At 43.3% G+C, this 144,179-nt stretch overlaps 1 protein-coding gene across 1 annotated transcript; it reads left to right on the top strand.

Annotated features, from left to right (window-relative positions):
* Positions 1-39,593: 39,593 nt before the first annotated feature.
* Positions 39,594-112,399, top strand: WARS2 (tryptophanyl tRNA synthetase 2, mitochondrial). Its single transcript, XM_030204014.1, has 6 exons — positions 39,594-39,942; positions 73,039-73,293; positions 96,128-96,208; positions 98,231-98,316; positions 103,557-103,675; positions 110,997-112,399. The coding sequence occupies exons 1-6, from the start codon at positions 39,832-39,834 to the stop codon at positions 111,443-111,445; spliced, it is 1,101 nt and encodes a 366-aa protein (XP_030059874.1). The 5' UTR covers positions 39,594-39,831; the 3' UTR covers positions 111,446-112,399.
* Positions 112,400-144,179: the final 31,780 nt, after the last annotated feature.

Consider the following 144,179-nt stretch of genomic DNA (forward strand, 5'->3'; position numbering starts at 1 on the left):
GTTTTGTTGGTCACGCTACTTACTCCCTGTTTTTTTTACCATGTCTTGATTGTAGCGGATCCTGTTTCTCCACTTCATTGATTGATTTTTACTAGGATTCAAACAAAGCAATATGGTGTAAAGAAACAATTTGGGAGAGGGAATGAGTGAGGTTTCAATAAAGGCCATAGTGGACCAGGTGCATTTAAATAGACAAACTAGAACGATTGCAAATTATCACTGTCAACTGCTGAGCAACTTGTTAATAGGAATAAAAAGTATTGTTTGAAGTGTCTGTATGGAAATGCTAGAAGCCTAAAAAAATAAGATGGGAGAGTTAGAATATATTGCACTAAATGAAAAGATAGATATAATAGGCATCTCTGAGACCTGGTGGAAGGAAGATAATCAATGGAACACTGTAATTATATTGCAGCAAAAGGGTGGATCAAGTTGGTGGAGGGGTAGTGTTATATGCCAAAGAGAGCCTTGAATCAAAAGTTCTGCAAGACACAAAATATACCTTAGAATTCCTATGGATAGAAATTCCATGTATAAAGGGGGAAAGGATAGTGATAAGGGTGTACTACCGTCTACCTAGCCAGGATGAACAGATAGATGCAGAAATGTTATCAGAAATTAGGAAGGCTAAGAAACTAGGTAACACAATGAGTGGTTTTAATTACTCTTCCAACCAGAACTATCACGATTAGGCATAATTAAACTAATAATGCCAAAGCCATAATGAACACTTTATAACTCTTCTTCTCTAGGATTCTCCTAATGTGTTGGTAACACATGAACCTCTTTGATAATAACATCACTTTGTATTTCTTTCATCACCAGAGGCGACTAACGCCTCACGGTACTATATAAGCCACATTGAGCCTGCAAATAGGTGGGGAAATGTGGGGTACAAATGTAACAAATAAATAAATAATAATTCTACTATCAACAGAAATAGTTTATTCATTATTATTATTACTATTTTCAGCGCTTGATATACCGCAAGCGATCCCTAAGGTGACTATGAGGTTTACAATTTCTATTACAGGTACTTTGCACTGTCCTTAATGGGCTCACAATTTAAGTTATATATTCTATAATTCCCAGGTGACTGTATTCCGTCCCCTCTATCTTCACTTTAGGAGATGCATTAATAATATGTCAATAAATAATAACCTTAAAGTCCCAGGATCTGACTCAACAGAATACATGATCCTTAAAAGGGACATCAACCATACCATTCATTTACTCTTGACAAAAAATATTACTTTAGTATCTTCAAAAATAAACTAAAAAAAAACCCCAAAACAAAAGCATATTCAGATGGAGAAAAAAAGACAACGATTAAAAAAACTCCACTTAATCCAAAACCATAGTGGAGAAAAAAACGTGTTAAAAAAAAAAACTCCATCACAACAAATCACAAAATGTACCTTTTACCAAATGGTGGTAAAAGGTGGACCACTGGTATCACATTCACACCTTTTGCTACTTTTGCCTCCTTTATTGCTTCCTTTTTCGCCACGATTGAACTTATCGTGGATGGTGACTTCCCGTACATGCGGGTGATTTCAGCAATCTTAATGCCACTCTCGTATTTTTCAATGATTTACTTCTTCAACTCAATCGTGTTCCTGTCCTTCTTCTTTGAAGGACTGCTGCCTATAGAAACTTTTTTGGGTCCCATGATGAGAGCAGGGACTTTTATACAGGCACTCAACCAGCTGTAATAGTAGTGTGGCAAAACGACGAAAATTTGGTCAAAAACCAGCAGGGACTTTTATACAGGCACTCAACCAGCTGTAATAGTAGTGTGGCAAAACGACGAAAATTTGGTCAAAAACCAGCAGCAGTGTGATCCCACAACTGGAAACAACGTCCCAGAAGAACGCCCCAGAAGAATGACACGTGAGAACGCAAGATTAGCTGCGTGGGCACGCCGATAAAATCCAAGGTGATCGACGAAAACTGAGTTGAAAATTTCGTGAAAGAAATCGACGATAACCGAAACCGACGACATCCGAAGTCAACGAAAACCGAGGTTTCACTGTAAATAAAATATACCCTACTTCAATAGCCCTCAGGCTTGCAGGTGGCTTATATATTTATGTACAGTAGATATTTTTCTGTTTCTGGAGGGCTCATAATTACAAAATAAAAGAGTTAAAGTAGGATTTGAACCCAGGTCCCTTGGTTTACAGTCCACTGCATTAACTAGTAGACTGCTCCTCAGAACTGCTTCTTGCTTTCCTAAGCAAGCCCATAATACCTGAAGCTGTTATACAACCTGGTATCCCCTTTCAGTTTCAATTTCAGGGGAACGGGAGGAGGACAACAATCACTGGGGGATTAAAACGGTGTCATGCCTTAATCCCTCCAGTGGTCAGATGCTCAATCAGAGCACCTTTTTGTACCCTAGACATCACTGAAACAGGCCTAACTGAGGATGTCGTTCTTTTTAGAATTGGATGTTTCTTCTGGTTTGGTAATCACTGTTGGGCATCCTGATTTTCGGCCCTCCTTAATCCCACCATAAACACGCCCACAGCATGCCCCCTTGCTATTTGGACATACTGCAGTGTTGAACATCTGTTTTCTGCCTTTGCAAAATGGGGATTTGGACGTTTCAAGCACATACACATCCATTTGGGCATTTTGAGACTTCCATATGCATTGAAAATAAGTACCACACCATAGTGCAGCCACACCTTGAATATTGCGCAATTCTGGTCACTGCGTCTCAAAAAAGATATAGTGGAATTAGAAAAGGTACAGATAAGGGCTAAATGTATGCATGTGGAAGTGAAATATTTTAGCCACTGGGGGAGGTGGGGAGTCATTTTTAGCCACCCGATTTACACATGTAAAATGCTTTTTACCCATGTAAATCGCTTTGAAAATTGTTCTCTTGCAGTCTAAGATTCAGGTAAGCAAGTGCAACTTTTTCTCCTGTTAAAACATTACTGTCTGATGATTTTCATTCATGCATAACTTTCCTTCTCCCCTGCAGCTTGCAAATGTCAATTTACTGTACTTGGGGCACACTGAGTTCTACAAAACTCCAGATTACATAGTAGCGATAGTAACATAGTAGATAATGGAAGAGAAAGACCTATATGGTCCATCCAGTCTGCCCAACAAGATAAACTCATATGTGCTACTTTATATGTATACCTGACCTTGATTTGTATCTGCCACTTTCAGGGCACAGACCATAGAAGTCTGCCCAGCACTAGCCCCGCCTCCCAATCACTGTCCCTGCCTCCCAAGCACCGGTGCTGCCACCCAATCTCTGCTAAGCTTCTGAGGATCCATTCCTTCTGAACAGGATTCCTTTATGTTTATCCCATGCATTTTTGAATTCAGTTACCGTTTTCATCTCCACCACCTCCCGCGGGAGGGCATTCCAAGTATCCACCACTCTCTCTGTGAAAAAATACTTCCTGACATTTTTCTTGAGTCTGCCCCCCTTCAACCTTATTTCATGTCCTCTAGTTCTACCACCTTCCCGTCTCCGGAAAAGGTTTGTTTGCGGATTAATACCTTTCAAATATTTGAACGTCTATATCATATTACCCCTGTTTCTCCCTTCCGCAGGGTATACATGTTCAGGTCAGCAAGACTCTCCTCATACGTCTTGTAACGCAAATCCCATACCACTTTTGTAGCTTTTCTTTGCATTGCTTCAATTCTTTTAGTTTTAAACAATTTTATTGATGACCTATCACAGACAATACAATATTTATACGCTATGTTCAAGATACATCAGGAAACAAATGAACAACTTGTAATCACAACATAGAGGTAGCCATCACTTTTCTCTTTAGCTTCCTCCCTCTCTACTCCCAGCTATTTCTCTTTTATCCATACCTCTATATCCCTCCCCGCAACCCCCCTTCTGCCCTTCCTTACCCCTCTAATATTCCTCCCCCCTGTAACCTCCCTCCCCCCTTTGTCCACCCCCCTTCCAGGCAGCTACATATCTCCAATCGCCCAGGGAAATTGACCTATTCACTATCTAAAACCTGTAGCTAATTTCGCTGGGTCCAAGCTCAGTCGATTAAGGATGGAACTTCGGGCCCTAGGGGCTAAAGCATTGATATATGATTCCCATATTAAGTAGAATTTACGCTGTGTTTTGGGTTTATAATATGAATCTCGCAGCTCCATTAGTAGCAACGCATGCCACCTGTTGCGCCATTGCCAAAACGATGGTGCCTCTAAATGTATCCAGTTAACTAAAATGCATTTTTTTCCCACGAGACATGCTTTAAAGATTAGCAGGTTATGACTAACGGTACCTTTCCCCTTCAGTAAATCGACCCCCAAAAGGGCCGTTTCCGGTGTCAATGTCACCCTCCGCCCCAGGATTTCACCTAAGAACTTCGCTATTTGTTCCCACATCCTTAGCAAGATACGGCCTCCAAAACTGAACACAATACTCCAAGTGGGGCCTCACCAATGACATGTTTATTGTCATCATAAGCAAAAATAAAGGCATATAGCACAGCACTGAAATCCACAAATAACAAAGGAAGCTCTGGTGCAATGTAAAAAACAACTTGAATATAACCCTCTCCACTTCACTGACCACTCAAAAACTCCCCAAACCCACCCCCCAACTGTCTTTACATCCCCCTCCCCGATCCTCTCCTAATAGAGAGAATGCAAAACAATATAGACTTCACAAGTTTGCAGTTTATTACTCTTCCTGTTGCGTGTTCTCCTATTTCTCTGGTGGTATGGTGTGAATGCCTATCTTTCCTGTCATTATTGGAGTTCCTTTGTTTTCTAATATAAACTGTAGATTGTACACCACTCTGCTCTGCCTTGGCAGCTAGAGCGGTCTAGCATATTTTAATAAACTATAAACTATTGTTTTCAATAGCATTTACTACTGTTTTGGATAAACCAATATGGTGGCAAGCTCCGCCCACTGGCTTCATCCAAGATAATGGGCCAGACAGCGTCGCACCGTCTCCTGTCATTAAACCTCCTTGTGCCCACTAGCCCCACCTGCAAAGAAAAGCTGGCAGAGAAGGCAGAAATAGATTAGAACCTCTGCTCTGCTCTGCTCACTGACTCCTGCTGGTGGAAGGGATCAGGTGGGGGAGGAGACTGAGATTTTGAAGAAAGTTATTATGCCAGTAGGAGACCATAAGAGGCAGTAATGTGAATATGCCAGGGAATGGGATTGAGGCTAATGTTCTGGTGGTCAAACATTTGTGGAGGTTTTAAAAGTATTTATATTACAATGGGAGGAGGACAATGAACTTGTTTGTCTAGGGCTGAACAAAAGGTTAATCCTGCCTTAAGTCATGCTACTGAAATGACAGTCCTTGAGCTCCTGCCAGAATTGTGGTATCATGCAATTTGGCCACTAGGTGTCATTACTGCTTGATGACTATCCTGCTTATAATCGAACGAGAAAAACGTCCAAGTTCCGACCTAAATCGGGAGATGGACGTTTATCTCACAAAAACGAATAACGCGGTATAATCGAAAGCCGAACTTGGATGTTTTCAACTGCACTCCATCGCGGAAGCATACAAAGTTGACGGGGGCGTGTCGGTGGCGTGGTGAAGGCGGGACTGGGGCATGGTTATCACCCGAACAGAGATGGGCGCCTTTCGCCAATAATGGAAAAAAAGTATGCGTTTGTAGCTAGAATTTAGGGCACTTTTCCTGGACCCTATTTTTTCACGAATAAGGCCCCAAAAAGTGCCCTAAATGACCAGATTACCCCCAGAGGGAATCGGGGATGACCTCCCCTGACTCCCCCAGTGGTCACTAACCCCCTCCCACCACAAAAAAATTATGTTTCACAACTTTTTATTTTCACCCTCAAATGTCATACCCACCTCCCTGGCAGCAGTATGCAGGTCCCTGGAGCAGTTGTTAGGGGGTGCAGTGGACTTCAGGCAGGTGGACCCAGGCCCATCCCCCCCTACCTGTTACAATTGTGCTGCTTAATGCTTAGTCGTCCAACCCCCCCCAAACCCACTGTACCCACATGTAGGTGCCCCCCTTCACCCCTTAGGGCTATAGTAATGGTGTAGACTTGTGGGCAGTGGGTTTTGAGGGGGATTTGGGGGGCTCAACACACAAGGGAAGGGTGCTATGCACCTGGGAGCTCTTTTACCTTTTTTTCTGTTTTTGTAAAAGTGCCCCCTAGGGTGCCCGGTTGGTGTCCTGGCATGTGAGGGGGACCAGTGCACTACGAATCCTGGCCCCTCCCACGAACAAATGCCTTGGATTTATTCGTTTTTGAGCTGGGCGCTTTCATTTTCCATTATCGCTGAAAAACAAAAACGCCCAGCTCACAAATTGTCGAATAAAATATGGACGTCTATTTTTTGCGAAAATACGGTTCGGTCCACCCTTTCACGGACCCGTTCTCGGAGATAAACGCCCATGGAGATAGACATTTTCGTTCGATTATGCCCCTCCACGACTACTGCCAAAGGCTGTGAACATTGTTTCAGCATTACCCTGATTCCAGCTGGCCTGGTAAATGGGAGGCCTGCCCAGTGAATTGAAACCAGTAGAAATGAACAACACTGGCTGGTTCCATTGATCCCTCATTTTGGGGCATGAACATTGTGACTATTCGATGGCCCTGGTCCACTTGCATGCTAGAAAACATAATTCAATTCAATTCAAGTGAGGTCTTCTATACTGCTAATAACCCCTAAATAGAGTTCAGTATGGTTTACATGGATTACACGAGGATTACATGGTTTAGGTAGAGATAAGACTGAAGACTGAAACAACAACTGATGCTAGCATCACCATTCCAAAAGACAATTAGAAATCAGATTTTCAGCTCTCTATTCCCCGCTCTTGGAGTCAAAATATGGAACTCTATACCTATTCCCATCAGAACAGAAAACAGCTACCTCAATTTCATGAAGAGGATAAAAACCTTTAACCTCTTCCTGAAACTGAGGTAGCTGTTTTCTTCCCTTTGTCTTCCCAAACACTGCTTCATAACAATCCATCTTGACTTCTACCTCCTAGTATCATCCATTATCCTTTCCTGAATGTTTTTAGTCTCATGCATCAATGCAATGGTTTTAATGGTCTCTAATGTTTCTCATACCTCACACTAACACTATTTGTTTTTGTCTCACATAGAATGTAAACTGCATTGATCCCTGGAAAGGGGATATTAGCAGTATGCAAAAATGGATTTGAATTGAATAACAATGGAAAGAAATTCAAGCCAGGCTAAAAGGAGAGTTAAATGGCTGAGTTAGGGAATAGGTGAGTTTTTAGTTGCATTTGTATCCCACATTTTCCCACCTATTTGCAGGCTCAATGTGGCTTACATAGTACCGTAAAGGCGTTCGCCAATTCTGGTATAAACAGTTACACAGTGATGTTATGGTAGAATAAGGTTCATGTGGAACAAACATATTATGGAATCGTATAGAGGAAAAGTTAAGTTATATCCATTACGTTCTTTGGTTTCGTAGTGTTGCAGGGTTCAGGTATTTTAGGGTCGGTAGGGTATGCCTTTTTGAACAAGTAGGTTTTTAGTGATTTCCGGACGTTTAGGTGGTTATAGGTTGTTTTCACGGCTTTTGGTAGTGCGTTCTATAGTTGTGTGCTTATGTAGGAAAAGCTTTCTTTGTCCTAATTCCGATGGGTAGAGAGTTCCCAAGGAAGGTTCCGAGTACAGGGAAGAGGTAACTGTAAGCATGAATTGTCATTTCTGATAATCATATGAATCAAAGGTGCTGTTGCTAAACTTTCCCTATAAGCTTTGAAAACAGAAGCTGTCCCACACCCAAACATATGTAAGGGTGATAGAAAGGGTAGGATGGTTGCAGGTCAGCAGGCCTCAGACGTTTCTATTTTTTAAAGGAATCATGCATTTTAAATTTGACTGGTATTTATTGACTCAAAACTACCCTGGTGAAAGACAGACAGGGGTTCCTGTTACAGTGACTTAATTCCCTTCATTCTCTCACCCCCAAGGCTTTAACACCTCTGACACTTCTTTCATCAACCACATCAAAACACCCCTGCGCCAAGATCCCAGGCTGGGTGGGAGGCAGAGAGGGAGGGGACTGTAGGAAGGACAGTCAATGTTTCCCTGGTGTTTTGTTCTTCACTTTGATTGTACAAAATGCTGCCTGTTAAAAGCATATCTGTTCATTCCCCCACATAAAAATATAAAAAGGACTGATTTTTCTCAAATCAATGTCTCAGCAAACAATTCCAAATAATAAACCAAAAACTTATCCTCCAAATCACCTGTCAATCCAGACCAGAACCACAGTATGGGCTCTTTTTACTAAACTAGCTAAAAAGGGATTACTGCAGGACTCGCTGAGGTGTCCCATGGTAAAAGCCCAATTTTTCTCTGAGGGGGCATGACAGCACGAATCAGCACTGCCAAAATACCATGCGCTGATTAGTGCGTGAGAACTTACTGCCTACAAAATAGGTGGAAAGCGCTCACCTGCTAATTTTTGATAATGGCCATGCGCTAATGCCAACATTAGCGCATGACCATTTTCCAGCTGTGTCAGAAATGACCTTACTGCGCAGGAATTTCTACCACAGCTTCTGAAATGACCTCTATATGTTTCTGGTCACTGTGGAAAAACAGTACCCCAATTTACATACAGTTTTCTTCCATTCTGTCCCAGGCTGGGATAAAGTTCTTCTGAAAGAGAAATGCTTGGTCCTGTAATCACTAGACAGAATTTTTGTGTGCTGTGATATACTGTAGTTTACTGAACCAGTGAGATGATCAAATCCATTTAAGTTTCTTTCTTAGATATTGTACTCTGTTTTTTTCTTTTAGTCAACCCATGTCTACTGGTAAAAATACGATCCACCTGAAAGATGGTCTAAGGAAGGGCTACCATATTTACAAAACTGGAATCCATCAATGCTAAAAGAATCTGACATCTAATACTCTTTTTATCTTATCCCTTCCAGTACGATATTAATATTTCTTAATAAGCCTACACTACTGTCTCATTTTCCATTTGAGTTCTTCTATAATCCTAGAAACTTTTCTGCCATCACAATGCCAAGAGGCTCTGCATTTGAATTTTCCTTATTTTCTGACCCGAAAAAGATATTGCCTCAAAAGCCAGTCAAAAACTGAAATTAAATTAGTCCAATAAAAAAGATATCATTTTAATCTAATTTTCTTTTGTTATAATTTTTATTTATTACCTTTAAACGTAGACTAACATTTCTATTACACCAATTTATCCAAGATGTTTCCTTTCTAAGGGGCCCTTTCACTAAGATGTGGTAAAAAGTGGCCTTAGAATGTGCTTATATGGGTCATTCCCGCACATAAGGCTATTAAAATGGATGATTTTCCTATTTCCAGCATTAATGGTAATGTGCTAATCAGTTAGTGTATAGCAATGTAGCTGCGCTAACCGATTAACACAGAACACGCCTACTCTCCACCCCTGACCTGCCCCCAGCACTACAAAATAAAACCAATTTTTTTAGCATGTGATTTGCACGCACACATGGAAAAATTACCACAGGACGACATTTACATCTGTGGTAAGCACGGGTTAGTACTTGCCACAGCCTAGTAAAAGGGCCTTTAGGTGTACTTCTTTGCATTTGTCCTGGTTGTATATAACATGACATTTGTATCTGACCAGTTCTTCCAAACATCCAGATCATTTTTAATGCTAATCCTGTCCTTCAAAGTGCTTATAGCTCCTTCCAACCTGGAATTATTCATGACTTTTATATAGTTTCTCATTGTTTTGTCAGCTAAATCATTAATTAAATGTCTGACTAGTGGGAACAACTCAGTAGCTCTGGTTGTATCACTGTGGCACAGAAGACTCATGGTTGAGTTGGTGATCTACTGGGATCAGCTGGGAGTGGGGGGCACTAGTGCAATGCCCCTTCCCAGTCAAAGGAGATGAAGCATAGTCTTGTATGAGAATTCCTTTCATCCCTTTTAATGAATGAGAAATTCTGTATGTCACCTGATGATGCTGTCTGATCTGATAAGGGAGATGAGGACAGTTCATAAAGCAGGAAAATGGGGACACAATTACATGTCTAATAGCATCAAACACAAAACAGCAAATGTTATATGTTAGGGTGTGATAAAAGGTTTTGTAAAATGTGAGGGTTGTAATCTCTATTAGGAAAGGTAGCACCGGCTCTTTAAAAGTGATTATTTTGTACGGGAAACTTCAAACGGTACTTATAAATATGGGGGTTGATATTCAGCCGGTAGCATAAAGTGTTTTTCTGACCACCGCCAACATATTCCCAGATATTCAATACCAGGCCCTGTCTGGGCTTTCACTGAATATCTGGATTTGCAGACCCGGTTAATATATAGTCAATAAGTCCAATGTTCAACATTTAGGAGCCCTGCACTGGCCATTTTTGCAGCACGCCAGGGCCCCTTTTACTGCAGCAGGTAAAAAGGCCGAAAAAAGAAATGGCTGTGCAGTAAGTTTGTAGTTGCTGTGCAGCCATTTGGTGGGGGGGGGGGGGAGCACTTACCGCCACCCACTGAGGTGGCGGTAAGCTTCCCATGCCAACATGGCAGTAAACGGGCAGCACATGACACTGTCCGATTACCACCAGGTAACTCCCTGCAAAAATATTTTTTAAAATATTTCCACTGGTTAGCTTGTGGAATCAAGATGGCGACGTGAGCGGAAGTCGGGTCCGACAGCTCCTGAAGCTCTCACAGATGCCTTGGCGAGGGAACATTTTCTCTGACCTAGTGATGGGGAAGGAAAGATAGCGGTTCCTACCTCTGTGGCTCCGCAGTCAACTTCCACCATACGCCAGACGACTTTGGACAGTTTTGGGGTCAGGGTCCCTGGAGAACGGATACCCACCTCGATTGACTCGGTCCCTCTGAGGACCGACTGCAGCATTGAGGGAGTAACGCTTAGCCCTCCCGCCAACACTGTGCCTCCGCGACCCGGAAGTGATTTGTTACTCGTGGGGTCACAGCGTCTGGAACCCATGGAATCTCCTGGTCCTTCAGCGTTTGTTGAAGGAGGACCCACGAGTACATCTACCCCGGGCAAAGGAACAACGATGCAGGACTCTCCTCGAGGATCTGCTTCAAATGCCCTGGAGATCAGGACCGTGAGTGCAGGAGCTTTAGAAAGACCCGCAGTGGTTACTATGAATGTGTTATGGGACGCTATCCAGGGAGTGAACAATACTCTACTTTTGCTGAATACTTCGTTTAAAAATGAAATAATTGATATAAAGAAATCCAATCAGTTAATGTCTGAACAAATTCAAGAGCAGAATGTTAAGTTTCAAAAAACTGAAGGACAAATTGAGAAATTATAAAATCTTACAGAGGCTTTAATCAAAGAACGGGAAATCCAGGATAGAAAATTGGAATACCTTGAGAATAATGGACTAAGGAATAACTTGAGATTTTTAAATTTCCCAAAGTCTCCTTTAATAAATGCGCTGGACATGCTAAAAAAATATTTCAAGGATGTATTGGGGATTCCAGAGGAGGCATACCCTCTTATAACGAGAACCCAATATATTACAGGGATATCTTCATTACCTAAAGATAATTCTCAAGCAGCTTCTTCTACTGAATTGAACTTGACAGAGTTCTTGGAATCTTCTCTCGAATTTATTTCCAAACGAACCACGTTGTTGGTAACATTCGCACTTGAGCTGGACCATAATAATTTCTTACGGTCATATTTCAGGCATATAAATGACTTATTCATGGGACATAAAATACAAGTTTTCCCTGATTTGGCGCGAGCCACTCAAAGGAAAAGAAAAGAATTTTTGATGTACAAACCTAGGGTCTTAAAGTTAGGTGGTACCTTTATTTTGAAATTTCCTTGCAGGTGTTGTATTACCATGAATTGGTAAACTACCTTTTCTTTAATCCTAAGAAATTATTAGATTTCATTGAAGCAGAGGAGAAGAATGTTCCGTCTCTGGAGCAGAACCCGTAATTATGGTAATGCTGTTAAAATTGGCTGTGGATGCTCGTATCTCCCGTCCGCTCTTTATTATTATAAATTAATGTTTTTCCTATGTTAGAATTTCTTGGCTCTTGATTCACAATGTTGTGGACAAATGTACAAAATAAATTTTGTGTTAAAATTCTGGGTAATGAATTACCTTATAGCAATTATTTCTGAAATTCCGTCACATTTATGTTTTATGGATATAAATGTAAAATTTAATAAATAAAGAATTAAAATATTTCCATTACCACCAGAAATGGCACACTACTACTACTACTACTTATCATTTCTATACACTGGGGGTGGAACTATCGCCAGCACCCATGCTGGGCTGGCAGTAGTTTCGGGTTGGCACATGACAACCCTTTAGTAAAAGGGCTCAACTGGCTATGGGTTACCATATAAAAGTAGGACTGCGGTTCCATTTATGTGGTTAACCTGGCTGGTTAAGTGCTGAATATCGGCACTTAGTTGGCCAAGTGCAAACTCCGCCCCTGGAATGCTCAAAAAGTAGCCGGTTTGCAGTTAGGCGTTAACTGATTATTTTCAGTGCCACTGAAAATTAACATTTAGCCCCAAACAGGCAATTTAACTGGCGTTGAATATCGACCCCTTGGAAAAAAAACATTAAAAAATTTTTAGCATTACCAGGTATGATAAAGAGGGTTTACTCCATCTAGCTTTTCTATTTTTCAGAATGTGACAAAAATATTCAAAGTGTCAAAATTGCTTCCATGGAAGACAATGGAGATTGTGTCAATATGGCCACATTCTTGCCTGTACTTACATCAACCTCATGCAGGAGTAAATACACTGGAGGTGGTACAGAAGTAACTAACTAGTCACACCCACCCACCTGGATTCTATATAATGCGCTTAGATTTAGGCACCGAAATCGGCGCGGATTCTATAACATCACAAGTAACTTAATTGGCTTAACAAGCTAATGAGCGATGATAACTACTACTACTACTACTTAACACTTCTAAAGCACTAGTAGGGTTAGGCAGCGCTGTACAGTTTAACAAAGAAGGACAGTCCCTGCTCAAAGGAGCTTACAATCCAATGGACAAAATGTGCGGTCAATCAAAACAAGCTAATGAGCGATGATAACAGCACTTCACAAGCAATAATGAGCACTAATTGGCACTGATTAGAATTTAGAACCACAACTTGCTAAGCATATCCTGTAATGATGTGCGCTGAACTTCTAATGCACGGAGGCAAAAAGGGGTGTGGATATGGGCTGGGAAATGGGTGTTTCATGGGCGTTCCAATATTTAGGTGCCTATTTATAGAATATAACCCAGTGCGCCTAAAGCTATGCGCTGAGATTTACACCAGGTTTTCGTTGGCGTAAATGGATGCGCACAGATATCAATGCTAAAATATCAACTAAGCATATTCTATATTCGGCGCCTAAATCTAGGTGCCGATTATAGAATATGCTTAGTTGGCAGTGATTTCAGCGCTGATTTTTTAGGCGCCATATATAGAGTCTCCTCCACAGAGACTAACACTGGCTGCACATATCATAGCAGGACCTGCCTTATCTGCTCCTCCTCTAGCTGAGCTCATTTTCCCACACCTTTTCTAACTTCATATGCAGTTTTTCTAATTTAGTCCCCTTATATCTATCTAACTCCAGTTACTCTATCTTACCTGTCTATATGTTCCATCTCCACCTATACCCTATTCTGTCAATTAAGATGTTTTCAAGTATATTGTGTTGACATTGTAAGTTGCACACTATGCTGTAATACAGGCCTTCCCAAATCTGTCCTGGGGACTCCACAGCCAGTAAGGTTTTCAGGATATTTATGATGAATTTACATGAGATGAATTTGCATACACTGAGTGCCCAGTGTAAGCAAATTCACGTATATTCATTGTGGATATTCTGAAAACCTGACTGGCTATGGTGTCCCAAGACAGGTTTGGGAAGCCCTGCCGTAATCCCCCTAATTTAATAAAAGTCGACAAAAATTGTGCATGCAAATTTGGGCATTTGCCCAATTTAACCCTTAGTGCCCAATGTTCCTATAATAAGCCTTATGGGAATAAATTGATTTGTTCCTATATGGGAACATCAGGCACTAATGGGTTAATTGAATAACGAGCCAATCAGTGTCAATAATTGTTTTTTTAACAAGCAATTATTGGATTTAATTACATTTAATTGGAACTTACGTGTGTAAATTTTACTTCCGAGTAAAAAGAGGGGATGCAGAAATGGAAGGGTCATGGGTAGAACAGGGATGTTCCTAGCATTTACTTGCATACATTTGTGCTACATTTTAGTTGGTGCAAATAGCCACGCCTAAAGTTAGACGCGAGTCCCAGGCGTAAGCGCTAGTCTATAAACCGTGTCTAACTTTAAGCATAGCTTATATAATAGCACTTTTTTTGATGCCATCTATAGAATTCACCCCAATGTGTATTGTTATTCGAATCAATTTACTGCTGTAAATGTCTATTACCTATATTCAGCTGTACACCAACATGAGTGAACGTCTTCAAAAGGCGATAAATAAATCCTAATAAATAAATAAATGAATAGTGTATATGTATTTGGATGATTAAGTGTTTGGGGACATGTAAAGTGTGCCTCCAGTGGGTATCTTTATTCAGTACTTTTAAGACAATTTTCTCTTTTTGTTGACTAACTTATGAGTATTCTTTTCAACAGAACATGTGGAGGCCCATTTTCAACACACACAGACTTAAGAAGTTAGAGGTCCTTTTACTAATGCGGGCCAAAAATTGGCCTGCGCTAGTGTAAACACATGAATTGGATGCGCGCCAGGGGCGTATCTGCGTGGGGCCTCAGGGGCCTGGGCCCCCGCAGATTTCGCCCTGGACCCCCCTACCGCTGCCAACCCTCCCCCTCCGTTGCTCGCCTACCTTCGCTGGCGGGGGACCCCAACCCCCGCCAGCCGAGGTCCGCGTCCTCCTGCCGCTGCCGGCTGCCTTTGGTCCTTTAATTCTTCCATTGAAGCTGGCGCCGACGAAAGTTTCTTTTGAGTCTGACGTCGCTGCACGTTGTACGTGCAGGACGTCAGACTCAGAAATTGTTTCTGAGTCTGACGTCCTGCACGTACAACGTGCAGCGACGTCAGATTCAAAAGAAACTTTTTCGTCGGCGCCAGCTTCAATGGAAGAATGAAAGGACCAAAGGCAGCCGGCAGCGGCAGGAGGACGCGGACCTCGGCTGGCGGGGGTTGGGGTCCCCCGCCAGCGAAGGTAGGCGAGCAACGGAGGGGGAGGGTTAGCAATGGCAGCGGCTGGGGGGAGGGGGATCGGCAATGGCGGCGGCGGCGGGGGGGGGGGGCTATAATGTGCCCCCCCTCTCTGGCCCTGGCCCCCCCTACCGCCGCAGTTCAGATACGCCCCTGATGCGCGCAGGTCTATTTTTCAGCACACCAGCAAAAAAGGCCTCTTTTTTGGGCCAAAAATGGACATGCAGCAAAATGAAAATTGGCGCGCATCCATTTTGAGCCTGAAACCTTACTGCCACCCATTCACTTAGTGGTAAGGTCTCATGCTTTAACTGGGTGGTAACCGTCAGTGCACGTACAATGCCACTTACTGCTTCGCTATTGCCGCACGCTGGAAAATAAAATTTATTTTCCAGCAGGCGTAGTGGGCGTGCGTAAAAAATGAAATTACTGCTCAGGCCACGTGATAGCCGGGCGATAGTTCCGAATTGGCGTGTGTTGGGTGCGCGTAGGTGCCTACACGGCTTAGTAAAAGACCCCTTACATTGGTTACTATGTAACTTTAAATCTATGTGCGTTGAAAATGAGTATCTTAGTGCACTTTGCCCTCAGCGACTGGAAAACATTTGGGTAAATTGAGTCCTGGGTGTTAACAGTGCAAGATCTACTGAGTTACTATTATTTACCATATTGAAACAGAAAATGTGAAAGTCCTTCTCACCTACGTAATGAGCATAAGACCCTCATACGGAGATAGTTAAACAGAGTATTAGGAAGACTGCTCTTAAGAGGAAGAAAATGTGTCAATCACACTTTACCTCTGACAAAAGGAAATTCCATGAAACTGAGACTGGGGAACGAGAAGGTCTTTTCATGTGGGTGGTCAGGAAACTAGGGTCCAGTAATGCACAAAGAAAAAAAAGGGGGGAGGGGGGCAGAGAAAAAAATACAATATTGAATTCTAATCAAAATGCTGCAAGGCGTTCACACCAGGCCTTGAGAGAATATTAACAAGGTTATGTTTGAGGACCCTTTAGCCTCAGGAATTATTCGTGAATATGGAATTATATTTGTACAAACACAACCAGATGCAGACAGCCAAATGTCCTGCAGATGTGAAAAGAGCAGAGCGTGTATTTTGAAAGGACTGGGAGCTTGTTCATTTTAGGTCATTCTTCCACATGACTTGCTGTAATATGCCCTGGAAAGCAGGGATACCACGAGAGAATTTATTTAGATTCATTTTCCACAGGTGCACAAGTTTAATAAGAAATGCGCTGGCTGAAGGGGGTCACAATACTTTTTTTTTTTTTTTTTTGTAGACTGGCAGTCTCTGGGACCATGGACTCTTGTCAGTTTCACAGCCAAATTTATACTGAGTGAATTGAGGCCATAGTGAAAACACCCTAATTTATATTTCTCCATGCCTTTTGTGATTTTATATATCCCTCTCATATCTCTTTTCCAAGGCTGAACAATCCTAGTTCTTTTGAGTTTCTCCTGTCTGATCTCTGTCACCCTTCTCTGTACCCTTTCTAAGCATAGCTCGGGCTATTTTCAAACAGTCCAATTAATTTCACATTGCTCACTTTTCTGCAAGTAGATGTTTTCTGGGAAACAATGCACGTAGATTCAAATACCCAATCTACATGCTTTGTTTTCCAATCTACCCAAAGCACACCCCTAAGAATGCCTCTCCTCCATCTGGCTAATGCATTTGAAACAGCTCATTATTATGCAAAATGAATAACATAGCCTGCATTAAACTTTGCAAGCTGCATTATTCATGGAAAGCTAATAACACCTCCAGAAGTGTTGCTAGCTTTCTCCTGGAAGTAACTTAAATGTGTCCCTTTCCCTCAAACCATTCTAACGGTTTGCAGGAGCCCTCTTGCATTCCCCCATCCCCTGACCCCTTGTACACAATTGTGCCACCTCAGACTCCCTCACCTCCTGATCTATTTTAACATTGGGCAAACACCCACCCTCAATCCTTTCTTTTTTTCCCCTTTTTTTAAATAAATTGAACTTCCCCTTCCCCCCCCCCCACCCCCACCCCAGGAGGTGCAATCCCAAGCTGCTTTGGCCTCCGGCGGCTGCATTTTCAAATATAGGGGCCCTTTTACTAAGCCGTGGCAAAAAGTGGCCTGTGGCAGTGTGAGCACATCTTTTGGGCTCGCACCGGGCCAGTTTTTGCCATGTCCTAGAAAAAGGGCCTTTTTTTAAAGGGGCCAGAAAATAGACGTGCGGCAAAATAAAAACCAGCACGCATCCATTTTCAGTCTGAGACCTTACTGCCACCCACTGACTTAGTGGTAAGGTCTCACACGCTACCCAGGTGATAGGTGTGCCGAGTATATATAGTACCATTTACCGCTGGGTAAGTGCCATGTGGTAGAAAATTAAAACTATTTTCTACTGTGTGTTTTCGATGCGCACCAAATCCAGAATTACCACCCAGGGCACGCAGTAGCCAGGCGGTAATGCTGATTTGGCATACGCTGGACATGCGTAGGGCCTTACACACCTTTATAAAAGGGCCCCCTAGGTCTCAAATGGTCCTTAGCAGAAGTATTGTGGTACTACCACTAGGGGTCAGGCTGTCACATAAGGGGACATGGACTGCATCAATTGAATTTTAGGTGTGAGCATTTTTCTACAATATAGACAGAATGGCTTTAAATTTAGCACTGCTTGCCTGAGTAGCCTAGTGGTTAGTGCAGTGGACTTTGATCCTGGGGAACTGAGTTTGATTCCCACTGCAGCTCCTTGTGACTCTGGGCAAGTCATTTAACACTCTATTGCTCCTGGTACAAAATAAGTACCTGAATATATGTAAACCGCTTTGAACATAGTTGCTAAAAAACCTCAGAAAGGCGGTATATCAAGTCCCATTTCCCTTCCCTAAGTGGATGCAACCGATATATGTCTGAAAAGCAGCAATTTTAGAAAAGGAAAAGAAGGCTATTATTTCCCTTTTAAAACTGTCGCTTATATGTGAGCCCAGTGGTGGCATGCACAGTCTATATACGTGTCAGACTTGTGAGTTTTTCTACCAAGTTAAGCACTGCTGAGCCCGGTACTCGGACCAGGTTCTGCTTGGCGGCTGGACAATCCCGGGTTTCACCTGCGCTGACCGCCATTCCCCAGAGGTTGAGCCACTAGGTGCGGGCGGCCTACAGGACGTATGGGACGGAGCTGGAAGCGGGGTGATGAATGTATCGACCAGGCAGGCAGCAGGTTAAGAGAGTAATCCAGGTACAAGCGGCAGTCAGTAGGCAGGCAGGCAGAAGGGTAATCCAGGTATAGGCAAAGTTAGCAATGAGGGACCAGTAGATAAGAAGCAGACTACAGAGTTAGAAACACTTACCAAAGTAGAAGCCGAAGCATGGAGTCCAGGGAGAGCTCAGCTGATAAAGTGCTGGTGTCTGACATCAGCAGGGAGAAGGGGCACAGCCATAGGACAAGAGCAGGGGAAGGAGGAACCGGAAGACCAATAGGAGAGAAGCAAGGGAAGTCAAGCAGAGGAAGAGCAGACCCAGGTGGGTGGAAGCAAAGCAATCAAGGAGCCTGGAAGCCAGGCAGAGAGAGAGAGAGAGAGAGAGAGAGAGAGAGAGAGAGAGAGAGAGAGAGAGTGAGAGAGAGAGAGCAGAAATAGGTGCATGGAAGTAAAGCAATTAAGGAACCTGCAACCACCGCTCTCTGAACAAACCCAGAGAGGACTACACACACATGGCTCAGGCAGTGCAAGTCAAGTGTGTGTGTCAACGGGACCCCACGCTGCCCGAGGACGCCGCTTGCGTTGAGGTAGGGGACATGACAATACATACCTGCTCTGGAGCAGGTGTAAATACATACGTGCATGTCTGCTGGGTAACACATGTGTGCTTTTATATATGTATACACAAGCAAATTTTACATAAGTTGCTTTTTACATGTTAAACACCTCCTTGGGTGAATCTGTTCATAAAGGCGGTTAATAAATCCCAATAAATAAATAAATAAATAAACCCAGGTTTTGCATGTAGAAAAGTTTTCTAAAATTATCCTCCACATGGGAATCCTTTGTATGGTATACATCTATACCTCTTTCCAGATGTGTACACAAGCTGTTTCTAATAACACTTCTCAGTCAAAATGTTAAAAAACCAATCAGACTTAGACTTTGCAAAATATGAAAGAAAGAGACAGAGAGAAAGGGCAAAGAGCATGAAGGAAGAGAAAAGAATGACAAACCTTTACCAGCTCTGTTCTAACGACATTTCTTTCTGTAACATTCCTTTGCCATTACAGATTTCGACCAGATGAACACTAAATTGGACCATGGTGGGCATGTTATTAAAGTGAATACCACAGCAATTAACAGGCATTGACCACTAATTATTAAGTGTTGCCCTTTTCACCAGATGTGTGCTGAGGGATTCCTCCCAAATCACGCCTGCAAGGAATATATTTCAGGCTGCTCTGAAAATAATTAATTTAGTTCACCACCTCACTCCCCCTTTTCGGGAATCTCCTGGACTTGCTTTTTCAAATAACGGAGAAAAATAATTGATAACCCGCTGCTGAAAGGTAGAAATGCCCAGTCTTCTCTTTTCATTCTGTCAATTAATTATTTTATATTTCTGTTTGTTTTTCCTGTGTGACAGGGCTTATAAATTCATTGTTTGATATTATTAAGATGCTCCAGTCGCTGAACTGTAAGCTTAACAGAAAACCAAATTCTGTGCTATTTAAGCCCAGTGTAGCTGTATTATGCTTTCACTGAGCTGATGAAGCTAGGATAATTCTCGAAGGCTTGTCAAAGATACATTTTACATAGTAGTAGATGATGGCAGAAAAAGACCTGCATGGTCCATCCAGTCTGCCCAACAAGATAAACTCATATGTGTATACCTTACCTTGATTTGTACCTGCCTTTTTCAGGGCAGAGACCGTACAAGTCTGCCCAACAGTATTTCCCGCCTCCCAACCACCAGTCCCACCTCCCATCACCGGCTCTGGCACAGACCGTATAAGTCTGCCCTCCACTATCCTCGCCTCCCAACCACCAACCTCTCTTCCCCCACCTGCTCCGCCACCCAATTTTGGCTAAGCTTCTGAGGATCCATTCCTACTGCACAGGATTCCTTTATGCATATCCCACGCATGTTTGAATTCCGTTACCATTTTCATCTCCACCACCTCCCGCGGGAGGGCATTCCAAGCATCCACCACCCTCTCCGTGAAAAAATACTTCCTGACAATCTTTTTGAGTCTGCCCCCCTTCAATCTCATTTCATGTCCTCTCGTTCTACCGCCTTCCCATCTCCGGAAAAGATTTTTTTGTGGATTAATACCTTTCAAGTATTTGAACGTCTGTATCATATCACCCCTGTTCCTCCTTTCCTCCAGGGTATACATGTTCAGGTCAGCAAGTCTTTGCTCATACGTCTTGGAACGCAAATCCCATACCATTCTCGTAGCTTTTCTTTGCACCACTTCCATTTTTTTAACATCCTTCGCAAGGTACGGCCTCCAAAACTGAACACAATACTCCAGGTGGGGCCTCACCAACGACTTGTACAGGGGCATCAACACTTCCTTTCTTCTGCTGATCACACCTCTCTCTATACAGCCTAGCAACCTTCTCGCTACGGCCACCGCCTTGTCACACTGTTTCGTCGCCTTCAGATCCTCGGATACTATCACCCCAAGATCCCTCTCCCCCTCAGTACCTATCAGACTCTCACCACCTAACACATAAGTCTCTCGTGGGTTTCTACTCCCTAAATGCATCACTTTGCATTTCTTCGCATTGAATTTTAATTGCCAAACCTTAGACCATTCTTCTAGCTTCCTCAGATCCCTTTTCATGCTTTCCACTCCCTCCCGGGTGTCCACTCTGTTGCAAATCTTAGTATCATCTGCAAATAGGCAAACTTTACCTTCTAACCCTTCGGCAATGTCACTCACAAATATATTGAACAGAATCAGCCCCAGCACTGATCCCTGAGGCACTCCACTACTCACCTTTCTCTCTTCCGAGCGAACTTCATTTACCACCACCCTCTGTCGTCTGTCCGTCAACCAGTTCCTAATCCAGTTCACCACTTCGGGACCTATCTTCAGCCCATCTAGTTTATTTAAGAGCCTCCTGTGGGGAACCGTGTCAAAAGCTTTGCTAAAATCTAAGTAGATTACGTCTATAGCACGTCGATGATTCAATTCTCCAGTTACCCAATCAAAGAATTCAATGAGATTCGTTTGGCACGATTTCCCTCTGGTAAAACCATGTTGTCTCGGATCTTGCAACTTGTTGGCTTCTAGGAAATTCACTATCCTTTCCTTCATCATGGCTTCCATTACTTTTCCAATAACCGAAGTGAGGCTTACTGGCCTGTAGTTTCCAGCTTCTTCCCTATCACCACTTTTGTGAAGAGGTACCACCTCCGCCGTTCTCCAGTCCCTCGGAACCTCTCCCATCTCCAAGGATTTATTAAACAAATCTTTAAGAGGACCCACCAGAACCTCTCTGAGCTCCCTCAATATTCTGGGGTGGATCCCGTCCGGTCCCATGGCTTTGTCCACCTTTAGCTTTCCAAGTTGTTGATACACACTCTCTTCCGTGAACTGTGCTATATCCATTCCATTCTCAGGTGTACTTTTGCCAGTCCCTTGTGGTCCTTCTCCAGGATTTTCTTCAGTTAAAACAGAACAAAAGTATCTATTTAGCAAATTGGCTTTTTCTTCATCATTATCTACATAGCGATTCGCTGTATCTTTTAGTCTCACAACTTAACCCACGAGGGAGGGAGCGATGCTGGATCTGGTGCTCACAAATGGGGATAGTGTGTCAAATGTCCAAGTGGGTGCAAACCTGGGAAGCAGTGACCATCAAACGGTTTGGTTTGATATAACGGCTGAAGTGGAGGGCGGCCACTCTAAACTCAAAGTCCTGGATTTCAAGCGTGCTGACTTTAGTAAAATGGGGGAATACCTGAGGAAGGAGATGATGGGCTGGGAGGACGAACATGAAGTGGAAGGGCAGTGGTCCAGGCTGAAAGAAGTAATAAATAGGGCCACAAACCTTTATGTAAGGAGAGTAAATAAAAGCAAGAGAAAAAGGAAACCAATATGGTTCTCCAAGCAAGTGGCTGAGAAAATGAAGGCTAAAGAGTTAGCGTTCCAGAAATATAGAAAATCTCAAGAAGAGGAACACGGGGAGGAATACCGGATGAAACTGAAAGAAGCCAAGAGAGAGGTACGTCTGGCGAAGGCGCAAGCGGAAGAACAAATGGCTAGAAATGTAAGGAGGGGCGACAAAACTTTCTTCAGGTATATTAGTGAAAGAAGAATAACTAAAAAGGGAATTTTTATTGAACTAACTCAATGTATCACCTACAATGTGGTTATTGAGTTTTATTTCCACATGGAAAACCAAATAAGCCACCAGGGGAATGAACCAGACTTACAATGCAGAGTAAAGAACAAGAATCAGTACACCAAGTAAAATCACATAAGTAGGGTGGAGACATTGGTGATTGGTGGCTCAGCTGTTTGGGGACACTATAGTGGGTGGGGCTGGGGCAGGGCCAGAGTGGAGTCTGAGCTCATAATTGTCTAAGAACATATTTCAAAGAATAAAATTGGCAAGAAAAATTAGATAGTGCCAACTTCAGTAGATATATACGTAGTCCTTTTAGGCAATAAAATTACAGTGGATTGAAAGAATTGTTCGTAGATTATGCCTACACCTCCCTAGAGACCTGCAGCCAGTCTGCCTCTCTCTTTCGTCCCCTTTCCACACAGCCAGTCTAGCCTTCTCTCTTTCTCTCTTATCCTCCCCTCCCACAGCCAGTGTTTGTTTATTTTACTTTGCGGGTATTACATTTTTTATAAATATATTCAAACCATTTTACATGTTTTATTTCTGACCATTTTCTTTATGTATTAATAGAATATATGTGTTTTTGATTATTATGTTTGTTTATTCATAGACCCCTGATGCAGGCTTTTATGGCCAAAACACAATTCGTGTCGGGTCGTTTTATTGATTTCAGTAAAGACCTTGTTTGGGAAACATCATTTGTGAGAGGACTTCTTTTGGATCCACTGTTCGTATATTTGTCTTCCGTTTCTCCTGTGGAGAGATCACCTTCTGTAGGTGTTTGCAGTGTAGACAGCCAAGACTTTTGAATGACACAAAATCGCCATTGCCGAGATCCAATTTCCAGGCACCATAGCAATCTGGCGCTCACGATTTGTCAAGCCTTGACTTGAATGACCTAGGTATGTCTAATCTACTATAATAAAACGCAGCCTCAACGTTCTGAGGACACTGACGTCACTGAAGTCACTCACACACCGGTTCGTGGTTTCATGGTGGTGAAGCCACCACAACATCTTCATGCCCCGCCCTCGCGTCACACGTGATGACGTCGAGGGTGGAACACGAAAACAAATTTACGCACGGGGAGCAGTAGGGAAACACGCTCCGCGTGTTTCCCTACTCCTCCCCTTCCAACAAATCCCAGCCGCCGCTAACGTGCACATGAACCCCGCCCCTTTCGCCACATAGCCCCGCCCACGGTAGCACACGCTTAACCTCACCAACCTCCCTCCCTCCCTGTCACCTCCCCTCCCCTTACGCGTGTCTCCCTGGTGGTCTAGAGGTACCTGTTCTGTCGGCCCAGGAAAGAAAGAGCCCCCTCTTTCCTCCCGTAGCGGTGGCTTCCTTGCTGCATGGTGTGGGAGTTCGGCTCTCGGCGTTTCAAAATGGCCGCCGAGAGTTCAAGCTGCCTCGCGAGACTTCAACTCTCGGCGGCCATTTTGAAATGCCGAGAGCCGGACTCCCACACCATGCAGCAAGGAAGCCACCGCTACGGGAGGAAAGAGGGGGCTCTTTCTTTCCTGGGCCGACAGAACAGGTACCGGAAGGGGAGGGGAAGGGAGTCCCGTGCCCGCTAGCGCCCGTTTCATCGGCGCCAGAAACGGGCCATTTTTACTAGTGTTTCATATTATGAGCATACAAATCAACAGATCCATAGTTATTAGGAAAAGACATACAGTATAAGCATACTTTAATCAATAGTTGCTCTAGTAACGTCTGTCACTGATAATAATCACAGGGAATTAAGCAGTAAAACAACATAATAAACAGAACAGTATTTGCAGTATTCTGGAAATATCTGTTGTTTTATGTGTTAAACTAGGTGTATATATCTAACAACATAATAAACAGAAGAGTATTTGCAGTATTCTGTAAACATCTATTCATTGTTTTATGTATATATCTAGGTGTATATATCTAATACTTTTGTTGTGCATGGGGCAGGGATAGGGAAACTGTTGGACATGGGAGTAGAGAAGGGAAGTAAGACACTAGACTAGAGTGCAGAAATGCCAAGGATGACCCATACCAAAGTGAGACGTACTACCCTAATGAGTGAGACCGAAGGCCAATAAGTGAGGTTTTTCTTCAAGTGCACTTGGTGTATAAATTTAGCATTGTTGTGACGGGACTGAGGCCCTAGGAAGGACAAGTAATGCCTTCATGTACATCTAAAAATGGATTTCTGTCTCATGGGTGACATGTTACATATTTTAAACCCAATTATTTCAAGCACTTACCAACACTAATCCACATACACATCTATGGAAACAATTCAACTGTATTTAAAGACCCTCAAAAGGCAATTTGCCATATTTTAAACCTGATCACACACAAGTCTGCTATAAAGATAAGCACCTCAACACACATCAGATCCAGCAAAATTTTCTAAAGCCATGTCTGATGTTACAACAAACTAAAATTAAACTTTTGATGTCACTCCAATATGACCAACACACGTGGAGGGGCATTTTTGAAAGGTTGTCCAAGTATGAATTAGGGTGTCCTCGCGAAGTCGGCCAAAATGAGGCAGGTATAATCAAAAAATAGTATGGACGTCCTTAGACATTCCATTATCGCAGTGCAAAACGCCCAAATCAGGGTCTCCGAAAGTATAGTAAAAAGGACGCCCATCTTCCAGAACCGCGGAAGGACATTCCTAAAACATTCACTGTACTTGCCAATTTGTCATATCCATCGCCGGTTCTACGAGAAAGACGTCCATATTACTATACTTTGGACTTCTCTGATGTACCTGGTTGTTCCGCAAGTACAGTGCATGTAGTTGCGGACATCCAAGTACGGGAAATATAAGGAACATTCATAAGTGTAAAGTACAGTAACAAGGATGTGTTTCACGCAGAACTGCCGAAGGACATCCATCTTACTAGGCCCACCGGATGGCGGGCCTGTAAGAGGGACGTCCTTCAGCAGTTCTCCTGTGGAGAGATCACCTTCTGTAGGTGTTTGCAGTGTAGACAGCCAAGACTTTTGAATGACACAAAATCGCCATTGCCGAGATCCAATTTCCAGGCACCATAGCAATCTGGCGCTCACGATTTGTCAAGCCTTGACTTGAATGACCTAGGTATGTCTAATCTACTATAATAAAATGCAGCCTCAACGTTCTGAGGACACTGACGTCACTGAAGTCACTCACACACCGGTTCATGGTTTCATGGTGGTGAAGCCACCACAACATCTTCATGCCCCGCCCTCGCGTCACACGTGATGACGTCGAGGGTGGAACACGAAAACAAATTTACGCACGGGGAGCAGTAGGGAAACACGCGGAGTGTGAGAAACACGTCCTTGTTACTGTACTTTACACTTATAAATGTTCCTTATATTTCCCGTACCTGGATATCCGCAACTACATGCACTGTACTTGCGGAACATGCAGCTATAGGAAACATAAGGAACATACATATTTTATTGTGTATATATGAAGAGGTTCGCACACTTGATAATGATCTATATAAGGAAGGTTCCGCACATATGAACATGTACTCATCCAAATAAGGCCCCACACGCATGACGATGGTCCATGCACGTCATGGACGTCCATGTGCCAACCCATCATATATAGGGCAGGACGTCCATGTGCTGACTCGTCCATATATGGGATGGTTGTCCATATATGGAACTGTGCACGTAAGGACGTCCATCATGCATGGGCATTCATATAAGGCGATGCATGCTTTCCAACTGTTATTTCCTGACAAACATGTCTTTACGTAGAGAGCCCAATTTCAGCGACGCTGAAAGCTTGTATCTGGTGTACAATTGCCTCAAACACCGGCGGATTCTTTTTATGTACCACCACCACCTGCCCCCCAGGACTGTCTCCATCCAAGCCTGGTGTCAAATAAGGGACAGGTTGGAAAGGTGTTTGCTTCCCCCCCCCCCCCCCTTCCTAGGCCATCAGGTCCCCCTCCTGTAGCTACACATATAAGAGCTCCCTCAGCAATGTAAGCACTAACTGTAGTCTGTATTCAAGGGTAACCAGTAATATGTGCACATGCACATTCATTAATAGAATCTATGTACTAGAAAGGAAAAACATTCCCACATCCCAACAATACTGCTTATGATACCAGACTTGTTTACAAGCTGCGTTTAATCAAAGGTCTTTTTAAAGACCATTTTGCCTACAGACTACTACATCGTTGGTCATTACTCGCACAGATCAGCTGTTCTTTTAGGTGTCTAAGACTCCTGATGCAGGCCTGACGGCCAAAACACAACATTTGTGTCGAGTCTTTTTAACAAATAAAAAAGCATTTTCAAGATCATTGTCTCCAGGATTTGTTTTCCATGGTCAAACATCCCACTTTTACCTGCACTTTTGTTTTCCCGTGGGGCGTTCGAGTTCTCCGTTGCATTGCGGATTCTTCTGAAGGCAAGAAAGGCCATCCCCTGACTCCTGGCGTACAAACTGATATCTTGCAGAAGATTTGGCATTCAGAGGGACCTCGAGTCCCTCCAGCGGAGGTTCCGCAGAATAAAGCGGGAGAACCCTGACATGATCAGGGCAGTGAGATGGCGCCTCAGGGCTCGATGTAAGTATTGTAAACAGGGCACCTGTACTCATTTGTAAATGTATTTATTTAATAATGCTAATGTCCTGTACAATATCAGTTTCCATGTGGCTAATAGGCAACTAGTAAGTCATAACACCTCTGTCCCAGATCAAGGCCTGAGGTTGCAGCTACCCTCCCATGAGTGTGGCTGCAACTTCCAACTAACCTCCTCTAAGATGAATGAGATGACATGCCTCACTTCTGTATCCCCCTTTCTGGGGTGGATACTGTTTCAGGTTATTCCTGTCTGAGGTCCTACTCTTAGTGGATGTCATAGCATGATATTAAAGTCATGTAAAGAAATAGTGCTTCTCTCCCCCCCCCCCCCCCCCAAAAAAAAAAAACCCACAAAAATAAAACTGGTCATCCAACCAAAGTCACAACTCAAAATGCAAACATGCTGCTGAGGAATGAGTGTGCCCTGCCAACACATCCTGTGTATTCTGTGTCAGACCAGCTTCCAGGGTTTCCTGTCATGTCATCTCATGCTTCTCACACCCTGGGAGTATAGCCCAGGGCTCACCACTGACCACACCTTTCCCCATCCCCCACCTCAAGCCAGCCAGCTCCTGCACTATGCAAGCCATGTTGGATGTGCTGATCTCAAAGACAATCATTTTGCATACACAGGGCGGCAGCAGCAGGAGGAGGTGGGGAATGGGAGGTGGCGCCTGACCAATGGGCTGATATGCCTCCTCTGGAGGGGGAGGAGGAGGAGGAGCAGCACCCACTAGCCCCAGCAACACCACCAGCAGCCCAATGGACAACAGTACTGCAACTGGTTGCTGCAGTAAACCAGTTGCTGCTGGAGGTGGCAGCACTGCGGCGCTCTATAGAGCTGCATCAAGAATCGCACAGCCATCTTCTGATAGAACTGGTTAGAAGGGTCATGAAGGGAGAACACAGGCCACATTGAATTGTATATAGTTGTTTTTGTTAATATATAATACAATTTTACAGTTTTTTCCAACTACCAGGGTCTGTGTCTGTAATTTGTGCAATACATATGTGGTATTATCAAATACTGGGGTTGATGTGAGAGGAGGCAGCAATTTGGGTAGCATGAGAGGTCAACTGTGACAAAGAAACTTTGGTACATATGTGTCATAAGTGTGGCCATATAGAAGGCCACCTGTTTCTTCCAAACTGCATGGCTGTATGGTAAGGTGGGGGGAGGCTGAGTGGGCATTTCTGTTCCAGCCTCTCCCCCCTTACTATAGAGCCCCACAGCACAGAGTTGTGTAAATAATAGGTATGTTGTCTAGCACTAGTGATTAAACTTGCAGATAACCATAGGTAGCGCATAGACTATGTTTGCTCTCTGATCAGCAGACACCCTTCCCACAACCAAACCACATTGGTGAGGGCCAGGAAGGAGCTACAAACAGCTGGGTCATCTTTGTCACATTGAATGTATCAGCAATGGTATATAGTGCTGAGGGAAAACAACGGTAAAAGCATTAGATGGATGTTTACTTTATAACAATTGCAATATAATAATACATCAGGTACAGAAGGGCACAGGCTAGGGGAATTATATAGGCACCAGGCTGTAGCCACCTGCAGGTAATTTAGAAGAGGAACTATAACCAGAACCCCTCTCCCTAACCATGACTTAAGGGCTCAAGGCTGTTGTAGGTATGCACCTGTGGCCACCTTGAAAACAGTTTGCAGGATAGAATTTAGAAATGTTGTTGTTCAATAACTATGGAGGATTGCAGGACTATGTTGAATAATGTGGAAAAGACATTCGGTGCATATATGCTTCCCCCCTCCCCACCCCCAGCAACCTTGTGAATGGGTGGGCACTTCATAAAAGGGGACTGGGATTCACCACATAAAGAAGGATGGAACCTAGTGGGGAGACGCATGAGGTGCAAAGCGGGACAAAAACTACCAGCTGTGGATACCCGTGAACTTGGTGAAAATAGAGATAAGATTTGAATGCAGAGAACATAGAGAGAATGGGGAGCCCTTGATCATGAGGGATGCACACATCCATTCTCAGGGCCTCTTCCCCTCCCTCTCCCCCACCCTACAGGCAGCCACAACTGAGTGTGTCCAATAGAGAACAAGACATCTGTACAATGAATTGGGTAGAAACAATCATGGCTCTCAGAGTGCAGTGTATTACAGTCCACTGCTGTCTCTTGCAATCCTCTTGACCAGCTGTCCTGCAAGATGCAAGAAGTGTTTGTTTAGCACCTACATAGCAGAAAGGGAAGAGGTGGCTGAGAGGTATGAGCTTACCTTGAACTTGTGGTGCAAGAATCTGTTGGCTCCAAGGGACCAGAGCCTGCCTGCTTCAACAAAGGAGAGAGAGAATGGGGGGCAGTGAGGGAGCACATCACACACAGCAAGGAGCTCCTGGAGGGTAGAGAATGGAGAGTTGTGTGTGATGCCCAGGGGGAGATTCTAGATGTGTGTGCCCGATACCCAGGTTCCACCCATGACGCCTATATATTGCAGCACTCAGGAATCTGGTGGGCGGGGGGGGGGGGGGGGGGGGGGGGGGGAAATAGTGGGTTGTGGAGGGTTGCCCGGTAGAGGAGGTATAGTTTGGGCAGATCCATGCTGCACTTAACGAGGAGCCATCCATCAGTGATCTCCCCTCGCTCAAACCTACGGAAGATTCCTGAGTGCTGCAATATATAGGCGTTATGGGTGGAACCTGGGTATCGGGCACACACGTCTAGAATCTCTCCCTGGGCGTCACACACAACTTGCATATTGAGTGAGTGGAATGCTTTCCTGTTCCTATAAGTGGCCTCTTGTGCCCGCGGGGGGGGGGGGGTGTGTCTGTGTGCAGTCAATGGCACCTATGACAGAGGGGAAGCGAGCTACGGTGTAGAAGTCAGCCATGTTGTTCTGCAGGGCCTGGGGGTGAGGTGGGGGGGGGGAGGTGATGTACTCAGAGGTGTGGGTAAGGAAGACATCAAGGAACTGGGGGCCAGATGCACTGAACTTAACGAGCCATTAACGAGCAAGTAGTAAACCCTGGCATGCACTAAAGACTTCTCCGAGCCATTTTCCAACGACGGTAGCAGCTAATGAAAATGGAATGCAGATGAGCAAATTGTGTAGAAACCCTATTGTAATGAGATGCACTAACCTTTTCCGATTGCCTTAACGCTGGAAAATCTAATGAGAGGTCTGTACCTCTCATTGGGGCTGCGCGGGATTGAAAAACTGCTACAAAAGTGCATCTGGCAGAGGCTTATCTCCCGTTTGCTCTAGCAAACCTGAACTCTAAGGAGCATCGAGGGCTCAGAGAAGAGGGGGAGAGGATGAGTTACAGCTGCTAGGTGAGATTGATTTGTCTGCAGGGTGGGGGCAGACGCTCTGAGATGGCTTAAAAGCTATTCATTAATACATTGCAAACCCAATGCAAAACACACACGCTCGCGCATACAAAACGCGGATAAACAGTGAGGCAGTCCATTTTGGCCATCATTCCCCCCCCCCCCCCCCCCGCAATAATAAAAACGTCCTTTTTGGCCGTGCTTCACTCAGCTGAGAGACCTGGAAGTCTCTGAGCCAATCACAACGCCAAAATGGATGTTTTTTTTGGATGGGCATCCTCAACTGCACTGTCCTCTGGATCGAGCCGCATCGGAGGTGAGTGGCACAGCATCTTCGGGCGGCACAGGGAGGCGTATGTTTTTATTATTGCGGGGGGGGGGGGGGGATGATGGCCAAAATGAACATTTTTTTTGGGATGGGCATCCTCAACTGCACTGTCTTCTCCATTGAGCCGCATCGGAGGGGGTGAGCGGCGTCTTCGGGCGGCACAGGGAGGCGTATTTGGCATGTGCAGAGCAGCCAGCATAACGCTTGGCTGCTCTGCGCATGCTCGACCGGCCGATTGACCAAGTGTTTAATGATGAAATAGAGAATGCAAGTGAGTTACAACGAGCAGCTCATTTGCATTCCCTTTCCTTAATGCATGCCCGTTCCTTACCAATTCGCTAAGGGAATCGGTAAGTGAAGGGCTCTAACGATTGTTTAGTGCATCTGGGCCTGGGTGAGGCAGTTAGAAATGGAAGCCTGGGTAAGACCTGTGCTCACAGATAGATAGGACAGACTGGAAACTCCCAGTGGCCAGAAAAGATAGAGAAGCAGTGATCTTTAGGTGCACAGGGATGGGGTTGTTCCTATGGGTCCTGGGCTGCAGGAGGGGTTTGAGCTGGTCACAAAGGTGCTGAATGGCAGCCCTATCAAAGCGGTACCTAGTGAGACACTGCAGGTCAGTGAGGTCTAGGAAACTGCTACTGGGCTTGAAAACTCTGGGGTGTGAGTACCTCCGGCGGTGCCTCCCCTCTTCCTCCAACATGTAAGCCACCTGTGTATTTAGTGCCTCCATTTCCCCACACTACAGGTGCAATGCAGTGCCACCAGTGCTCACCTCTCCCTACCAACTTGGTGAAACACAGCAGCAACAAACAGAAGCTGACACTCACTCTCCCACCACCGACAAACAATGCGGTCACACACTGCAAGCACTCTCTGACCCAGTACAAACTCTCCTGCCACACCCTCTAGCTACTCACTCTCCAAGCAGTCTTCACAAACACGCTGCCGCAGGACAAAGAGACAAACAGAGACTACAAACAGGTAAGGGAATGAAATATGAACTTGGGAACAGTGAATGTAGAGGGATGGGGGAGGGGATGGGGGAGATAGAGGAAGGAGTAGTGGTGTCTGGGTTTGGGGGCTAGAAGGGGTAGGGAAAGCTGAAAAGGTAAAACACAAACGAGGCAGGTGAGGGTGAAAACATTCCGACTACAGCACACAGACAAAGGTAACAGGTACTCAACAAACTCTCAGCTTTCTCTCCCAACAACGCTCTCACCACTCTCCAACTGCACAAAATCGCTAATGGGTCTAAAGAAGACTTCCCCCTTACCCTGGTCGTCTTTATTTCAGGTCTAACTAAGGACGCCCATGTTCCGACCCATGCGAAACCATTTCGCTAGCCGTTATACGCTGGGGGCGCCCATCTCATAATGCCGCCCATAACACGCCCCTAACACACCCCCTGTGAGGATGACCATAGATGGGCGTCCTCGTACTGAGGACGCCCTTACGGCCCTGTTTCGATTATTGGATTTGGGCGACCTTCTTTCATGGGGACGCCCATGTGCCTTTTGTGTCGCTTTTTGGACGCCCTTTTCTATCGAAAATGAGCCTGAATGCCTTCACTGCAAAACACTATACACAAACTTGTGTACTTACTCCAGAGTTGATATCAAATCTGATTATATTATGATCACTGTTATCAAGTGGCCCAGCACCATTTCCTTCTGCACCAGATCATGCGCTCCACTAAGGACTAGGTCTAGAATTTTTCCTCCTCTTTTTGGCTCCTCTACCAGCTGTTCCATAAAGCAGTCCTTGATTTTGTCAAGGAATTTTACCTCCCTAGCATGCCCTGGTGTTACATTTACCCAGTCAATATCGGGGTAATTGAAATCACCAGTTATTACTATGTTCCCTAGTTTGTTAGCCTCCCTAATTTCTGGTAACATTTCTACATCTGTCTGTTCATCCTGGCCAGATGGAAAGTAGTACACTTCTATCATTATCCTTTTCCCCTCTACACATGGAATTTCAATCCATAGGGATTCCAAGATGTGTTTCATGTCCTACTGAAATTTTTATTCTGATTCAAGGCCCTATTTAACATACAATGCTACACTCCACCAATTCATCCACCCTATCACTACAATATAATTTGTACCCTGGCATGACAGTGTCCCACTGGTTATCCTCCTTCCACCAGGTCTCAGAGATGCCTATTATATCTAATTTATCACTTAGTGCAATATATTCTAACTCTCCCATCTTATTTCTTAGGCTTCTGGTGTTTGCATATAAACATTGCTCAGCAGTTGACAGTGATAATTTGCAATCTTGAAAATCTGTCTGCTTTTTATTAAAAGATACCTGAGGAGTTTTTTTTTTTACTAAAGTTTAGCTCGAGTTCCCCTCCGAAGGGACACCACCTTGTAAGTGGTGGAGGGGCTTCCGTGTTTCAATGACTCAGAGGGCTATGCTGTAGGGTTACCCATATCAGACAGGCCTCTGATGAGAAACCAGACAAAGAGTGTCCCAACCTGGAGGATCCAAGATGGCGTTGAGGGAGGACGTACGCTAGTTGAGTTCCCGTTTTACACCAGAATGCCTGAAGAAGAGGGTGCGCTCCCCAGAGAATAGGGAAGAGAAAAGGCAAAACCGTGGTGCTGTCCTCCTCGAACACAGCTGGGGTTCTCACCACTTCTCAGTCTATTTTGGAGAGATTCGGGGTCATAACGTCGGGGATATCGGTTCTTGCTTCGGGGAACAGCAAGGCTTTATTGCCGAATCTCAGTGGAGGGAGTGACTTTGAGTCCCCCTGTTGGCACGACCCCTCCAAGACCCAGAAATAGTAATGCTTCGCTATGGAGGTCAATAATGGAAACGCCCAAAGTGGATTAGGATTTTCATGTGACCCGAGGAGGTCCAGGCGCAGCATCGACTCTGGATAATAAACCAACTGGGGGATTGGAGAGTGAGCCCTTCCCCCCGAAGATATCTGGAGCGGTTTCTGTGGAGAAATTGGACTTGGTGAAGCCAATAATGTCATAAAGGACATACTATAGGAACTGCAGCAGAATGTGAATAACTCTCTTCTTCAGATGTTTAAAATTTTTCACTATGTGAGTTAAAGAATCTGTATTAATACTTATCTAACAAAGTGGAAGTCCAAGATATAAAAAGAGACTTTGATTACGGAAATGGCTTCTCTATGAAAATTAGATAATTTGGTAATGAAGAATAGTTATTTTCCTTGTAAAAATTGGAATTTCTGGAGAACCAATTAAGGGAAAATAACTTGAGAATGATAAATTTACCTATAATATCCTATATATCAGCTACTGAATTCTTGAAGAAATATTTCTCTGATACTTTGTTAATACCTTCTAATAGCCACCTTTTGGTGACTAAAATTATATTTCCTTTAAAATCTTCTTTCAGAGAAAAGAGATGTGTTTAACTGACATTTTGGAAAATTCAGAAGTTATAGATAGAGTTATATTATTAGTGACTTTCGTCTTTGATTAGATAGGAACAACGTTTTGAAATTGTATTTCCAATACATGGTTGATAGTTTTTTGGGTTCAAAGATGAATATATTTCCTGACACATCAAGGGAATCACAGACTGGGAGGTGTGAAGTCTTGGCTTTTTAGCCAGGAATCATTGCCCCAGGTGGGACCTTCCTAGCACGATTCCCTTGTAAGTGTTTTATTTTCCTTATTACTTATTTGTTTGAACCTAAGAAATTATAGAGTTTGTGGAAACAGATGAAGAACCCTCTGCAGCAACTTCCTTCAGTTACCACTGTACCGGCTGCAATAACCGATTAACCTTCCTCCCTCAGAAAATGTGAAGTGTAAGATTAACCATTTTGAGTTTTTCTTATTTTCTTTATGATTGTTTTCCTGATCTTGGATCTTCCAATTGTGGACAATTATGTAAATATATATTCTTGAGAGAAAATGTTTTCCTTTTTATATTAATTTCTGTATTTCCTTACATTTATGTGATAAATGTGAATGTAATTAAGTAAAATGATAATTAAAAAAAAAAAAAAAGTTTAGCTCGAGTTTTCTGCAGCAGGGCCCATAGGAATAAAATGGGCCCTGCTGCAGATAACTCGAGCTAAGCTTTAGTAAAAGACCCCCCTGGACTACTATGGTCTATTGCAACCTCACTACACCTTTCAAAGTGCTCTGCTCATTCAAATGGTGATGGAGGGGAGGAGTGACCCTGGATCTGGTGCTCACAAATGGGGAAAGTGTGTCTAATGTCACAGGAGGCACCTACCTGGGCAGTAGTGATTATCAAACAGTTTGGTTTGATATTAACAGCTAGAGCAGAGAGCAGCCACTCAAAACTCAAAGTCCTGGATATCAAACATGATGACTTTAAAAACATGAGGGCGTATCTTAAGGAAGAGCTGATGAGATGGGAAGATATAAGAGAAGTGCAAAGACAGTGGACCAGGCTGAAAGGAGCTATTAAAATGGTTACTGACCTTTTACGTAAAGAGAGTAAATAAAAGCAAAAAAAAAAAGGAAACTGATATGGTTCTTCAAACAAGTAGCTGAGAAAATAAAGGCAAAAGAGGTGGCATTCATGAAATACAGGAAGACTCAAAAAGAGGAACAGAGAAAAGAATACCGGAAGAAACTGAAAAATGCCAAGAGGGAGATATGTCTGTTGAAAGCAGAGTGGAAGAAAAGATGACTAGAAATATAAGGAAGGCATGCTATATATGGGTGCTAGGTCAATGTCTGGTGGTAAGATTTCAGACCCAAAATGGACGCGCGGCAATTTTGATTTTGCCACACGTCCATTTTTGGCAATTAAAAAAGGGCCTTTTTACAGGCGCACTAAAAAATGGATTGGCACGTGTCCAAAACCCGCGCCTACACTACCGCAAGCCATTTTTTAAATTTTTATTATTTATTGCATTTGTATCCCACATTTTCTCACCTATTTGCAGGCTCAATGTGGCTTACAGAGTTTTGTTATGGCATGTTCATTCCAGGATGTCAGATACACTTAGTATCTGTACACTTACAATTAGTAATGTGCAGAGATATAGTGAGGGAAAAGAGAAGGAAGGTGTTAAGCAGGATAGTGTAGAAGGTGGCCTCAAATAACTGGGTGGGTTGGTGAAGTAGTTTTGTAAAGTTATGGATTCTCTTTGTAGGCCTTGTTGAAGAGGTGTGTCTTCAGCGATTTGCGAAAGTTAGTTATTTCATCAATGGATTTCAGGGCTGTAGGTAATGCATTCCACAGCTGTGTGCTCATGTAGGTGGTGGCGTGTGTCAGCTTGTATTGTAGTCCTTTACAGCTTGGGAAGTGTAGATTGAGAAATTTGCGGGCTGATCTTATGGCATTTCTGGAAGGCAGGTCCACAAGGTAAGATTGGGGCGTCTGCGTGGATGATTTTGTGTACAATCGTGCAGATCTTGAACGCAATGCGTTCCTTGAGTGGGAGCCAATGCAGTTTCTCTTTTAGGGGTTTTGCACTTTCGTATTTAGTTTTACCAAATATGAGTCTGGCTGCGGTATTCTGGGCTGTTTAGAGTTTTTTGATAGTCTGTTCTTTGCAGCCAGCGTACAGTGCATTGCAGTAATCCAGATGACTTATTTCCATTGACTGTATCAAGGTCCGGAAGATGTATCTCGGGAAAAAAGGTTTAACTCTTTTGAGTTTCCACATGGAGTGGAACATCTTTTTTGTCGTATTCTTCACGTGTGCATCGAGTGTGAGGTTTCGATCGATGGTAACTCCAAGAATTTTCAGATTTTGCGAGACGGGATGAGAACAGTATGGTGTGGTTATGGTGGAGCAATTGTTTGTGTTGTGTTGAGAAGTGAGTACAAGGCATTGTGTTTTTTCTGCATTGAGTTTCAGCTGGAATGCATCCGCCCAGGTGTGCATGATTTGGAGACTTTGGTTGATCTCGTTTATGATTTCGTTTAGATCATGTTTGAACGGGATATAAATCGTAACATCGTCTGCGTATATGTAAGGGTTGAGGTTTAGATTGAAGAGAGTTGGTGAGAGGGGGGATCCCTGGGGAACTCCACATGCAGGTAACCATGGGGGTGATATGTCCACATTCGTTTTTACTTGGTAAGATCTTGTGGTCAGGAATCCTTTAAGCCATTTGAGAACTGTGCCTCCTACTTCGAAGTATTGTAGTATATGTAATAATATTTCATGATTAACCATGTCAAAGGCGCTGGACATGTCAAATTGTAGGAGGAGTATGTTGTTCCCAGTTGCAATTGCTTGTTTGCGCCTACACTACCGCAAGCCGTTTTTCAGTGCGCCTTTGTAAAAGGACTCCATAGTCACCTATGGAACTTTGTAAGTCTAAGTGTTTTGAAAATATGCCTCTCTGTATATAATCCAGGGTATGTCTAAATCTATATGTCAGGCATGCTATATATGGGTGCTTGTCTGAGTCAGCGGTGATTTGCACATCAGCATTCCACATTGCAGCAGAAAAAAAAAGAACCATTAAAACTGACTTGATTGGACAAAAAAAAAACCTCAGTGGAATATGAAGAGAGATTTACATTTATCCAATCAGAAGAACAAATCCCATGAGTACAAGCAAGAGGATCCAAGAAAAATGAGAAAGCTGATTTGCAATTCAGTCTGTTTATTATGATAGGCTTGAATCTGCATGTTTCATAGTAAAACAAATTTGCATGTGATCTTTTCAGGGCTAATAGAGCCCCCTCAACATTATCTGTGTGCAGTACAAATATAGCAAACCTTTCTACTTCTGGTGCCATCTATAGTTATCAGTCTGGTGGATCCCACTGAGTGAGAAAATACTTCTTAGCTATTTGGCTGTGAGCACTATAATTACACAGGTATGTCACCACTTTTAATAACTGAAGCACAGGATTTTTCTTCAAAAAGCTGTTTGCTTTTTAACCTACTACTCCAGTATGGTGGGAGTTAGTTGGCGTTGCATCACAACTTCTTTACACTACATACGTGTAGCAGTTTGCATACCTATTCATAGGAGCCAGCTCTGAGTCAAGTGGATGTTGAACAACTCCAGTAATGAGCAAACTCTCATCTGTGGCCAGGGAGGGGTAAATTTGTATTGTGTCAGCACCCTCAATCATTTTGAAATGTTGACACCTACTTGCAGGGCCGTGCCGATGCGGTAAGCGAGGTAAGCGTCGCAGGGGGGCGCCCACCTCTGGAGGGCGCTGCCGCGGTGCTTACCCTCGCCCCGCCGAGGACTTTAAATCTTTTGGCACCAGAGAGGGGGGTGCCGCCGCTCCCGCTGCTCTTCATCCTGGCACCCCCCCCCCCCTCCCACACCAGCCCTTTAAATTTATTTGCCGAGTGAGCGCAGCACCTCGTGTGGAAGTAAAAGAAGCGGATCCGATCATCTCATTGGGCCTTCCCTCACTGTCCCACCCTCCTCTGATGCAGCTTCCTATTTCCTCTAGGGCGGGACAGTGAAGGAAGGCCCAATGAGATGATCGGATCCGCTTCTTTTACTTCCACACGAGGTGCTGCGCTCGCTATCGCGTCGGCAATTTCTTTTTAAAGACGGGTGGCAGGGAGAAGACGAGGCAGGGTGAGGGTGGGGGACAGATGGGGTGACCGTGAAGGTGGGGGGGGACTCGGATAGCAGAAGGTACTGGGTGGGAGGCAGATGGGGTGAGGGTGGGGGGCACTTGGATAGCAGAAGGGACTGGGTGGGAGACAGATGGGGTGAGGGGGACTCGGATGGGCAGAAGGGACTGGGTGGGAGACAGATGGGAGAAGGGGCATGGAGCTGGAACTGGGGTCTGAAAAGTGAGCAGGAGGGAGAATGGAGTCATGCCTGGGGCAGGGGTGGATGGGAGAATCAATGGATCTGGAACTAGGGGCAGCCGCAGGTGGGAACTGGGAGCTGAAGAGAGGGGGGATAGATCCTGGATGGAATGGGGAGTGAGAGGGAGGGCAGACCCTGAATGGATGGGAGGGCAGGGCCCAGGGAGAGGACAAATTGCTGGAAGGGGAGGGGAGAGAGGATTGCTGGCTATGGATGGAGGAGGGAAGGGCCGAGAGGGACATGGGGGCCCAGGGAGAGGACAAATTGCTGGAAATGGAGGGGAGGGGAGAGAGGAGGATTGCTGGCTATGGATGGAGGAGGAAAGGGCAGAGAGGGACAAGAATGGGAGGGCAGTACCCAGGGAGAGAGGAGAAATTGCTGGAAATGGATATAGAGCAAGAAATGAAGAAGAAAGGAGAAAAGTAAAGAAATAAATGGAAAGGAAGCCCTGGAAACGGAGTTAAGAGGACAGATAGCAGCAGAATCAGATACTGGGCCAGCATGATCAGAAAAAGAAAGTCACCAGACAACAAAGGTAGACAAAAATAATTTTATTTTCATTTTAGTGTTTGGAATATGTCCACTTTGAGAATTTACATCTGCTATCTTATTTTGCAATGTATAGCAATTTGTTTCTAAGAATATTGCTGACAATTCCTTTCAGTGTGGCAAGTGATGAGCGATCATTTGCATGGGGGGGGGGGGGGGGCGCCAACTGATAGTCTGCAGGGGGGGCCACAGACCCTAGGCACGGCCCTGCCTACTTGCACAATGTCTGAAAGTACAAGCCCTATGCTACAAAATCGCTTACAACAAAATTAGAGGGCGCAGAGAGATTGCTCAATGCAGGAATAGCATAACTTACTTATCACGCTAATCTGTTTCTCCCAGAAAAGCCTGGTTTGTAAAATAATGGTAATAAATAGAAATAAAACAAGACAAAGATTATGTTTTTTTTTAATTGGACTAACTTAATACATGCTTTTGATGCGCTTCCGAATCCATTCTTCTTCGGATAAGTAAAAAAAATAATTGGAAATATAAGAAAACACCTACTAAGAGATTCCTTTGCATACGATCAAATAAGGCAAAATTGTTCCAGCCCTCAGGTTTCAGAAATGAAGACGCTGAACACGTCAGCATCAGCAATAGTTCACAAAAGGACCGGAGTAAGAACAGAAAAGACACCAGCAGCAATGCATTAGTCAAGCCAAACTCCTGCGCACTCCTCCTCCTCCTCCTCCGCCGCGAGTGACGTCATCTCGACTCGCTCCCCTCATGGTATCACGTGGTTCAAAGATGGCGCTGCACAGGGCTAGCGGTGTGGGCTGCCGGCTTGGGAAGTCCTATGTCCGGGTACTTTGTACCGGCTCGGTACAGCCCGTCAAGGTAAATTAACAGTCCGGGATCTCAGGTCGAGGCAGGATGGCATACTAGCAGCCCTGGTATTCTGGGATACGTAGTTTGGAATTCAATCACAGAAGTAGTGCCATGGGTTTGGTGTACATCTGTTCACACTGATTCCTGGTTGTTAGTGATAAATATTAGTAAAAGCTCCCCCCCCCCCCCCCCCCAAAAAAAAAAAAGTAAAAAAAAAAGGATAGTTTTTATTGTAACAAATACATTTTTAATACCTTTTGTAAGCTAAATCCCCATGGGTCAGGGCAACATAAACAACTGAGCTCTCAAAAGTTAAGTAAAAAATGTATAAAGTTAGACCAATAAGAAAGGTATTACCTTTTATTTATCGACCTTTACTTCTAGACATCTAAACTGGACTAGCATGGTAACTAAACTACATTATCCAGGCAATTTGGAAGCCTTCTGAGTCAGATTTCATATTAAAAGACTCACCATCCAGATTTCAAGGGGGTTTGCAGCTAGACAAATATATGTGCAGTGTGCTTTCTGGGCAGTTCTTATGGTGATCAATAAAATAATAGACCATGAAAGAAAACAAACAAAAAAAAAACTACATTTTTGTAGGATCAATACAGGATTTGAAAAAGGTGTGTGAACTAAGTAGTGTTGAGGATCCTACATGCTTATCTACTCAAAATGGTAGAGTACAAAAGAAGCTGGCAAGAACAGAAACCAGGATTCAATGGTTAATTTTCCTAGTGGAAAGAAGTAAATACTGAAGTGATAAGCTCAAATTTAGGTCTCTCTTAGCATGGGGGTCAACCTCAGAAAATCTAGGAGTATCCGCTTCTTCCTTGGGCCTTCTTGTATTGCAAATTCTCCTTGATTGTCTTTATGATTTTTTCAGTTTTTCTTCCTCGTTATTTTTCTCTTCCTTTTTCTCATTCTTTTGTCATTTCATTTTTCAGTGCTTTGCCCTATATTTTATTTACAACACTGTCAATATAGCTGGAATATTGTTTGCTTGATGTAATCATCACCAGCTTGTATGAAACAGTTCATACGTTTTGTGTCACAGATTGCCCTGATACCAGTCCAGCGCTATTCCTGTTTATCTTACTGTTTGCATATTTCCTCTGCAGTGACAATCAGAACTATCCTGAGGAAAGGTATCGGCATTAGCATTTTCCACTTCTAATTTCATTCCACACTGCTCGCTTTACAATTTCCACTATCCTTTCCATGACATCCTTTCTATGTCATGATACAAAAGTGCCACTGGACATCCAAGCCTTAAGCTGCCTTTGTAAGTGTGAGATTGCAGTACAAGAATTTCTGCTTGAATTGACTGGTTGCACCGGCACTGAAGAATGCAACCTGTTTTAAATTGTTGATGGTGTGACTTGATGTAGTTAAGCAACTGATCATGGAATATATGAACAGGATACTTTTTATATTTATCGCTCATCAGTGTAAACCTTTTGTCATGGTCCAAGCCAAGCCAACAGTATGCAGTGAAGATTATCGGTTGTTGATGTCTCCAGTGAGCACTCGGTATCTGAGCCTGTACCCCAAGAGTGAAATTCTCAGTAAAATCAAATTGTTAAGCTTTCACATGTTGTTTCTTGTGCCTGCATGAAAAAAGTCACTTTGCTGTCATTTGATGAATGTGTGTTCAAGAAAATGTGGCAGCTGCTTCTCAAGACATGATTCTTAATTTCCCCACCTTTTCTAGCTTTGCACAGTTCTCTCTACTCCCATTTTATATTCTTTCTGAGGCTCTTGCACCTCTGGCTATAGTTTCAGGAGCCATTAGCACACTTGTCACGGTCTGATGCACTGTTCCTGCTTCTGATCACAGACGCAATATTGAATGAAGTTACACGGAACGCAGCTGGAATCCCATTAATTTGTTTGCAAAGCTCAGATATTACCAGATTGATGTTTATCTTGTTAGTGATGTATGCACAGTGCTATTGGTGTGTCTTGCTTAAAGTTTATGAACTGCGGTCTTAGTGTGCCAGATCTAGCTGTAGGCTGACTTTCGGATAAGTGATCATGACATTTGCACAGTTCCACAAAAACATGTGTTCTTTTCTGTGAACTAACCGGTAAAGCTTGAGAGGCATATTACTGAGTGTGGTAGGGCTTATCTTGTCACAGCCATGGCCATACCCAGACACTGACTCACCTCTCTGGACCTCCAGCAGCATTTCTGGGAGGGGAAGTGTGAATGCGCGCTGCATCTGGGTCCTTTCTTGGTCCAGCGTCCTGTTTGTGGTTCCATGCCGGCTGGGGCCGACTCCCCTGGGCACACACATGCCAAAGAGTCTTTTTTTTTGTTGGATCAGCTGTAGGAGGACCAACAAGGGCACGCTGGAGATCGCATCCAGTTGGGAGTGTATTTTAGGAGGCTCCTGATGGTCTGCTAGACTTTGCAACAGGTCTACAGCAGGTGTGCCTTGCCTTGAGTGTCTCTCGTTCAAACCTTGCCTGGTTCCTGTCTGTGCCTTGCCTTGTCTCTGAGCTCCCAAGCCTTGCCTTGTCTCTGTGTATCGTGATTGTCTTAGTATTGAATTAGATCAACCAAATGTGATTTATACACAACTCCTCCACATATAATCAGAAATGTCTTACAATATCTGCTTGCTATACCACGATCGTGTTCTTTTTTTTCAGTACCTTGTTACCCAAGATCCTACTGTAACACTAATTGTCTAATTCTAACTTATTTCCACCATTCTTGTTGATTGTAAGCCACATTGAGCCTGCAAATAGGTGGGAAAATGTGGGATACAAATGCAATAAATAAATAAATAAGAATGAGAGGAAATGGATTTCTGTTTTTATTTCTGCAGTGTTGCAGAACATTCCAAGTTTGACTTCTTGGGGTTCCTAGTGGAATTTTTGACTTCATATTTCTATTTCTAATTTGTGATCCCTTGTTCTGTCTGAGGGTCTTTCTGTGTGTTTGCATGTGACCAAGGTGTGGCATTCTGTGTGCTTGTAGTTTCTGTATAGATCTGTAGAAGTTCCACTTGTTCTCTTTTACCAATAGGTGTATTGGTGTTATAGGGACCAATGTAATATTTATAGTGCTGTCTATTTATATGTAGGGTTCTTGCTATTTGAGTCATAGGATTTAGTGCTACTATTGTATGGCAGATTTGCCAAGAAAACCACAGAAGAACCAAACTCCACAGTGGAGGTAACAGAAAAAAACAAGAGTCTTTATTCCAAATCGTCAAATGACTTGACATGGCCCTGTTTCGCTATGGGGCCTGCATCAGGAGTCTACTATATACTCTCGCTTTCAGCAGGCATAAATGCAGGTGACTTAAGTTCTGCGTGGATTAGGCACTTAGGTGCTATTCTATAAAGTGTGGGTGCCCTAGAATATTTATTTATTTATGCATTCTTGTATCCCACTATTATCTAAAAACAAGTTTTGGTTTAAAATGGCTTACAATTTACCGCCGATTTTTCGGCATGACTTACTGAATCTATTCCATTCTTTAGCTAATTCTATAATCTTATATCCACATTCCATTTCCATGCTTAGCACACAAAATTGCATGCGTAGTTTATAGAATACTGGCAGATATGCACGTAACTTATTGCCAATTGGTACTTAATTGCTTATGTGCGTAACTACACTTAGTTGCTATTCTATAAACGTAGTGCTCAAAATCTATAGCGTATAACTGCAAGAGAGTGCATGTGAGAGTCGCATGGGCAGGTTGGGGTCATACCAAACATTTAAGTTCTTCAGTCATGTCAGTTACACATCAGTTGTGCCTATAAATGTTGGGACATAAATGCTTACATGCTAGTATTCTGTAAAGGCAATTAATGGTAATTATGTGCATAATTTTCGATATAGAATTTGCACTTAGCAAGCAGCATCCCAGTGCCTAACTTTAGCTGACCTGTACAAAATTTACCCCTATGTGTGTGCATTTTTTGCAGAAACAGAAAATTTTGTAATACTGTACCCCCCCCCCCCCCCCCCGGCTACTCTTTCATGTCCATTCCTTTTATCTTGCTGCACCATACGCCTGGAATAGACTTCCTGAGCTGGTATGTCAAGCTCCATCTCTGACCATCTTCAAATCTAAGCTAAAAGCCCACTTTTTTGATGCTGCTTTTAACTCCTAACCCTTGTTCACTTGTTCAGAACCCTTATTTTATCATCCTCACGTTAATGTTCCCTTATCTCTTGTTTGTCTGTCCTAATTAGATTGTAAGCTCTGTCGAGTAGGGACTGTCTCTTCATGTTCAAGTGTACAGCACTGTGTACGTCTAGTAGCGCTATAGAAATGATAAGTAGTAGTAGTAGTCATATCACCTATATGCCAAACGTTTCTGGGGAGAGTACTGGGCAGATTGGTGACCGGTCAACAGCTGTACTAACGTTTCAAAATTAGGATATTATAATGAGTTAAAGGCTATTGTGAAAAGTGTATATATTTTTTAAGTTTCACATTATTTGTTGGTTGAAGTCATTACTTAATCAAGAAAAATTTCAAGCAGTGATTATTAGTCTAGATTATTGTAATGCAGTCTATAAGAGGCTACCTGCTTCTGCATGGAGCACGTTTTAGGTAGTACAAAATGGAGAAGCCCAGTTATTAAGTGGGATTTGATAGGATAACCATATAACACCTACATTATATCATCACAAATGGCAAATTTAAATGTAAAATTCCAGGAAATAGCACTTAGCCATATGGGTCAGACCAATGGTCCATCCAGCCTAGTATCCTGCTTCCAGCAGTGGCCAATCCACATCCACAAGTACCTGGCAGAAACACAATTAGTAGCAGCATTCCATGATACCAATCCCAGGGCAAGCAGTGGCTTCCCCCATGTCCATCTCAATAACAGGCTATAGACATTTCCTCCAGGAACTTGTCCAAACCTTTTTTATACCCAAATACGCTAACCGCTGTTATCACATCCTCCGGCAACGAGTTCCAGAGCTTAACTATTCTTTGAGAGAAAAAATATTTCCTCCTATTTTAAAAGTATTTCCATGCAAATTCTTACTGTTCCTTTAATATATGGTTACTGTCTTGTTGAGGCTCACATTTCAGTTTTCTGTGGTGAGTTCTACTGTCTGAAAATCAAAGATCTATTTTAAGCTTGTTACAGGCTCTGGACCGGCAATGCGGACTCCACTTTACCCACATGTGAGAATAATAGGCCTGCTTGTTCTCAGAGAAAATAGCTTTTATAAAATTACTCCACATATTATATGCTGGGCCAGGAAGGTGCTCACGTACAGATGAAAATGTTTGTGGCTTCAATCGAACCATGATTTCTTCCGGTTTACCCATAGTATTTTCTGTGATAAAACTTTTCAACACATTTTTGTTAAATTCAGCCAAAATAATTATTAACAACTCAACTTCAGTATGCATGAAACTTTGAAGATTACAATTCAGTGACATCTATATGCAGCAACATATTTTACCTGATGATATTTTCAGTGTTATTCATGGGCTGCTGTGTCTTGTGAAAGGATTGCCATCTATTACAGCATTCGGTTGCAACAGATTCATATTTGTAGATATTGCAAACCATATGCCACCATTGGTTAAAATTAATTCTGCCTTCCCAATTAAGTAGGATCAACTGTAAGGCAGCTGAGAGTAACTTGTGTAGAAGTTTAGCATGATGTTTGAGTTTAGCATAGAGTTTGAGTTTACTCCAAGGCTTCCAAATTATGTTTGAAGGCGAGTTCTTGGACTTGCAGAACAGGGCATATTCTTGCCTACACTTTAATATCCATGGAGGTTGACGTATATAAACAGCACATAGGACAAGGTGCCCTTTCCAGAGAGCATGACCAGCAAGTCACTGTGATAGACTTGGCATCCTGGCATATTTGCAGGGTGTCTATACTGGTCTATGGCCAATAAAATACTAATGGCCCTGTTTACTAAGCCACACTAGAGGCACACTAGTGTTTTTAGCGTGCACTAAACGCTAGAGACACCATAGGAATATATGGGTGTCGCTAGCATTTAGCCCGTGCTAAAAATGCTAGCGCACCTTAGTAAACAGGGCCCATAGTTTGTGTAAGCAACGCTGACAAAGACATTTGAACAATGTTTTTCTAAAAATATAACCAAAGGTTGTTCTAGTGTATCCTGCAGTTTGTTTTCCCAAATCTTTTCAGTGCTCAAGCTGAGGTACTTTTCCAGTTTGATTCAAGACAACACAGAATAAGGGTGTCCTAACAAGTCAGCAGTATGTTGGTGCTATTTTCCAGCTCATTATAGTAACATAGTAGATGACGACAGAAAAAGACCTGCATGGTCCATCCAGTCTGCCCAGCAAGATAAATTCATATGTGCTACTTTTTGTGTATACCTGACCTTGATTTGTATCTGCCATTTTCAGGGCACAGACCGTAGAAGTCTGCCCAGCACTAGCCCCCCCCCCCCCCCCCCAACCACTAACCCCGCCTCCCAACCACCGGTGCTGCCACCCAATCTCTGCTAAGCTTCTGAGGATCCATTCCTTCTAAACAGGATTTCTTTATGTTTATCCCACACATGTTTGAATTTCGTTACCGTTTTCATCTCCACCATTCCAAGTATCCACCACTCTCTCCATGAAAAAATACTTCCTGACATTTTTCTTGAGCCTGCCCCCCTTCAATCTCATTTCATGTCCTCTAGTTCTACCGCCTTCCCATCTACAGAAAAGGTTCATATGCGGTTTAATACCTTTCAAATTTTGAACGTCTGTATCATATCACCCCTGTTTCTTCTTTCCTCCAGGGTATACATGTTCAGGTCAGCAAATCTCTCCTCATACATCTTGTAACGCAAATCCCATACCATTCTCGTAGCTTTTCTTTGCACCGCTTCAATTCTTTTTACATCCTTAGCAAGATACAGCCTCCAAAACTGAACAGTCCAGGTGGGTCCTCACCAACGACTTATACAGGGACATTAAAGCCTCTTTTCTTCTGCTGGCCACACCTCTCTCTATACAGCCTAGCAACCTTCTAGCTATGGCCACCGCCTTGTCACACTGTTTCACCCAGTCATAGAATTCAATGAGATTCGTTTGGCACGATTTACCTTTGGTAAAATCATGTTGTCTCAGATCTTGCAACTTATTGGCTTCCAGGAAATTCACTATCCTTTCCTTCAGCATCGCTTCCATTACTTTTCCAATAACTGAAGTGAGGCTTACTGGCCTGTAGTTTCCAGCTTCTTCCCTATCACCACTTTTGTGAAGAGGGACTACGTCCGCCGTTCTCAAGTCCCACGGAACCTCTCCCGTCTCCAAGGATTTATTAAACAAATCTTTAAGAGGACCCGCCAGAACCTCTCTGAGCCCCCTCAATATCCTGGGGTGGATCCCGTCCGGTCCCATGGCTTTGTCCACCTTTAGATTTTCAATTTGTTCATACACACTCCATTCTCATTCGTGCTTTTGCCAGTCAATCGCAGTCCTTCTCCAGGATTTTCTTCTCTGAAAACAGAACAAAAGTATCTATTTAGCAAGTTTGCTTTTTCTTCATCATTATCTACATAGCGGTTCGCAGCATCTTTCAGTCTCGAAATTCCCTTTTTAGTCTTCCTCATTTCACTAAAGTACCTGAAGAAATTTTTGTCACCCCTCTTTACATTTTTAGCCATTTGTTCTTCCACTTGCGCTTTCGCCAGACGTATCTCTCTCTTGGCTTCTTTCAGTTTCATCCGGTATTCCTCTCTGTGTTCCTCTTTTTCAGATTTTCTGTATTTCAGGAACGCCAACTCTTTAGCCTTTATTTTCTCAGCCACTTGCTTGGAGAACCATATCTGTTTCCTTTTTCTCTTGCTTTTATTTACTCTCCTTACATAAAGGTTTGTGGCCCTATTTATAGCTTCTTTCAGCCTGGACCACTGTCCTTCCACTTCTCGTTCGCCCTCCCAGCCCATCAGCTCCTTCCTCAGGTATTCCCCCATTTTACTAAAGTCAGCATGCTTGAAATCCAGGACTTTGAGTTTTGAGTGGCTGCCCTCCACTTCAGCTGTCATATCAAACCAAACTGTTTGATGGTCACTGCTGCCCAGGTGGGCACGCACTCGGACATTTGACACACTATCCCCATTTGTGAGCACCGATCCAGCGTCGACCTGGATACAATGTGTAAGCAGTAACCATTAGAAATAGCTACATGCAGGTAAATTGTATTTAGGGCCCTGTTAACTAAGGTATTTTCAGCGTGCTCTAATGCTAGATATACCCATATATTCCTACGGGTATCTCTAGCGTTAGCGCACATTAAAAATGACAGTGCGGCTTAGTAAACAGGGCCCCAAGCTTGTAATTCTTGGAAAGAAAGAAACATGTCATTGACCAATAGAGGTTCTGACATCCAAATGCCATGTCTTTGTCACAGTCACTAATTAAGGGGTATAGGGATATCATTAAGGCATGTTATTTTACTACTAACTCCTGTGTTAGCACAAATCTCATTTTATACAAAGAGACCTAGTTACTAGTAACTGAGGTTAACGCTAAAATGATATGTCATAGCCCATGTTGATAACTTCCCCCCCCCTAGCCGTGTAAGTTGACCTTGAAAAAGATTATTCTGCCATAGTGGGTTAATTTGGATTTGTAACCAAGGGCCCTGTTTACTAAGTAGCGTTATAGTTGCGTTAATATTTTTAATACGCGTTAACCATGTACGTGCCTACAATATCCCTATAGACGCCTATATGGTTAGCACGTGTGCTAAGTGTAGGCACGCTAAAAACACTACTACTACTACTATTTAACATTTCTAAAGCGCTACCAGGGTTGCGCAGCGCTGTACAATTAACAAAGAAGGACAGTCCCTGCTCAAAGGAGCTTACAATCTAAAGGACAAAAAGTGCAGTCAATCAAGATTGAGGCAGTCTAGATTTCCTGGATAGAGGCACAATGGTTAGGTGCCGAAAGCGACATTGAAGAGGTGGGCTTTGAGCAAGGATTTGAAGATGGGTAGGGAGGGTGCTTGGCGTATGGGCTCAGGGAGTTTATTCCAAGCATAGGGTGAGGCGAGGCAGAAAGGGCGGAGTCTGGAGTCGGCGGTGGTGGAGAAGGGTACTGAGAGGAGAGATTTGTCCTGTGAGCGGAGGTTACGGGTAGGAGCGTAAGGGGAGGTGAGGGTAGAGAGGTAGTGAGGGGCTGCAGATTGAGTGCATTTGTAGGTTAGTAGGAGAAGCTTGAACTGTATGCGGTACCTGATCTGAAGCCAGTGATGTGACTTGAAGAGAGGGGTGATATGAGCATACCGGTCTAGGCAGAAGATAAGACGCGCAGCAGAGTTCTGAACGGATTGAAGGGGGGATAGATGGTTAAGTGGGAGGCCAGTGAGGAGTAGGTTGCAGTAGTCAAGGCGAGAGGTAATGAGAGAGTGGATGAGAGTTTGGGTGGTGTGCTCAGAGAGGAAAGAGCGAATTTTGCTGATGTTATAGAGAAAGAAGCGACAGATCTTGGCACTAACGCACCTTAGTAAACAGGGACACAAGTGGTTTCCAATTTTCTCTAGGGCATTTGTTTTTAAATATGCTAGAAGGAGATGCCTTCTTTCCCTTTCAGCCTAGGTAACCTGTTAAAAAATATTTATTTGTTTATTCATAATTTGATATGCTGCTTTAAATGATGGACGGATCAAAGCGGTTTATGAGCGAAATAAAAAAGGCAAAGAAAATGAACTACAATATTCAGTAGGAAAGTAAAACATACATACAAGAACAGTGCATTGTTAAAATGGCATCCGATACAAAGTTGGCATTCATACATATTCCCCCCAGATACTGGAGCCCAAGAGAGCTGCCTCACTCACTGGAGTATGCCTGCTGGAACAACCATGCCTTCAAAAAAGTTTTAAATTTTTTTTAGATTGAATTCACTGTGTATAGACAGTGTCATGAAGTTCCACAAATGTGAGGCAAAAAAACAAAACAAAACACTGTGACGTGTAATCTCTGTTTGCACTAAGTGGGGCCCCAGTAGGACTATGCAGTGGTCATTAATGGAGCGCAGGACATGTGACGAATACGGAATGGTCAGCGAGGAAAGATACAAAGGTGCACCCTGACAGAAATTTTTGAAAGCCAAAAACAACCGAGGAGTGCCATTCAATTACTACTGATTTTGAAATTCTGCAGCTAGAGAGTGTGTTACCTAGCAAAATGTGATGAATTCGATAGAAAGGCCTTCAAAAATGCCTGAACAATAAAAGTAAAAGTAGGTATGGGCTTAGACTCACTCTCTGATCTCTCTAACCCTGGAATCCCCCATCTCTCAGGCACACCATACTTCGTACTTCTACCTACAGAGAGGCTGGACCAAGTTCCCAAGTGTGTACATGCATGCTGATGTTCATACCCTGGAAAATGTTCAAAAGGCAAAACTACAAATGTGTGTTTTTGAACATGACTGACAGAGTGACTGACACAGAGACATAGCAAATCATTTATAAAGAGATTTATTGATTTACTAAGATAATTTGTCTGTGTGTTCAAAGGCTCACTGTTAGGAATCCAATTCCTAACATGGATTAAGTGCAGTTCTGGCACTGCTGTGTTTGATCACTTCCTTTTCCCATCTGGATACGGTAGAAGAAAATCTATTTACACTGGACTGCTGGATGGATTCCAGAATATAATAATAAAAGCTTATGGGGCCATGAAAGGCTTTGAACAGTTGCAATCCTGGATTTAATCAGGAGCATTGATGACTTTTGGGCTGGAAGATCTTTAGGTACTGTGTAAAAGGATGTCTCTGTAGCACCCAGAAATTAATATTAACAGTCTTAATACAATATTGTTCTGTGCAGATAACATAATATTATATTAAAATGATGTATAGCTATAGGCAGACAAACAGTAGCAAGAATAAAGCCACATTGAGCCTGCAAATAGGTGGGAAAATGTGGGATACAAATGTAACAAATCAACCATATAAATGGCAAGAGGCGTACTCACTCACAAATGCGCAGTAGAGACCCTCTCTGTCCTGCCCCCGCGTCAATACGTGATGACGGGGGCGTGACAGAGAGGGAACCTGCGCACCTGCGAGTGAGGGAACCGCCGTCGCCACCGCTCCCTCCACCCAAGGTTGCCGCTACCGCTCCCCCCACCCACCCAGAGTCGCCGCCGCCGCCGCCACCCACCCTCCACCCGGCCCGGGTACCTGGCTTCACTATTCAAACCGCCGGAACGCAGCACACAGCTCATCTGAGCTGCTGTTGGCCTTCCTTACCTGCCTGTGTCCCGGCCTCGCCGACGTTACGTCACACGAGGGCGGAACACACGCAGAGAAGAAGGAAGGCCGACGGCAGCTCAGATGAGCTGTGTGCTGCGTTCCGGCGGTTTAAATAGTGAAGCCAGGTACCCGGCCCAGGTGGAGGAGTGGCGGAGGGGACTCCGGGGGGGGGGAGGGGCGGCAGCGACCTATCCGGGGGGGGGGGGCCTTTCAACTCCCCCCTTCCTTTACTAGCCCGTTTTTACAGGCTCAACGGCTAGTAAATAAATAAAGAACAGCTTACTTATATTATGTATTTTATAAATGGATTTTATTCAACTCTTTTTTTTTTTTTTTTTTTTTTTTTTTGTTGTTGTTGTAAAAATACAGTATTTACAGGTTTTTGGTGTAACAGTACTCATGCACAGCTCTATGAGTATGTTCTTCCTCATGGGAACACACTTTCATTTGCACTTGTACTACTCTGTGCAGGTCACGAATAAGCGAAAATGCCTGTGAATAGCAAGAATGGGTTACACTTTATCTTCCGTGCATAAGCTTGTCCGTAGATACGGAACATGTGGATAGTGAGAACGGACTGTATTTGTATCTATTGGTGGTTTCTGAAATATAATATTACTTCTCAATTTAATTGCTAGTAGTTCCATTGTTAACAAATAGTAAAGGTAACATCAGACACTCTTAAGAACATATTAGAACACAGGATTTGCGGTGTTTGGTCAGACCAAGGTCTTATTGAGCCACATTTGTTCATTACTAGTGGCCAGACTGGATCACTAGGAAGTACCAGGCAGATCTCAAAGAGTAGCCATTCCTTGTAGCTCATTCCCAGGGATGAGTAGATTCCAAGGTCTAGTTGATTAATAATTGTTGTGGACACATTTCTTCTAGGAACTTGTCCAACCCCCTTTTAAGCCCAGCTACGCTTAGATGTCTTGAGTACATCTTCTTGATAAGAATTTCATTGTTGATTGTTCATTGAGTGAAAATGTACTTTACCCAATTTGTTTTAAATGTTCTGCATGTTATCCTTCTTAGTCATGTGGAGCTCCTGGGGATCACTGAAACTGTTACACTTGCGTATGGTTTTACTTACGGATCTGTTTTAGGGCCCGTTCTCTTCAATATTTTGCTCTCCCCTGCTGCACTCCTGCTGTAGTCATTGGGAATCACCTTTTATGTCTATGTGAATGATGTCCAATTGCTCATTCTGTTTGAGGTGGTATTTTACTAAAGATTAGCTCGAGTTATCTGCAGCAGGGTCTATAGGACTAAAATGGGCCCTGCTGCAGATAACTCGAGCTAATCTTTAGTAAAATACCCCCCCCCCCCCCCCCAGTCTCTTTGTGTGCAGAGTATTGAACAGATATCTAAGAAACTATTCAAGATTGCGGACTGGATTTTGCACAAATGAACTGAAGCTAATGTGTCCAAGACTGTCTCACTGCTTTTTTTTCTATTAATGGGTCCACCTACTTTCTGCTCACCCTCCCTTTGTGGCCTGCCAATACCCTCAAAACGTTCTGTAAAGATTCTGGTGGTCGTGGTTGATAACTCTTACTTTCTCTTATCACATCTCTTCCATTGTGCAAAAATTCATCCTAAAACAGATCTGAGCTGCCCGATCTTTCTTTGACATAAAATCCTTTTGTTTGACTTGATTACTACAACTCTCTTCTTCATAGTCTTCCCCTGTACCAAATACATCGCCTACAGTTAATCCGAAATACAGCAATCAAACTCATCCATGGTTCAAAAAAATATGATAGTGTTACTCCTGTTTTGATATCCAAACACTTAAGGTTCTGACTTTGATTTACCAGATTTTCCACTCTGGGCTTCCTCAATTCTTGTTTAGATTGCTTCTCCCTTACCCCTGAGGACACTTCACATTCACCCCAACAATGTTTATTGATTATCTCAATGCTTTTACAGATACACTCTCCATGCTAGAACTTCCTGTTTCTCAGTAATTGTCCTTACTGATTGGCATTTGTTCTTGAGCTTTGAACAGAACTCTCATTTAAGAAATACATAATTGCCTTGAAGACTTACTTCTTTTGTAAGGCATTCATGTCTGCTGACTGATGGTGTTACAGGCTTCCCTACTTTTTTCATATATCTTCAATGCTTCTGTTTGTGACCCTGGATGGCACTTCACTATAGTTGTCTATTTTCATTCCCCTCCCCCCTTTTGTCTCTTAGGGTTTAATTATTCCTTTTGTCCCATTCTTTACCCTCTCCTTCCCAAGAAAGCAAACAGAATCCTAGGAAAGGGATAGAAAATAAAATAATACTATAATGCTTCTGTATTGCGCCATGGTGGGATCTCACTTTGAGTATTGCGTGCAACTCTGGTCTCTGTATCTCAAACAAGATATAGGAGAATTAGAAAAGGTTCAAAGAAAGGCAACCAAAATGATTCAGGGGGTTGGACTCCTCTCACATGAAGAAAGGCTTAACAGGTTAGGGCTTTTCATCTTGGAAAAGAGACAGCTGACGGGGAGGTGGGGATATAATAGAGGTCTACAAAATCCTGAGTGGAGTAGAACAGGTAAATGTGAATCAATTGCGTACTCTTTCAGAAAGTGCAAAGACTGGGGGACGGTCCATGACATTACATGGTAATACTTTTAAAACAAATAGGAGAAAATATGTTTTCACCCAACGAATAGTTAAGCTCTGGAACTCATTGCTGGAGGATGTGGTAACAGCAGTTACCATATTTGGGTTTAAAAAAAGGTTTGGACAAGTTCCTGGAGGAAAAGTCCATAATCTGCTGTTAAGATAAGACATGGGGAAAGCCACTACTTATCCTTGGGATTGGCAGTATGGAATCTGCTACTATTTGGGATTGGCCACTGTTGGAAGCAGGGTACTGGGCTAGATGGACCATTGGTGTGACCCAGTATGGCTGTTCTTATGTTCTGATGTTTTTAAATAAAGTCTAATCTTGAACCACCAGTTCTCAAAAACACATGTATGAATGTAATTTTGCTTTGAAAGTTGTCAGAAGTCCAAAGTATGCTTTTACTGCGTTTCTGGAAAAGTGTATGTGTGGACTTAAAAATGCAAACTCCATGCGTGCTTTTCCTTCCCTGTCCTAATCACACCCCAGGAACAACATTTCTCGGTGTAGTTCAGTATGCAGACATTAGCCAAACCGAGAGAGGGCAGTAATGGTAGCTGTGTTAATAGTTAAATGCTTTAGAAAATGGTCCTGTTAACCGCATGACACCTAGCCAAACATGGTTTATGCAACTAAGCTGTTTCTGTACCTTCCTCTGTTGCCACTAGTATCTTTCTGGTTCTATCCATGTATGTCTCCCTCTTCAAATTGTTTTGAGTATGCCTTGTTATTCCAGTAACAAACTTAATAACAGCCATAGGTCTTTGAATTAAAGCTTGAAAATATCAGTCAGTTTCCTTCTAAATTGTTTAAGTATATCTTGTGGATAGCACTTTTTTTTTTTTTTAAATCTAGGTTAGTGCATGATCTGATATAGAGATACTAGGAGAGGCACTTTTTAACTGGGATTATAAAGAGCTGTGGCCTTTGAAAACAAACCTTCAAATATAGGCAAAAGGAATTTTTTAAAGCTTTCCAATAGTGCAGGCTGTTCCTCCTTCACCTCACTAGATGCTTCTCCCACAAATTTGATGTGTACCTGAGCTGTCTTTGTGGGAATATCCATCTGCAGCCTGTGGTGGATGGTTTTTCTGGAGAGGATCCTGTCTCGAGTCATTGCATTCTCATTAATCAAGCGTGGGCCCAAACGTTTGCTCCACCTCACAGTAACTTTCACAAGGGTTGCTCTGTGTCTGTCCCCCCCCCCTCCCCGACATACCGGCACAGTAGGGAGAACTGCAGAGGAAACCAATCAATCATATGTGTCAAAGATGTCAGCGGGGATCTCCTCCTTCCCCCTGGCTCCTTGCCCTTTACGTCTCTCCTTTGCCACCTGTGTTAAGATTCAGCACTGGGGTTCTTCGTACGCTGGTAGACGAAGAGCCATCCAATGCTATTTCTTCTTTGGTTTAAGCAAAACAACTCCATTATATGGAAGGGCACATCAACATAAAAGAGAATAAGGCTGTGAAAAGTAAAACTTTTCTATCTCGAATAAATTCTCAGTGCGACATTTTGTGCAAGACAAGAAGTTTTGTCTCGCCACGCGTGTGCAAGTCTTCCAACTTTGCACTATTTTATACTACAAAAGTGGCGGTGTACAAGGTGTGACCAATACAGTTCATCCTGCTTTTATCCTCATGCTGTTCTTTAATTTGGTACTGGTGTAGGGGTCAGAGGACAGCAGTCTTGGTTGATGTAGTTCTTGTTTAAGAGTATTATCTGACATGACTGTGAAAAAGCAAATGATGATTGTTAGAGCAAAGCAATACAAATTGTATTCATATTTCTGGAATTTTAGTCCAGATGTTTTTATTAAATATTATGTAATGCAACAAAGTAAAACATAACAATGAGAACGGAAATGAGCAATGAAAATGTGCAATATATAAATTGAATCAGTATAGATGTAAGTTATCATAAAAAATACATTAATCCAGTTTCTTCCATTTTTTAAATAAAATTACTATAAGTAGGAAATTTGAGTTCTAATATTTGTTCATATTTTCTGAAAAGAGTTATCCAATTCTACCATAATGTTATGTTGAGAGAGATATTGTCCTCTAATGGTTGATGATTAATTTGAGTGCGACAGAAATGAGGAGATCAGAAAGTGGTATGGACAATGCAATTGATTTCCAAATCACAAGTTTAAGTGAAAACTCAAAAATATTGATATGTAAAATAATAATTTTCTTCTAAATTTCAGACTAGAACAATTTAACATTATTTTGTTTAAATATCATGTGAGAAAGTACCTTTTTCTGAAGTGCATGATCAACACAGGTCTGCAGTTTTATAACACGTTCTATGTGATTTAATTGACATCCATAAAGAACAATGATAAAAGAAATATAAGGATTGTGTTAAAGAGGCAAAGATGGGCAGGGACCTTTTAGGAAAAACTGAGACCAAAGCTGATGAGGTAGTGTCACCTGTATTATGTTCCTAATTTTTCTGGATGCCAGTGGATATTTTCTTATTATCAAATTGTATCAGTTTATAAAATGAGGAAGCAAGATTGGAAGAAGCTAAAAATTTTATGGATGGTGGTTTCTAATACCCAATCAATCAAATTAGGTCAATATTTCTGGAATTTTAAATGCTAAAAATATGAGGGGAAACCTGGGTCCCCAGCCTCATTACAGTCATTAATAACAGTCTCTCTAAGGGGTATGTCTACTAAATTGCACTAGCAAATGGGTTTAGTGCGCGCTAACGTGGGACTTTCCCGCACACTAAGCCCACTTGTTTTAAATTGACTAGACTTTGTAAACCGCATTGTCCTGTGAGTCAGATAATGCGGGCTATTGAGCATCAATAATGAACATAAAACACAATCATTTCTAGCGCGCCTAGGAAATCGAGCAATTTCCAGTATTTCTTTTTCAGGTTGTGCGTTAATTTTTAAAATGTATTTATTTCCATGTGCTTAGTATACCAAATGGTGGTTCGACGACATGGCTACTGCATAGTTTGAATACTAAAAACAAAGTTAGGGAAGGAGACGGAAGGGAGGGACAACAGAATGCAGATTAACCAAAGGTTTCATAGAACAAAAGCAGTACCTTAAATCTTTGGTAAGAGGGGAGTGCATTCTAGAGAGAGGGCCCAAGGAAGCTGAAATAAGATTCAGGGGAGACAGGCGAAACGCTGAGAGGGAAGGGTACAAATGTTAGCATTAGCGCATATCCCCCCCCCCCCCCAAATTGATGGGAGAACACTTACCACCTCCTATTTAGCAAGGATTAAGGGCCCCCACGATATGGATGCGCCAATCAGTTAACGCGTGGTATCAGAACTTGCTAGCTGGATAGCACCCCGTCCTGAAAATAAATGCAAAAAACTATGTACTGCGCACTTAGCAAGCGCAAATAAATTACTTACTATGAAAGGCTTTCACATTCTTTGCAGTAAGCATTTTAACACATGCTAAACACGTGTTGGGGCTTAACACCCTTTAGTAGACATGCCCCTTAGTATCTGAACAATGCCTACTGAAAACATAGCCAAGCGTGCACATCAGCCAGTTCGGTAAGCTGGTTGGTTGTCAGGTTCTCAGGTTCAGAGCCCTCGGGGCCGGGCTCTGGAGCAAACGTGAGCCCTTGGGCTGCTGCCGAGGAGCGACAGCAGCAGGCAAAACCCACCAACCAACACTGGGCAAGCACACCAGCAGGGACTGCAGGCACTGCCCAGTGAACCGGAACACATGGACTGGAATCCCCCGGACTGGAGGACACAGGACTGGAACACTGGACTGCAATCCCCCGGACTGGAGGACACAGGACTGGAACACACACCGGACCGGAACACACTGGACTGGAGTGCACCAGACTGGAACACACACCGGACCGGAACACACTGGACTGGAACACACACCGGACCGGAACACACTGGACTGGAGAAAACTGGACTGGTCCGTACAACTTCACCTGCACTTGGCCACTACCTCCCCAAGGGTTGAGCCCTTGGGTTCGAGTGGCCGGCAGGACTTACCGGATACCGGATGACACAAGGACCAGGACTGGAAACAGAAGAGACAGCAGTGCTTCAAGGAACTGGACTAACCAGGGCACTCCTAGGCCTACACTAACAAAAGGACTTCCTAAGCCCTATACTAAACAGGAGCTCCTAAGCCCTGCTCAACAAAGGGACTTCCTAAGCCCTAAACTAAGCAGGGAACTAAACACAAAGCTAACACAGGTGCTACTAAACACTAGACACACAGCAGAAGTGCTACCACACACTACAAGGGAAAGCAGGGAAGCTACACACCTACGCAGAACAGGTGCTTCCTAAGCACTACACTAACAAGCTAAACACAAAACTAACAAGCTTCCTAAGCACTACTCTAGGAAGCTAGCTACAAAACTAACAAGGTGCTTCCCAAGCACTACCCTAGCAAGCTAGACACAAAACTAACACGGTGCTTCCTACAGCACCAAAACCCAAACAGCAAAGACTGCAATGCTCCCAATAGCACAAACACCAGAAGTACTTCTATCAGCAAAATCTGTAGGGTTCCTAACAACACCAAACCCTGAAGTACTTCTAACAGTAACAGAGCTTCCAAAGCCCTACACACAGCAATGCTTCCAAAACCAAGAGGGAAAAGCAGGGGAACCACAAGGGAAAAGCAGGAAAGCTAAACACACAGACACCAGTGCACACTGCACTAACACTAACCTGGCCCTTAGCAAAAGCAAGCAGGGAAACTAGACACAAAGTCAGAAGTGCACACTGCACCACCCTACCTAAAGCAAACACCACCGTTGCAAAGGCCTTGAAGGAAAGCACACCACTTCCTTATCAAGGCCCTCCCAAATGATGTCACACTCCCTAGACCCCGGCAACAGCACACTGAAACCCATAGAGGCCCAACCCACACCAATGCAGCACCATGAAGCACTTGAAGCCAGTACACCCAAAGAGAGGTAGAGCAACTCAGGCAACACCCACAGCTGCAGTAAATTGAGACAATTAGAGTCATGCTGCTGGAAGCTGCCAGCACAGAGAGAGAGAGCCAGCTCAGACAGGACAGACAAACGAAACAGAAGCCAGCTAAGCTGACCACCAGGAAAAAGGTAAATTTGAGAGGGGTTATGACCACAATCATAACATTGGTCAATCAGTGTGTAGTACTTTAAGACAGTTGCAGTACACAGTGCAAAAATATTTAGATATTTTCTTCCTTGAAAACATACAATAGAAAATTAAGGGGCCCCTTTACAAAGACGCGCTGAAAAGTGGTCTGCGGTAGTGTAAATGCATGTTTTGGGCGTACGCAGAATCATTTTTCAGCGCACCTGTAAAAAATGCCTTTTTAAAATTTTTACTGATAATGAACGTCTGGCAAAATGAAATTTGCTGCGCGTCCATTTTGAATCTGAGACCTTACCCGCTAGCCATTGACCTAGCGATAAGGTCTCACATGACAAAAATGAAATTACCGCAAGGGCCACGCGGTAGCCGAGCGGTAACTCAAAATTGACCCGTGTTGGGTACGTGTAGGCGCCTACGCGGCTTATTAAAAGGGCCCCTAATATATCAAAATATTACAGAATATCAACAGATGTAAGAAACCTCAGCACAGCCTCCAGCGCCAATCCCATCTCTTACTAAGGGTAAAAGTAGAGTGTACACAATCACTATCAATTCTAGCCTTAAAAAAAAAAACACACACACAATATAAGTTACACTTCTTAATTGTCCCAGATTACTCCAGAAAGGTCAGCACCCTTCAGTATTCTCTTTTGTTGATGTCCCAATGGTGGCACTCCTGTTTGAGCCTCATAGTGCCTGAAACCCCATGATAGTCTTAGAAGACTAATGCGAGAATTCAGCCACCATTCAGCTCAAGCTGAACTGAAAGCCATGTGGGCAAAGGAGGTTCAGTTTGGCAACAGAAGTGGTAGGAGGTTTGGGCAGGCAAATCATGGGTACATGGCCAAATGTAAGCCAGATGACCTGCTCCTGGAAACCAGAAGGGATGCTAAAGTGGATCATTTACTGTTTGCCTCAGTAAGAGAGAAGGTGTTGATCTTTATCTGACTCAGCAGTTGAAAGTAGTGTAAATAACATTATGCTTATGTGGGGACTAATAGTGTCACTTTATGCAGAAGCATGTCTCCAAACTTTAGCAGATTATTCTGATTTTGATTGACAAATGACTTGCTTTCATCTACGATGCAGAGGGAGGTGGAGTAGCATGTCCAAGGTCACATAGAGAGGCAGTGTCAGAGGGAAAGTCTTGCTCTCCTGTCTCGGGCATTCTGTGACCATAAAAACATATAGGTCACTTTTCAGTGAAATTTTGTGGGAATAGTTGGAACTGTCTAATCTAGACATTTCAAGTTTATTCTTATATTCAGAGGCATTATGGGGGAGTTCTATATATGGCACTCAAAAATTGGCGCTAAGTACTGTTCTATAAAGGTCGCACCCAATTGAGTGCTTATTATAGAATAGCGCTTAGAGCTGATTCCTGTGCTTAAAATTGAGCGCCACAATTTGCGCCAGATGCAACCCGGTGTAAATGCCAGCATCCAAGGTGTGTAAATGGTGCTATTCTATAAAAGTAGGCACAAATTTTCAGAATGTCCTGACCCACCCATGCCCCTCCCCTGATCACACACTCTTTGAGTTGCACACTGGAATTTAGGTGCTCGGGGTTATAGAAAGTGTGTAAATCCAAATCAGTGTCTATTAAGTGCAATTATTGCTTAAGACATTAATTCATACTTGATAGCTCATTAACTAATTTAGTTTTGTGTTTATCTTGGCTTTGTGCCTAAATTTGAATGCCATGCATAGAATCTAGCAGTATACATATAGCTAGTGCTGAATATGTAAGTATAAATTATAATTATAAATTCTTACTGTACACCACTTTGAGTGAATTCCTTCAAAAAGGCAGTAAATAAATCCAAATAAATAAGTGTATATGTGTGTGTATCTCTCTCTCTCATATATATATATATATATATATATATACACACACACACACACACACACACGTGTATCTACATTGAATATTCAAATATTGGGGCTTCTATATATAAGGTATACTTATAAGACCCCAAAATATCGGCACTGTATGTATAGGTGATATATTTGGCTCAGATAGTCCAAGTTATACCCGATGTTCTCATTTCTGAGTCCAGTGTATATAAAGAGGAGCATTGTGGAGCTGGCTCAAATACAGGAGTGGCACATTGGGAAGAGAAGCAGCAGGAAACTTCGGCCAACTGCAGGAGATACGGCTACATGATCCTTGACACTGTGCTCTTTCCCTGGGTTGCCTGCAGCAAACTGCTTACCAATTTTTCACTTCTGGTGCGCAAAGCTGCCAGAAGTGAAAGCCTGTTAAGCATGGGGAGTGTGGCATTGGGGTTCATGTAGCCATGTCTGCTGCAGCTGACTGGAGTTTCCTGCTGCTGCTGCTTTTCCCTCTGTTCTGCTACCCTGCTGAACAATAAAGCTGCACTTGTGGTGGGGGTGGGGGCAGGACCATAGGGGTGCAGGGGAAGGGAGTGGAGACGGGGAGTTGCTGGACCATAGGATGAAGGGGGAGGAAACAAGGAGTTGCTGGACCAATAGTGGTGGAAGGGGAAAGGGAAATACTAGGCCATAAGGAGGAAGGGGAGGGAGAGGGAGCTGCTGAACTAAAAGGGTAGAGGGGACAGGGAATTGCTGTACCATATTGTAGAAGGAGAGGGGAGAAGAGAGGGGCAGGAAGATGCTGGACCTCAGAGGTAGTGGAGAGAGGGTGGGGACAGAGAGATGCTGGACAGTAGGTGTGGAGGAGAGAGAATGGAGGACAGGGAGATGCTGGGCTAGTATGTAGGCAGGGAGGGAGAGATGGGAGATGTTGAGCATGGTGGAAGCATGTGAGAGGCCATGGAGATTGTCAAGGAAATGAGTGAAAGGAGGATGGCAAGTACAGAGGGTAAAGGTTCAGTAATGGGGAATGGGTGAAAGAGAAGGGAATAAGAGGCCAGAGAAGCAGTGAGGCAAGAGAAATGGGAGTGCTAGTGGGTTAGAGGAGAAGATTGAAAAGTTGATAGGTAGTGAAATATAGATGGAGGAATGACGGATGAAATTTGAATGGGCAGATAGAATATCTTAATGAGAGACCCATGGTTTCCAGGGGTTTTAAACTAGAGAATCACTGTTTATTTTCCTATGAGAATATTGTATAGGAAATTGCAGACACCCATGCAGCTTTGCTACTAGGTGGCTGGAGGCATTAGACCCTAAATGTATCTTTTTTTCTCAAATAATTATTGGTTATTGAAACAAACATATACCACCATTCCCCCTTTCCCTTCCAACTCCCATCTTATCTCCATGGTGGATAAATTAGATGGTTTTGAAAGCTGTTTGGTGCAGATATACTAACGGCGTTTTCCAGTTGTATGTCTCTTGAAAAAATGGTTTGTACATTTGGCCATTTTTGCCTTGCTACTCATGTCATGACTAACCTAAGTAAACTAAGATGCCGCTGTGCTGTGTGTCATCATTTTTTTCTCCATTAACACATTTGTGTAGGTAGAGAAAGATTGGCCATCGTAGTACTCCATGCCCTCTTCAGAAAAAAAAAGATAGCAAAAACTGCAAATAAAATGATGTGGAACTGCTTTTTGGACAGAGGAGGAAGAAAAACTGGAGCTTAACCAACAGTAAGAGCCAAGTGAGATGTGAATGGGAACTAGTCTCTGCTTGTGCAACTTTGAAGAGCCAGAATAGTCTGAATAAGGGGAGAGGGAGAGGGAAGCACCCTTTGTGGCAGGCAGCTGCAGCTTTTCAGAGCTGTTCCCATTACTCATGTGTGCTTTCTGGATGTAAAACACAAGCCATGTTTATAAGAGCAATGAGATACGGAAGTCTGTATCTTCAGGGGTTTCTCCGCATGAGAGGCTCTGCACTCTGCCTTGGAAGGCCCTAAGAGAAGAAGGAGAGGGGGGAAATAGCTGAGCTGGGCTGCATGATTTTCTGGTCCACTTCCATTTAATGAGCTGTGATTTTCATTGCTTTGGTAATTTGTATTTATTTGAACATTACTTAATTCAGCTGTAGAATAGCAAGACTAATAATCACATAGAGAGCTTGGTATTTGAGAGGAGGGGTGAGTGGTTGGGGAAGCTGCTGCGGAGGGAGAGAGACTACAACAGATACTCTTCCAAAGAAAATCTGCATGCACAGGTCTTCCAGCAAATCCTGCTATGGCAATACATGTTAGTTTCAGATTCCTACAATTTGATACTTAAATCCGATGCCACTATGATACATCTATAGTATTACTAAGTAATGCATCTTCATTTTTTCCAACCCCTCAGAAGTTGGAAAGAATTATGCAAAATGGGTTCAAAATGTATGTGGTCAAAATACATCTCCAGAAATTTATTGCAGTGGGATGAAACTTGGCATGTGGGGGGAAAAAGTAGTAAAAGGAGACATTTCAAAAATGGGCCAGATCAGACTGGGGAATACAGAGAATAAGCCCCCCCCCCCCCCCAAATAAAAAAGTGTATTTCTATTGGAGAAAAGCATACAATCTTAAATACAGTGAAGCATAGCAGACGGCCTGACTGCGGATGCATAGAGGAAGGTCCTATGCCCGAGGCAAAACAGCTTTACAATGCAAGGAACAGTTATGGCTGAAAGTGGCAGCATGGGGAAGTGAGGGGGGGATACCATATTTGCTGCTGTGGCCAGCGGGATTGGGGAGACCCTTGAGGGATAGGGAGGGAAAGGGGAGATGCTAGAACTGGTGTGGTTGGATAGTGGGAGAGACAGATTTGGGGAGGCTGGGAGGTATACTTTTCTTGCCATGCCACCCCCCCAAAAAAAAATGCTGTTGCCCCATGGATGGGAGAAGAAATGCTGGACCTGTGTTAAAAGATGGAGCAGTCTATATGTGAGTTATATGGGCATTGAAGTTAAGGGGGAAAGTAGGGATGCAGCCTATACATGGGGGTGACCTATAGACAAGTATATATGGTAACTGATAATTCCACATCTTCTACTTTTTTAACACTGATGAAAGTATAAATGAAGAATCCCAGGAACCAAATGGCAGTTTTTATGACTAAAACTGTGATGCATGTGGAAAAGAGGAACCCAAACTATAGCTACGTGATGCAAGGTTCCACATTAGGAGTCACGGACCAGAAAAGGGATCTAGGTGTCATTGTTGATGATGCATTGAAACTCTCTGCTCAGTGTGCAGCGGTGGCTAAGAAAGCAAATAGAATGTTAGGTATTATTAGGAAAGGAATGGAAAACAAAAATGAGGACCATACCTCGAATACTGTGTGTAATACTGGTCACCACATCTCAAAAAAGACAGTGGAATTAGAAAAGGTACAGAGAAGGGCGACAAAAATGATAAAGGGGATGGGACGACTTCTCTTTGAGGAAAGGGTAAAGAAGCTAGGGTTCTACAGCTTGAAGAAAAGACGTCTGAAGGGAGATATTATAGAGGTCTATAAAATAATGAATGGAATGGATAGACAATTGCTTTTTTACTCTTTCCAAAAATACTAGGACTGGGAGCATGCAATGAAGCTACAAAGTAAATTTAAAACATGCAATGAAGCTTCAAAATAAATTTAAAACAAATTGGAGAAAATATACTCAATATGTAATTAAACTCTGCCAGAGAATGTGGTAAAAGCAGTTAGCTTAGTGGGGTTTAAAAAAGGTTTGGATAACTTCCTAAAACAGAAGTCCATATGCCATTATTAAGATGGACTTGCAGAAAATCCACTGCATATTTCTAGGATAAACAGCATAAAATGTAGTGTTTGGGATCTTGCCAGGTACTTGTAACCTGGATTGGCCACGGTTGGAAACAGGATGCTGGGCTTCATGTACCTTCATTTTGTCCCAGTATGGCAAAGCTTATGTTCTTATGTTCTTAACAATTGTGTTGTAGCATGGAAACATTCAAATGTAGCTTCTGTTTGAACCTCATTTGCAGTAGAGACAGGAACATACATCATTATATTGTCTACTTAAAGGCGATAGTAAACACCATGCTTTCTTATTACTTGACATAATGGCTACAAATAAACACTGAACAGTAACATGGAAAATGCTGACCGCCGAAGGACTTCTGGGTTAGTCTATTCCAACTCAGTTTTATTCCCTATATTCGGCTGTTCTCTTCCAGTTAAATATAAATGAAACCCTTTTGGAACTACTGACCCAGTCCTAAGTGACTTTAGCTGCCGTAAGAGAAGTTGTTAATGTACAGAGTTGAAAGCTTATGCAACATGTAAAACAGAAAGTGCCCAAACTGTGGGTCAGGACTCCAAAATGGGGTTATATCACCAGTGGATGAGTCACAGAAAGAGGCCTGCTTGACCTATGCCCAGTAATACCAGTCGGCAAAGAGCCTGTGAGTTGGTGAATGTTCACAGGCACTGCCCCCTACTCCTCTGTGGGCTTCCTTCCTGCAGATGTCAGCGGCATGCCTTCAGCAGCTGATGCTGGGAATTCTCACGCATGTCTGCAGGAAAGAAGCAGCTGAGAAAGAGGGGAGCGAAGGCACTATATTTTATTTTTCTTAAACCCATGCTTCTGTGAATCTAAAGCATGAAATACATATATATAACTATAACTGTATCAGTACAATATGCTCTATGAATATGGTAAGAAGGGTAGACTGAAGATTGGTCAGTAGGAGCTGGGTAACAATCAGGCTTATTTTCGAAAGTGATCGCCGGCGATCTTCCAACATAAATCGGGAGATTGCCGGCGATCTCGCAAAAGCGGCGAAATCGGTATAATGGAAAGCTGCTTTTTTGACACCATCGCCGCTTTCCTGTCGCCGAGCCGGTGAAAATTCAAGGGGGCGTGTCGGCAGTGAAGCGAAGGTGGGACATGGGCGGGAATGGGTGTGGCTACCAGATGGCCGGCTTTTGCGGATAATGGAAAAAAAGCGGCGTTAATCAGTATTTCGCCGCTTTTACTTGGACCTTTTATTTTCACAACCAAGCCTCAAAAAGGTGCCCGAACTGACCAGATGACCACTAGAGGGAATGGGGGATGACCTCTCCGTACTCCCCCAGTGGTTACCAACCCCCTCCCACACTAAAACAATAAAAATAAAAACCTTTTTTGCCAGCCTAAAAAACACAACCGGCCATCTCAAACCCGGTGAACTCTGGTATTTGGCTGGGCGACACCGTATTATCGAAAAAAAGATGGCCGGCCATCCTTTTCGATAATACGGTTACTGCCAGTGACGTTCGATTATGCCCCTCAATGTGTCTAGAGTTGGTTTCTTTTGAATATCTGCGATCTTTAGTTCCTCCATTTGTGTCGGGGGTCTATAGACAACACTCACGAGGACAGAGGTTCTGAGGAGTGGCCTAGTGGTTAGGGTCGTGGACTTTGGTCCTGGGGAACTGAGTTCGATTCCCACCTCAGACACAGGCAGTTCCTTGTGACTCTGGGTAAGTCACTTAACCCTCCATTGCCCCAGGTACAAATAAGTACCTGTATACAATATGTAAGCCGCATTGAGCCTGCCATGAGTGGGAAAGCGTGGGGTACAAATGTAACAAAAATAAATAAATAAAATAAATATCTAGGAAAAGAGAAGGGAGTAGTATGACTAAGAAGGCACTTCCAAAAACCAGAGGGGCGACATTTGTTCAATCTGCAAAAACTTTATTCCATGTAAGATTCGACACGGCACCGTGTTTCGGCAAGATGCCTGCCTCAGGAGTCTAAAAACATACAAAAATAGACATAGGAATCTAAAATAGAGAGAGAAATATATTCAATACAAACATCACATAAAAATTAAGCATCTCGCAGATTCTATATAACATGCCTAGAGATCGGTGCCAAAATCGGCACGGATTCTATAACAATGCATGTAATTTAACAAGCTTAACAAGCTAATGAGCACTGATAACAGCACTTAACAAGCAATAATGAGCACTAATTGACACTGATTAGAATTTAGGCGCACAACTCAGTAAGCAAATTCTGTAATGATGTGCACCAAACTTCTAATGGGCACAGGCAAAAAGGGGTGTGGTTATGGGTGGGGAAATGGGCGTTTCAAAATTTACACACCTAGTTATAGAATATGGCCCAGTGTGCCTAAATCTACGTGCTGGGATTTACGCCACATTTTCATTGGTGTAAATGGATGTGCGTAGATCTAAATGCCGAAATATTAACTAAGTGTATTCTATAATCAGTACCTAAATCTGGTCACCGATTATAGAATATGCTTAGTCGGCACTGATTTCAATGCCAGTTTTTTAGGTGCCATATATAGAATCTTCCCCTATTTGTATATATAAAAGCACTATAAAAAGAAGTAATTTCATACAAAATAAGTGCAAAATGAAGGAAAGAGTTTTATAATGTAAAAACATAAAAAGACCAGGAATAGTATGCAAATGTGGTTAAAAAAAGTGTAAAAAAGTAGATGTATCCTAAGTAAATAAAAGTAGTGAGATTAAGAATAAAATGCTAAAAGTACTAACCTTTAATTATGGGTAACAAAATATAGAAATCCGAAGAGACAATACTCAATAGCTGGTCACAAATGAACAATTTAAAGATAAGCAACAACAACAAAAAAAAAAAGCTATAAAAACAAAAGAGCTGGTTACCGAAAGTATAAATTTGAGATTTCGTCCGAGAAAATGGAAAAAATGTATTTCTGTGTGCACACTATTATCGCCTGAGCTTGGTCTGTTTCTCTCATTGTCCACAAACTTTTATATATCACACTATTTCCATTTTTTCCGTTTTGTCAGACGCTACCACACATTTATACTTTCGGTAACCAGCTCTTTTGTTTTCATAGCTTATCTTTTATCTTTTGTGCTTACTTTTAATTGTTCATTTAGGGCCCTGTTTACTAGTGAAGGAGTGGCCTAGTGGTTAGGGTGGTGGACTTTGGTCCTGGGGAACTGAGGAACTGAGTTCGATTCCCGGCACAGGCAGCTCCTTGTGACTCTGGGCAAGTCACTTAACCCTCCATTGCCCCATGTAAGCCGCATTGAGCCTGCCAAGAGTGGGAAAGCGCGGGGTACAAATGTAACAAAAAATAAAATAAAAATAAGGTGCTGTAGCGTTTTTAAGGTGCCTACAATTAGCGTACATACTAACAGTGTAGACACCTATAGGGATATTGTAGGTGCGTAAACTGTTAATGCAGTTAAAAACACTAACACGCCTATAACACGTAAACAGGGCCCCTTGTAGACTACTTGTGTCATTTGTGCCAGCTATTGGGTATTGTCTCTTCGGATTTCTATATTTTATTACCCATTATTAAAGGTTAGTATTTTATTCTTAATCTCACTACTTTTATGTACTTAAGATACATCTACTTTATTTACACATTTTTGGCCCTGTTTACTAAGCCATGCTAGCGTTTTTAGCGCGTGCTAATCGCTAAAGTCGCCCATATGTTCCTATGGGTGACTTAGCTTTTAGCATGTACTAATCATTAGCACACGCTAAAAATGCTAACACGCCCTTAGCGCTCCTTAGTAAACAGGGCCCATTGTTTTTTACCATATTTGTATACTACAGTTTTACATCATATATTTAACTCTTTTCTACATTTTGCTCTTATTTTGTATGTAATTACTTCTTTTAATTCCGTTTATATTGTGTATACATATAGGGCCCTGTTTACTAAGACACGCGATTTTAGTGTGTACCTAAAATTAGCACATCCTAAACGCTAGAGATACCCACATTAGCATGCGCTTAATGTTTAGTATGTGCTAAAAACGCTAGCACGCTCTTAGCGCTGCTTAGTAAACAGGGCCCATAATGTTTAATTTTTTATGTGCTATTTGTATTGAATATATCTCTATTTTAAAGGGTCTTTTACTAAGGTGTTCTGGCTTTTTTAGCACGCGTTAAAAATAGGTGAGCGCTAAACACTAAAGACGCCCATGCGTCTTTAGAATTTAGCGTGCACCTATTTTTAACGTGCGCTAGAAACGCCAGCGGGCCTTAGTAAAAGACCCTTAGATTCCTATGTCTATTTTTGTATGTTTTTAGACTCCTGAGGCAGGCATCTTGCCGAAACATGGTCGCCAACCAGTCCCAAACATGCCAAATTCAGTGCACATTTACACTTGTTCTGAAGATGGTATAAATGAGTGTAAACATGACAACTTTACTACTGTGCATTTATTCTATGCACCTCTTTTGACATACATATACAACTGCACAATTTTGTAAAAGCTGCTTTCTGCATGTAAAACAGGCATTATATGTGGAAATAGCTGTAGTGCTTGCTCCCTTCATTTCACAGCTGTTTTCTCTTCTACTTTGGTTCTCCTTCAAAAGGGGAGAGGAGGATTTTAACCAGACCTGTCCCACCTTTCTCCATCCTCTCTACCTCCCTTTTTCACTCTCCCTGTCCTCCCCACCAAACTCCATTGAACCACATTTTTGCCACATGACTTCATGGTACCAAACTCAAGTGCTTCATTGCGTCTGGTAGGAACCCTGCTGCTGGCCCTCCAAAGAGAAGGAAAGAGAACATAAATTCAGTCGAGCAAGCAAGAACTGCTGTGTATATTATTAGTGGTAAGAAGAAGTAGGGGGTTATTTTTGTAGGACGTTGCCAGCTCGATGATCTATGTCTTGCCACCTTCCCTTTAGTAATCTCTCTTGCTTTGTAGAAGTAGAAGTGAAGACGTTAGGGAACAGAGAATGATTAATTACTCTGTTCTCATAATAAATGTGGGGTTTTCTTTTCCTTTTTTAAAAATTCCATAGTACTGTTCTTGCAAGTGTAAACTAGTTGCATCTAGGGGGAGCCTTTGGGGAATTGTTTTTTTTTTGTTTGTTCACCAAGAAAAATGGGATTTTACTCTTTTAAATATAAATAAAAGTCAGCCTTCTGCTTAAATTTGGAGCTTCTTTTATGAATAATATTTCAGTTATTTTATAGTGACAAAGTACATTTGGTAGTTTTTCAACCAGGCAAATTATATGAAAGCTTCCTACACACAGGCCACCTATGTTCTTCCTCAAGGCTAATCTTCAGTATTCTGTGCCATACTCCCAATGCCAGGCTGTTGAAAGTTCGAAGCTTTGACTGGCAGCACCTACTGTACCCATATAGGGAGAGATTCTATATATGGTGCCTAAAAAATCGGTGCAGAAATTGATGCCGACTAAGTGTATTCTATAATCAGTGCTTAGAGTTAGGCGCGGTATATAGAATACACTTAGTAGGCATACTAGTGCCTAAAAATACATGCATCCATTTACACCAATAAAAAATGTGGCATAAATCACGGTGCATAGATTTAGGCGCACTGGGCTATATTCTATAACTACACGTGTAAATTTTGGTATGCCCATGAAATGCCCATAACCACACCCCTTTTTGCCTGCACGCGTAAATTCTAATTTGTGCCAATTAGTGCTCATTATTGCTTGCTAAGAGCTGTTATCAATGATTAACTTGTTAAGCCAATTAAGTTATGCACGTTGTTATAGAATACGCTTGGATTTCAGCGTGGATCTCTAGGCGCACTATAGGGAATCCGAGTGATGGTGCCTTTTAAAAAGTCTTCACATCCTTGTATATTTTTCACATTCTCTTCTCTAAAACATACAGTTCAGAATTCATTAAAGTTGCAGGTTGTTTCACTGGTTTACACAATACACTATGCTTTCAGTCCAGATAGAAATGTGCCCTTGAGTCAAAGTGACTCCTGGTCCCCCCCCCCCCCCCCCCCCCCCATGTGGTTTTCTTGACATTTGCCTTCTCCGGAGGCATAGAAGGTTAAAGGATTTGCCCAAGGCCACAAGGAGTTGCTGCAGAATTTGAACCTGGGCCTTCCAGTTCCTGCTGCTGCTCTAAACAGGCTATTCCTCTGCTCCCTACACTTTCAATATGAAAGGACAAGTATTCAAAAAATAATTAAGAATAATGAAACCAAAAGTTTTGGTTGCCTGTGTCTTTGCACTCTTTGTCATAGTGTCAAAATTCTACATGTCGGCAGCAATAAAATTAAAGCGCTATTCTATAAACGGTGCTCAGAGTTGGGTGCTGTTTATAGAATAGTGATGATTAGTGCTGGAATCCGCGCCCAATTTTAGGTATGAGGATTTCCACCAAGTAAAACCTGGTACAAATTCTTGCACCTAAATTACATATGGTTCTCCCTTATTCTATAAAACTATGTAAATTCCAGGAATGCCCCTCTCATGGCTGCACCTCTTTTGTGGATCTGCATGACCCCAGCACCTAAAAATGTGTGTAAATTTTAATTAATGCCAATTAGCTCTGATAATTGATTATTAGCACCTAGTTAGCATTCAGTTTTGAGGTTGTCATATAGAATTAGACTGAGTGTACAATAAGCTTTCCCAAAATGGTTCAGTCAGAATAGTTGATCTGATTGTAATACTTCTGGATGAAAAATCAATGTGTTTCTGTTGTATAAACTGAATTTGAAGCAAAGGTCTTTAACATTCCAAATACAGAACAGGGGTGGACTGACCATACAGGCAATCGGGCAGTGCCCGAGGACCCAGAGACTCTCTTCCCTTCCCCCGACCCACCTTAATGAGCCCTGGTGGTCTAGTGGCCTCTTCGGGGGCAGGAAAGATCCCCACTCTTTCCTGTCCGCTGCTGCTACTACTCTGCCCAGGGCCGCTGCATTTTCAAAATGACTGCTGAGACTTCCCTGACCTGCGAGGCTACTGCAGGGACTCTCGGCAGCAATTTTGAAAACACGGCGGTGTTGGTTAGAGCAGCGGCAGCCATTTACCTTTCTGAAGACTCTTCTTGGCGTTTGGAAAAGGGAGAGCAGGCCGTGATCACACAACGAGAAAGAATGCAGTGTGGGACAAACAACAAAATTCTTATTTGCAATCTGTTGTCTGAGAGCAGGCAGTGATCACACAACGAGAAACAACGCCCAGAAGAACGCCACAGGAGAACGCAAAATTAGCAGCGTGGGCACGCCGAAAAAATTCAAAGCAACCGACGAAAACTGAGACAAATTTTTCGCTAATAAATTCGATGAAATCCGAAGTCTACGAAAACCGAGGTTTCACTGTATGCTTAGTTCATATTTCAGCGCCTAAATGTACGTGCATCCATTTCCACCGATGAAAATGTGGCATAAATCCTGGCGTGTAGATTTAGGCACACTAGGCCATATTAAATAACTAGGTTTTTAAATTTTGAAACGCCCATTTCCCCGTCCATAACCATGACCCTTTTTGCCTGCGCGTGTTTGAAGTTCGGTGCAGTTCGTTACAGAAAACGCTTAGCGAGTTGGACGCTGAAATTCTAATCAGTGCCGATTAGTGCTTCTTATTGCTTGTTAAGTGTTTTTAGTGCTCATAAGCTTGTTAAATTACAAGCATTGTTATAGAATCCATGCTGATTTCAGCGCCGAATCCGGGGGTAAGTGCGAAATTAAGAAACTAAAGACTTATTTGTTTCAGAAATGTTTATTGAATTTTAATTTGTTATTGATTTTGCCTGTATTTCCTAGTATTCTAGCCTCTTGTAAACCGCATAGAACCAGTTATACTGGGGAACTGCGGTCTATAGGAATTATGTTGTATTGCAAAGAGTAAGAAGACTTGTGTAGTCAAGACATTTAGATTTCCTGTTTACTTTTTAAATATTTCTATAATTGTTTTTTCACACTGAAAGTGTAGAGAATGTTGTGTAGATCAGAGAAACAGCCTCGTACTTTAATGCATTCCATATTTTTTGAACAGCAGAATGTGAAAATGTTTACAAGGGTGTAAAAGACTTTTGCAAGGTGCTATGTATGGACTCCTTCCCTAGTTCCTCCTCTGCCCTTCCATCCTGCTGCACCTCCATGTTATCACTTAACAACCGCTGAGTAGGTGCATCTCTCTATTGTGGCCTGCAGTGCTCCTGTTCCTTTAAGCTTGAGCTGAAACAACAGAATATGTGTGGGTATATTTTTTGTGCCAAATACGTGAGGAAAAATTTTGGTTTAACAATGGCAATTAAAATTTTTGAGCTTGTATTTACAATAAGCAGATTAAGAGTCTGAATTATTTTGTTTTAATTTCTGCAGCTGGCTAATGATGCTGTTAGATGTTTTTATATTGAGCAACCATGCTAATTACTGGCTTTGAAATGAATTGTTAGACTTGGGATATCATTGCTATTTACTCATTTTGAGCTTTTTAAAATTTGCTCTTATTTTGGGGATTTGCAGGAGGACAAACCACGTGTTTTTTCAGGTATCCAGCCAACAGGAGTCCCTCACTTGGGCAATTACTTGGGTGCTATTGAGAGTTGGGTGCAGCTGCAGGACGAGTACAGCTCTGCTTTATATAGCATTGTGGACCTTCATTCCATTACAGTTCCCCAAGATCCTGCCATCCTACGACAGAGTATCCTGCACATGACAGCCTGCCTGCTTGCCTGTGGCCTCAACCCAGAGAAGGCAATCATCTTCCAGCAGTCACAGGTGAGACCTCCCCTCCACCACCACTTCACCAGCTCTTCTTTTGGCAACTAATGCATTAATACAGAAAAAAATAAAAACAGACCTGTAAGAGGAGATGCATAATTAGATTTTTCCCATCAGTAATTTCTAAAGAGTGTTCTGCAAAAAAGCTCATAAAGTGATCCTGTATGTGGTGCCAAGATCGGCAAAACTAAATGGCAAAAAAGAAAGGGCTGATAGAACATTTTTAGGATATTATGCTTGTTTCCCTCGTTTTCTGTTGAGATAATCTGTGGCATATAGAAGATTTTCAACATACTAATTGTCACCCTAAGGCAGTGATGGCGAACCTTTCAGAGACCGAGTGCCCAAACAGCAACCCAAAATCTAATTACTCATCGCGAAGTGCCGGTACTCATTATGGGCGGGGTCACCACATATGACTCCACCCCATGATAGCCACACCCCCTTACACCAGCCTTGGCGCATATAAACAAACATCATTGAAAATATTATACTAGTATAGGAGAAAAAAATATGATTTTCTTTCATTATAAATCATTTCTGTAAGTTATTACAGCTCCAGTATATCCAGTGCAAAATAAGACAGCAGATGTAAATTCTCAAATTGGACATATTCCAAACACTAAAATGAAAATAAAATGATTTTTTTCTACCTTTGTTGTCTGGTGATTTTGTTTTTCTATCCATATTGGTCCTAGTCGCTGATTCTGCTGCTATCTGTTCTCTTAACTCTGTTTCCAGGGCTTCCTTTCCATTTATTTCTTTACTTTCCTCCTTTCTTCTTCATTTCTTGCCCTCCAGCCATGTCCAGCAACCCTCCTCTCCCCTCCAGCCACAAATGTCCAGCCACCCTCCTCTCCCCTCCAGCCGCCCATGTCCTACTACTACTACTACTATTTAGCATTTCTATAGCGCTACAAGGCATACGCAGCGCTGTACAAACATAGAAGAAAGACAGTCCCTGCTCAAAGAGCTTACAATCTAATAGACAAAAAATAAATAAAGTAAGCAAATCAAATCAATTAATGTGAACGGGAAGGAAGAGAGGAGGGTAGGTGGAGGCGAGTGGTTACAAGTGGTTACGAGTCAAAAGCAATGTTAAAGAGGTGGGTTTTCAGTCTAGATTTAAAGGTGGCCAAGGATGGGGCAAGACGTAGGGGCTCAGGAAGTTTATTCCAGGCGTAGGGTGCAGCGAGATAGAAGGCGCGAAGTCTGGAGTTGGCAGTAGTGGAGAAGGGAACAGATAAGAAGGATTTATCCATGGAGCGGAGTGCACGGGAAGGGGTGTAGGGAAGGACGAGTGTGGAGAGATACTGGGGAGCAGCATAGTGAATACATTTATAGGTTAGTAGAAGAAGTTTGAACAGGATGCGAAAACGGATAGGGAGCCAGTGAAGGGTCTTGAGGAGAGGGGTAGTATGAGTAAAGCGACCCTGGCGGAAGATGAGACGGGCAGCAGAGTTTTGAACCGACTGGAGAGGGGAGAGGTGACTAAGTGGGAGGCCAGCAAGAAGCAGATTGCAGTAGTCTAAACGAGAGGTGACAAGGGTGTGGATGAGGGTTTTGGTAGAGTGCTCGGAAAGAAAGGGGCGGATTTTACGGATGTTGTAAAGAAAGAAACGACAGGTCTTGGCGGTCTGCTGGATATGAGCAGAGAAGGAGAGAGAAGAGTCAAAGATGACCCCAAGGTTTCGAGCTGAGGAGACAGGGAGAATGAGAGAGCCATCAACAGAAATAGAAAACGGGGGGAGCGGGGAGGTGGGTTTGGGGGGGGAAAATGAGAAGCTCGGTTTTGGTCATATTTAATTTCAGGTGGCGTTGAGACATCCAGGCAGCAATGTCAGACAAGCACGCTGAAACTTTGGTTTGGATGCAAGGTGAGATATCAGGGGTAGAAAGGTAGATTTGGGAGTCATCAGCATAGAGGTGGTAGGAAAAGCCATGGGATGAGATTAATGAACCAAGGGAAGAAGTGTAGATAGAAAAGAGGAGGGGACCAAGAACAGAACCCTGAGGTACACCGACAGGCAGAGGGATAGAAGTAGAAGAGGATCCACCAGAGTGAACACTAAAGGTGCGGAGGGAGAGGTAGGAAGAGAACCAGGAAAGGACAGAGCCCTGGAATCCAAGTGAGGACAGGGTATCGAGAAGTATGCTGTGATCGACAGTGTCAAAAGCAGCGGAAAGATCAAGAAGAATGAGGATGGAATATTGACCTCTGGATTTAGCCAGTAATAGGTCATTGGAGACTTTAGTAAGCGCAGTTTCAGTTGAGTGGAGAGGGCGAAAACCAGATTGTAATGGGTCAAGAATAGCATGTGAGGAGAGAAAATCAAGGCAGCGGCGGTGAACAGCACGCTCAAGTAATTTGGAGAGAAAAGGAAGGAGGGAGATGGGTCGGTAATTAGAGGGACAAGTAGGGTCAAGTGAAGGCTTCTTAAGGAGAGGTGTGACCACAGCATGTTTAAAGGAAGCAGGGACAGTCGCAGTGGAAAGTGAGAGGTTGAGAATGTGACAGATAAAAGGAATAAGAGTAGGAGAGATGGCATTAAGAAGGTGGGTGGGAATGGGATCAGAGGAACAGGTGGTACATTTTGAGGAAGAAAGGAGAAGTGTAGTTTCCTCAATAGTAACTTCAGGAAAGGAGGAAAGGGAATGAGGGGAAGGAGAGAGAGGGGAACGGACTAGTGGAGGGAGAGCTGGTGAGGTAGAGAAAGCAAGGTTTATCTTTTGAACCTTGTTGTGAAAGAATTCAGCAAGGGTCTGAGGAGATAATGAAGGGGGAGTTGGGGGAGGGGGCACCTTGAGGAGAGAGTTCAATGTGGTGAAGAGGTCGAGGATTAGAGCCAAGAGAGTTGGTCAGTTGGATATAATAATCCTGTTTGGCACGTAAGAGAGCAGATTGGAAGGAGGTCAGCATGAACTTAAAGTGTAAGAAATCAGCAAGGGCCCGAGATTTCCGCCAGCCACCCTCCCCTCCAGCCACCCTCCTCTCCCCTCCAGCCGCTTATGTCCAGCCACCTTCCCCTCCAGCCACCCTCCTTTCCCCCCTGCCCTCCCAGCGGCAGGCCTCCCTCCCACCCAGCACCAGGCCATGCACCCACCCAGCACTCCCACCCAAGCACCAGGCCTCCCACCCAAGCACCCAGGCCTGCCTCCCACCCAAGCACCCAGGCCTCCCTCCCTCCCACCCAGCACCAGGCCATCCACCCACCCAGCACTCCCACCCAAGCACCAGGCCTCCCACCCACCCAAGCACAAGGCAGGCCTCTCTCCCACCCACCCAAGCACCAGGCCTCTCACCCAAGCCTCCCTCCCTCCCACCCAGCACCAGGCCACCCACCCAGCACCAGGCCTGCCTCCCTCTCACCCAAGCACCAGGCCATGCACTCACCCAGCACTCCCACGCAAGCACCAGGCCACCCAAGCCTCCCTCCCTCCCACCCAAGCAGCAGCAGGCAGGCAGGCCTCCCACCCACCCACCAGGCAGGCCACCCACCCTCCCACCCAAGCACCAGGCCTTGCTCCCTCCCTCCCACCCAGCGTGCACCAGAGCACCTCCCACCCACCCGGCGTCAAGCATTCCTCCCTCCCGGCACCAGCCCGCCATCCCTCCCTCCGAACCCCAAGAAATTTAAAAGTCTTCCCTTGTCCGAATAGGCAGCATCAGCAGTAGCAGCGAAAAGCGTGCTGCTGGTTTGGCGCGTCTTCAGCCTTCCGTCTCTCAAGCTCTCTGGTCCCGCCCTAACTGGAAATGAGGGCGGGACCAGAGAGCTTGAGAGACGGAAGGCTGAAGACGCGACGAACCAGCAGCACGCTTTTCGCTGCTACTGTTGATGCTGATGCCGCCTACTCGAACAAGGGAAGACTTTTAAATTTCTTCGGGTTCGGAGGGAGGGATGGAGGCGGGGCGGGCTGGTGCCGGGAGGGAGGGAGGAATGCTTGACGCTGGGTGGGTGGGAGGGCTAAGTTTCGGGTGAGGCGACCGGCGGCGCGCATGCCAACAGAGATTAGAAGGGAACATATTGCTTTAACTTGGGACATCAGGGTCAGTGTCATTCAACAGATTGTCCCTCTCTTGAGGTAAAGAATATGTGTACTTTGTATTTTTGTTAGTACTTTCAAAAGTTAAAATATGGCTTTACAATTATTTGAGGAGGGCAGGGAAAGGAAACTTCTGGTGAAAAAAACTTGATTACAGAAGGACCTTGCGAGACTGGGCGGCTTGATGGCAGATGACGTTTAATGTGAGCAAGTGTAAGGTGATGCATGTGGGAAAAAAGCATTATAGCTACGTCATGCAAGGTTCTACGTTGGGAGTTACGGACCAAGAAAGGGATCTGGGTGTCGTCGTCGATAATACACTGAAACCTTCTGCTCAGTGTGCTGCTGCGACTCGGAAAGCGAATAGAATGTTGGGTATTATTAGGAAAGGTATGGAAAACAGGTGTGAGGATGTTATAATGCCGTTATATTGCTCCATGGTGCGACCGCACCTTGAGTATTGTGTTCAATTCTGGTCGCCGCATCTCAAGAAAGATATAATGGAATTGGAAAAGGTGCAGCGAAGGGCGACTAAAATGATAGCGGGGATGGGACGACTTATCTATGAAGAAAGACTAAGGAGGCTAGGGCTTTTCAGCTTGGAGAAGAGACAGCTGAGGGGAGACATGATAGAGGTATATAAAGTAATGCGTGGAGTGGAACAGGTGGATGTGAAGCATCTGTTCACGCTTTCCAAAAATACTAGGACTAGGGGACATGCGATGAAACTACAGTATAGTAAATTTAAAACAAATCGGAGAAAATTATTCTTCACCCAACGCGTAATTAAACTCTGGAATTCATTGCCGGAGAACGTGGTGAAGGCGGTTAGCTTGGCAGAGTTTAAAAAGGGGTTAGACGGTTTCCTAAAGGACAAGTCCATAAACCGCTACTAAATGGACTTGGGAAAAATCCACAATTCCAGGAATAACATGTATAGAATGTTTGTACGTTTGGGAAGCTTGCCAGGTGCCCTTGGCCTGGATTGGCCGCTGTCGTGGATAGGATGCTGGGCTCGATGGACCCTTGGTCTTTTCCCAGTGTGGCATTACTTATGTACTTCCTTATTTTGCCTTTTGGTGTCAAAAGTGCTAAATCAACCAGTTTGTCCATGTGAATCACATTGGTGGTATTTGGTGTATTGCTGTTTATTTAAAGCTTTTATAGATTGGATGACCTATACTCCAAGAAAGCAAAGTGGGTTAGAGCGATAGAAAAGCAATAAACCAACAAACCAACATTAAAAATCCACAAACTGATCCACTCTTCCAACCCCTTCCAATTACAATAGAATATTGGAAACAGCCAGGCTTTTATGCGTTTGTGAAATCTGAGGTAATCTTCCCCTGCCAGTATGTCCTATAGGGATTGGTTTACTGTACAAACTGCTCTTTGTTGTTTCAGCTTTCCCCTTCCACTAGATAGATGGAGTCGCCTCACTGACTTGAGTGTAATGGTCTCACAGAATCATATAGTGGTAGGCTATCTTGGAGCAGACTAGGCCTCAATATGCAATAAATGTGAAATGCCACAGTTAAGATCATAAAATGAACCTGATCTACCATCAGGAGCAAATAGACATCTCAATAACAGAGTCTTAATGTGATTGAAGTCATTAGTGTATCTGATGTCATAGCTCTGTATATTTTATGCTCTTGTATGACAGTGCTTATGTCTTGCTTAGAGATGGGTACAATTGAAGATGAACCATACCACAAAAGGTGGTGTACTTGAACCCCAGAGGGAAAAATTATGAAAACTGCATGATTAGAAAGCCTCGCTGTAGACACGGGTAAGCCACCTGGGGCACAATGCTGACCACATCTTGTTTTCCTCCTCAAATAGGATGAGGCCTTGTAGAGGAAAAAGAGGTAGGAGGGCATAAACAAGACACCAGCCAAAGTTATTTGCTGTCTAGGTTGGAAGCAGCAATGCCTAGACAGGAAGAGAGAAGGATTTCCCAGTGGGGAAAGATTGCAGCCTGAAATCAGAGAAATTTGTTCATAAGTTTTGAGGGGCTATGTATAGACTGATGTTTCTTGCTAGTAGCTGTGAATGAGTGACTTGATGGATTGTAGAGGTCCAGAGGACAGGGCTTACTACCTGATGTAGGCCAGATGGGCCTGAAGTCACAGCATTGTCTGACCCAAAATCCAGGATATGAGAGCCCTGAGTTTACCATGCTTAAAGAGTCAGTGCACAGAAGGTATATGCCCACAGTAGCAGTGAAACAAACAGCTAAAGACAGGAGTGGGTCCAGATAATCACCTGAAAAGTGCTGTGGAGTCCACAGTCATCTTTATCTGTGACTTGTTTTCATAGTTTGGTGAAATATAGTACTTTAATAGCAGCTACTACGAGGTTTCAACCTAAACACGTATTAAAAACTCAATGCAGTCTCACTGGCTGATGGACCTTTCACTTAGATTTCAAGGTATACAGTAAGAAAGTATTTACTGGTGATTAGTGTATATTAATATCTACAAACGCACCTCCCTTGTGAGAAAAGATGGACATGAGACCAAGATCTTTGTGGGTTAAAGATTGGAGTCGCCTCAAACTCCAGATCGGTTTATGCTTTTATATACTAAACTTGATTTTTGAGGGGCCAAACCCATTTGGTCTCATGGGAGCCATTTCCCCCTTCTTCTATTTCCATCTAATATCTCCCCTCAGTAGAGCAGAGTGCTATGAGTAGAAAAATAAAATGTAAAATGTGATGAATCCGGTGACTGCAGACAGCTGTGAAAATCGAGGGTTGGTTTGGTCCCCCACACCCACCATATGTGTTATGTAAGTAAAAGATCCTTGTGCCGCCGTCAGGATGGAAACTCCTGCCAAGCAAAGACATGTACATCTTGCCAGTAGGGTGGTGTGGTCATAGGAATATCCACATATGGCAAACATATTGTAAGGGAAATCAACACAGGCAGAGGCAATGAAAACAAAAGAGAAAAGAATGAGATTCTTCAGTAAATCAAAATAGTGTGGGAGAGACGTTTTCTATTTGAGTTCTAGTCCTTACAATTAATGGTTACATATTATAAAATGGAAGATAAATGAGGGAGATTGGTGTAGTTTATTTTGCTTATAATATATGTTATCTTCTTTGGCTGATGATCACTAGATATTTTGTCCGTTGACATTTCGTTGGAGCTTGTTGATAACTTGGTAGGGACTTCAATAATAGTTCCTTAGTGTCCCTATGGACTGGCCCAGAATGTGACTGATGGGTTGTGCACGCCTTCCAGCAGGTGGAGACTGAGGAAAAACTGTGACTCTAGCGAGCCAGTAAGAGCCCTAGCCAGCCAGAGAAAGATCCAGTAATCTCAGTTTCCAGCAGGTGAAAGATGGTGAGCCCTTCAGTCTCATTCTTTATTTTTGTCTTTTCTGTATTATATTTCTCTTTTAAAAAAAAAAAAAAAAAAAAAAGGAAAACTTTCTTTAAGTTCTGTGCATCTTAAAAAAAAAAAAAAAGCCTGTCACAGAGAGGCAGAGGCCCATGGGGGGGTCTCTTAGGGCTTCGGGGGTGTTACACTCGGGAGGCCGAGTCCCTCCCCCATATCCTCCCTGATTTTCTGTGGAGCTGGATTCTTTAATTTCTTGAGAAGCTCACAGTTTAAAAAAAAAATAAAAAACGATAATCGGTTTCCTCAAGCTGTTCGGGAGAAGAGCTTTGGAGGCAGGGAGAGGCAGCTACTGAAAAAAAAAAGCGAGCAGGACAGCTCCTATATTGTTTTTTATTCTCTGTTTATTTGGTCGGGTTTCATCGCGGTTCTTCGCTAGCCTTCAGCGATGGCAGAGAAACTTTGCCGATGCTCCGTGTGTCAGAGGCGGGGACTAGGCACGAGCAGTGTCTGTAAGTTTTGCACCACAGTGGAGATTTTAGTGGAGTGGGATGCAGGGAACGGGAAATCCTCGGCGCTGTCGGCGGGGGGGGGGGGGGGGGGGGGGGGGTTCTGATTCGGGCGCTTCAGCTGCGGTTGGGTCAGCCTTGATGCCGATTTTGGCGGGAAGCGCCGCCATTTTGGAGGCCTCGGTGTGTGCTGCACCTCTGCCTGCTTCTCACTCTCTCGTTCCGTTAGCGGGTGAAGGATGCCCGCCTGAATTTGTGGTACAGATGTACCAAGCATTTTTGCTGCAGGTGTACCAAGCATTTCTGCTCCAGGGAACCCTCCGGGAAAAAGATCTTTGGAGGGCTTGTCTGTGGCTGTAAAGCGGGTCAGACACTCTGTGGAGGCAGAGGAGGATTTTTCTTTTGCCCCTGACCAGGAGATGCCGTCTTTAGAAGAGGCAGCATGGTTTCCTGATGAACGATTTTCTGAGGACCTGAAACAGCCGGAAGATGGACCAGAATCTCTTCCTGTGGGGGAAGACACTTTGTTGGTAAGGATTTTTCATAAAGATGACCTTCAGGAGCTTGTTTTGCAAGTTTCTTCCACTTTGCGTTTTGATGACCAGGATGTCCAAGTAGTGGAGCCCAGAAAGGTAGATTTGCTGGTTAAGGGTATCCGCAAGGCAGGTAGATCTTTTCCTATGCACCAAGATATTAGGGATATTATTCAGGCTCAGTGGGAGGTTCCTGATTCTGCTTTTCGGCTTGCTAGATCTGTGGTCAGGCTTTATCCGGTTCCAGACTTGGATAAGGAGCTCTTGCGCCCTCCAGTAGTAGATGCGCTAGTGTCCGCGGTTACCATGCGGAACACTGTTCCCCGTGGATGGTGGAACAGCTCTGCGAGATACCCAGGATCGCCGTATTGAATCCTTACTTAGGAATTCCTTTGATGTTTCTTCTCTGGCAGTGCAGGCTGCAATGTGTGGTTCCTTAGTAGCGAGAGCTTGTTTTCGCTGGTCAGAAAGAGTTTTGGACTGTACTTCGGATGATCTTTCAGCTGTGGATGCTGAAGTGGCAAAGTTGGAAAGGGGTTCGGCCTTTTTGGCAAACGCTCTTTATGATTTGCTTCGAGCTTCTTCTAAGTGTATGGCTCTTTCCGTCGCAGCCAGTCGGTCTCTTTGGCTACGTGACTGGTCGGCGGATGCGGCTTCTAAGTCCAAGCTTAGTAAATGTCCTTTTAAGGGTTCTTTTCTGTTTGGTGAGGAATTGGACAAGCTGGTACATAGCCTTGGTGAGGCTAAGGTGCCAAGGTTGCCTGAGGATCGTCCCAGAGGTTCGGGGCGTGGTAATTTTTCTGGTCATGGTAGAGGCCGTGATTTTCATCGTTGCTGGGCAGAGTATTTCCCGGTCAATGGTCCAGGTTTTTCCAAAGGACCCAGTCCTTTCGGGGAGGTCGTAGAGGAGGTTGGGAACAAGAAATTCCTTTTCTTCCTCAACAATGAAGGTTTGCGGGCCCAGCCTCTAGTCCAAATAGGTGCTCAGTTGGCACAATTTCAGGGGAGGTGGGCCCAAATTACTTCAGACCAGTGGGTGCTGGAAATTATTTGAGACGGGTACGCCTTAGAGTTTGCTCGTCCTTTGTCAGACGCTTTCCTACAATCTCCTTGCCGTTCTCACATCAAAGTCGGAGCCGTCAGAGATACTCTTTGCAGACTTCTAGATCTGCGAGCGATTTGTCCAGTTCTGTTGGCAGAACAACGTCAAAATTGTTACTCCATTTACTTTCTGGTACCGAAGAAAGAGGGTTCCTTCCAGCCAATTTTAGATCTCAAGGCAGTCAATTGAGCTCTCAAGGTGCCCTCGTTTCGTATGGACACTTTGCGGTCGGTCATTGTTGTGGTACGGTCCGGAGAGTTTCTGACTTCTCTCGATCTTACGGAAGCCTATTTCCATATTCCTATTCGTCCGGCACCTCAACGTTTCCTCTGGTTTGCAGTACTAGGTCAGCACTTTCAATTTCGGGCCCTTCCCTTTGGGCTTGAGACCGCTCCTCGTACGTTCACCAAGGGTCATGGTCGTAATGGCTGCACCTCTCAGAATGGAAGACATTTTAATCCATCCTTACTTAGACGATTGGTTGACCAGGGCGAAGTCTTACCAGGAGAGTGTTCAAGTGACAGACAGCTCGTGTGGTGGAATTCTTAGAGTCCCTAGGTTGGGTGGTCAACATACAAAAGAGCCGTCTTCAGCCTTCTCAATTGTTAAGAGTATCTGGGAGTCCTGTTCGACACGATGCAGGGCCGCATGTTTCTTCCGCCGGCCCATGTCATCAAACTGCAGTTCAGATTCGTCAGTTCTTGCAGACTTCGAGACCGTTGGCAAGGGACTGTCTACAGGTTCTGGGATTCATGACGGCAACGATCGAGGCGGAGCCCTGGGCCAGGGCTCACATGAGGACTCTGCAGAGATTACTTCTGTCGAGATGGTCGTCGCAGACAGATTCTCTTCATCAGAGATTACCTCTTTTGCTGAAGGTGAAGATCATTCTTCGATGGTGGCTTCGAGAGGCCAACTGACCAAAGGTATGCCTCTAGACCAGCCCAGCTGGAGAATTGTGATGACAGATGCCAATCTCCAAGGCTGGAGAGTTCACTGTCAGGGGCAGTATGCGCAAGGTCTGTGGTCCCCTCAGGAGAAAACTTGCTCAATCAACCTGTTAGAGACCAGAGCAATTCGTCTGGTGCTCCAGAGTTTTCTTCATCTAGTAAGAGGCGAGGCAGTCCGGGTGATGTCAGACACCGCCACCACGGTACTTTATATCAATCGACAAGAAGGGATGAGGAGCCTACCATCGGAGCGAGAGGTGTCGCTATTGTTTCAGTGGGCAGAGGCCCATCTAGGGGCGCTATCAGCGGCTCATGTGGCAGGGGTCCTAAATGTTCAAGCAGACTTTCTCAGTTGTCACTTGCTAGATCCAGGAGATTGGTCTCTAAGCGAAGTGGCGTTTCGGCAACTGGTCAATCGTTGGGGGTGTCCCAGGATGGACCTGTTTGCCTCCGTTCTCAACGCAAAACTTCCTCTGTTCTTCAGTCGTCGCAAGGATCCCAACGCACAGGGTGTAGACGCGCTTCTTCAGTCCAGGTCTCCTGTGTGCCTTTAAACCATGGCTTCTGATAGGCCGTCGCCTTCAAAAGGTCAAGACTCACAGGGGCCGTCTCATCTTAGTAGTACCAGATTGACCTCACAGACCGTGATATGCCGACCTCCAGCGTCTTCTTGTAGATGTTCCCTTCAGGTTTCCGGTCACTCAAGATCTGTTGATGCAGGGGCCGGTAGTTCATCCGGATCCGGGTCGATTCTGTCTTACGGCCTGGCTCTTGAGAGGGCTAAGCTGACCAAGAAAGGTTATTCTGCTAAGGTCATTGCTACTATGCTTTGCTCACGTCGCCGTTCTACCTCTTTGAATTATGTGCGGACCTGGAGGATCTTTGAGGCTTGGTGTAAGGAGTTCGGTCTATCTCCTTTTCGTGCTTCTGTCCCGCAAATTTTAGATTTTTGGCAGCGTGGTTATGACAAAGGTCTCGCTTTGGCTTCTCTTAAAGTGCAGATTGCAGCTCTTGCATGTTTTTGTGGCCGTGTTCAAGGGAGATCTCTAGCTAGTCATCCAGATGTGCTCCGTTTTTTGAGGGGGGTTAATCTCCTTCATCCCTCGTCTCAATGTTCCTTCCCTCATTGGGATCTGAATTTAGTACTTTCGGTTCATCTGAATTTAGTACATTCGGTTCTTACTAAGCCTCCCTTTGAGCCTTTGTTGTCTTGTTCTTTGAAAGACTTGACTCTGAAGACAGTGTTTTTGGTGGCCGTTGCTTTGGCTAGGCGAGTTTCGGAGTTGCAGGCGTTGTCGTGTAGGTCTCCGTTTTTGGAGTTCTGTTCCGATTGGGTAGTTTTACGACCGGTTCTTTCCTTTCTTCTTAAGGTGGTGACTCGTTTTCATGTGTCTCAACTGGTGGTATTGCCTGTGTTAGGCTCTTTCGCCGGGTCGGAGGAGCAGCGTCATTTGAAGCGTTTAGATGTCAAATGGATGTTGAAACAGTATCTGAAGTCTACAGATGAGATTCGGCGATCCGATCGTTTGTTTATTCTGATTGGTGGTTCATGCAAAGGATTTATGGCTTCTAAGCCCACTATTTCACGGTGGCTTAAAGAAATGATTGCCTCAGCTTACCTTCTTTCCGGGAAGCCTGTTCCAGAGCATGATAAGGCTCACTCTACAAGAGGTCAGGCAGCTTCTTGGGCAAAGCATTGTCTGGTACCTCCGGAGGACATTTGTTGAGTGGTGACTTGGTCATCTTTGCATTTTTTTCTAAGCACTATCGCTTGGACGTCCTGAATTTAGCAAGTTGTTTTCGGGGCGCATGTCTTGACGGCGGGGCTCCTAGGGTCCCTCCCATAATTTAACTGCTTTGTTACTTCCCATCAGTCACATTCTGGGCCGGTCTGGGGGGTCGCTAAGGAAGGGTTAATTAGGCTGTACCTGCTAATTTGCTTTCCTTTAGTCCCTCCGGACTGGCCCAGATCCCTCCCTTCGGGTGTTCTGTTTTTTCAAGAGTTAAGAGATATTTCTTTGTTCGGAGCTGTGTTGCTGGTTTTGTAGTTTATTTCTTTATTTAAAAAAAGAAAAAAAGAGAACGAATCTCTTCTGGATCTTTAAGTATCCTGATATGCAGGGGCATATCTTTTCATACAATATGTTTGCAGGTACTCACCCTGTGTTGGTAATGTACTGGTAGCTGCTCCAGTTTTTGGATGCACAGACCATTTATTTCTTTTTTCGGTTTACTTCTGCTTTGGTACTTTATTACTGGATCTTTCTGTGGCTGGCTAGGGCTCTTATTAGCTCACTAGAGTCACAGTTTTTTTTCCTCAGTCTCCACCTGCAGGAAGGCGTGCACAACCCATCAGTCACATTCTGGGCCGGTCCAGAGGGACTAAAGGAAAGCAAATTGGCAGATAAGGCCTAATTTATCCTTAATGAACATTTTTCATTAGAACTAGACAGAGGGTTTTTCAGTAGCGATTATTGAGGTGTTTACTGATGTTTTTGTATGTTTGTACATTATCTTGGTCAAAGTGCAAAAAGGTCTCTTAAGAAATTGTTAACTTAAACATGCAAATCAAATTACTAGATTAACTGACCTAATTCCATCTCTTGTTCTAAATGTGGTGTTGTCTCATGGATGATTTTTGTTCATCTGATGTCTTTCACTTAAAGAGTCTAATATCATATCCTCAGTTATGTTCTAAGTAAGTTTAATGATTTTTCTATGAGAGACAGCACCCATAATGGTTGGAAAGACCAAACCACATAGCTTTGATCTGTCCAGCCAGTGTTACATTGGATTGTATAATATAGAGGGCAATTTATAAGCCATTTCTTGCAGATAGGTAATTTTATAAAATCATTCTTGCACAAATATGGTCTCAGGGCAGAGTTATGCTTGTTTATTGACATTTGGTGAGATCACCCGTAATTACAAAGCAAATCAGGATGATTTACAATACAAATCAATTATTCAGGAAAAAAAACTCCATATAATAACATAGTAGATGACGGCAGAAAAAGACCTGCATGGTCCATCCAGTCTGCCCAAAAAGATAAACTGCTACTTTTTGTGTATACCTTACCTTGATTGTATCCGCCATTTTCAAGGCACAGACCGTAGAAGTCTGCCCAGCACTAGCCCCGCCTCCCAACCACCAGCCCCGCCTCCCCCCACTGGCTCTGCCACCCAATCTTGGCTAAGCTTCTGAGGATTCATTCCTTCTGAACAGGATTCCTTTATGTTTATTCCAATGCATGTTTGAATTCCGTTACCGTTTTCATCTCCACCACCTCCCGCGGGAGGGCATTCCAAGTATCCACCACTCTCTCCATGAAAAAATACTTCCTGACATTTTTCTTGAGTCTGCCCCCTTCAGTCTCATTTCATGTCCTCTAGTTCTACCGCTTTCCCATCTCCGGAAAAGGTTCGTTTGCGAATTAATACCTTTCAAATATTTGAACGTCTGTATCATATCACCCCTGTTTCTCCTTTCCTCCAGGGTATACATGTTCAGGTCAGCAAGTCTCTCCTCATACGTCTTGTAACGCAAATTCCATACCATTCTTGTAGCTTTTCTTTGCACCGCTTCAATTCTTTTTACATCCTTAGCAAGATACGGCCTCCAAAACTGAACACAGTACTCCAGGTGAGGCCTCACCAACGACTTATACAGGGGCATTAAAACCTCTTTTCTTCTGCTGGTCACACCCCTCTCTATACAGCCTAGCAACCTTCTAGCTACGGCCACCGCCTTGTCACACGTCACCTTCAGATCCTCAGATACTGTCACCCCAAGATCCCTCTCCCCGTCCGTACATATCATATACATCAGCTTGCGAGCAGGTGTAACTGCCTGCGAGAGAGGTGTGATTTCTGCTGCTCCTTTCTGCAAATATTTTATAAAGACATATATAGAAACCTATGTGTCTTTAAAATAGCACCTAAGTAAATGTCTAATTGCTGTCTTAAATCAGGTTCCCTGTTTTAAGTAATTTTATAAAGCAGGGCTCTGTGTGTGAGAAAAAGGCATGGATAAAATTGCACATAATTTCACACATGTACAGCCTGTACACACACAACAGATACCCAAACTGAGCAAAGACATTCTTGGAGCAGATTTGAGGAGGGGTTTACATTTATGCACATACTTCTGAAAATACATTTATAAAATAATCTGGAAAGTTAGTGCATATGCTAAGTTTCCTGGGGCAATTTTTAAAACAGAAGTATGTTTATGCTTTGTTTTTTAAAAATTGCCAGTATCTGCATAGGGCATAACGTTTATTTACACATGCACTCATTCCCCGATGATGAGAAGCCCCACACTGTTCCAAACAGCACTCTAAAATTAGCGCTGGAACAGCGTGGGGAAATAATGCTGCTATGATCAGAGCTAATAGCATGCAAATTTAGGCACGCTATAAGCTCCGATTAGAGGCACAATCCTCCCGCACATGTTTGACAGGTCCGGGCTGCCAAAAGCCCAGACTTGTCAAATGCAGGAGATGAGCTCCATTGGACCCCTGGACCCCCGCCATCGCTTCACCCCTGGTGGCCTACTCTCCCCCCCCCCCCCCCCCCCGACAGCAGCACCGGGGGCTGGAGATCTAGCAGACCTCTATTCTCCCTGAGACAAGGCATAGGGGGCTGGAGATCTGGTGGATCTCCAGCCCCCCTAACCCACCTCACATTAAAAAAAAAATCCCTGGTGGCCCAAATGGGCTGCCAACACAACCCCCCACCCACCCTAATGGTCTACTGGCCAACCCCCCTTTCGTACTTCCGTGATGGAGGAAGGAGTAGCACACTCCCTCCTCTTCCAGCGCCTTCAAAATGGCAGCACTCTGCCCAGTGCTCTGCGGTATTGAACATAATAGAACATAAGAGTAGCTATACTGGGTCAGACCAATGGTCCATCTAGCCCAGTATTCTGTTTTTCAAACCGTGGCCAAGCCAAGTCACAAGTACCTGGCAGAAACCCAAATCGTGGCAACACTTCATAGTACAAATCCCAGGGCAAACAGTTGCTTCCCATGTCTGTCTCAAAAGCAGACTATGGATTTTTCCTCCAGGAATTTGTCCAAACCTTTTTTAAACCTAGATACACTAACTGCTGTTACCACCTCCTCTGGCAAAGAGTTCCAGAGCTTAACTATTTGTTGAGTGAAAAAATATTTCCTCCTATTTGTTTTAAAAATATTTCCATGTAACTTCCTCAAGTGTCCCCTAGTCTTTGTACTTTTGGAACGAGTAAAATATCGATTTATTTCTACTCGTTCTACACCACTCAGGATTCTGTAGACTTCAATCGTATCTCCCCTCATTCGTCTCTTTTCCAAGTTGAAGAGCCCTAACCTGTTTAGCCTTTCCTCATACAAGAGGAGTTCCATCCTCTTTATCATTTTGGTCACTCTTCTTTGAACTTTTTCTAATTCCATTATATCTTTTTTGAGATACGGCGACCAGAACTGAATGCAGTACTCAAGGTGTGGATGCACCATGGAGCAATACAAAGGCTTCGTAGTATTTTCGAGGGGCATGGGTGCCGTTTGCCTGATGATCATGGGTGTGAAGGTAAATGTGGGCACTAGTCCGGTGCTAGTGGCCTCTAGTGCTCGCATTTACCTTTGATGATCGGGCTGTCAAACTATTTCAGTTTTTTAATTTGAATTTGACTCATGTTTTTTCAGTAGTACAGTAGTTTGAGATGAATTACATTCAGGTACACTAGGTATTTTCCTGTCCCCAGAGGGTTCACAATCTAACTTTGTACAATGAAAGGTTAAGTGATGACCAGTTCCCAGTCCATATCTCTAACCACTAGGCTATTCGTCCTCTCCATAGCATCCTGTCAAAGTTGAAAGGTGCCTATTTAAAACCTATTTTATAAAGGCAACAAACGTCTTTAGAATAGGGAAGTAGCATAGTGGTTAGAGCAGCAGGCTGAGAACCCAGGAATCTGCAGTTCAAATTCTACATCTTTCACTGATGCTCCTTGCCAGAAGTTGGGCAAGTTATTTCACCCTCCATTGCCTCAGATACATCTTAGATTTATAAGCCCTCCAGGAACAGGGGAGTATTCATTGTACCTGAATGTAATTTACCTTGACCTACCACTGGGGATTTCCCCAATGAATATGCATGAGATCTATTTGCATACAATGGAGGCAGTACATTCAAATAGATCTCATGTGTATTCATTGGGGGAATCTTGAAATCCTAACTGGGTTGCAGCCTTCAAGGATTCGAGGTTGCCCACCCCTGATCTAGATAGAACTGGTGAAAATACCCCAGCAATTTTCAGATAGTGTGGACGTTCCACCTAACTGTATGGATAGTCAGCTATATCCAGCCGCTTTCTGTATAGCTAATGCAGTTTATTAGCTGTGCACAATTTTATGATGGCTCGTTCTCCACATAAAATGCTTTCTGTACGGAAAATGCTTTAGAAAATATGTTGGTTCTGTGCTTATGGGCCTGAGTCCATATCTAATTTACTTAAACCGTATAGCTATGTGGATAGCAGCTGATTATTACCACTATCCATAGAGCTGGCAGCAGTCATCACTCTCCATGTGTATTCAGTTTGTTCATTATCTGGATAGCAGCGCCAAATATGTGAATAGATGTAAATGCTATGGGTGCCATTTTAAAAAAATGCTGTACAGATACTGAAACTAAGAACTTAAGAAGTGCTGCTGGGTCAAACCAGTGAGTCAAACAGTTTACCGTCCTGTCTCTGACAGTGGCTAATCACATCACTTAGAAGCGTCCAAGAAATCTTAAAGGGCCTGATAATCGCCTTTTGCGCTTTCCCAGATCTGCAGATCCCATAAGTTTTCTGTCTGAGAGTTGCTAATGAACCTGACCACCAGAAAATGTCGGTGTCCATTACTTTCTAACAATGAAACCTTCTGTAGATGGTCAGTTAGCCTGTGACATGTTCAAGAAAGAAAGCTGCAGACTATGCACAGATTGTAATATTTGTTAGCTAGTGAAATTTAATGTTGGAATAAGCTCCTTCCTCCTCCTCCCTCTCCTTCCCCTATGGATTTGTGTTATAAATGAAGAGAGGAAGATGATGGGAAATGCTTTTGACGTCTTTTATTTTTTTTCCAGCCTTTGAATTAACTTCATACCATATATCTTGGCAACCCTGCAGACCTCCCATGGAATATTAAATGAATTTCTTTCCATATGTACAAATAAAAGGTTCCTCCAAGTAAAATATTTGACTTCATTGAGATGTGCAGTGGCCATTTGAAGTCAATTGCAGCCGAGCATCCTGGGCAGCAGGGGGAGGAAGGAACATTAAAAACCCTTTTTTTTTTCTCTTTCATGCATGTAGTTTGAGTTTTTCGTTTCTTTATTTTCATTTTTTTTCCTTCCAAGTTGCTACTTTGAAATTTTGAATAATGGATCCTATTCATGCTATAATCAACAACTGGAGAGTGTTGCATGTAAGAGTTTGTGTTGGGTGTTTTTCATTAGAACCAAAGTTTAATTTGTGGTTACCAAAGAGATTTTTGCCATCCCCACCACCCCATCAAATATGTACTGGATCATGCTTCTGACATCATAAATGAGAAAATTACAAGATCATGGGAAAGGGAAGGGGCAATCTAGAGACATGGCACATGTCTCCTTTTGCAATTCTTCTACACCAAGCTTGTCCAACCTTTTTCATTTGGGGGACATATTTTATATTTTCTAACATTTGGAGGGCCAAAACACTACATCATATTTTGCCACATGTTTTGTCAAATAGTGGGAAAATACAATGGTGCACTGTCCAGCCTTCACCCAGACTCTCTCGCTCATGTAATCCCCCTTCCCCCCAGGCTTCACCTAGGGGTCCTTTTACAAAGGCGTGCTGAAAAAATGGCTTGCGGTAGTGTAGGTGCGGGTTTTGAGTGTGCACTGATCCATTTTCCAACGTACCTGTAAAAAAAGGCCTTTTTAAAAATTTTGGCCGAAAATGGATGTGCGGCAAAATAAAAATTGCCGTGCATCCATTTTGGGTCTGAGACCTTTACCGCAAGCCATTGACATGGTAACCATGCGGTAATGACCTATGCGCGTCAAATGCCACTTGGCGCGTGTCCAATAATAAAATTTATTTTTCAGACGCGTGTATTGGATGCGCGCCAAAAATTAAATTACCACAAGAGCCACGCGGTAGCCAGGCAGTAACTCCATTTTGGTGCACTTTGGGCACGGTAGACGCTTACGCGGCTTAGTACAAGGGCCCCCTAGTTTCATTTTCCTCACCTGGCTTCAGCTGCGGAAGAAACAGCGGGATTCCTGCTTCCTCACCACAACTTGGCTGTCTGCAGAGTTGGAAGTCCGGGTTGATCTCTCGGGACTTGAAATCGCAAAATCAACCTGCACTTTTAGCACTGCGTGGCTCATGCTTACAAAGAGCTGAGTTACAGCGCGAAAGCAGGAATCCCGCTGAACACTACAAGAATCGCCAAGCTTCCAAGGGTCAGAAAAAAGCACTTGGTAGGCCAGGTTCTGGCCTACAGGCCATAGATTGGACAAACCTGTTCTATAAGAATTGATTTATCCTCACTAAATTCCCTGATTTCCATAGACTTTTGTGGTATTTAAGTTCTGAAGGTTTTTTGAGGGCATTACCCCTGCTGTGGATTTACTTTATGATTGCTTATCTTTGAAACAATTTTTTGAAGGGGATTGTTAGCACCTTGCAGTTGTCTCCATGAGAAACAACTTTCTCTGAACTACAAAATTATATATATATATATATACAGTGCACTCCATTTAAGTGCACGTCGGATAAGCACATGCTCTGTTTAACTGCATGCCGTACTTCGGTCCCGTTTTTGGCGCCATCAATTTGTATGGGGACAAACCGGTTTAGCGCACCACTGATAAGTGCAAGATTCACTTATATGCATGGTTTAAGACCGCTCCTCTGCAGGAAAGACTCCACATAAGCACACGCACGGAATATGGAAGCTCATTGGCACGTGACAAAGGGGCGGTAAATTTGAAATCTCGTTGGTTAACTTCCACAGGCAGAATAAGTGAAAGAATGTTGTTAGAATGTACACTGGAGTCGGAGTTGTCGTCGCACAACTGTAAGACTTTGACACTGGCTGAATGAATAGAAGTTCTTAAAAAATTAGAAAACAAACAAAGTCAAGCATCTATTGCTAAAGAATATGGTGTCAATCCCAGTCAAATTTCACATATATTGAAGCAGAAAGATCAGCTTCTGGAAGACTGGCAAAATACAAATCCACACCGGAAACGTAAACGGGCCGGAAAAGCTGAGGATGTAGAAGATGCTCTTCTTCGGTGGTTTTCTCGAGTCAGGAGCAGACAGTTTCCTGTCAGTGGTCCACTGCTTATGGAGAAAGCTAATCATCTAGCTGAAAGTCTTGGAATAACTGAATTCAAAGCCACTATTGGATGGTTGGAAAGATGGAAGGAGAGGAACAACATAAAATTCAAGAAACAGCATGGTGAGAAACAAGACGCTGATGACTTTGGTGATGAAAATTGGGTTGTTTCAGTTCTTCGTACCATCTTGAACAAGTTTGCACCTCATGACATTTTCAATGCTGACGAAAACGGTGTCTACTGGCGAGCGATTCCTGATGGAACACTTGCATTCAAGCAATCCAAAACTACAGGAAGTAAAACGTCGAAGGACCGACTGACGATCCTCCTTTGCTGCAATATGGATGGGAGTGAGAAGTTGGAACCCCTCGTCATTGGAAAGAGCAAACAGCCCCATTGCTTCAAGAATGTCAAGCGACTTCCTGTGTATTACGAGGCTAATGCAAATTCATGGATGACTGGGGAAATTTGGAAGCAGTGGCTATAGAAGTTAGACACTAGAATGTGGGCACAAAAGCGTCAGATTTTGCTGCTTTGTGATAATTGTGCTGCACACAGGGATGATGTCAGGCTGTCTAACATCAAGGTGGTCTTCCTGCCACCAAACACTACCTCTCTGATCCAACCTATGGATCAGGGCATAATAGCCAATTTCAAACAACATTATCTGGCTCTTGTGCTACGTCGTCTGATGAGCATTATGGATGACCAGACTGGCAAAGGTAAATGTGCTGTTGAACTGGCTCATAATCTATCACTGTTGGATTCCCTACATATGCAGAAAGAAGCCTTAAATCATGTCTTGCCTATCTGGAGGCCACTGGATGTCAGTGCTATGACAGTTTTTACCATCTGGCAGACGTAGTCTGTGGAACTCACAGGCACAATAGTGTACAGAGGACTATGACTGATTACTTCAAATAAGTCTAACATCAGTTAACATAGACTGTATATTGTACGTATAATAAACAGTATTGTACATATGTTTATCAGATGCCAAGCTTCTTTGGGTCACAACGGTTAAGTGCACGCTCCGGTTAACTGCATGGTCCCAGACCCTTGCACTTAAGCGGATTGCACTGTGTGTGTGTGTATATATATATATATATATATCCCTGCATTATATTGTAAGATTTGTCTCAGATTTTAAGATGGAGTTACAATCTTTTTTTTTGTTTATTAATTAAAAAGTTGACAGACTACTATGTGTGAGTCCTGTATCTTATTTCTTTATCTGTATGATTTGATCATATTTCTTTCCTGGTGGTGTCCTCATGTTGTGATCTTATTTGAGCCTTTATGGTTAAAGCCAACCTTGTTCCATATTTTCAAGTGGTGCTGCCCAGAGCTGTCTTATAGCATACTGGTAGCAATTTTGGTTCTCTCGCACATTGGAATAGTTGCAAGTTGCAATGTCCTTTTAAGAGAATAATTTTCAGATGAAATGCTTTGGGAGAAACAGCATACACAGTTTTATCCCAGGCTACTCACCAGTTTTCAAAGAATGAAAAGAATGTGGGTGCATACGTTTGCTTAGAAACTTGCCATGGGTACAAAGTGTAGGTGGGAAATAGACCAAGCAATCCAGAGATGGATGAGGAAACTTTGAATACTTAAGTTGAGTTTATTGACAGGAGATTTTTGTCATGTCAGTAAACTCAACTTAAGAATCCAAAGTTTCCTCATCCACTTCTGGATTGCTTGGTCTGTTTCTCACTATTCATTTGTTCCTGTTTGTTTTTCGTGGGATTTCAGCGTTCCTCTGCCTAGGCGGATTTTCACTGTACAAAAATATATGTGCCACTTTCACTTTATCTGTGGATTGATTTTTGCCAGAAATTATGTATCATCCACATGCACACTTTTCTCCCCTCCCACAACTTATATATGCCCCCCAGAAACGCCTCTTAGTATGGCTTGTATACATATTGTGAAAGAACGAACACATGGACTTTTTATCTGCACTGAAGGTAGGAAATTTTCAAATGGATAGATCAAACGTGAAGGGCAGTGCTATAACAGGGCACTTACATGCATTCTTGTAAAGAAAACCAGCACCTATATATGCAAGTGGGCAGCATCGACAGCTGTATTCTGTAAAGGTACGCATAAGGGGCATGGTGAGTAAATGCAAGGGGTATGGATGGGGTTGCCACTTATGCACGCAACTTACAGAATACAGTAAATTGCACATGCCCTTGGCACAGTTGGGTGCCCGTAATTACACCAGGCCTAAATGTAAGGTGCATCAATGCTGGGCTATGTAAGTATTCTATAACAGAATCTAGTGAGATGCCACTATAGAATAGGATCTCTCTGCACTTTGCCCAATAGGAGCCTCCCACAGTAGAATTGCCCCCAAAATTCTTTGAAAATTGTCCCCTTTGAAACAAACAACAAAAAGATGTTTTAGTGCCTAGGGAGTCCTTTTACTAAGGTACGCTGAAAAATGCCCTGCGGTAGTGTAGACGCATGTTTTGGGCATGCGCAGAATTATTTTTCAGTGCACCTACAAAAAATGCCTTTTTAAAATTTTTGCCAAAAATGGACGTGCGTCAAAATGAAAATTGTGCATCCATTTTGGGTCTGAGACCTTACTGCCAACCATTGACCTAGCGGTAAAGTCTCACATGGTAATGACTTATGTGCGTCAAATGCCACTTGGCGCACCTAGCGGACATGCGGTAGAAAATAAAAATGATTTTTCGGACGCGTGTATCAGACACGCGCCAAAAATGAAATTACTGCAAGAGCCACACAGTAGCCAGGCGGTAACTTCATTTTGAAGCATGTTGTGTGCACGTAGACGCTTACACGGCTTAGTACAAGGGCCCCTAGGTTTCTAATGGTATTGCAACCTACAAAGATTCCGTTATTTGAGGTGCAGTCAGTCAATAACCCAATTAAATATCTTAATGTCCCATGCATGAAACTGGTGCAAGTGCTACACTTACGTGTTTTGTGTGTAAATTGTTTACAGGTCAATGAACACACAGAGCTGGGATGGATTTTGGGATGTCTAATTTCCTTCTCTCATCTACGGCAATTACACCACTGGAAGGTAGCTGCTGGTTTGTTCCTCCTAAACTGTTCAAGCCATAACTGAGAACGATTATTAAAATCCAAATTGGATTCTGCATCACCTTATTTAATTTATTTTTAATGCAATACAGTAGCTCAATTTTTCATCTAGTTCTTAAATGCAGGCAATAGATAATTCTGCTTTCCTTGATGCAGTGGATATTGTCATGTTATAGTGGGACTTTCTTGTTAAGACTTTTGTTCAAGAAAATGAGCTGCCAAAGTTTATTTGTTAGTTTGATTTTATTAACGGCAAATCAAAAGCTGCAAACTCAAAGGATGTAGAGTGCTATATTTAGGAAAACTTGTACTGGAAATGTTTTAGCGCACAGTGTTTTGGCATCCAATGGGTTAATATGATATTTCATGTGTAAAAAAAAAAAAAAAGGATATTGGCTATGCACCCTCCAGCAAGAAGCATTAGATAATCCAGTGTTTCAGCCCAGTGTAGGGTACCATGCTTGAAAGAAAGCATAACCTGGCAGAAGCAAGTTGGTTGAGAAATTTGTGGAGATTGCTGCTATGGATCTTTGCTGGCTACAACTTTCTGAGGCCTGTTGCTTTGTCGTAGTGCTTGCACAGCTGCCAACGTTGCATCTCCAATGGCTTTGTAAGTGTTGTCACGTGGTCATTTGACAACCTGGAGAGGCCTATGCTGACTAGAGGTGTACCGAATGGCATATTTTACTATTTGACCGAATACAAATAATGACAAATATTATTTGGCCAAATACGAATAACTGGTATTGAGCTTTAACATAACAAATGTAACCTCGGCCTCACCCATGCGCTAGCTCCGGACCACGAAACAGATCTCAGTTCAGTTCAGTTTCACATTCAGGGCCACTCTCACATCACTCATCCATTCCAGTTCGCCTGTAGTCAAGCTTGGGATTGGGTCTATGGTCCAGAATAGTGATCCAGGGGTTCAAGAGGCTATGCTTTATCCTCTAGAGATGATTGGTTCCCTCGGCTCCCTCTCTTTCCACAAACCAGGCAGTGCTCAAAAAGGCTCAAACAAATGCAGACCCTTTATTTGAACTCTTGCAACAGGCAAACAGCAACTGGCAAATCACAGCATTCCTTGTTCCCAAAAGGGAACTCCCTTTTCCACTTGTTCCCTGAATTATATTTACAGGATACTTAATGTTATATTTACAGGTATTTACAGCTTCTCCTGTCTGTTCCTATCCTGTAGAGAGATATCCCCAAAGACTGTACTCCTCTTCTTTATACTGATTTACTTTTGCGGGCTCAGACCTCCCTCAATCTGACTCACCTCCAGTGGTGACCCCCACCTTTGGTTCATCTTGATTCTGGGATGAGCTGTCTCTAGCTCCGATCCCCTGCTGCCGGGCAGGACCTTCTTCTGCTTACCCATAGCACACTATCTCACGGTTGCCATTTATTGACACTGCAACCTTCCTCTCACAGCCAGTGGATCTCTCAGGATTCCCCTCTTTCTCCTGGTCAATGGCAGGGGGTGTACAGGCAACTCCAGACCTGCAGGCAACCAAAGACCCCGCCTAAAGGGCATAACTAGCTTTATATCCTCCCAAACTCTTCCCCCCTCTCACTTTTCAGTACCAGGGCACTATCTGCATTCTGTTTCAAAACTACTCCCCATAAGCTGGGCTTCCTCCCACCCAGGGACATACTACCACTCCAACCCTCTGATAGGGACCTCCCTCCCTCCCCCCCAGAGCTCTGGTAAAATCTGTCACTCTACTAATACCCATTCCATGGGGTATTACAGAAGTAATAAAAGAAGCAACCTAGAATCAGAATTCAAGTGAGATTCAGTAAGATTTAGCACAGTAGAGCCCCGGATTATTTGTATTCAAATGTAAATCACTATTTGGCCGAATACGAATAATGTATTCAGGGTGAAATCGAATCAAATGCAAACATTCAGTACAGCCCTAGTGCTGGCGTTATAGTGTGGAAATGTTTTGGCATAAATATTGATCTAAACCTGTTCTATGAATTGCCCATCCTACAGGTTAAGATTCAAACACAGAAGAATGAAGGCAGTGTTGGTTTATTGACATATCCAGTTCTCCAGTGTGCAGACATCCTGCTCTACAAGTAAGATGTTCAGCATTTTGTATCCACAAATGTTATACAACCTCCAGTTTTCTGGTACAGGGTCTCTAGGTGTTCTAGATGACTATTTTCTCACCAGCTATCTTTTCATTTTATGTATCTGCCATCATTTGCTATGTTACCTGATCGGAGGGGGATGGGTAGAAAGACAAATGCTGGATTTGTTTGGTGGGGGGGGGGGGGGGGGGAGAAGGTGAGATGCTGAACTTGGTAGGGGGAAGGGGAAGATGATATTGGACCTTGTAGAGCAGAAGAGATAGATACTGGACCGGGGGGGGGGGGGTGAATGGGTGGATGAAGAGTATGCCAGGAGGAGGAGGAGAGGAAGGAAAAAGGAGAGAGAGAGAATGTGTGCCTTGGGAAAACGGGGAGACAGCACCTGGGGAGAGGTAGGTGTACCTTAGGGAATTGTGCATAATTTTACTTAGTCTTGACATTTTTGGTGCATAATTTACTGGAGTGTATCCATTTCAGTCCCAGTCCCCTTAAAATGTAAAAACCACAGTTAGGACTTTAAGCCAAATTTGTCCTTCCATTCTTAATCGATGTAAGGGGAGATTTATTCACTCAAGCTCACCCACTTAACATATGAACTGCTCTATTTTAGACTAATTGCAATCTCCTTAACAGTTTCTTATTTAGAAATAGACTGAGTGTATTTGTGCTAAGATGTTTTCTTCACTGTTGTCCATTTAATCTAATCAAAAGATTTAAACCTAAAAAATAGACTGAGTAAATGCTGGAGAATTTGAGGTTTTAATACATTGATTTTAATTGGGAGGATGGGACTGACAGTTGAAATTGAAATGTATTTTTGTATGAGGTAAACCTCTTTGACATTTATTTGGAAAGCACCATTAAAAACATACCTTAAACTCTTACAAGATAGAAATGGTCCCTGGTGCATTGCATGTCCGCTGTTCAATCTTTGGCTGTTGCCTAGATTTCTCAGAGGAACAGTATTCTGCCTTCCCCATTATATACTCCTGTTCTGTTTGTTTTTCTCTTTTAACTTCAGATGGAGAATTAATTAATTTGTCTCTCCCCTTGTCATAAAGTCGAACTATTTCACTAATCTTATGGAATGGAATGGGGAAAGTGTGAAGACTGATGTCTTCCCATGGGTCAAGAGCCCAATATACAGCCCAAAGGAAAGAGACAAGGCTGTTCTAACTTCTTTCTGTGGGAAACAAGGGGGTTCCTCAACATGGTGCATTACCCTGTTATCAAAGCACAGAATTAATACATGAGGGAGTCACTGGTGTGGGATAGATTTGAGTGGTTTACAATATGAACTGTTATCAGGAGAGCTGTGCAATATGCACACTGGTACAGCAGATGAGGAATGAGATGTATTATTAGAGATTAGATGGATTTGCTAGATTAGGAACCAAGATGGCCAAGAGTGGTAGACTGGGGTTCAGCTGTACAAGTAGTGCTGCAGAAGTCTAGGAAGGAGGGTATTTTGAATTTGACGCCTGCAGGTTTCACATTCAGTATAGAAGGTTTCAGGGACTCCAGAGCAGCTCTACCTATTCTTTACTGTAACACACGTAAATAGCTGTCATGAATAGATGTGAAGTTTAGTGTAACAAAGAGAGGGAACCAAGTACAAAAAGACCAAACAAAAAAGAAGAGCACAAAGGGCCTTTAAAAACAGAAGGGAACACAGTTTTTTCATTAAAATAATCCTTTAATGGTGAACTTTGATTGAAGAGAGACCCGACACGGGCCGTGTTTCGGTGCTACCGCACCTGCGTCAGGAGTCACACCAATGACAAAGGAGGCTTCAATAGACTAATTCTTTCCGAAATTTTGTATGATATATTCCTCCAAGGTGGGGGCGGTCCGCCCCGGGTGTCAGCGGGTGGGGGGTGCTCCGCGAGAGCCGGCAGCTTTTTTTTTTTTTTTTTTTAAATCCGTGCAGCGATCGCCGATGCAGGCAGCGCCTCGCGTCTGCCCTGCATGAACTGAAAAAAGAAAATCGCTTCGCTGGCGTCGGGCCTTCCCCAGCTCTACCTATTCTTTACTGTAACACATGTAAATAGCTGTCATGAATATATGTGAAGTTTATCCATTTTTAATGAAAATACTAACATACTTTAAATTTTTAGAGGTCTTTATTAACAATTGCAATGGTAACATACAAAGAGATGCAAACAAATCATTAATAGGAACGCTAGTACTACCCTACCAGGCCCAAGAAACATTACCAATTTCACAGTTATAGCAAGGCACAAAAATATACCTCTAACAGTTCAAAATTTTTTTTATCTTTACAACCCTATCCACCTCCAAAAAAGAGAAGAAAAGAAAACAACCCCCGTACACCCAACCCTCCAAGACAGGTCAAGATAAAATGTGCCGTTCTCTAGCTACTCAAACAATTATGAGGACAGTGTAGCTTTTAACAAACAGATTTAGGACAGTACCAACATTTGGCTAGAAAAGATACCAAATCTTCTTCCATTTAGGCAAAGAACACCTATGTTCAGCCGTATGCTTCTCTTATCTGACATATGCCATAACTTAGTCATTCATTTCACCAGGGATGAGGTAGATTTGAACTTCCAACATCCTGTTGAAATCAATCTAGCAGCATTCATAATATGTTCAACTAGTGAAAACTGAAAATTATTCATCCCCAGAACGATTTATTAAATAAAAGACACCAGAAACGCACAGAATATAGTGCTTCAGCCAGTAGTGCAGCCAGTGTTGTAAAACTTTACAGAATGTATGTACTTTATATCACTTCCACAAAATATGCCCAGTTCTCGCACCACCTCCAACACTGAGAAGAGGTCATTGGAAAGATATGGTGCAATCTGACTGTTGTAAGTTACCCCATTTTCACTTATATTAACATACATACATAGTAACATAGTAGATGAAGGCAGAAAAAGACCTGCACGGTCCATCCAGTCTGCCCAACAAGATAACTCATATTTGCTGCTTTTTGTGTATACCCTACTTTGATTTGTACCTGTGCTCTTCAGAGCACAGACCGTATAAGTCTGCCCAGCACTATCCCCGCCTCCCAACCACCAGCCCCTCCTCCCAACCACCGGCTCTGGCACAGACCGTATAAGTCTGCCCAGCACTATCCTCACCTCCCAACCACCAGCCCTGCCACAGATCGTACAAGTCTGTCCAGCACTATCCCCGCCTCCCAACCACCAGTCCTGCTTCCCACCACCGGCTCTGGCACAGACCGTATAAGTCTGTCCAGCACTATCCCCGCCTCCCAACCACCAGCCCCGCCTCCCGATCTTGACTAAGCTCCTGAGGATCCATTCCTTCGGCACAGGATTCCTTTATGCTTATCCCACGCATGTTTGAATTCCGTTACCATTTTCGTTTCCACCACCTCCCGCGGGAGGGCATTCCAAGCATCCACTACTCTCTCCGTGACAACCAAAGAGATCTTGTTCATTGCCTCTTCTAAATTGTCCCAGTCTCTATCCTCATAATGAATACTCAGTTCCGGCTCCCAATTAAGAATATGTAGCAAATACTTCACTGTCCTCTCTCAAATATTGATAGTTAACTCATAATTTTAATATTTATTTTGTCTTTATGTTAAGATGTAATTTGGATATGGTGCTGTTCCACAACTGAAGTATTTATTCATGTAATTAAGTTTATTTTTATTTATTTATTTATTTATTAGATTTGTATCCCACATTTTCCCACCTATTTGCAGGCTCAATGTGGCTTACATAGTACCGTAAAGGCAATCGCCAAGTCCAGTAGGGCACAAGTACAAAAGATGTTATGGTGGAATAGGGGAGATAAGATTCAGGCACGTGGGGTTAAAGGTAAGGGGAGGGTATGATAATGTCCAATACAATCTTTGGTAGTGAAGTGTTGCAGAGTTGAGACATTTAAGTTGGGTCAGTCGGGTATGCCTTTCCAAATAGATGAGTCTTTAATGATTTTCTGAATTTTAGGTGATTGTAGATTGTTTTCACAGCTTGTTGCAGTGCGTTCTACAGTCGTGTGCTTATGTAAGAGAAGTTGGACGCATGGGTTGTCTTGTATTTAAGTCCTTTGCAATTTGGGGTTCAAGATATATCATATGATGATTGGGTCCTGGCCCCGAAGGCTGTATGCACAGGATAAGTGACTTGCTGTCAATCGCACAATGAATGGTTGAAGAGAGAAATGAACCTTGGTGTCCAGGTTTCAGCACTTTAATTCCAGTATTGTAGAAAGTTACTTGCCTCTTGCTGTCATTTTGGTGCAGCATCGAGAAGAGCTTCTAGATTGGCATAGCTGGTCAACCATTAGGCAAGACTAGGCGGTCGCCTAGAACAGCAGCAAGCAGATATTGACAGCCACACAAACTCAAAGAACCACCAACATATACTTTTATATGAAAGAAAAGTGGGCAGTTTTCAAATGGCCCATTTATCTGAGTAAATGACTTTTGGAAATTGCCCTCATTAATTGTGTGTGTAAGAGAGAGAGAGAGAGAGATGACAACATTTAATATTTAAAAATATGCCAGCTGATACGCAGCTGATGGTGGACAGTGTTTTTTGTCTGCCGCTGGCACTAAAACCGGAAATTCAATGCCAGATCTTGTGCAGCCTTCAGCATTGAATTTTTTTTTTTTTAAAGTCGGCTAGCACATGCTCAGTTAAGTCAATATTCAGACTTAACTGGCCGTGGGCTAGCTATTTTATGTGGTCCTATTTATGCATTTAAACATGGCTAGTTAGCTAACCAAACTCCACCCCTGAAATGCCTCTGGAACGCCAATGTAACCGGCTTCCACATCAGTGTTAACAGGTAATTTTCAGCACCGCTAACCGGTTTAGTTTTGCTGAAAATGACCCAATAACAGCATACAAGCAAGTTAACCAGTCAACGGCGGTTAACTCACTTTGAATATTGGGCAGATGATGTCTTGGGAGGTAGATTAGGGGCCTGAATATGGGGGGGGGGGCATAAGACTGAAGGTTCAACTAAGGTGCCTAATGCCCATGCACTGGCCTTGTGAATGGGTAACTGTTATGCAGATATGTTGCAAAGGAGGATGGAGATTAGATGAAGGAAGGGGCATTTATGATCCACCTCTCTCACTGTGTTGGGGTCTCTATCCTCAGAAGAATTCAATGCTACGATACTGAAACTGTGACAGTCATACCTAGAATCTTCAGTGCCTTCAGGAAGGTCTAAGATATTGCTTTTGGACTTCTGTCTTTTAATAAAAGGTCGACACATGTTCCTGTGGGAGAAGATCAAGTCCAGCACTTGGAACTAACCCAAGATACAGCACGGAGATTTAACAAGAAATATGGGGAGTTCTTCCCTGTGCCGAAAGCACTTTTAGGTAAGTAGTTCAGTGTTCTAACTAATTGTCACCATGAACAGAAACTTTTTTGGACTGATATTCTATGTCCGTTATCTGTTCACCAGTGGCTGATTAATGTATAAGTGGCCTATTTATAGATTTTCAGTTCTTATACAGATAGTATCATGAGAAAGTCCATCTGAGTGACCGATTAGTATGTGAATAAGAAAGGGGTGGAGAGAGGGCAGAACGAGAGCAGAACAAACGAACTGCAAAGTGTCAATTTTCAGCCACTATCTAGATGAGTTGTATGCCCAGTGACCATATAATACATATATTATTGGCACTGAACATACATATTAACAGTTGATGTCACCATTTAAATTATTATTGTAGCTGCATTGGCTGAATATGGACCTCTTTATTGTTAGCTGCAATTCAGAAAAGGAATTTTGGAGTCTTCAGAGAAGACAACACATACATAAAAAGGGTCAGTAGCAAGAGAAAATATCCCAGTATCAGAATACTGCACACAGTTTACATAAAGTGTGTGCATATATGATGAACAGATGAGGTTTATGATGATTCTGACTATGGTGGTAGCCATGTTAGAACACAACAAAAAAAGGTAGCCATGTTAGTTCACTTATAAAGGTAATAAATAGAAATAAAGAAAAGAAAATGAGATAATACCTTTTCTGTTGGACTAACATAATGCATTTTTTGATTAGCTTTCAAAGGTAATACCACCACCTTCAGATTATAAATTCAGAAATGAGCAAATGACATATCAGAATCTATGTGAACCATAAAAGCATTCCAATGTCAATCTCATGGAGAACGCATATCCCAGGACTCCACAGTCACTCACCTGGGAAGACCTTCAGCATGAGTGGATCCTCCACATGCTCATCTTCAAATGTAGTGTACATTATTCAATACAAAAAATGTGAAGAAGGATGCTATTTTGGAGAGATATGCCAGATGCTAAAGACGAGAGTCAACCTATACAGACACCATATTAAACACTACAAAGCGCTAATCAAGGTGACACCTTCGTGGGAGAGCACTTTGCAAGACATTTTAAAACAATCCAGGAATGTAAGACCTTTGAAGTTAAAATGAATGTTCAGAAAGGTCTAGTGCAGGAAACATGTGCACCAAACATGGCTGTAATTTGCATTTAAATGTAGTCAAACGGATATTCACTCCCAATACTCAGAGAAGAACGCACAAACAAAATGCTGAAAAACCTACCACCAGCTGAGAGCTGGGGGGGGGGGGGGGGCGTTGAAGAGACGATTTTACGATTTTCTATTAAAAATCTGCCAGTTTTGATTTGTTTTGGAAGTGCAAGAAAGCCTGTACAACCCTCTAAGCGCCAGTACTGAGAAACAAATGTGTGTGAGTCCGAGCAAACCTGAAAGTGAAAACATACATTGGTGCCTGATTTCTGCACTGAAGTATAAACCTTTCAAGTGAAAAAAAAAAATTGAAAAGCTCATGTTTATAAAAGTGCTGCAGAAGAAAGGTGCTGATGTGTGCTTCACTTCTGGGTTTGCCTGGTTCATGCGCACAAGAGCTGCGCTTACCTCAAAACTCTTGTGTGCACGTACCAGGCACATTCCTCTCCTTTACTTTGTCTCGTAATGTGCTTATAATTTGAATGCAATTAGTTCTGAGCATTTGAGGGCTATGTTTCTGTGCTGTTCGCTTTAGTGCCAGAGCTTTGAGCATCGGGCCTGGGTTTACTATCGTTCTAAACCATTAAATTATACTGTGATCACCCATACGTCTCTTCTGTTTCTCAACCCTCCCCACTCCTACCATTCCCCATGGGACTGTTATTGAAATGCTTTTATGTTTCCACATACATATTCTGATATATGTTATCATTTCCTCATTTCTGATCTGAAGAAGGTATTGCCTTTGAAAACTTATCAAAAAATGTATTGTTAGTCCATTAAAAATGGTATTTTCTTTTCTTTGTTTTATTTCTATTTATTGAATGTTGAAGGAAATAGGTGGTTCTTGTCTCTGCTTTCACAGGCCGAAGGTCAAAACTCCAGCGCTGAACAGCTCCATAGAAATACTGCTGGAACAGCGCTGAAGAACTACTCGCTAATGAGATGCAAATATAGGCATGCTCAGAGAGTTCAGCATTAGGGAGTTTATCAGGAGGATTGACGTTAAGTGCTTCTTTTCTTTTTCCCACGGAAGTTTGCATAATGATATTTGGTGTTATTCACAGAGGAATCTTCACAATGAAAGAATTTGAATTTATGAAAGTCTAAAGATAAATTTGAATTAAGAAGATATTTGGAGGGTTTTTTTTTTTTTTAGAGCCGATGATAGACAACAGCTGGAAGTGATTAGAGTTGTGGAATAAAATCTCTGATTCACTAACAAAGGTTTCCAGCAGGAACTGAGGCTTTTTTCCTCCAAATAATATTACATTTGTGGTGATGCACGGTTATAATTCCTCAGTGAAAATCGTTAGCTATTCCACTTCTTTGAATAATAAGTGAAGACTTTAGTTGAGTGGAATATATTCTCCGTGTGTAGATAATATCAGAAATGCATTAAACCATTCTAAAACCAGCCACTAATATTGATAGATTGGAGCCGATTAATCAATATACCATGATCTATGGTGTGAAACGCTGCAGAGGTGTCTAAAGTAATGAATAAAAAATGACTCCCTTTGTCAAAGCCTGATTTCACAGTATCTAACAAGGAAATTAACAGTGCAGAAACACCCACTCTCAACCCCTCCAGGCATGTCCCCCTTGGCCAAAAAAAAGAGAAAATATTTATTAGCACATGTGGTGTATTATACGCACATATGAAACTTACCATGGGATGCCTCAGCATGCCCTGTGGTAACCCTTTAGGCTGAAATTAGCATGCATTAGGACTTACCGCAGCTTAATAAAAGGAACTCATTGTTTTACCAAATAAACTTTAATTCAATAAAACATTTATAGCAAAAAATATTTTGCATGCCAAGAAATTCTTTATTCAAACAATTTATGCAGAATTCAAAACATTCTAATAAGATCATGTACAATAATTTGTAATCACATATTGTTTTGTAAATTAAAAATTTTGGCAAAATCAAATGTGGGTCCTTTTACTGTGGCACACTAATAGATTTAGCACGTGCTAACGATTACTGCGTACAAAATGATAAGAGGCCGATAGGAATATAATGGGTGTCCTTAGTGTGCCTTGGTAAAAGGACCCCTAAATTACAAAAACAAAACAAACATTAAAAGGAAAAATAATCGTTTAGCTCTTCCTTCAAAAACTTTGAAAATAACTCATTAGCAATCCCAAAGGGCAAGATAAAATTTTAGAATAAATACGCCCAGAAAATTTCTGAAGAACGCATCTTCCCATATTGTGTTTCAGTTCAACAGCTAAAACACACTTCCATCTATTTTTCCATTATACATCTCCCCCCCCCCCCCCAAATCCACCACTGCTGCAACACCCCCTATCCCTATTGGGCTGCTTCTTAGTCATTCAGGTGTATGTTTTATTTTATTATTATTTATCAACAAAATTGATCAAAATTACTTTGGCAAAAAAGGTAAATTGCAACAAAATCCATCATATGAAATAGTATACAACAATGAATAAATATTAAGCAATTTTTATATAAATAGTCCACAAAAGAGCTTGGGGACACCCTGGAAGACATGGATAGCATGAGGAGGAATCTAATGAACCAAGAAACAAAAATAAGGCAGCTCTAGATAAAAAGGAGAAACTGAAAAAAAGAAAGAATATGAGAGAACATTACACTGAAATAGTAATCGTTCCCAGAAAATCACCTTCATCCATTGGTTGCCCTAGAAGAACTATAACTTTCTTTAAAAAAAATCATAGAAAATATATTTATGGTTATCCATCTAACTTAGAGAAACAGTGAAGATAACCAAAGAAAAATGAGTCAAGGAAGTGTAATTGCAGTCAAAAATATTATATGGTGACAAAAAACATATATAACAAGATATACATATAACAAGTCAGAGGATTTGCTATTTATATATTTTTTTTAGAAAATATACATATGTGTGGCGGGGGAGGGAGAGCTGGGGGCGACAGAGGCTAAGAAGATATGTTAAAGGGGGAGATGAGGAGTGGCAGATAAGACTGTGTATGGGAAGAGAATAGCTGGGAAAACAGAGGGTAAGGGGATGTGAAAAGAGAGATGAGCTAGGAGAGACAAAGGTAGAGGATGAGTACAGGCGGGGGCAACAGAAAGTAAGGGGATGTGTGGAATAAAAGATGAGATTGGGTAAGGGTGCTGTATGCTGTGGGGCAGAGAGAAGAAAACCTGATAGAGATAATGTGAATATGGGAGGGGGATGAGCTGAGAGAGAGAATATTGATGGGGGATGAGTTGGGGTTGGAAGGGGGACAGATAGTGTTGAAGGAGAACAATAATGTGTGTGTTGGTGGGGAGGAGTGATCTACAGTCTCATTCTTTGAGTTTCTGGATTTCTTGTATCTGTGGAGTCCAACAGAAATTGCAGGTAGCACTGACTTTTTTACAGTTGCTGACATTTATAGGAACAGCTATGAGCACAGCTTTGTTGCTGCAAGAAGTAGGCAGTACCTGCAGCTCAGAGCTCCTCTTGGACTTAGTGGATTGCCGAAATAAAAATAGCTGAAACATTTAAAAAAAAATTTTTGTGCTAAATTCCCCCCAGGAGTATATTAGGTAACAGAATGTGAGATGTGTTTTTCAGAAACTTTCTGACTTTATTCTAAAATTTCATCTTGCTCGTGAGTTGTCTTGCCTCAATTTTTGAAACAATAGTTAAGATTTACCCTTTTAATAAGATTTTTTTTGTTTTCCTTTTGTACAGTTTTAAATTTTTTTCTATTCTGTTTTCTATAATGTTTGACATTATTTGTGACTCAGCACAAATTATTATACATGATTTTATTATAATATTTTGTGTTTTGCATAGAATGCAAAATAAGATTTATTCTATTTATAAAGCTCATTCCACTCCTGGCTTTGTACCTGTGGCAGTGGAGACAAGGTTACAAAAAGCAAAAATGGGTTTTGAAGAGATGAATTCTGGCTTCCCTGGTTCTCAGCCTTCCGCTCTAACCTCTAGGCCACCCCTTTACTACCTACAGTGGTGGAAATAAGTATTTGATCCCTTGCTGATTTTGTAAGTTTGCCCACTGACAAAGACATGAGCAGCCCATAATTGAAGGGTAGGTTATTAGTAACAGTGAGAGATAGCACATCACAAATTAAATCCGGAAAATCACATTGTGGAAAGTATATGAATTTATTTGCATTCTGCAGAGGGAAATAAGTATTTAATCCCTCTGGCAAACAAGACCTAATACTTGGTGGCAAAACCCTTGTTGGCAAGCACAGCGGTCAGACGTCTTCTAAAGTTGATGATGAGGTTTGCACACATGTCAGGAGGAATTTTGGTCCACTCCTCTTTGCAGATCATCTCTAAATCATTAAGAGTTCTGGGCTGTCGCTTGGCAACTCGCAGCTTCAGCTCCCTCCATAAGTTTTCAATGGGATTAAGGTCTGGTGACTGGCTAGGCCACTCCATGACCCTAATGTGCTTCTTCCTGAGCCACTCCTTTGTTGCCTTGGCTGTATGTTTTGGGTCATTGTCGTGCTGGAAGACCCAGCCATGACCCATTTTTAAGGCCCTGGAGGAGGGAAGGAGGTTGTCACTCAGAATTGTACGGTACATGGCCCCATCCATTCTCCCATTGATGCGGTGAAGTAGTCCTGTGCCCTTAGCAGAGAAACACCCCCAAAACATAACATTTCCACCTCCATGCTTGACAGTGGGGACGGTGTTCTTTGGGTCATAGGCAGCATTTCTCTTCCTCCAAACACGGCGAGTTGAGTTCATGCCAAAGAGCTCAATTTTTGTCTCATCTGACCACAGCACCTTCTCCCAATCACTCTCGGCATCATCCAGGTGTTCACTGGCAAACTTCAGACGGGCCGTCACATGTGCCTTCCGGAGCAGGGGGACCTTGCGGGCACTGCAGGATTGCAATCCGTTATGTCGTAATGTGTTACCAATGGTTTTCGTGGTGACAGTGGTCCCAGCTGCCTTGAGATCATTGACAAGTTCCCCCCTTGTAGTTGTAGGCTGATTTCTAACCTTCCTCATGATCAAGGATACCCCACGAGGTGAGATTTTGCGTGGAGCCCCAGATCTTTGTCGATTGACAGTCATTTTGTACTTCTTCCATTTTCTTACTATGGCACCAACAGTTGTCTCCTTCTCGCCCAGCGTCTTACTGATGGTTTTGTAGCCCATTCCAGCCTTGTGCAGGTGTATGATCTTGTCCCTGACATCCTTAGACAGCTCCTTGCTCTTGGCCATTTTGTAGAGGTTAGAGTCTGACTGATTCACTGAGTCTGTGGACAGGTGTCTTTCATACAGGTGACCATTGCCGACAGCTGTCTGTCGTGCAGGTAACGAGTTGATTTGGAGCATCTACCTGGTCTGTAGGGACCAGATCTCTTACTGGTTGGTGGGGGATCAAATACTTATTTCCCTCTGCAGAATGCAAATAAATTCATATACTTTCCACAATGTGATTTTCCGGATTTAATTTGTGATGTGCTATCTCTCACTGTTACCAATAACCTACCCTTCAATTATGGGCTGCTCATGTCTTTGTCAGTGGGCAAACTTACAAAATCAGCAAGGGATCAAATACTTATTTCCACCACTGTATGTTGTGTTATAAAAATATATATTTTACTGAATTAAAAAATGTTTTTGTTAAAACATTGTGATGTTATTTCTTCTGTTTTGTGAAAATTTTCGCTTTATTCTTTGGTTATAGCATTTGTGGTACCCATCTCTTAACATGTTTGCTTTGTACAGGTAGTGATGTTATTAGTTATTTACTTGTGTCATTTGTGAGAAAAGTTCATTCTCCCAGCGTAAGGAGTAGAAGCCAATCTAAGATTTTCAATGTGGTAATGTCTGGCACTGTCACTGGGTTTAGAGGTTTGATGGGAATCTGAATACCTTCACCACTGATTCCATAAAAGTAGTTTGGGATAGAACTATAAATGTAATTTCACTTTGAAAATAATTTGGAAAATAAGTCACAAAAATGAGCTTTTACCAACTTTTCTAGGAAGAAGAGCCAAAAATATATGGCTTATTTTTTTCTTCCTAAAAATCCCCCTTACAGTGATGCATGTCAATAGAAGGCTGAGTAGTTGTGTCCTGGCCTTTGAATCCAGCTTTTCGTCTGTGTGTGATTGATTAGACTTTGAATGTTAACTACATAATTTGTATTTATAATGGTACCCTTCCATATTTGTACTTAGGTACGTCGAAGAAGATAAAATCTCTACGTGATCCCTCAGTTAAGATGTCCAAGTCAGATCCTGACAAACTAGCCACAGTTAACATCACTGATAGTCCGGAGGAAATTGTACAAAAATTCCGTAAGGCAGTTACAGATTTCACATCAGAGGTAACCTATGACCCAGATCATCGACCAGGGGTCTCGAACATGGTTGCTATTCATTCTGCAGTGACGGGACTTGACGTGGATGAAATAGTTCACCAGAGCATTGACCTGGATACCGCTCACTACAAACTTGTCGTCGCAGAGGCCGTTATTCAAAAACTTGCACCTGTCAGGAGTGAAATTGAGAAGCTCAAAGCAGATCATGGCTACTTGACAAATGTTTTGACTTCAGGGACTGAAAAGGCAAAAGAACTATGCATTCCTATATTTCAGGAAATCAGAAGGCTGGTTGGCTTGATCTAGATCGTACTTAGAATGGTTTCATCCTTTATATTCTTGCACACAGATACTTTTCATTTTCAAGACAAGTTGTGTCAACAGTCTGCCCTCAAATCATGCCAGCAGCAAACTTTTAAGACTTGAAACCTATTATCTCAGGAGGCCAATCTTACCTCAGGAGCAGTTCTGGTTTGTGCGCATAGGGGTCTTTTTACATAGGGGTGGTAACAACGCGGTTTTACCGCTTACTAAAAGAAAGTATTGCCGGGTTACCACAGCAGCCTGGCGTTCCCACCCCCAATGCGCTCCAATTCCGCCGCTACAAAAATATTTTAATTTTTGTAGCGCCGGTGTGTATCCGGCAGTAAGCGGGCAGTGCCACTCGCTGCCCGGGTAGCGCGGGAGCCCTTACCGCAACCTCAATGGGTGACGGTAAGCGCTCCCATCCGCTGCGGTAAAAAGCATCGGTACACATCAAAAACACACGGCAACGCCAGGGCAGGCCCCCTTTTGCCGCAGCTTCATAAAAGGACCCAATTCCCTTGAGAGCTGGACTTGACTCTGTTTCCTAAAATAGTATGAGATATACTTTGGAGGCAAAGCGATGGCACCAGAGTTCCTAGATCAATAATTCAAGTCCACCAGTCAAGCTCTGCTCTCCCACTTGGTAGGAGTCGATTAGAGCTTGTTTATTTGAATAAAACCTGACTTTTCTCAAAATGTATGAATTCAGATATGAAAAACCTCTTGTACAGGTATTTATGAAACATTGTGCTGATTTTCAAAATCCCACCGTCAAAAGTACCAAACCTAATTGTCACCTAGCAACACTTAAGACAGTTATAGGGGACAATTCTATAAAGGGCAATAAAAGTCTGACACCCAAAATCTAGGTGCTTAGCTAGTATTCTAACAACAAATGTGTGCGCCTAAGACCAGATTCTATATATGGCACCTAAAAAATTGATGCTGAAAAAAAAAAACCCCCACGCTTGGTTCTGTTCTATAAACCTCACCTTAAGTTAGCTGTGGTTTATAGAATATGCATAGCACCCATTCTCGTGACCAACTAAAACCTGGTGTAAATACTCGCGCCTCACTTAGGTGCATATCGGGCGTATTCTATAACAGTATCCATAATTTTTAGGAATACCCATGGCCACACCCCCTTTTGAGATCTACTTGCAGCGCTTTACAGAATATGCTTAGTAAGTTGCACACGTAAATTCTAATTAGTAGCAATTAGTACCGATAATTGCTTGTTAGTGGTCAATTATCTGCGCCGATTGACTTGTTAAACAATTAAGTTACGTGTGAAACTTTAGTTGCCATATATAGAATCCAGGAGCTGATACCAGTGTAAGTTGGCAGTTAGGCCCCACCAGTTAACGCTTGCTCTGTGGCACGTGTAAATGGACTCACCTAAATACAGAACAGGCGCCTGACAGTATTCAGTAAAGCAACTATGACCTGCCCATGTCCCTCCCATGCGATCGTCCCCTTTGCAGTTATGGCACTATAACACCAAGTTACAGAATAGCACCTAGGTTCACGTAGATGCTAACTGCCGTTTCACCCCTGGTTTGGTGTTTCTGTTTGAGTGCCAAAAGTTAGGTACCTAATTGGCACACTATATAGAATTAGGGGCATATTGTCTTTTAAGGCAGAATGCAGACCCATGAAGCATCAACATATTGAAGAGAGGGGTAAGGCAGCTGCCTTCTCCGTTACCAGCTCCACATTATCTTTTTATTAACAGAAATTGTTTGGGATCATCAGTTTTGTCTTCGGGGGCCGTTCCCAGTGGTAATCAGTAGTGCAGCCACATTACCGCAGAGTTACTGCATGAGCTCTTACCACCAAGCAAATAGGAGGCGGTAAGGGCAGGTGGTAATTTTGGACTTAGCGCCTGGCCGTTATTGCCGAAAATAGAAATTTACCTCTTAGTATCAAAAAGCTGAAAATAGAAATTCAGCTTTTTGGTGCTAAGAGGTGGCCTGTGCGTGAGGAAAATCACCCTCCAAAAGTAGCGCAGGCCACTTTTTAGCACACCTTTGTAAAAGGGCCCCTTAATATTAGGATCAAATCAGAGGTGCTTGATTGCTCATGCTGGACCTCTGCCCAGGAAAGTTGACTAGTTCATGATTAAGAAAAGGGTGATTTTTTTTTTCTAATCATGGTTGTCAGGTTCTACCACTGACAAGATTGCAAACCACTTATGGAACTAAAACTTAAATTATAAAATGGCACTGAAACTTGAACAGTATGTTTCTACATGTGTGATCACATGCCATTGAAGGTGGTTCAGAGCAATCATTCCACTGATGGTAAACAAGATGCTCCTTGAAGAACCAGTGGAGCCTACTGTACCCAGCTGCCCTAGTAAAAAAAAAAAAAATCTGAGCAGTGTTGGGTAAACTATTTGGTTCTCTGACGATAACCTAATGTCACTGAATGTACGCTGTTTTAAGGATTCAAATCTCAGATGAAGAAACTAAACATTTTGGGAAGGTGTAATTATTGTAAAAGGGCAGCAGGGGGCACTCTAGTGCTGGATGGATTTACTACAGAGTAGAAAAAGCACTGAAATAATTGCATTTATATGTGACCTGTGTATATAAAGGGTTATTCACTTGGTATATTGTTTGTATAGATTATATTTTCTAAAGATTGCAGGTAAAACTAGAAAAATTAATTAGATTCAATTTACTCTGACATTGCTGAGTTTTGCCTCCAAGATAATAATTCTTCCATTGACTTGGCAAGCAATGTTTTAACTGCAGGGGTAGACAAGGTTTGTGCCGTCTGTTATTCATGTTCCAAAACACATCATGATTCTTGAAATCCATAACTTAAAATGCCATGTGTAGATAGTGCAGTGCAACAACATAAGGGGCCCTTTTACTAAGTCATGTGTCTACGTGCGCCCAATGCACGCCAAAATGGAGTTACTGCCCGGTTACCACGTGGCTCTTGCAGTAATTTCATTTTTGGCGCTCGTCCAAAAATAATTTTTCGGACACGCATATTGGACATGCGCCAAGTGGCATTTGACGCGTGTAGGTCATTACCCTCCGGTTACTGCGTGAGACTTTACCGCTAGGTCAATGGCTGGAGGTAAGGTCTCAGACCCAAAATGGATGCATGGCAATTTTCATTTTGCCGCAGGTCCATTTTCTGCAAAAATAAAAGCATGTTTTACCGGCGCGCTGAAAAATGGATCTGCCCAAAACCTGCAGGCCATTTTTCAACGCACCTTAGTAAAAGGACCCCTAAGAGAATAACCAATGAAAACATCCTTAAAAACCATACACCAAAGTAAAAATCACACACGTATATCAAGTCAAGTGTTCCTCCTCCGTAAAAATCAAAATTTCATCATTGTAGGATCCAAATAGGTAACAATGTGCTTCTAATTAACATTCATCCAGTCCATTCCAGTCTGCTGCCTTTTGGTCTTTGATTCTACAGATCAGCTGATAAAAGTACTTAACATACAACGACCCTGAAGATAAATTTAAAAGCTTTTTTTTTTTTTTTGGTCTTTCAGTTTTAATACTACTAAAACATTTTCATAGTGCTGTACAGATACACAATAAGAGACGGTCTGTCTTGTTGATATAGACAAGAAAAAGAATTTCTAGCAATTGCAGTAAAATATGATTAGTGTGAGTGGGTTAAGATCAGAATCAGCCAGGGATTTTAGATTTGAAAGCAGTCTCAGAGGTGGATCTTTTAAGCAGGACTCAAATATGAACAGAGATGGAGCAAGATATACCACCTCAAAAAAGGCTATTTTAGTGCTGCAAGACACTGAACCCTGGCATTAACAAGGAAGTACAGATAAGAGCAGCTTGCTTGAGGAATGAGCTTATGAAGAGCTGCCCCTTGCTTCTTTGTCCATTGGCTTATGGCTTCATGAGCTTTCAATCATATCTACCTGGGTTCCCCCCCCCCTTTTTTTTTTTATATCCTCTTGCCCTTGTCAACATATGAACATAACTGTAGCCATACTGGGTCAGACCAGTGGTCCATCTAGCACAGTATCCTGTTTTCTAAATAGTGACCAAGCACAAGTAAGTGGCAGAAACCCAAATCGTGGCAACACTCTGTACTACAGTTCCCAAGGCAAGCAGTTGCTTCCCATGTCTGTCTCAATAGCAGACTATGGACTTTTCCTCCAGGAATTTCTCCATAAATAAGCCCAACTACATTGGCTAGGAACCATGAACTGCTGTTCTGTCCATAAATCTGTAATTATGGGCTCTAACCCTGGCCACTAGCTTGCAACATTCCCTAGTGATAATGATGCTCTCTTCTCCTTCCCACACTATCCCTCAAAGGGGTTTGAATACCCTGTCCTCTGTAGCATCCTAACCCTGACTGACCACAGGAGCAGAAGGTCTGACCTGGCAATGGATCTCAAATCTTCTGCAGGCAGTGGGCAGTAATGCCTCTAAGACACAACACTGATCTCTAGGCAAACCTTTAAAAATGTTACGTTGAAAATACTTTCACTTCCAGTAGGGAGGTGGTTGTGGTATCTGTAGTCCTTGATGTCAACCATTGAAATCGGTGCTACAGGTTCCATAATGCATCGGGATGGGGCTGTCATTTGCAATGTTCTTGTGACAAAAAAATGATTGAAATGAACATGTCCAGAAATGACACTAAATGAATTTTTTCTGGCTCCCCATCCCTAATTTAAAACTTATTTAAAATCTTTCCCCTGGAAAGGGATAATTTGGTAATAGATCAATTTTTTTATTTTCAGCTGGCATCCAGAAAGCAGCAGGATCCTTTGATGCCCCTGAAAGCTTGTTGAATGTTTCCAATTGATGCATCAATTGAGTGTTAAATCTTGAGATCTATATAGTTCCCAGTTTGCCTGTCTTATTCATTTTGCAATGTGATAGAACATAACTTACAGTGGAAATCTGGGTTCATATCTGTCTTGTTTGTCATTCTCCACCCCCTCTCATGCATATGGGTGGCTGCTTCAGCTTTTGAATTCTATGTTTAAATAAAGATAACATAATTGCACATGGTATTGTGTATTTATAAAGTGTAAGGAGCAATTAAGTGAAGCAAATTATGCAATAGAGAAAGAGAGTGTTGTGTTAATTATCAAAGAAAAGAACACATCTGTGACACTGACCAAGCATGTGTGTTTCTGATATGTGTTGGGAGCATACAGTTCATCGACTGTGGTTATTGACAAATCCCTCTCCTTCTAATGCTGATTTCAAGGGCCAGACTAAGCAGTAGGGATGTGCTTTCATTAGTATACATCTAGCTTTTTAATGCACTTTGAAAAAATGTAATGCATGCTAAATTGATTTAATGTGCACTAACCTATTAATGTGTAAGTCAATTACTGTGCGTAAAAACTCTATTGTGCTTGTTAAAAAATTTTCTATTAAAACAAATGTGTGAAACAAATCCAAAAGAACACCTGAAAAGTATGGGAAAAATAAAACAGCTGATTTAAAAGTCATGATCATTAAAATATAATCAAACGACATTAACAATAATGTTCATCCATTTCTAAGGAGCAGATCCAAAATGACCACATAATTATTTGGATTGCCAGTCTAAATCCACAGCCACTCCATCCCCCACCTTTGAGATAACAACATAAGAATTGCCATACTGGGTCAGACCAATGGTCCATCTAACCCAGTATCCTGTTTGCAACAGGGACCAATCCAGGTCACAAGTACCTGGCAGAAACCCAAATAGTGGCAACATGCTATGCTACCAATCCCAGGGCAAGCAGTGGCTTCCCCATGTCTGTTGGTGCAGAATCTTGCAAGGATCTGAACTAGGTATTGGGTAAAAACCTTCATCATCTGGACACAGTTCTGCACATTGTGTTAAAAATCAAAATTCAGATGTCATACTTAAGCAACTTGTGCTGCAATGTCAGGGCTATATTTCAGTTCAACAGGCAGGTTCTCTGAATTCGTTTACAGCCTGCCTTTTATCTCCTAAATGTGATTCTAACTGTAATGTCAAGATCATGGGTTAGTTCTTGCCCTAAACTTTTGAGAGAGGCGTTTCTTTACTGAGTTTGGATGAAAAGGAATTTTTGGAATCAGCTTCGTAGAGTAACTTTTTGCATAGTAATATATGGTTATCCTACATGTGACTTGATTTTCTCCCATTTATGTTGAATGAAATTTCCATTTTGAATTAGAAAAGGCATCATAAATGGGTTATGCTGCTTTTAGAATTTGTCTTTTCCACTCAAAGCTAACACTGTGTTTGAAGGGGGCGGTTGTATACTGTATTTCATTATGTTCCCCAAGTCTAGTCCTGGAGTACCCCTTGCCAGTCATTATATGCAAACCTCTTTCATGCATATTCATTGTGATATTCTGAAAACCTGACTGGCAAAGGGTACTCCAGGACCGGACTTGGGAAGCACTGTTCTAGGCTTACTAGTTTAGTGCATTTAAATGTGGATAAATCGTTCCACTCCTTATGATTGTTGTAGAGATCAGTTTTCAAAATGGTGATTCCATCTGCTTACTACTTGCTTGTCTTCAACAATTCTTAATTCCACCAATGAAGAATATTTTGGAGCTAGTTCTTCCTTAGGTATGCAGGGACTCCTTGATCATGCTGATTGTGGTTATGTGGTGGCGGTGGTGATAGCTTGATTAGTTTAGCGCTGATGGTACTGTGCCACAGCCATTTGGGTTTTCAGGATATACACAATGAATAAGCATGAGATAAAATGAGCATATCCTGGATTTATAATGTATGCAAGTTCATCTCATGCTTATATCCTGAAACCTCTCTGGTTGTGGGGTCCCTAGAACAGATTGGAAAGCCCTGCATTATGCAACATGAAATTAATGGTTTCCAAAGCTCTTAAGTTGCTATCTGTGAAACTGGAACTGACTATAAAGAGTCTATAAATTACCTAGTAGTTGCAAGTTTTTAAAATCTATAAAACAGGAGAATAATATATTTAAAATGACAACCTGTTTCAAAGGTTCAAAGTACTTCAGAAGTTGTGACTGTCAATGGACTTGCACTCCCATTGGTTAGTGGCTGATGCTCTTTGAAACTTTAACTCACAGATCAAAGGGGTTAAAGACGGGAAGTTTCCCCAAACTCCTTAATAACCCCCTTGCGTTTGTCCTTCAGTTTTTTTTACCCTTCCCAAGACAGGCCCCTGTGGTGAGGCTGAAAGTCCCAGTTCTCCTAAAATCAGTAGTGTTTTACCCAGCTCATGTCGTAGTCTATAGGCAGAGTTAACAATCCTCAGGGGCTAACTCAGCTCAAAAATCTTCCAAAAAGAAAAAGGAAATGTCAGACTTAAAAGGCTACCACCACCCTCATGGATTCTAACTCCCTATCTAATAATACATCCTCCCCACTGGCAGGTGAATTAAAAAAAAAAAAAAGAGTTCCATTTAGATAATCTATAATTCTCAGTTCAATCTCAACATAACAGCCCAACATAGCAAAGTACCAAAACAGTTCTGTACCTTGTGCAATTCTGACAGGCACTCCTCATTCGTTAGACTCCCAGGAGAGCCTGAACGCTGTTCTGGTCTCCTCTTTTTATAGGGCTGTTGACTCATCCCCCACCCTACTTCCACCTTCTCTGATTGGCTATGAATTCTTCTCTACCCAGCTCTCCCTGCTGAGGTTTTTTCTTTTTTCTGGGGATTTAATTCCCAGGTTAGCGGTCCCTCTCATCTGATTTTCCCAGGTGCCACTGATGGGACATACACCCTATCACAGTAGCAAAAATGTGTATTGGAGCTAATGCCTAAAAGGATCCTGTAGAAAGACAGAAATTTACTGGACGAGAGCTACAGATAGTCTAGGAAATGACCATTCCTGAGAGAAACATATGTGGATCTGTATCCATGAAGGCAAGGTCTGCTTAAAGAGGCATGATGATATTTTCAATTTTATTTGTCCCTTTTCAAGTAAGGCTAACATTGTTGGATTTTTTTGATTATTATTGTACACACTGAGCTGAAGATTCAAGTAGAGAAATAAGTAGCACAGTAGTTAGAGCAGCAGGTTGAGAGGGTTCAAATCTGGCTGTCACTCCTTGTGATCTTGGTGAGTCACTTATCCCTCCATTGCCTAAGGCAGAAAATTAGATTGTATGTTCTCTGGTAGCAGGAAAATACCTTCAGTGCCTGAATGTAACTCATCTTGAGCTATTACTGAAAAGATATAAGCTAATTCCAAATAAATACATTTTCAAAATTCTGCAGGCAGCTGTGCAGAGTTCTCAAAAGGAGCCTCTGAGTGCATGGTTAGGTTAAAAATTATCCACCAGAAAAGTGCCCACAAACCTTTACACCAGCTAAGAGAGCACAGGCACAGCTAGCTCTGGGAAAACCAGCCCCAGGAAACCAGATCATCTCAAACCAAACCCAGGCATAGATGGCAACCGCCAATGCCAACCAAACCGAGAAACTATCATCAAATCCACGTTTAGAGACAAAAAACTCATCCATAACTATGAACCTCTGCGGTTGTGCTGGGAGGAAGAAAATGGCCCAGCCTTGGAGCATTGCCAATCGCTGCCCTGCTGACCCCAAAGAACCAAATGAGACAACTGCAATGAGCTGCCAAGCATTTGAAACCCTGCAGAGCGAAGGCCCCGCTGAAGCACACCAACAACTGGAACTGGAATGCTGACTTCTCCCACCCCACAAACAATATTTCCTGCACAAATATTCTCCCTTGAAACCAGCACCACGTGGCAGATCAAGCCCAGTGCTGTCAGTGGGAGCATTGAAGCAGCGGGAGAACAGGAGCAGCTGGAGGTCATGCACCAGCACCACAGACAGTTTTGCACCAGGCAAATCAGTGGGAACAGCGGGAGGTCAAGCACCAAATCCTTAGGTTGTTTCATGACACCCTGTCACTGGGACCTAAAAGGAGTCAGAGAATCAGTCCCAAGAAGTGCTCATGCAAAGGCAACTGAGGCACCGACCTCTTTAGTCCACCAACACCACTTCCAGCAGTAACACCCCCTCTGCTACTGGCACCACTTGAAGCAGCAAGCCGGTGCTGCCAGTGGATGTGTGGCGGAAGATCCTTAACAAACGATCCATTCAGGCGATTGTGACACTGAACCCCCCCCCCCCCCCCCCACACACACACACACACACCACCATCACTTCCTGCCGGGAATAAAACCTACATATGGGACAATTCCTTACGTAAGGAGTTACCAACCCAGATAAAAGAAATCGTGGTCTACCTCAGGCTCACACACATATACATTCACAAGCAGAAAAATAAATATATGTATATATTTATATCCTATATATATTTATACATATTTGGATCCTAAGGAGCTTAGCCGAGATTGGGTGGCAGAGTCGGTGGCGGGAGGCGGGGATGGTGCTGGGCAGACTTATACGGTCTGTGCCAGAGCCGGTGGTGGGAGGCGGGATTGGTGGTTGGGAGGCGGGGATAGTGCTGGGCAGACTTATACGGTCTGTGCCCTGAAAAGGACATGTACAAATCAAGGTAAGGTATACACAAAAAGTAGCACATATGAGTTTATCTTGTTGGGCAGACTGGATGGACCATGCAGGTCTTTTTCTGCCATCATCTACTATGTTACTATATATATATATATATATACACTAATAACAAAACACCACAAAACACATTAACACCAACCTCCCCCTCAATCGAAAGAGGAAACGTGCATTATGAAAATTCTAATAGGGTTATCAGCCTTAACGCTAATACCATCTACAGTCACCTTGATTCCAGAAGTAACCAATAACATACCACTACTATGCCACCTGTGTCACATAGAGGGAAGAGATGACCTCTTCCCAGGTAGAATCTATGCAGCTGGACGAGGCACTCCTAAAAATGAAAACTATTCAGTTGACACCCAAGCACAACAGAGAACCAAAAAGGAAACCAAGAAACATAGAAACTCACATAAACATCAACTAATGAAAATAACCACAGTCAAGCTACCAGAAGAAGACTACCTACCCATACCAGTGGGTTACATCAACGCCAGATCAGTGGTAAACAAACAGAAACAATACAAGACTGGATAACTGATGAAGACCTCAGCTTGGCCTTCATAAACGAAACATGGATCCATGACAAGGAAAACCCTATTATTCTGGACCTATATCCACCAGGTTATAAAATCTTACACTGAACCACACACGAGAAAAGAGGCGGGGAAATTGCACTGCTATACAGATCCTTTATAAAGGTAGAAACCATAGTGGAATCTATAAAACCACAATTGGAAATCACCACAATTAGAATCAAGGACCAAACTCTACTCAACCAGTTATGCTGCATCCTATTCTACAGACCCCCAGGAAAGTGGAAAATGCCTCAAACCAACTTCATGGAGTTCATATCAAATACATATGTAGCTAACCCTAACACTATATTAGTAAGGGATATTAGCCTTCACCTAGATGATCAGAAAACAGAAAGCTCCAGACTGCGATGAATTCTTCAAACTCCACTGTTTTGTAGTAGCCATGTCAGCATTAACCAGTTTTATCTTTAGTTCCTGCTCTTGAACCTTCTCAGATAGTAAATGTGAGGGACATAGCTTGACCCAATTCTAGAAGCACTGACCAAATTGATTCTAATGTGACTTATGTAGGTCGAGTTAGAGAATATTCTATAACAAAAGTTGGTGTAGAGTGACTTTTGATGATATTTGCTTGAACAGATGCCAGAGTCAGCATGGTTTCAGCCAAGGGAAGTCTTGCCTCACCAACTTGCTTCATTTCTTTGAAGATGTGAATAAATATGTGGAAAAAGGTGGGCTGGTTTATGTAGTGCATCTAGATTTTCAGAAAGCTTTTGACAAAGTTCCTCATGAGAGTCTCATGAGAAAATGAAAAACCCTTGGGATAGGAGGCAATGTTCTGTTGTGGATTAGGAACTAGTTAATGGATAGAAAAACAGAGGGTAGGGTTAAATGGCCACTTTTCTCAGTAGAGGAGGGTGAATAGTGGAGTGACAAGGGTATCTGTACTGGGATCAGTGTTATTTAACATATTTATAAATGATCTGGAAATCATAATGACAAGTGAGGTGATTAAATTTGCAGATGACACAAAACTATTCTGTTTGCAAAAGTCTTTTTGGCTACATGAAGACCTATCTGTTTTTTTTGTTTGTCTTTGCTGTGATTACAGCCATGTTATTGATCATGTTTGATCATCATATGCTTAGTGATTACTATGTGTCTAGGACCATGTATATGACTATTGGTTTTCTTTTAATTTTTTATTTTGCAAAATTATTATGTTTAGTATACAAAGATTGATACTTAAGGAAAAGCAGACATATATCTTTAACACCAAAAGGCATAATACATATAAAGAAAAATATAACAACAATAGTCTTCTTTAGACCCCAACAAAAGGAGGAGGAGTTGAGAATTATTCAGGAGAAAAAAACATTCAAATTAATTAGAACAGCATATCTAACTTAACACGAAAAGTCCAGAACATTTTTAAACTATACCCAATCTTATTGTCCAGTGGTCACCAACTTCTTGGAGTCTACAAATATTTTTAACTGATCAGGATTAAAGAAGACATATTTTATACCTAGATATTTTACCGCACATTTACATGGATAATTTAGGAAAAATGAAGCTCCTAATGAAACCACATCCTTCCTAATTGCAAGAAAAGCTCTCCTTCTCTCCTGTGTTTGTTTTGTTACATCCATATCTTTTCACCATAAAATAGGGATTGAGTGTTTCTGAAGAATAAACGTTTAACCGCTTCTAAATCCTGCTCAGAAATGAAGGAAACTATTAAAGTGGCTCGTTCAGAAATGTCTGACATGGATGCTTCCAAGAATTGAGTTACATCCAAATTTATTTGTTCTCTTCCACGTTTTTGAATCATTGCTTCCATTTTTTCTTTTTTGGAATATAGTATATATATATATATATGACTATTGTTTAAGACAATATATGTGACTATTCTTACTTGCCTTGGATATAAATGTAGTAAATAAATGTTCAAAGTTATTAAAACACATGCAGATTGTGAAAAAATGCATGAAAGCATTAGGAAATTGGAAGACTGGGCATCCAAACAGCATATTAAATTTAATGTGGACAAATGCAAAGTGATGCACATTGGGGAGAATAATCCAAATCATAGTTACTTGATGCTAGGGTCCACATTAGGAGTCGGCACTCAAGAAAAAAAATCTAAATGTCATCATGGACAATATGCTGAAATCTTCTGCCTAGTGTGTGGCGGTGTCCAAAAAAGCAAACAGGATGTTAGGAATTATTAGGAAAGGGATAGAAAATAAATACAAAAATATTATAATGCCTCTGTGTCTCTCCATATTGCGACCTCACCTTGAGTATTTCATGCAATTCTGGTCGCTGTATCTAAAAAGATAGAGCGGAATTAGAAAAGGTTCATAGAAGGGCAACCAAAATGATTCCTCTCATATGAGGAAAGGCTAAATAGGTTAGGGCTCTTCTGCTTGAAAAAGAGAAGGCTGAAGGTGATGACAAAAATCCTGAGTGGTGTTGAATGGGTAAAATTGAATAGATTTTTTACTTTTTCAAAAAGTACAAAGCCTAAGGGATACTCAATGAAGTTACGTGGTAATACTTTTAAAATGGGCTCTAAGCTGCTGTACTGGTGGCAGCGGCTGTTTTTGCCACATACTGAGGCCCTTCTTAATGGAGCAGGTAAAAAGGCTGAAGAAAGAAATGGCAATGCAGTAAGATTGTACTTGCTGCGTGGCCATTTGGGGAGGGAGCACTTACCACCACCTGTTAAGCAATCTGACGCAATGCTGTCCAATTACTGCCATGTAACTCCCAGAAATGCCATGCACTGAGGAGGAACTGCCCATGGTGGGCCCCTTAGTGATTAATGGGTTTTGTTTTTCTTCTTGTTAGACGGGGGATTTATAATTGGGGCCTAGATATTTTGGTATCAAGGTTTGATGTTTTGTACATCTAATTGCTTTTGATTTTTTCCTATATTTGCATCTCCTCTTTCTTTATCAGTGTCGACTTATTTCTTTTTGCTACATGTATGTGTAAGTGAGTTTAATATTGTACTTCTACAAAAGTAGATTAATATAAATTGAATTTCTAAAGATACCAATTCACATGCCATTGCATACTGTCATCCCCTTACCTTTGTCCTTCTGAAGAAGTGAACTCCGGACAGGGAGGGGGGGGGGGGATGAAATGTTGCTCTGTTCGGTCAGTTATAGAGGAACCAACATTATATAACACATAACAAGGCAGTGTAGAATACTAACTTCCTTGTAGAAGCTGGGCAACCAAACCAGTTTTCTTTATGACAGCTCTGGCTCTGCTTTATACTTCACAACTCTGATGTCCCAGTGCTTGGATTCTGGTATAGAGTCATGAGCCGTGGCCTAAGCGTCTATCCCGGTAGAACTAGATATACAGATTACTACAGGAAAAAGCTCTAATCCTTTTTGATATGTAATTTACAAAGTGTAGATTAAATAGAATTGTTGAGCTAAGCAGCATTTTTCTAGAGTCAAAATATATCCACAAGTAATTGGCATCTTCCATATCATCAAGCTGATTAATCCATAGACTGGTGGGTTGTGTCCATCTACCAGCAGGTGGAGATAGAGAGCAAACTTTTGCCTCCCTATATGTGGTCATGTGCTGCCGGAAACTCCTCAGTATGTTCTCTATCTCAGCAGGTGGTGGTCACACACAGCAGCAGCTCTGGCTAGGCCTCCAAGCCTAATTTTTAGGTTTTGTTGAGTGCCTGGGGTTGAGGGCTCTTTTGAGCAAGTGCAAACCTGGTGGTGCCAGGTCCCTCCTTTTCTCCCCCCTCCCGCTGGCTCCGTTAAAAAAAAAAAAAAAATTTTGAACGTCCTTAAAGGCGTTTATTTCGACGTTTATTTAAACGTTTATTGCAGCTACTCACTGGGACACCAGGTCGTTACAGCTCGGAGCGGCAAGCAGGTAATTTTACCTTTTTATAGCGGGCAGGGGGTTCCCCGATTCTTCTCCTCGTGGCATATGGCGTCGGAGGGCGAGGGTGCAAAGAGTCACTCCCCGGATCGCTTGAGCGCTTCTAGAGGGGATGCGGGGGTCTTAAAGCCTGATTCGCCCTTGTTGGGTGACAGTTTCGTGACCGATGAATGTCCCAGTCCTTCCTCCGGCGTGGCGGTTTTTCCCGCCATAAACGCCCATCCCCCGCTCCTCGCCTCCGCCATCTTGGCCGGCCACGCGGCTCGGACGGCTTCTTCTTGGGCCGCCCTTGAGGTTGGAGACATTAATGCCATGAACGCCCTTAATTTGGGCGACGGCACAAAAGCGGCTAAAGTTGAGCACCGTTCTTCCCGCGCGGCTCCTTCGCGGAGTGTCGCGCCGGATGCCATTTTGGATGCGCAGCATGTCTCTCCCCCGCTCTTGCGAGCGCCGGTTGAGGGTGCGTCTAGGGCTGTAGCCCAGGCTGCGGAAGTGCACAGTCTGGGGGGTTTCTCCCCTGAGTTTGTTTTGCTGCTGCATCAGGCCTTCCTTATGCAAAATGCTGCCCCTGCTCCCTCGTCTGGTAAAGAGGTTGAGGTTCCCAGAGGTAAACGCCCTCGGGTTGATTCCCAGGCCTTGGAGGACTTTGTCTCCTCTGATGTAGATGAGGGCAGCGTATCTGAGTTCTCCCAACGGTCCTTTGCGGATTCCTTGGAGGAGACGGATCCCCGCTCGGATGGAGCGGATGACCCCTCTGCAGCGCGGCTTTTTAGCTCAGAGGATTTGCCCAACCTGTTGATACAGGCCATGGACACTTTGAAGATTTCCTCTCCGGAGGACGTCTCTCCCTCAGCCCCTGTTGGCTCTGCCATTATGCTGGGGACGAAGCGCCCGCCTAGAACCTTCCACGTGCATGATGCCATGCACACTTTAATTTCGGCTCAATGGGATGTCCCTGAAGCGAGCCTTAAAGTGGCTAGGGCTATGTCCCGCCTCTATCCTTTGACTGAAAGTGAACGTGAGGCCTATCTGTGGCCTACCGTGGATTCTTTAATCACTGCGGTGACTAAGAAAACGGCGTTGCCGGTGGAAGGTGGCACGGCCCTAAAGGACGCCCATGACAGAAGATTGGAGGCGGCCTTAAGGTCGTCCTTTGAGGCGGCTGCTTTAAGTTTGCAGGCCTCAGTTTGCGGCTCCTATGTGGCCAGGGCGTGCCTGACTATGGTGCAGCGGGCTACCCCCTCGGATCATTCCTTGAGGGCTGATTGGCCGGCCCTGGAATCGGGCTTAGCCTATTTGGCAGACTTGCTGTATGATGTCTTGAGGGCCTCAGCTAAAGGCATGGCTCAGACAATCTCTGCGCGGCGGTGGCTTTGGCTGAAACATTGGTCTGCTGACCACGCCTCTAAATCCCGCCTGGCTAGATTGCCTTTTAAAGGCAAGCTGCTCTTTGGGGTCGAGCTGGACAAAATCGTGACCGATCTCGGCACGTCTAAGGGCAAGAAGTTACCAGAGGTCAGGGCTCGGGCTAGTACTCGTCCCGGTACCTCCAGAGGACGGTTTCAGGAAGCCCGTCGGTACCGCCCGGGCAGGTCGGGTTCCTCTGCCCCCTCTTCCTTTAAGAGGAATTTCTCCCCCAAGCAGCATTCCTTTCGCAGAGACCGCCGTCCCGGAGGTGCTCCCTCCGGTCCTCCCCCAGGGTCTCGTGCCCAATGACGGGGCCTTGGTCCACGCCCCAGTGCAGATTGGAGGACGGCTGTCCTCGTTTCTGGGCGAGTGGACCACAATAACTTCAGACGCTTGGGTGCTGGAAGTCATCAGAGACGGCTACAAGCTAGAGTTCTGCCGACCCTTAAGAGACGGGTTTGTACTCTCTCCCTGCAAGTCTCCAGTCAAAGCTGTGGCAGTGCAGTAGACTTTGGACAATCTGATCCGCCTGGGTGCGGTCGTTCCGGTGCCAGAAAGTCAGCTTGGCAAGGGGCGTTACTCCATTTACTTTGTGGTACCAAAGAAAGGAGGTTCTGTCCGGCCTATCCTCGACCTCAAAGGGGTCAATCGGGCCTTGAAAGTGCGGCACTTTCGCATGGAGACTCTCCGCTCTGTTATAGCGGCAGTGAAGGCAGGGGAGTACCTGGCATCCTTGGACATCAAGGAAGCGTACTTGCATATTCCCATCTGGCCTCCTCATCAACGCTTTCTGCATTTTGCAGTCCTGGGCCGACACTTCCAGTTCAGAGCCCTCCCGTTCGGGTTGGCTACTGCTCCGTGGACCTTTTCCAAAGTAATGGTGGTCATCGCGGCCTTCCTGCGAAAGGAAGGAGTACAAGTCCATCCTTATCTGGACGACTGGTTGATCCGAGCCCCCTCTTATGCAGAGTGCGGCAAAGCTGTGGACCGAGTAGTTGCTCTTTTGAGCTCCCTGGGATGGATCATCAACTGGGAGAAAAGCCAGCTGCGCCCGACTCAGTCCCTGGAGTATCTGGGAGTTCGATTCGACACCCAAGTGGGCAGAGTGTTCCTGCCAGACAATCGGATTGTCAAGCTTCAGGCTCAGGTGGACCAGTTCCTAGTAGCCTCTCCTCTTCGGGCTTGGGACTATGTGCAGCTGTTGGGCTCTATGACGGCCACGATGGAAGTAGTGCCCTGGGCCAGGGCTCATATGAGACCACTACAACAATCTCTGCTGCAGCGCTGGACTCCGATGTCGGAGGATTATGCTGTGCGCCTTCCCTTGGACCCAGCAGTGCGCAAGGCGCTGAGCTGGTGGATGCAGACAGACAAGTTGTCTGCGGGAATGCCTCTGGTGACCCCGGAGTGGATTGTCGTCACGACGGACGCCTCTTTGTCGGGCTGGGGAGCCCACTGCTTGGGAAGGACAGCGCAGGGGCTCTGGTCTCCTGCAGAGGCAAAGTGGTCTATCAACCTCCTGGAACTCAGAGCCATTCGGTTGGCGCTTTTGGAGTTCATCCCGGTACTGGTGTTGAAGCCGGTACGGGTCCTGTCGGACAATGCCACGGCTGTGGCCTATGTCAACCGCCAGGGAGGTACCAAGAGCGCCCCTCTAGCCAAGGAGGCTATGAATCTATGCCAGTGGGCAGAAGCGAACCTGGAGCAGCTGTCAGCGGCCCACATTGCCGGAGTCATGAATGTCAAGGCGGACTTTCTCAGTCGCCATACCTTGGAGCCCGGAAAGTGGCAGCTATCTGCTCAGGCGTTCTTGGACATCACGAAGCGCTGGGGCCAGCCGAGCCTAGATCTGATGGCGTCATCAGCCAATTGCCAAGTGCCGCGCTTTTTCAGCAGAGGACGGGACCCTCAATCCCTGGGAGTAGATGCTCTTCTCCAACAGTGGCTGACTCAAGAGCTTCTCTATGTATTCCCGCCCTGGCCCATGTTGGGCAGGGTGCTAGACCGGGTGGCAAAGCATCCCGGCAGGGTAATCCTGGTGGGTCCGGATTGGCCCAGACGTCCCTGGTATGCGGACTTGATCAGGCTCTCAGTTGACGATCCTCTGCGGCTGCCAGTGGAGCAGGGCCTGTTACATCAGGGTCCCGTGGTGATGGAGGATCCCTCCCCCTTTGGTCTTACGGCCTGGCTATTGAGCGGCAGCGTCTGAGAAAGAAGGGCTTCTCAGACAAGGTCATCACCACTATGCTGAGAGCAAGGAAGCGCTCTACTTCTACTGCTTACGCCAGGGTTTGGCGTATATTTGCAGCGTGGTGTGAAGCAGGCTCACTTTCTCCCTTCACTGCTCCAGTTTCTTCAGTGTTGGCGTTCCTGCAAGAAGGTCTGGAGAAAGGCCTGTCGCTCAGTTCCCTTAAAGTCCAGGTAGCGGCTCTGGCTTGCTTCAGGGGCCGCCTGAAGGGTGCTTCCCTGGCTTCGCAGCCAGATGTGGTGCGCTTTCTCAAGGGAGTTAATCACCTGCGCCCTCCTCTGCACTCAGTGGTGCCTGCGTGGAATCTCAACCTGGTGCTAAGAGCATTGCAGAAGCCGCCTTTTGAACCCTTGTCGAGGGCATCTCTGAAAGACCTGACGTTGAAAGCAGTCTTTTTGGTGGCTATCACTTCAGCCAGAAGAGTTTCCGAGCTCCAGGCGCTCTCATGTCGAGAGCCCTTTCTGCAGTTCACTGAGGCAGGAGTGACTATTCGCACAGTGCCTTCCTTCCTGCCCAAGATTGTTTCTCGCTTCCATGTGAATCAGCAGCTCTGTCTCCCTTCCTTTCGTAGGGAGGACTACCCAGAGGAGTACTCTGCTCTTAAATATCTGGATGTGAGACGAGTCATCATCAGATACTTGGAAGTGACCAATGAGTTCCGGAAATCGGATCATCTGTTTGTCCTGTTTGCAGGTCCTCGTAAGGGTCTGCAGGCTGCTAAGCCTACAGTGGCAAGATGGGTCAAGGAAGCCATTGCAGCGGCTTACGTGGCCGCGGGGAAGGTGCCGCCTATCCAGCTGAAGGCTCACTCCACTAGAGTTCAGGCGGCCTCGATGGCAGAGGCCGGGTCCGTCTCCTTGGAAGAGATATGCAAGGCGGCAACTTGGGCTTCGGCTCATACATTCTCCAAGCATTACCGCTTGACTGTGGCTGCACGGGCGGAGGCCCGGTTTGGAGCTTCAGTGTTGAGGTCAGGGATTTCAATGTCCCGCCCTGGGTGAGTACTGCTTCGGTACATCCCACCAGTCTATGGATTGATCAGCTTGATGATATGGAAGGTAAAATTAAGTATCATACCTGATAATTTTCTTTCCATTAATCATAGCTGATCAATCCATAGCCCCTCCCAGATATCTGTACTGTTTTTATTTTGGTTGCATTTCAGGTTCAAGTTTAGTCTTCAGTTACTTCAGAAAGACTTCGTGTTCAAGTTTTTTCACTTGGATTCTTCAAGAGTTGAGACGAGTTTGTGTTACAGTGAGCTGCTGCATTCCTCTCCCCTCCGTTTTACGGGGCTGGATTGAGATTTAAATTCTGCCGGCACTCCCTCCCGCTTCGTGCGGCTGTAGGGCAGCTTTGTACCCCTCCCGCTTCGGCGGTGTTAGGGTCAGTCAGCTCCTCCCGCGGTTGCGGTTGCAGGATAAGCCAGATCCCCCCGCATCGGCGGGTGTGGTGTCCCTCCCCCGCTCCGCGGGGATGAGCTGGACGGATTCCCCTCCCCCACTTGTGTGGGGATGAGCTGGGTTAATTCCCCTCCCCCGTTTCGGCGGTGGTGAGCTGGGCAGAGTGTCCCTTCGTGGGTGTAATTCTCTAAGTGCTGAGTCCTGCGGATGGAGCTTTGATATCGACATACTGAGGAGTTTCCGGCAGCACATGACCACATATAGGGAGGCAAAAGTTTGCTCTCTATCTCCACCTGCTGGTAGATGGACACAACCCACCAGTCTATGGATTGATCAGCTATGATTAATGGAAAGAAAATTATCAGGTATGATACATAATTTTACCTTTATGAATATACGTTTTTCAAACTAGCCAGGAACAACATAGAAGTGTGTTATGGGCTAGATTCTATAAACGGCACTGAAAAAATCAGCGCTGAAAAAAAAAACTTCTGAGTGCTACTGTATAAGCCGCACTGTTTATAGAATAATGTTTAAGTCCCAAGTGTTACACTTAAATTTAGGCATATCCATTTGCACCAACTAATTTAGGCATGGCGCCCCTTATTTTATAACTGTGCATGTAACCAAGAACCACGCCCATGATCCACCCTGAACCGCCCATAAGACTCCCATTTCCACGCCCTTTTTTGGGACTGCATAAAATTTAGGCACGGATCACATGCCTAAATTTATGGATGTGCATCTCAATTGATTCAAAATAATGCCAATAATAGCTTGTTAAAAGCCAATTGGTGCTAATTGGCTAATTATTCAATTAAGATGCATACACAATTTCAGTGTGCACATCTCAAAGAACCCTTTATAGAATTAAGGGGTATATGTGCACATACATATGTCCACAGAGAAAGAGATATAGGTTGTGTTAATGTTTTATAATTGAAATGAATTTTAGATCAGAAATTGTATAAATTGTTGGATCTAATGTCACGTATACAGTGAAATCTTACTGTATAATTAACATTAGAAACTGTGACAAGGAACAAAACATTTTTAATGCCTACAATTTTTGCAGTACAATATGATTAAAAATAATATAACATGAAAAATGGTGAGGGAAGGCAGAAAATGCTTTTCCAGAAGTAAATTTGATGCATACATATATATTGGGGATAAACGTTTTATTTTTATTTTCGAAGAAGTACATGTATCTGCTTTTCTATAAGTAGATGCTGCACTTGTAGGTGATTATTAAATAGATAATGCATCAGACAGGACTTATATAGTGAAAATACAAGTATTTGTGTATGGTGCAAAATATTAAAAAATAATCAAAGAAACCTATATGTGATAAAAGCTTTTCAAACACCTGATTAAATGCATTTCAGATTCTCTGCCCTTTCTGCATAAGTCAAGGTTTTCAAGTGTGTGGCATACCTATGAATTTTTGGAAGTTGGTGTCGCTTCTAGTACTGGGAATAAAGGGTCTATTTACAAGAGATCGCAGTTTCTAAATTAATATCATCTTACTGGGGAGTCTTGATTTTAATATTAACATCAGGAAGGAGCAGGCCGGTTGCATAATCCCACTTTGCCGAAAACAGCTGGGGCTGCCTACCCTATGGGCTCCAGTGGGTGAAAATCAGGGGCGTATTTGGTCACAAAAGTCAAAACGTGAAACATTTTTTTTCTACATTGAAAAAAGATTTTATTTTCAACTCTTTTTCTCTTACTGGAATGTTTTCGTTATCAATATCAATCATTGTTTACACTCACTGTTTCGTGAAAGGTTATATTGGGCTCTTCTGTATTTCTATCCACTAAGCCTATGTGTCCTTGCAGCATCTGATGTTAGATAAACCTTGCACTACCCCTCAGTGTTCTTTTACAACTTGGATATTTAGGAGTAGGATTCATTTGTCTCGGAGCAGAGGAACAGAACATCCTAACGGTTCAGGTCAGCGGACTGGGGAAAAGCCAGAGTTCACATCCCCGCGCTTCTGCTGGCGAATTTGGGTAAGTCACAACCCTCCATTATCTCAAGTACTAATTTACCGTAGATTGTAAACTCTCTGAGGACAAGAAAATATCTGCTGTACCAGAATGTACACAAGACGTGTACAAAAGTGGCTTTGTCGGCCGAGACCAGATTGTAGATTTATGCGTAGGGCGGGGGTTCCCCAAAGTTCGGGGTATTCCCTGCACAACTGTCTATTTCTGGCAGCGTTGTAGCCTTTGCGTCTTTTGAGAAATCAGCGGGGAGAAAATCCGCTGTTTTTCCACCTGTCTCTAATCTGCAGGGCTAAGGCCTTTCCGTGCAATGAACGTCCCATTAGGGCGGTCAAATTTCTAATTAATGCCTTTGCTAAAAAAAAACCCCAAATTGGTCGGGAGCTATAGGTACTACCACCTAGGTGCACTATGGCGCTAAATATGACTTTTTGTCACGTTGTAGCTGATTTTAATAATATGCCTGCACTTTTTGAGAAGAAATAATAAGGAGTTGATATGCCTAAAATGCGCCAAATTCTAGGGGCGAAATGAATAACTGGATCAGACAGACAAAAATCGACCTAGGCAAAAAAAAGATGGGAAATTCCCAGCGCCCGATTTTTTTTTCCCTGTAGCTAACCCTAGTGGTTGGGTACAGCGGACTTTGATCCTGGGGAACCGGGTTCGATTCCCACTGCAGTTCCTTGTGACTCTGGGCAAGTCACTTAACCCTCCATTGCCCCAAATACAAATAAGTACCTGCATATACTATGTAAACCGCTTTGAATGCAGTTGCAAAAAAGCCACAGAAAGGTGGTATATCAAGTCCCATTCTCTTTCTCCTTCCCCTACTTTACGGCCAGCTGTACTCTAGAATTTATTTCTCTTGCTCAGAAACTTTTGAGATGGAGAACTCGATTCGTTTTTTTTTCGTTTGCTGCTGCAATTTGGTTTTGGTTTTAAAATAATATGGACGGTTCATGTACAGACCACTGAATTAACATCGCAGTAGCAAAAGGAGACTGATCAATGGGCCTGTGGTAGTCATTCCACTTTGCAGTACAAAAACCGTTTTATTTCACCCAGCAAAGAAACATTTGTCACATTTTTCAGCTTCTAGCCGGTCGCTGTTTCTCTGTTCCTATCAGCTAGGATTAACTTCAGGATCCGATTAATTTTATACTTTCGTTTTTCAGGGCAAACCTGAGCAATAACAAAGAGGTCATTTAAAATAATAAATCGCCATACAGGGTTTTATTGCATGCAGCAATTCAGTCATGGTTTCGTCTCAACTGTTTAGAGAATGCAGAGTCCCATTAATCAGATTGGGTCCGATCAAGTTCATGTGTATTTTTCATGTATTCTGTTGCCCCCCCCCCCCCCCCTCTTTTTTTTTTTTTTTTGCTCTGCAACTTTTTCCACAGCATCTAAATAAACTTACATAAACCTTGTAATCAAATGGAAGATAAAAGCTCAACAAGTCGCAGGAAGCCCCAAAAATTGTTTTAGTGATATGATGTTCAAATGATTTGGGGCTGAATGTATTTCTCACTGCACATGGACGCGAACCCTATATATATGTTCGACCCTTAGCAAGTTAGATATATAATAATTTAATTATATTGTGCTGCGATCAGAGAATTAGAAAGCTTGGCGTTTGGGGATTTAAAATCAAAACAAACATTTCCATGTGGGTAAGTAGAGTGCAGTTCTACCTGGGAGTCAAAATCATGTTCCCTATTAATTAATTGAATATAAGGCTTCGATTTACCGATTTACAAAGGAACATCTTATTGTAAACTTATCTGGGATGGGCGCGTGGTTATATTTTATTTTCCCCTCACTTCAGAATCTGAGGAAGACCTTGGAAGTGAAGGATTTAACTACGGACGAAAGGGTTCAGTTATATAGGAATTTGAAGGCAACTTTAAATTTCTACTTCTGTATGAAAGTCTGAATTCAAAGTGAACAGCTCCTAGGGTTCTATAAATAGGAAAATATATATTTATGAGGTTTGACTTCTCCAAGAATAAGTACGTCACATGGAAAGAATTTTTAACATTCTGCAATTTTTTTTTAAAATTTTACTCACACCTTTTTCAGTAGTAGCTCAAGGTGAGTTACATGCAGGTACGCTGGGTATTTTCCTGGGCTCACAATCTAAGATTGTACCTGAGGTAATGGAGGGTTGACTGACTTGCCCAGGACCACAAAGAGCAGCAGTGGGATTTGAACAGGTCACCTCTGGATTTCAAGACTGGTGCTCTAACCACTTGGCTACTCCTCCACTCCAATTTGTGTTGGTTCTGTTCTTTTCTGTTCCTTATAACTAATAGAGGGATGATGTGGAATAACAGATGGTGCAGGAAGGAGGCAGAGAAGAGTATAAGGGAACTCAGAAAATGATTTATATTTTGTAGACCTATCCAGCTCTGGGAAAAAATGCAGGCTTGGAGAGTAGAAGGAGGTAAGGATATTTGCTCAAAAAACGACTAAATTGTTTCTTTCTTTCCCTCTCCCTCCTGCAGTCCTGCATTTTACAGCATAGAAACATATCCTGGTACTAAACAGCTTAGTAGCTTGAACCAGTGCAGGGCGTGTATTTGACTGAAGAAAATAAACTTTTACAAAGGTGCATTAACGATTTTAGCACGCAATGCTAAGATACCCATTATATTCCTATGGCTGTCTTAGGGGCACTTTTACTAAGCTGCGGTAAAAAGTGTCCTGTGCTGGTGTGGACACGTGAAATTGGTATGCGCTGGGCCATTTTTCTTTTTTTACTGTGGCTGGGAAAAAGGCCTTTTTAATGGGGTAGTAAATGGCCACGTACGAATATGAAAAGTGGTGTGTGACTGTTTACTGCCTGAGTCCTTAATGCCACCTATTTACTTGGTGGAAAGGGCTCATGCGCTACTTGTGCGGTAATCAGGCAATGCACGCCAATGTGGCCACGCTGCCGATTACCGCTATGAATGGTAGAAAATAGAAAATTGTTTTCTACTGTGGGAAACAGCATGCACCGACCTTGGAATTATAGCCAGGTGCCCATGATACCCCAGCAGTAGTGCTGATTTGGCGTGTGTTAGCGTTACCACAGTTTAGCGAAAGGACCCCTTAGCATTTAGCACACACTAATTTTTAGCACCCTTTTGTAAAAGCCCCCCCCCCCCCTTAGCTTTTATAAAGTGAGGTATTGCACATTTTATTTTGTTGGAAATTTATTAAAAAGTATATATTTTATAATAAATCCAAATCCATCGACCCTCTTTAGGGATTTCACCTCTTTTTCTTGTTTATACTTTGCTGTTCCCATGCACAAACCTTTTTTTTTCTAGATTATGTTTTCGGAATAAATAATTTGAAGAAGATGAGCTGGCAGAAGGATACAGGTTTATTAATTTTTCTGCATTCAGTCATTGTTCATCACAATTTCTGTGTTCCTTGCCCCCACCCCTCAGGCTAGATAGAAATTCCTGCTAAGAAAATATTCAACATTTTTTCTAACAAGCCCAAGAGCTTGTCTCAAAGACGACTTTAATGGAAGGTTGGGCCCACTCATCTGGGGCCTGAAGTTAGGATAGGGTTCTAGAGGGTGACAATGTAGGAGGAAAGAGCGGGGGTAGGAGGGTGGGAGGAAAAGTAAAGGCAACACAAAGACCTTTGTGCACTATGATTGGCCCATTTAGGGATAAGCAGTGCTAAGATTGGCTAGGGTAGGTATGAGGGATAGGAATGGGTGGAGCAAGAGAATGCAGCTCTTAAGTGCCCCTCCTTTCTGGGGCACAGGGCTTTCCTGCTGCTTGGAGGCTTTCCCCCTCCCACCCCTCAGATGCAAGTGCTGTTGGACCTTATTAGTGGGTTTGTGAGCTGGAAGCCTTTGATACAGCGGCAGTCACCTGAACTACAGGGATTCTGGCTTATACGGGATGAGCCTTGAGACTAACTAATGGGTCAGGTGACCTGGGTAAATAGGCTTGGAGGTCCATGCCTGCTCCATAGGCCCCCTGCTGTCCAGGATGGGACTAAGGAGTAATTTTCATGATATCATAAAGAATTCTGCTGCTCTGCTGATAAGGCAAGCGGGGGGATAAATTTGTAAAGAAGGTATTATGTGTAGCTTGGATAAAGTTTTTTTTGTCTTAAGCTGTGTTAATAAATGAAGCTGTGGCCTTTTGTTGCTCCAAGTTGGTGTTGTATCATGTTTAAGGCATTAAAGAGAGTAAAGGTAGGATGGGGGTGGTGACATGGACGGGTGGAGGTGGGGAGGGTGTAGGGGTTTTGACCAGGGTGGAATGGGTCCCAGTTCTGAATGTTAATCGCATGTAAATATATTTTATTTATTTGTTGTATTTGTATCCCACATTTTCCCACCTATTTGCAGGCTCAATGTGGCTTACAGTGTTTTTTTATGGCAGTCGCCGTTACAAAGTGGAAGGTATCAAATTGGTGTTACATAAAGAACAAAGATGTCATAGTAGAATTAGGCAATTAAGCAGACAGATGTTGGAAGAAAACAGTTCAGAATAAGGTAAAGTGGTATGCCTTATTGAAGAGGTAGGTCTTCAGAGATTTACGAAAGTTAATTCATTCGTAGATTTATTAGATATATTATGTAATTACTTTGGTTTAAATATATGAAGTATAGCTATAGCAAATATTACAACTTTAGGCATTATTTCCTCAAAAATATATTGCTTTTCTTTTGTGGGGAAGCTGTAGGGAGTCCTTCATTGTTGCTACTTTCAATAATAAAAACAGAGGTACAAGTGTCAAGTGAAATATGCGGAGAAATAAGTCTGTATGGTTAAATGTAATTATCATTTGAAGATAGCCCACTGCATGTTAGTTTTAAAAATAACAGATGGAATTATTTCCAACCTAATTTTAAAAAGTGATCCCATAACAAACGCTTTATTTTCACACCCATTCAGTACAGTTACTTGGGGAGTTTCATCTTCAAAGCAGTTCTATAGAATGTCCTTCTATGTCAAATAGAAAGAAAATGTTGGTGGGAAATCAGATTTAGAAGTTTCTTCGTTTTATATGCACCTGAAGCTACTCTATATGAATTAAAACGTAATTCATTCACAGGCTTCTGTGGTGTCTGTGGTTATCCTTTATAAGAACCAGGCATGCATGGAGATAGTATTCCTGGAGCTAGTTTGGGACAGACAGCACGTTCTTGTACCTTTGTGACAAAAGAAGCCATAATGCACATGTCAAAAATTCATTGCAAGAAAGCACCTTTGAAGTTGCACTACTGTAGTCTTCCAGATGGGCAATGTACAGTGGCTTTGATCTCATAAGCATCAATCTATATTTTAAATTTTCTTTCTCTTTATGATTAGACAGCCAAGGATGGCAATGATGTCATTATAACCCCAAGAGCTGGGGAAAGGAAAGATTCTTCAGTTGATGAAGGAACTGTGGAAAGGAGCGCTAGCCGGGGGGTGGGGGGGGGGGGGGGGGGGTTAAAAGCAGAAAAAAGATACATGATTTGTAATTCAGCTACATCTATGTGTTTCTAGTTGCACACATGCTCATTCACACAGAAAGTTGGAAGTGTACAAAATGGAAGCAGAAATTAGACATACACAACAGGGGCAAATACACACATGTTTAGAAACACTGACACAGGTATACATGTAGGCATGAAATGGCAGATAGAAAACTTCATCCACACATACATCTACACAAATACATTCAAAAATACCCGACATGCACAGGCAAACATACATGCAAATATATGTACACACAGGAGAGTAATTAAACTGGAACAAATAGATACAGAATTATAGGAACATATCCATCCAGTGGTACAGGCACATGTCTATTTGGTGACTAGCAGGATCTAGCCCCATCACATACTTCCACACGGACAGAAGTTCTTTGTGGGTTCCCTAGGGCAGTGTTTCCCAAGTCAGTCCTGGAGTACCTCCTTACCAGTCAGGTTTTCAGGATATCCACAATGAATGTGTGTGAGATTGATTTGCATACCCTGCCTCCACTGTATGCAAATCTCTTTCATGCATATTCATTGTGGATATCCTGAAAACTTGACTGGCAAGGTGGACCAACTTGGGAAACACTGTCCCAGAGCAGGCCTTCTCAACCCAGTCCTCGGGGCACATCAAGTGCCATTGGGTTTTCTGGATATCCACAATGAATATGCATGAGGTAGATTTGCATTGCGGATATCCTGAAAACCCGCTGGGTCTTGATGTGGCCTGAAGACTGGATTGAGAAGCCGTGACCTAGAGATCACATCTTTCAATGCTATTACATAACTTTGGATGCCCTATAGGGGATATTATCCTGCCTTTGGTTTTGTTCCCTACCTGGTGACTCCTATAGGTGTGGAGATGGTGGTCAGGTTGAATCATTTTCTAGATGTCCTTGTGTTGTGTATACAGAAGAGCTATTTGAAAGGTGCTTTGGGTGATTGGGGCATCAGAAAGGGGGCTTTTATTCTGGAAGAAGCATCGGAGTTGGCTATTATTAAGGGGGCATTGGGAAGAAGTTTGTGGATGGAGCTGCAGAGGCTAAGGAGCATGATGGGAAGTCATGGGGGTCATGGAGAGGACCATCCCACCATAGATGGCAGATGGTCAATCTGGCATCGAAAATCCTGTGTCACAACCAGCTGCTGAAAGACTATTGCTGCTAAAACCTTGAGCTGCTGTATCAGGGTCTGCAGTTGCAGAAGCACAGCATGCAGGCACAGGACAGCTTCCTGCAAGTGCTGTGGAATACGCAGCAGGACTCCTGGGAGGCTTGGGACATCATGTTGCTGTAGTTTGTGGGTCTCCGGAGGGACTTGCAGCCTTTGGCTCTGATCTCTGTCCTGCCTACTCAGTGGGCCCTTTCCCCCACCTGCCTCTAGGAAGGCCACCAGTTAGCCAGCAACATCCTCAGCACAGGCATCAGCTGGCAACAGAGCAGCCACCAGCCAGGGTGGTGTGGCAGCACCCGCTTGAGGAGCCAGAATGGAACCCTCTACAAAAAGATCCTGCCTGGGTCATGTGGGTGGCAGGCCCAATGTGTTCCAGAGGAAGCCAGTGCCCACAGGGGCAACCTAGAGTGAAGTACTAGGTGCTGTGAGTGGTAGCAGAGGACCCGTAGCCCCTATCAGGTGGCTGAATATTGCAGCAGTGATAGAAAAAGCTGGGTGCCTGGAAGACTCTGATGGTAATAAGAGCTCCACAGGGGAGGGGTTGGACACTCCCTCACCTCCAGAGAGGCCTGGATCCTCATCTGGGTCCAGAGGGAAGGGTGGGAGGGTGATCAAAGGAGGGCATGTAGGAGGGGGAGGGGGCTGAGGGTGTGAGGGGTAGAGAGGGTGCTGTGAGGCACATCACTGTGGTGGCATGGTAATGGTGGTGGTGGGGGTTAGGTTGGGGTGTGTAGTATTTTGGGTTAGGGTGAATGGATGTGTCAGGAAGTTGGGGGAGGTGGTGGTGGAGGAAGGGAAGAGGAAGAGGGTGTGCTGGTGAGTTTGCCACATTCGAATCACCAATAAATGTTGCACTTACTTTCATAGAAAATGTCTCTGTATGAGCGTTTCTCAAGTACACCAGCTGGGGAGCTAGTGTGGTGCCTGCTCTACTCTGGTGGAGGTGGGGATGTCATCCTCTTTTTGGTCGCGTTCTGGTGGCTGCTGTATGGCCTCTGGCAGGGGCTGTCTTCTTTGCTGGGCAAAGTTGTGCAGCATGCAACATGCCATGAAGATTTAGGCAACCTTCTATGGAGTGTAGAGGAGCCCCCCATCTCGAACAGTGGAGGCATCAAAACCTACTTTTAAGATGGCCAAAGGTCCTTTCAACGATGGTATGGATAGTCTTATGGGCCTTATTGTAGTTAATGGGTGCATTTTGGGGGTGCATAATGGGAATCATGATCCATGTTTGTAGGAGGTAGCCTCTGTCACTTGTGGGGAAGGAGCAAAGATCAAAGACATGGGCGTACATCACCAGATATGGGCACCTTGGAGTGGGGGAATGGATCTGGGGCAAGGGGCACCTTGGGAAAGATGGTATGGCCATCATTGAAGGGGGGGGCACCAGGGGAGGGAATCCCAGTACTGCTTACCTAAGATCTAGCTGCCACTGATCTCCACTTGGTCAAAATGATGGTAAATTCATGAGTGTCGTAGTTTGTATGCATCATAGCAGGACTCTAGGTACTGAGCACACATATCCACTTTCTCCCTTTGGGCATCACACACCACCTGCATGCTCATAGTGATATAATTTCATATTGCTATATGTGTCCTCCTGTGCCCGGGGGAGGGTCTGAGGGCCACATATGTGCAGTCGATAACCCCTATGATTGAGGGGATGTAGTCTATGGAGTAGAACTAGGTCATGTTTTTCTAGCGAGCCTAAACAGTACTGGGGAAGGAGATGTACTATGGATGAGGATGGCATCAAGGAACTGGGACAGACAGGGATGACAGGCTGGGTGAGGCCTGGGAGGCTGTAACCTTAAGGTGCACTGGCACTGGATTATTCCTGCATGTCCTGGCCTGGAGATGGGGCCCTAGCTGGTGACAGAGGTGCTATCAAAGCAGTACCTAGTAAGGCACTCCTGGTTACTGAGGTCCAGGAACTGGGTCTTGTGCCCGAGTACTCTTTGATAGGGGTACCTCCTCCTAGTCCTCCCTTCCAGACTCAGCCACATCCAGCAAAGCATCAACATAATAGCATTCAGCACATCCATGCTTCATGTGTAGGTGTCAGGCTATCATAAGTGCAACCTATGAACCCCACTAACACCATTGTGCACACCTCCACCTACTGCAGAGCTAAGCACCACTTAGTAAGATACTGACCCACCACCAGCAACAGCACACAGCACACACAACACTCACTCTGCCAGCACCAGCACACAGCACACTGACAAACTGGGACTGGACAAATACAAAGGCACAGCTCAGAGGCACAAGGAGAGAGACAGTACAAGCAGGTAAGGAAGTACAATTGGAGATTGGGGGTTTGAGGACAGTGAGGGGTTGGTGGGCAAAGAACAAAGTAAAAGGAAATGGGGCCTGAGAGACAGCAAGGGAAGGGTGTGGGTGGGGGCTAGCAGGTATGGTCAAAGGGTTCAAGAGGTGAGACACAAAAGAGGCCAGGCAGCAAATGCGAGGGACAAAGGTTTCAGACTGGGCATACACAGCAAACAAACCACTTTTCAACTCTCTACTCTTCTTCACAATGCAACCAAATCCACCTCTTCACTCTCCAACTCAGCAAAAGCACAAATGGGTTGTAGCATCTCTTAATTGCATACATAGCAAGTCTGAATTAGAATGTTTTCATTTCCATCCCAGAACATGCCCTGCTATCTGTTATTGCTAAAAAAAACAAAAAAAACCCCGTCCATCTCATAACACCACCCATGACATGCTCCTGACATGCCATCGCAACTCCTCTTCTTCAAATGTCTTTTTTTGTGCGCCTTGCCCACTTCGACGTTTTCTGAGTGTGTGTTTGATTATACTGATTTGAACTTTTTTGGCAGCAAACCATCTGGCCCTTTTGAGACATTTTTCAGCTTTGAAAATGAGCGCCATAGAGGGGCATAATCGAACGGGGCGCCCAAGTTTTCATGAGGGCGTTCTCACAGGATGGCCCCGCAAAGGGGTGGGGAAACCCGTCTTATCGAAACAAGATGGGCGTCCATCTTTCATTTCGATAATATGGTCGGGGATGCCCAAATCTCAACATTTAGGTTGACCTTAGAGATGGTCGACCTAAATGTTGAGATGGTAGACCTTAGAGATGGTCGTCCACGGTTTTCAGTCATAATGGAAACCGAGGATGCCCATCTCAAAAATGATCAAATCCAAGCCCTTTGGTCATGGGAGGAGCCAGAATTCGTAGTGCACTGGTCCCCCTGATATGCCAGGACACCAACCGGGCACCCTAGGGGGCACTGCAGTGGACTTCACAAATTGCTCCCAGGTGCATAGCTCCCTTACCTTGGGTGCTGAGCCCCCCCAAAACCCACTCCCCACAACTCTTCACCATTACCATAGCCCTAAGGGGTGAAGGGGGGCACCTACATGTGGGTACAGTGGGTTTCAGGTGGGTTTTGGAGGGCTCACATTTACCATCACAAGTGTAACAGGTAGGTGGGGGATGGGCCTGGGTCCGCGCGCCCAAAGTGCACTCCACCCACTAAAACTGCTCCAGGGACCTGCATACTGCTGTCAGTGAGCTGGGTATGACATTTGAGGCTGGCAAAAAGAAATTAAAGTTTTTGTTTAGGGTGGGAGGGGGTTGGAGACCACTAAGGGAGTAAGGGGAGGTCATCCCCGATACCCTCTGGTGGTCATCTGGTCAGTTTGGGCAGGTTTTTCACTGCTTGGTTGCAAGAAAAAATGGACCAAGTAAAGTCGGCCAAGTGCTCATCAGGGACGCCCTCCTTTTTTCCATTATCAGCCAAGGACGCCTATCTCTTAATCACGCCCCAGTCCCGCCTTCGCTACAGTGCCAACATGCCCCCGTGAACTTTGGTCATCCCCGCGACGGGAAGCAGTTGAGGGCACTCAAAATCGGCTTTCGATTATGCCGATTTGGGCAACCCTGAGAGAAGGACGCCCATCTCCCGATTTGTGTCGGAAGATGGGCGCCCTTCTCTTTCGAAAATAAGCCTGATAGTGTTACAAGTGTTATAGCCAAAATTTGAGCAAAGATCAAATGACTGAAGCAGATATATGTGATATAATCAGCATATTAAAGACCAAATCAAAAATCTGCAGTAATAATAAGATGACATAAACACATTTTAATGTAATATTTTTTTAAGGCAAGTCCATGGTCAAGGTTTGATTTATGGTTTTTGCAGGATAAAAACTAAATCCTCTGGATCACTGTAACATTCCACTGAAAAGCAAGGTTAAGACAGAACATTTCTTTAAAAATATCTACTGCTAACATGACCAAAACTGAAGACAGGGAATGAAAAATGCCTGAGATTTGAACTGTTAAACAGACAGATCTCTTTATGTGTTTCTAGTGTCCACGGATTTCTCCAATGTTGTGGCAATGGGGAAAGGTAGCTTGCAAAAGGTTATACCAGTTAGGACATTAAAAAAAAAAGAAAAGAAAGAAAACAATTTAAGCTGCTGCTTCTTTCTTGTCATGTTCTTTTCTGAAAAGGACATCATTGAAAAGCTCAACACTTAAGCATTTTCCTTATTTGGAGTAAATTAGAAGTTATTTATAAAACATATGTTGGAGTGAGATTTGGTATGATTGGATGCCAGTGCTGAATTGATGTTTAATGAGGTTTATTTGCATGCAAAGCCTCCCCTTTAAGTTCTGTACTGCAGTTATGATAAAGCACTGGAACATGGTAAATGGCACCATGTGTTGTAATTTTAACAAGCTAGACTGTGGCTTTTGCAAACCAGGAAAACCACCAGTGCATGGCCATAACGCTGGCATTTAAAGCTGCCAGTCCATTATAATAAAATATTGTGTTGATTATATTTGTTGCCCTAGCTACAGCTGTTTTGAACTTCGCACATCAATTGGTCAAACTTTCATTGCGTTTCCAAAATAACTGCATGGAAAATTGGAAGTGGCTGAGCAACGGGTGCTGACAGTGAGTGAGATGAATTACAATGCTGTGGTATCTGTTTCTTTGTAAGTTATATTTGTTTATCTGGATAATTGCTCTGCAAGATGCCTTTCAGTTTCA

Source organism: Microcaecilia unicolor, chromosome 5, assembly GCF_901765095.1.
Source record: "Microcaecilia unicolor chromosome 5, aMicUni1.1, whole genome shotgun sequence".
Classification (NCBI taxonomy): Eukaryota; Metazoa; Chordata; class Amphibia; order Gymnophiona; family Siphonopidae; genus Microcaecilia; species Microcaecilia unicolor.

Excerpts from the sequence above, each read along its gene's own strand:
- WARS2 (XM_030204014.1), top strand. The coding sequence starts at position 39,832 with ATGGTATCACGTGGTTCAAAGATGGCGCTGCACAGGGCTAGCGGTGTG. Across the intron at positions 39,943-73,038 it reads GCTCGGTACAGCCCGTCAAG|GAGGACAAACCACGTGTTTT; the intron begins GTAAATTAACAG and ends GGGGATTTGCAG. Across the intron at positions 96,209-98,230 it reads GGCAATTACACCACTGGAAG|GTTAAGATTCAAACACAGAA; the intron begins GTAGCTGCTGGT and ends CCCATCCTACAG.